Genomic DNA, 144,179 nt, shown 5'->3' with positions numbered 1-144,179 from the left:
TTATAGTGATGTAAATGCACCATCATTGGGTATTCTATGGGTTGTGTGCATTAGGGTTAGCCTCCTTCGCTCTGTTCTGGATGCACTGTTGAGAGCAGGATTACAAGTACAGAATAGTGTGTTGTATTTCCAATGGTAAAACAGAGGAATTCAGCAATAGTTTACATCATTTTAGAGATTCTGTTTTGTTTTTATGATCCTTTTTCACACTGCTTGCTGTGAATGTCTGTTAATTTGAGGACCCTAGAGGGCGTCTGAACACTGTGGTAAAAAAACAAAGAATTGGAACTGAATCTGGTTTAAAATAGGCCTGATTCTGAAGAAAAAAAATTGCGCACTAAACAGCGTGCTAGAAATCCAGTCCTATTTAGTGTGCTAACTGGTGGGAACTGGGAAAGCTTGCATACATTACTAACTCACCTTGCTGCCAGACAGTTGGCTGAGGTGAGGTTTGAGATCCTCTCCAATGACAGAATAGATAGCCACCAGACAGAACACGCAAGCCTTTCGTACACTGCTCTCAGAGTTATCATAACCCTAGACAGCAGAGCAAAAGAAAAGTTACAGAGAGACCCAGGACTTGGCACAACCTTGAAAACACTGTGCTATAAACTTCACGTGACATAGTTTTTACCTGTATGAGCCCAGGGACAATCTCAGGGAGCATCTGGAGCAGGCCGTCCTTGGACAGGCGCTCAATGACTTTGGTGAGCATCTTGATTGCAGCCAGGTTGATGGGGTAGTCTGCAGACTGGATGATGGGGCACAGCACCTTAATGCACTGCTCTGGGCTTATGGAGCTCGCCAGCATGGCAGCTGCCTCTTCCGCCGCCCGGACCACCTGTGCGCACACGCACATTAGTATTGATTTCAATACAAATAAAACATGTATTAGTCTAGCATTATTTTATGCATTACATACATTTTGTAGTCTGGCTTTAGGGTAAAATGACTCATATTGGAGTTTGTTTATATTTTTTAAATATATTTTATATATTTTAAAAAAACACAGCCTTGTGTGTTTAGCTTTGTTTAAATCCTTCAGCTCGAATCCTTAAACTCCTTTCTTCTGTCACCAAACTATGGCTGTTTGAACTTCAGCGTAGGGCCACTGACACTGTAGGGCCACTGACTCTGTAGGGCCACTGACTCTGTAGGGCCACTGACTCTGTAGGGCCACTGACTCTGTAGGGCCACTGACTCTGTAGGGCCATTGTAAGACAGGTCTTATTGCCGCAATGAGAATCATTTGTTTAGTAGCCAGTGATTCACTAGATCACGCAGTCATATCAAATCAGGGCAAAAAAAACAAAGCAAGGACAGAGAGATTCAACAAAATGTAAAAATAGATTATATGATAAATAGAAATAAATAGTTAAACTTTGGAAATATTCTGTTTACCAAACACTGACATAAATGGTGGTGGTCTCGTTTACAAAGTCTGATTTCTTGGTTATGCATTCTGTTGTTTGGTTCTCAAAACATCTGGCTTTATTCTGACTGCTTACCCAAACAAAAGAGAGTGAGGAGAAATAATCTCAGTCATGTATGGCTGTGGCATAACTTGGGACTGAACCCACAATCTCCCAATGACAGAAACAGCGCTCGAGTATGGAGCCTCAATAATGCCATTAGTGCTTCCTTTTTTTTGCTTATATAGAGTTTAACATACACTGTAAAGCAGGTTTAGCTGCATTTTCTATGTATGAGATATGCTATATAAAATAGTCATTCTTGCATAAACAGTGCATCAAACATGTAAGAAAATAAGGTAACCGATGCTGTATTAAACTGATATAGGGTGCATTCAGGTGGGCTGACCTCCTTGTGTGGATCTTTATGTGCTTCCAAGGTCTTCATGATCGTGAGTTCTGCATAGTTCTTAAAGCGCCATGGCTGCCTGTTTAGAATCTCCTTCAGCACCCGCAGCGCCAAAGCACGAATCACATGCTGAAGAAGTGCAGAAAAATAAGAGAAATTAGCAATAAAATCTAACCAAGATAAACAGATGGGAGTGTATGTGTGTGTGTATTTGTCTGCGTTTGTGTACCTCTCCATCCCCCAGAGTTTCCAGTAGCAGCAGGAGAATGGTTTTGAAGTGTTCATCCCAGACATGTAGCTGTGTTTCCCTGATCAGCCTCATGAGCTCACACAGTGCTGCTTTTCTCTCCTCTACCCGCTCACTGTGATTGGAGAGCTCTTTAAGCAGCTCAGCCACCACCTCAGACTGGTCCACGCCGCTGTCTGCTGGCACAGATCAGAGCATTATCCATAAGAGATTTAACACACTAAAGAGTACATTAACTTCGACGCACTAGACAGGGAAACGGTGACGCATGAAAGTTTCACACTTTTTGTGCTACTGGCTTCGTTTACACCACTTAACACCCAATAAAATATGACATAGCCTCTTATTTACCGCAAGCACTGTTACTTGGTTCATGGAGAAGAAATCAGTTTTAGAATGAACATCATAGCCCTGAAACTGATTGTTATTGATACTTAAACACTAAAAGTAAAACTAATGGTATACAGTCTGCCAACCCACAAAATGAACAACACAGTATAACGTTAGATGGATACTGCCTTACCATCTGTAAGGGACTCTGCATCTTGGTCCAGTGCATCTTTCAGGCTCTTATTAAAGGGGGATGAGCCAAAGGAAGAGTCTGAGTAACTACCTGGTTGGTACTCTCTCGTGGGGCGAGGACTAGAGGAGAGGAGGGGCATGGTATTCAGCAGGGAGGTTTTGTTGTCCAGAGCTGTCCGGCCAGAATCTGTAGTGTCAGCACCGCCCTGCACAAACACACAAACATCCATGACCGTCAGTTAACCCAGTTCTTGTCCACTGCTATTTATATTACTACTGGACAGTTTCTGGGTATAGTACTGTGACCACAGATGCTGTGTATATATGAATACACAAGAGAAACTAAAGAAGCATTATGTGACAATTGGTATTTCTTGCTCCTGTGCATCCCCTACAGTTACGTGCCTATTCATGCCTTGAGCCACTAAAGGACACACTTTCACATGCATTTTACAAGCTGAGAGATACAAAACTGGTGTGCGAAAAAAGTGAAAGGTAGTAGAGTAAAATGACAGGATTTTATACAAATATGACTAGGATTACACAGCGTTAGGCATTCCTCGCAAGCATTCTCCTGCCTGCTTTGTCAAAGTTACACAGTGCAGTAGGAGGTGTGCTGAGCCTAGCGTAGCAATGATAGCAGTTCTATTCTCCCCATTGCTGCCTTTGCTTGTATCTGCCTTAATACATTTTTTGGTAACTGATTTTCTATACACAAGCAAAGATTTAGTTCAAGTTTAATTTTCTTTCTAATTTTTTTAAAACAAATTATACAATTTTAAAATAAAAATCATAATCAAAGCCAGACACAAATATTAGTGGAAGCTACTGGCAGGTAAATAAAAAAAGAGCAGATCAGATGCACATTTCACCTCTTCTCCTCCATCTCCCTCTCTTTTACGAGGTGGTTCGGTCATGTCCTCCTGGCTGCGGACACTGAAGTTTTGGATGGCTTGGCTAACACCACGCAGAGAACTGTAGATCTCCTCAGAGTTCATATTCTCTGTGTCGTAATCAAACTGACTACACAAACAGAAGCAAAATAGGGTCAGTGATCTCTAAATCTTGAGAGTATACAGGGTCCGACAGGCGTCAGAAAACCTGTGAAGTGTGGGTATGGAAGACCGAGTTACCTAGATAAGGGTGTGTTCTGTGATATGTTGGTAGGGGATGTTAGAGGGCTAGACCAACTGGCTGGTGTTCTTTGTGTGTGTCGTATCAGAAGGCTTTCCACTGGCGCCTGCGGGATCACAAAATGGCATTCAGAATTTTTTTCCACCATCATGGACCTACTTTTAAAAAACAGCAAATACTGTCTCTGACCATTTGTGGGCTCTGCACATTTCCATAAACGTTTCCTGTACGAACAGTGCTCATTTTCATTAACAGCTCAAACAATCTGTCGTAAAATACTGTTCTCAAAAATGTGTGAGCCAATCACAAAGTTGCTAAAGAAATCATCTTGTATCTCTATTTTTGCCGTTTTTCATTTTTGACATGGGCGTAGAAGAAAATACCTTGGACCTGGACTCCAACTGTTCTCTTTTTCTCCCAATTTGGGACTGTCAATTGACCCACCCATTCATAGTTTGCCCTAGCACAATGCTCTGGACAATAGGAGAGGGCGCCTGTGCTGGTAACAATCGCTGTAAGAGTGATGAGGGCAGCGGCATCTACTCACCCAGACAATAGTCAAAATTAGTGGTAGGGCATTAGACTGCTATGCCACTCCAAGCTCAGGAATAAAAATGTTTAAACATTGACTTTCAGTTTTTTTTTATTTTTTAGGTTCGACAATTTCTGGACAACTAGAGAAGTTGATGGTAGGGTCAAGGGCAACAAATAAAAAAAAACAACAACGTACAAACCAAAGTGGAAAATAAAATATTTATTTAAAAAAATTCAACATTAAGTTAACGCTGAACTCTACACAAAAACCTCATGGTCACCATTTCAAATCTAAAATAGATGGTCAGTTTTCTAGATAGGGATTAAGCTTTTCTGTACTGCGTTTTTATTTCATGCATTCTGACAGATGTAGAGGACGTGTTGATATACATTACCTGTGCTACATTGCCTGTGTTGCGCAGGTGATTCTGAAGGAGTTTGGTGGCTCCATCTTGGAAGGTTTTAGGTAATGCACCAAGAAGCATGGTGAACTCTGGTGTATTCAGCTGGAACAGTGCAATCAGCACAGACTGGGCTGCCTGCAATCAAGCAATACATAATCCTCCAGTACATCAGAAGGTACGTCCCACTAGAAAACACTCTACATCTAATTAAAACACAACTACAACAAATTCAAGCAGGGCAGCAACAGCTAATATAAAATGCTAGCAACATCTAATTGTTGATTAGCTAGTTTAATGACATTTGTGCTTCCCATTTACATCACCCGTCTAAAAGATGGAATATACAGATGGGAGACTACAGGTAGGAGTAGCTGGTCAGGGAAGGACTTCTACTAGTGTTTGGAGCACTGCTGTGAGGATTTGATTGCATTTAGCAGCAAGGGCATTAGTGATGTAATCCCCAACTCATCCCAAAAGTATTGGATGGAGCACCATCATTCCAGGGAACACAGTTCCACTGCTACACAGCTCAGTGCTGGGGGGCTTTATACCCTTCCAGCCCATGCCAGGCATTAGGCATGGTGCCAATAGATTCATGTTTATCAAATAGATTCCTATTCTACTGGCAATTTTCCTCCACAGGGACTAGACGAGCTGTGTGTGTGCAGTTGTATTTCAGTATCAGCAATGGGTGCAACTGGAATAGCTAAATGCACTCATTAGAAGGGATGTTCACAAACATTTTTTTTTTAAATAAGAAATTGTGTGTAATCTTAATTATTCAATAATATTTAGATATAAATGTGTAAGTTTTGTTCTCCAAGTAAATTCATAAGATCTAATTGACTGATTTTGGAAATGACCATTATTGTAAGTATAGTACAGAGCTAACTATGAATGCTTTAAGCTGCAACTTTAATAGGCACAGAAAGTCTTGGCATGCTGGGTGTATGTACCTTCCTAACATCAGAGCTCTTGGGTTCTGTGGTCCATGTGATGATGCGGGAGACCGCCAGTCTGGTTTCACTGGAGTTCACAAAGTCCTGTGGCTCCATCTGTAGCGTCAGGGTCTCAATGTACTTCAGGATGGCAACTTTCACCTGGAAATATTGGCCTCACATTACTACTGATTTTTTTTAGCACAATCAGCAATTTCATCAACAATCCATATTACAAAAAAGCAGTGATTGCTATAAGACAATTAAACATTCATATCACTTCAGCTAATGAACATTAAATATTTGGGCATGCGGTCACTGATTACCTTCAGTACAAGACCAATTCAAAACCATTCCCAACACACCAACACAACAGTTCATTACATGAAGGCAATGTTCTGCTACAGTCCCAGTTAACATCCAGTCACAGACAAACTGTTTGGCTTGGCATACTGGTTACAGCAACATGAGAAATGAGACACAACAAGACAGCAGATGGACATTTAAGCGAGCACAAGATGATTGTGTTTGGACAGTGTGTCAAAGGCATAGGAGCTAATGCACGGACGGATGTTTCACTCTTTATCTTCTTATGCGTCAGCTGCAAAGCATCCATTATCAACTAAGTAACCTGAGTTACTTCAGATGGAAGGTCTACTGAGTGCTGTAATACTAGATCTCCCTCTCTCTTTTTTCTTGCTCTCTCTCACTCATGGGAAGAAAAGCAGCCATTTCAGCATGGGCTCAATCCAATACTCTCTACAGTTGTGCAAGGCTCCTCTTCACTGCTATTAGGAACCTGGGATTGCACTGAAAACAACAGTAGGAGACTATGATGCCATTAGGCTTTAAAGCATCTGGCCTTCACAGCCTGCGCTTAATAAAGAGGAGGTGTCTGCTGGGAGCCCTGACCTCTATAGAATTACCTCCCCTGTGTCTCACTGACCTGTACTGCTTGGTTCCACACTTGGATATGTTCCTGCAGTGTGCAAGCATGCCGTCGCTTTCTGAGGGGAAGCAATTCTATAGCCCCGCCCCCGTACCGGCAACAGCGCCTTCTCCCCGGCTTCAGAGAGAAAGAGGAGAGCATGTCAATGACAGAGAGTCCCGCACAGAGAGGGAAAGACGTGGAGGGAGGGGAGCAGGAAAAAATGACTGGTGAGAAAAAAAGCTATGGAGAAGAATCAGGATGAAAGTAAAAGAAAAGTTTTGGGGGTGGGGCGGGGGTGGAGGAAGGCCAAATGGCGTGGACGTGTGTGAACGCGTGCCGGCGAGATGAAGATGGGGTGCAATCTTGTGCCAAGCAAGGACCTCATGGTTCGCACGAGACTTGATGCAGAGCTTACATCCACCTCATAACTACTGACACTTAATCTGAAACACTCTCAGACAGATATGAACTCTTTCAACCACCTGAACCGCAGCCATCCATCAAACAATGCTATTCTGCTTTAAGAGTTAAGCACCAACTAACTGGGCATGACTCTAAACATTGCCAACCCAGCTGGTTTGTGAAGACGCTCTGCCAGACCCTAAAGCGGCACTCACCTTCAAGTTGGGCGTCTGCGTTTGGTCTACTGTGAACCTCATGAGAATGGTAAACTGCAGATCGTTGGGAAAAGATTCCCTATACAGAGAGAGACAGAGACAGTCAAGAAAAAGACATTTTAACTCAATAACGAAGCGCTTCTGCCAGAAAAACGATTGGATGAGAAACCTATATCTTACAAACCTTGTGATGTCAAGGGCTTTCTGTACTTTGGCTTGTACTGAGCCAAGCAGGTCTGCACCCATCTTCTTCAGCAGCTGCGTGAGCAGCACAAACAACCAGTCCTGCAGATCCTCCTTATGCACCACGATAAAGTCTACCAGCGTCTCCAGGAACATGCTGAAAACCTAGTCAGAAACACACAGAATGCAATCAGCAAGAGGCAAAGGCGCATCTATAAACCGTGTTATTCAAGAGTTAGATTTCCTATGGCAAGAGCACTCATGGGTGTTTGTTGACTGGTCAGGAATTTGACAGGGCCCAGTCACTCTTCTGTGAGCCAAACTTTATTTAACCAGTCAGGATCTATCAAAAGTTCTGTAATCCATGTGTGAAAATACTTTTAAATGCACCGCTTCATTACAACACTAAATGTCCAAAAGTTTGAAAACACCACTTCTAATAATGCATTCAGCTATTCTAAATTCATCAATTGCTGACAGAGATGTGCAAATGCACACACATACAGCTTATCTAGCCTGACTTGTCAGCAATACTTCAAAATCTAGTAGAAAGTCTTCCCTAGACAGTAGAAACAGTTACACCAGCAAAAGCTGGATAAACTTTGTCCCAATCAATAAAGTCCATACAAGTGTATATTAAACTACTATTACCGGTATTATTGTATGCTTTAAGATCAATAGAAGTGTCTATCAAGAGTCGAACGCAAAAACACTCACAACGATTACACAGCTATTACAGAGCTGATGTGCTGCCAATAGAGGAGAAAGCATGCTTTGAAGTTGCTTCCTAGGTTTGGTGTAGACCAACATACAAAGGCGTTCCCAGCAGAGTTCAGACAGTAATAGCCTGAGACCTTTGATTTTTAGTGGATCATTTGTTTAGTGTGTTCACCTCTGTCAAAGTGAACCAAACTAATGGAAAGGCTGGTCAGCACCAAACAAGGATTGTGTGAAAATGCCCTTAGTTACCCATTAAGAACTGCATCAGTTAGCATGCAGCCTAATCATTCATTGGATTGTAAATAAGAGATTAATGTATATTAGAAACTTAACTGGAATGTTATTTCTTGATTAGACTAATAAAGAATGCAATGAAGATGATTAATAGGATCAATGACATTAATGCTCTCTACTAGGCATCAGCCTTGGGGTCATCGAAACTTGTTATTGATTAGTGTATTAGTGTTGCAGCTTGTCCTGTTAGCACCACCACCAATTATGCTATAATCAAATAGGATCACATGCTACTCAACAGGCAGCACTAATTAAATGAGAAAAACAAAAAATAGAAAATAAAAAAGGCAAATGTTAAGAAGCCTTAAATGAGGTTAGACTGCTGTCAGATCAGAAGAAAATCAGCAGAAAATGCATCTGAACTTACTCTCTACAGTTCCACCCCAGGGGAAGGCATGAAAAGAAAACAATCTAGTGAGTTTACTTGTCATCACTTTAAGCTCTTTACAAGACTTAACTGAGGAACAAAGAAAAATTCAACTTAAACACTGCAAGCTCATCCAATTTCATCCAGACTGAGCAGCAAAGATGGTGGGAAGCACAGTGGAAAGCTCAGGTCAAGATCACACAGTGACAGAATGTAGGCCACTGACACCGATGCACAGGGTCTGCTCAAACAGAAGACATCCTCCTTAAGCTCCTCACAGTGACAGAGGCAGGCCCTTTTTTTTTTTTTTTTTTTTTTTTTAATTTTGCATCATGAAGGGTGAGAGTCATGCTCCAGAGTCATGCTGTTTCCCAGTCTGCTATATGCCCCCAAGGACATGTTATACTGGCCTTCATGTCCTTGGCAGTGCTGGGTCTACAGAGTAAGTGTGACCTTCTGTCATACAGCGAGCTCAGTGCCACTCCGCTGCACTTCAGGCAAGTCTGATTCTTTGTGACTTTCTCAGTACTTGGCATCTACTGTGCCTATGGCAGCCAATAGGGATGCGGATTATGAGTATAACTTCTATGAACTCTGGATGACCATCAGAGTATTCAGCCATCGACGTATAACAGCTGCACCTGAGGTTCTGTCACTGTGTGTTGTTGCACAGTTGGAGGTCACCATGAGTGACCGCTACACTGTGCTCCACACCACCTTGCTCTTCATCTAGAATTCAGAGAATGACCATTAGAATGTATCAGCAATTCTGTGGTCATAAATTCACATTTAGGATGAACTGCAAATGAAGAGACAGGTAGATTGATCGGTAAGCAGATAAGGGGGGCAAAAAGGAACAAAGACAAAAAAAAACTATTCTAGAGCACTTAAGGAGCACTGTAATGTAAACACATTATGGGGAACAAGACTCCAGCTCTCCAGAACCCTGAGGGACAGGTCAGGCATGTGAATATGCAGTCATGTGTATTGTACCTTAAAGGAGGCGGAACTGATACCGGATTCTGCCGTGCCGAAGCCTCTGGACTCACGCTGCAAATCAGAGAAAGGGTTGGGCCCAATGCCCGTCAATGAGACTTATAGTGCAGGGCAAGAACCCAGCAACCGAGAGCAGGGACAGAGCCCGAAGAAACTCCAGGAAAACGTCGCAGGCGAGTAAGAAAACAGCTCAAACCGCAAATTAAACGCCGAGCAGGTTAGTGTTTGGGCATTTGTTTATTATGTTTTTTTTTGTGTGTGTGTATTTTTTTTTAAAGAAGGTATAGCTGGCCCAGGTTTCATTTGCCTATATGCTGATAAGATACTGCCCAAGTGCCTTTGGGCCCAACGCTACTCAACAATACAAATATGTATATGTATAGTTTCACAAATAGAGCAAGGTGCATTTATACAGAATTATTTTCTCTTTAAAGCAGCATAATGAGGCGTTATTACACTGCATTATTCTTACACAACTTCGAAATCATTGTAATGCTCCACTGACTGGTAAAAGGGAGAGTAGCGGTTCGATCTTTGGCATTTTGAGCTCGACACACTGCCAACTACACTATGTAACTTTGCTGAAGGCAGGCAGGCAGTCACTGCACAACACTGCATAACCAAAGTCCTATTTGTGTAAAGTCCTGTAATATTACCCTACCGCTTGGGTAAACATTAACTTCACTCTAAAGGTGAAATTAAAAACATCACTTTAAAGGTGGGTTCTGTGACTCTTAGCATGTGTAAAGCATGGCCTTTAGCGGTGGCTCAAAGCACAAGTCCTACGTCACGACTGTATGGGTAGAAAGGTCCCCCTTAAGAAATACTACAATGCTGCTTTAAAGGCTTGCACGTAAAAAAGTTTAAATTCTGATATGATTTGGTTGGACAGGTCTCAGCACATGATCAATATAATATTAATAATCCTAATATTTCTGCGTTTGTATGTGTGTGTGAGAGACCGGACGAGGTAGCGGCAGTGCGGTGAGTGAGAGAAGCGGAGCGGTGAAGAGCAAGAGAAATCCACCCAAATATATCAATCCAAATCAAACATGCCGTTAGCCACCGGCTTCACCCCCAGAGTTAGTGTGCAGAGCGCATGCCGGTCGAGAGTGCTGCTGAGGGTGTGCGTGTGGGTCTGAGGGGAACAACGGGCTGTAGGTGAGGCAGAATCCGATATTTGGTTATCCGAAAGAAGGTTTCGTGCAGGGCAGGGGTACATGTCTTCATGAGTAAGGAGTGTATATATGTCTGTGTGTGTGGTGTGTGCACACGTGTAAATGAGCCCCACTGCAAGCGGCGTGCCGTGGTACCTTGCTGTGTGGATCTGCAAACATCCTGGTGAAAATCTCACATAATCGCTTGAGCTCGACTCGGCTGAAAAAGAAGAGACACAAAGTAGAGTCTATGAGGTCACTGACAAAGGCTTTTTCACTTTGGTCGTAGTGTTGTGCACATGGCAGATAAGCAAGCTTTCTGTATAAACACAGTTTGAAACCAAGCATGTGACTGGTTGGTGTTAGTGTGTCGCCTACTTTATAGGTGTGCAGTCCTCTTGGAAATGACCATAAACACCTGCAGTACTGGTGTGCTCATACACAACAGCCAAAACAAAACCTTAGACCGTATGCAAGCTTGTAGTGTTTGATTGAGCATATGACTACATATGACTACGGAGACTACAATTTAAAATTGTACAATACTCATTTCCTGCAATATCGATCCTATGCACTTTAAATGTGCTTTCCTTAATGTGCTTTTTTTTAATCCATGTAGGATTCCATAACATGGACATATGCGTGCTAAAGTGAAAATAAACCATTTGGCACAAATTAAGCAGGTTGTGCAAGTCTACGGGAAAATGTGGAAAACATGTTGCGCAACATGACTTTAAAATCCTAAAGAATTTCCAAAGAACCTCTGAGAGGAGCTGCACCTCTGGCAGCTGTAGTGAGATGTAATTCTCCTTCACCAGTATTACTCAATCTTGGTCCTGGAGGCCCACTGTCCTGTACATTTTAGCATTTTTCCCTGCTCCCAACACATCTGCTCATTAACAGGACAGGATAGAGTTAAAGTAGGTGTGCTAAAGCAGAAAATGTGCTAAAATGTGCAGGGAAGTGGGCCTCCAGGACCAGGACAACATTGAGAAACATTATCCAACACTCTCAGAAACTAAGGTACATGATGGCAACAGTCACATGATGGCAATGACGTAAAAAATTAAGAAGCCACTTCCAAGAGGTTGATGATTGCTTCCATTTTCAACATCACCGAAACCTTAAACAAGGTGTTTCATTAAATGATCATTCTGATAAATGTTTAATATCCTATTTCTGGGACAAGTGCTGATGACAGCTAAGCCAACTTGGAGTTACATTAAAGTATCCAATTTGGGCTCATTTGTTCTTTAAAAATAAAGAAATGAGTAAAAGTTGTTGGCCCAAAAGCTGTATTTCTATCTGTCTCTCATGTTGTAGGTAAGGTAAGCGTACACGTTTTTCTTTGAACAATCCTCTTAAACTATACAAGGCCTTGTGTCGGTATGCACATGTTTGTATATACCGTAGGTATGCCTGCATGCTACCTGAGAGTGCGCTGGTTCTTTAGCAAAGTCTGCAGTCCGATCAACCCCTCCTTCCTCTCGGACCAGTTGGCGGAGGCACAGCGGTTGAGCACTTCGGCCACATCCTCCGTCTGACGCATGTACGTGGGAATGATTCCGTTGCGAGAGCTGCACGAGTACTCCGAGCATACACTCGATGCGTCACTGTTCACATCATCGTCAGACATGCCGTAGGTCTCGTACCGCCGTCGGGCTGGTTTCTTCTGCTCATGGAGACAGAAGAGCAGAAATGTGTATGAGATTTGAAAACTGCATGCAACAAAGAGGGAGCCCAAATGTTGAAACAGGTAGAATGTTTTACAGGAGATTTGCAACACACAGACAGACCACCAGAAAGGCAAACAGACTGACCTTGCTCCGCATATCTCCTAAAAGCTGGCAGCGTTAACACAAAGTCAGAGATTAAAACGTGAGGGTCATGAAAGAGTTAAAAAGCACAAAGCAGCACAGTTAGACGCACTTCAGCGAACAGGAAAGAGAGAGTGCACTGATGTTAGTGTACTAGATGGACGGGGAGTAGAAAGTTATATGTTTACCAGTGCATCAGCAAGGGCCTCTTCTACATCTGACCCTGTGTTTAATACTCTCATGGCACTGACAGAGGAGGAAAGACAACTGGACTGAGACATCCCCAGACTCGAACCTAAAACACATACACACATGCATATTACAATCACACAAAAGCTACAGCGCACACACACACACACACACACACACGCACGCACACACACACGCGCACACACACGCACCACAAGAAAAATAAATAAATAAAATCAACAAATTAAATCCAAAGGATGACTCAAACACAAAACCCATCACCAGTAATAACATTGCAGGGAAGGTAAAATCCAGACAATTATGGGCAACCCACAGAAAAAACTAAAATCACTAGATGCAAAGTACATACATTAAAAAATGAATACATAAACACAGAAAAACACTGGGTTAGAATGCAGGAAAACCACTGGTGATAAGAGTCTGAATTCAAAATGTTCAACTAATGGGTCTAAATGAACAGCAAAAAGCTTCAAATGCAGAAGGTCTATTCAGTCCATTTCACACCAGATGTGAAACACATGAGCGTCTCAAGCCGTTTCTGGCTTTCCCGTGTTGGGAAAACAAGCTACACATGGCAAGAGTACATCTACCCTCAGTATCAGCAGATCTCCTATCCTGTAGGCACATTTGAAATACGCATGTTAGGGGCTTGATAACGAGTGTGAGGAGGCTGGGCTTATGCAGGGTAGAACAGAGCCAACTGGAGGCTTCTTTTGTGCTTCAGTCATCATCACAGCGACCAGTTCGAAAAGTCTCCGTCCACCCCTAGATAATTGAGGGAAAAGTCCTCTCTCTTTCATTATAGTAACAGAACTTAATTTTCAACCTCTGGGGCGCACAAACCAGGTGCAGCAAAAGTGTAGTTTATCACAACAAAATGGGTTGTTTAACTTGAATGCAAAAAGACGCATGTGTGTAAAATTGCTTGTACATTATTTAGAGTTCACACACGCTTCATAAATTTGGAAATAGCTTTTTGAAGTTAGCTGTTAACAGCCGTTATTATAACTTACAGGCTTAGATTTTGTTACCCTAATTTCAGCAATAATTAATACTAGAAATACTGCATTTTGTCTGGAAACCTCTAAATTGCAGTGTGCAGCACGCATAAACATATAACCCAAATCATACTGTTGCAATTGACGCAATGCTGAGCAACACAACTCAAACAGTGTGTTTAGTGCATCTGGTGTGAAATGGGCTTTTCTCTCTCTTGTACTCATCTAAACTTTCTCTCCCACCCTACTCATATCCTGATGCCCTCTTTCACAGCTCCTAAGCTGCCACTGACAACTTCCAATTATGACCTTCAATCATCTTATCAGGTGTGTCTCTTCCCACATTTGTGGCTGTTTGCTGGAGTGTGTAAGTCACAGTTGTCTCCTGGGAAGTGGGAAGAACAGTTATTATGGAGGCTAAAATGTAAAGCATGCAGGTCCGATGAGAGCTGAACTGAAAGAAGCAGAATGGTGGGATGAAAAAAAGGAAATTAAAAAGTAAATGCTCATGTAAAGTTGTTGTTTTTTTTGCTTTTAAATGAGGCCTGGCCAGGCCGGGGGTCACAGTTCACCTGCTGCCCCAAAGGCATCTGGGGCGTGAAGAGCACCAGTAGAGCGAGAGTAGTGCCGTGAAGCTGTAACACACACAAACACACATACACACACACACGCATGACCAAGCCAGTGTTAGAGCCCACCAGAGAAACCTTAAGTAACAGAACCTTAATTACCACCCACCACCCATCGTGACACAGCTGTTACGCAACAGTGCCCAAACTGTAAAGTCCATTTCTGCTTATGTGACCAGTTCTGATTCTCTGGTCGATTATAGATTTCTATGGGGAGTTCAATTCTAGTCATGCTTCATGATTCTGCAATTAGGAATTAGAATAACTTTAATGTGACTATGATTTGAACAAAGGCAGTGAATGGGTCACTGAATGGCAGTGAATGGCTTTTGTAAAACCACAGGAAATCATAAATTGCATATATATATATGATTATAATTATGATTATAATTATTTTTTTATTTTAACACTTATTTAGCCCTACCATAAAAACAGAGCTGGATAATTGGATAGAGTTACAAATGCAGTAAAATGAAGTAAATACAGATATTTTAAGCACAGTTTTACTGATAACATTATGATAATGACATTATGTGTCTCTAGGAAAAATAATCACTTTAAAATGTTTATTGATAATTAGGTCAAAACTGTCAACATTATTTCTTCTCCTTGGCGGTTTTGTAGATACAAAAAGTTTGCAATAATATAATACTCTTTTAAAGTTAAGTGTAAACTTTTTAATACGCAATCACTTTCATTTTAACAACTGTTTCAATAGTCATCAACAACTGACAGTGAAAACAAATATGTCTTAGGTTTTCAATTCAAAAGCTTTTTCTCTAGTGAGCTGGGCTGGAGTATCATCTCAAATGCTGCTTGTGTCATCACGCATCTGCATCCGTAACATGATCCAAAGCAAAACTCGAAAGCCAGCAAGCAATGACATCTTCCACCTGATGGTGACCTCAGTGAACCATGTCTACCAAAACAAGATGTCTTGTGATCAGAAGTGCAGGCCTATTATTGAACATACGGTTAACACAACTAGTCACCTCTTACAACACCTCACCATACTTCATTTTGACCCCCCCCCCCAAAATGAAGTTATTCGTAGTTATAGTCAGTGCCAACCCCACCATAATCAGACAATGCCACCAGTCCTGGAATGGTGATGGCTACCATGTGCGTCCTCTGAGTCACACGAACACAGCAACAGTATCTGTGCAAACTGCCGCTAATGTAATGTCAGGGGAAGAATATTAACTGCACATTGTTACGTCAGCCAACAAACATCTGCACTGGCTAAAATCATGCCAAATTAGAGGTAGGGCCATCCTACCAACCCAGAAAGAGTGATGCCAATTGTGCTCTCTGGGATTCAGGTCACGGATGTCTGTGGCATCTCTGGCAACTGGACAAACACTAAAACTGCCCTAAGGCCTAAACTGAACTGCATGGGCCATCATGTCTGAACTCAAAAACAAAACAAGCAGTGAGAGAAATGTTCAAGGGTTTCAAGGCTAGGTTTCATAGTCCTTGCAAAGATCTGGAAAGGTCTGGAAGAACTCCTTTCCCAGATTTACAACAAGATCTATATACGCTGACACGCAATCAAAACAGCGAGGTCTTAGAGTTCCCTGGGCCACTGACTAACGTGGAGGTTGATTCCGTATGTACCGTTTGCCGTGGCTACTCACCAAGCGGCGTGAAGGAACGCACAGGGCTGGTGTCTCTGCTGCTCTCTCGACTGGCCTCACGACTGCAGCCCTGACTCACACTAGGCCGTGGTATACGACTACCCCGTGCTGCCCCAGCCCAAGAGAAGATAGATAAGAAAAAAAAGGTGACAAACAAGGAGAGAGGAAAAAACAGGGAAAGAAAGGCATTAAGATGCCAATAATACACCAATACAAAAGAAAGAGCAGAAATGAGGAGAGAGAAGAGGAAGAATAGACATAAGATTCACAAACACAACAGTAAAGCAATGAAATAAAGCCTGGCTCCAACTGACAAATGTCCTAATGTAAAGCCCTGAGATACCCCATTTAAACATATACATTTTTGGTATGTACAGTACAGGTATTCCAGGAAACAGGCATGTTACACTGAAAATATACGCATGCAATTCAAGCACTAAATTACATGGGGACATTATCAGGGAGAGGAATTGGGAAAGGTATAAGAAGGTAGAGGTGAACGGTTAAAGACAAGAAGGTATTGATTAGTAGTTTACTCTCCTAATCCCATTTTTCGCTGTAGCTCTAAACTTTCATTTGCAGTGACATTCCTGAAATGGGGCTCAGCACATTAAGTAAAAGAACACCTTGTTATGATTAACATCACAGCAGTGGCGTTATGTGGCACAGTGGGGGTTATTGTCAAAGCAAGCCCAGGTTTGCCAAAGCACTTAATGCAGCCCAATCGCCAATAAACACTATTGCGATGCCAGTCAGTGCTCAGACAAATGGATGGATGGGTTATTGGGACGGGATGGGTGATGGAAATGTAGAAGACATACCTCCTTTAGATCCATTGTATATGTGCCCGATGTTTGACGGCGCTTTGATTGAAAAAGCAAATTTTGAGACGGGTAAGAATACGATTTTCTGGAAGCCACCCTCACCCTGCTTTTACACCCAACACAAGCACATTGCCAGGTGTTAAGGAAAAACAGCATTTCCCGGTGACGATACAAAACACATGACACGGTGAGCGCTGCAAAGTGATGACGACCGTTTTATAAAACAAAGCAACTTTATTTCAATTCAATCGATTTCCAAAGTGTGATTTGCTTGTGATGATGCGCTGATCTAGAGGCAGAGAGAACGAGAGAGAGGTGCTTACCCACAGACAGGCGTGTGGGGCTGGAGTCTCGGCTGCAGCCCTGACTGCGGGGGATCCTGCTGCGGCGGTGTGAGGCTGGAGCCGCACTTACTCGTTGTGCACCTGTGCTGAGCGTGCTCAAAGCTGTGCTTGCAAGCACGCGGCCAGGGGAGCCAGAACGAGAGCCCGCTACAGAGAAAGAGGAGAGGTAGAAGAGAGGAAAGAAAAGTTCTCAGTCTTACTCACAGTATCTGCACTACAAGAGCCTACATGTAAAACCCACACACTACATGGACATGTACAATTAAAACACCACAAAGACACCAACTATGAGTAACTAGTCCTGAAACCCAAATTCAAACCCCTCATGACTGATTCTGCCCACTAAGCAGGTGGAGAAATACTGGATTTGTATATTTCAGGAATCCTCTACAGAAATATTTTTATTCATGTGCCTAAAATGGAATTCCACACGAAAATCTACCAACAGACACAGAGAGGAAAATAAAAACGGAGTGTCGCCAAACAGGAAGAATGAGGTGTTGCCAGTGAACAGCCAAAAAGGTTACTATTAGGACTACTACAGAGGACAAACACACACCAGCTCTTCCACGCTTTTCTCTGCAATGTCAAGCATCAGAACTTCCTAATAAAAATTCCTAATAATAAAAATATCTAATAATAGTGACATTAAAGGAGCATTAGTGGATTTTCTTCTCCTTTTACTATGAATGTCATACCAGAATATTATGACCATCTACCTAACAGTGGAAATAACCACCCTTGGCTTGGATGACCCACGTGAGACATTGTGGCGTGGACTGTATTAGGTGACAGAAGGTGTTAAATATAGAGGTTAACTGCTCCACGATGGTGCGTCCACTACTTTGTACCACTCACCAGACTCATCGTTTCCCTCCGACATCAATGGCTTGAGTGGACCTTCACTACACTGGTTAGCGCTTTCCGAGATACTACCACCCATCGCCCACTAATCTATTATCATGCCCTTCTGGATATCGGCCAAATTGTGTCCTTTGCCCAAGACGATTGTTGTGGTCAACTGACTGGTGTGCTCACTTAATACATGCAGCTATCCCAGTCACGTGGCATCTGAGTAGTCCTGGCTGGATTCATTGCCAACCAGGGGTGGTCATAATATTGGCTTTTGTTGGAAAGCCAGTGCAAAAGTCTGAAAGTCTTTCTACTAGATTTTGAAAATGCTAACATGCCAAAGCTACTGCTTTATCAAGACGAATGTGTATGAGCCTGTGAGTATCATGACTGGACATGATGACTTTCTCAGAAAAAGAGATCTTGGAGGCGTGCCTTGTGTTCATGACCGTGAAAGTTTATGTAGCAAGAAGAGCCCATTAACGTGAATGAGCCAGTATGCTGACATTGCTTAAAAGCATTGGTTCTATTTCATTGTTTGTTTTGTATCTCACTATGGGAAACGCCCATATCATTTCTGAGAATTATTATTTGTTCAGGATATTTGGACAATTATGTTCCAATATATATTCTGATTGTATGAATATTCTTACTAATTAAACATCTATTGTACTTTAACAACAACAACAACAACAAAAAGTTATGGTAACTGGTCTACACCTCCTGACTGCTACGCTCATGCTACGCTCCTTGAATCTTGACTAATGCCCCTTTAAACCAAATCATTTCACTTCAAAAGGTTAAGCAGCAAAAAACAAACAAAAAAACAAACAAAACAAACAAAGAAAAAAAAAAAACCTAAGTCACCCATAGTGAGCCAAGCAGGGAAGCTATACACTCTACATGCAGCAGGTAGAGTGGGGCGCCGATAGGACAGTCCGTGCATCTCCATCAACTGTGGAGAAACAATATGTCGGAGAAGAGGGTGGAGCCCAGGAAAAGGTGTGGAAAAGGGGACAGGGTATGAGTGACTAGCGAAATATCTGGAAACTCTTACCACCGACAGGGGTAGCAGACTGAGATCCTGAGCCAATGAAGGGGCAGAATTGTAGAGAGGTTGGAGGGGCCGGGAGGCCCATTGGGTAGGAGGAGGAAAAGCACATTAAAAAATGCAACGCATTATGGGACAAATGTCATGCAGGTGGCCCGAGTGTCCAAACGCAGACACCAAATGTAGACATGGAGGAACCAAAAAAACAAAACATCAGTCCGCAAATAAAGAGAGCAATGAGAGGCGCACACAGAACCGGAAAGCTGCTGAACAGCACTGCACACTGCGATGGCTGCACAGTAAGCTGCAATGCTCAACCACCATGAAGAATAAAAATAATAAACAAAAGAAATACAAAAAAAAAAAATGAAACTCCTCACACACTTCACACACTCTGTTCTCCTCCCTCTGGTGTATTATTTTCTTCTTTTGTAGTATTCTTGAGACTACATTTAAAAAACGCCAGTGATGCCTTAGAGAGACACACACACACAATTGAAGGTGTGTACTATTTATTTCCCCCCCCATTAGTATTTGGTTCTTAACTGTCCTGCAGGCAGAAATGGACTCACCAACACAGCCAAGTGAATACCACACAGCATGCAGGAAACTGAACACACACACACACACACACACACACACACACACACACACACACACACACACACACACACACACACACACACACACACACTCTCTTGCACACTAACACACTCGCCAACACGTCAGACGAGGGTACCTGGCGTGCAATCTGAATCGTCGGAACCTAAAGGCACAGAAACAGTTGAAGGAGCTGTGTGTTACATCCCGAGAGCAGGATGAATCCACAGACACACACACTGTGCTCTACACTGTAAAATAGACAGTGGATGCTATAGACAAGCAAGGGTGAGCGAAGTGTGCATACGTGCATTTTGTGAACGTGATTTATTCACTAGAATCACTAAGGCACTTACTCCTTAAGGTATTATGTGGGGGCTCTTTAGTAGGGGTGTAACGGTACACAGAAATCATGGTTCAGTTCACGTCACTGTTTGTCCACATGAAATACTCTACCTACCATTTATGATGATCTTTCTACAACGAAACTGTTGAGGAACTGAGCTGGGGTAAGTCTGATTATCTGTATCTGGTTTCTCTTTCTATTAGAATTGGTTTTACTGGTGTGGTACTGGGAAATAACTGGTCACTGCAGACAAAAAGGATTAGTTTTAGTAGCATGATCCTAGTAGCAGGGAGCTTGTGGCCTTTTACAGAGGCATGCCCTTCAAGCGCGGTCACCCAGACTAAATTTTTGCAAAATCATATGGACACTGCTAAAGGCTCATTTATTCTCAATGTTAAGTAAATATATGGGTGGAGCCTACTTTCCAGACTCTGTGTTCATTTCTTCTGCATTTTCTGAAAGCCTACGGTTACGAACAGAAGCCACTCTGGCAGTGTAGCCAATAGTTCGAGTAAGAAACGGAATGAAGAGGAAACTTTGGCAGAAAACTAAAGGTTCTTTTTTTTACACTCTTTATTTTTGATTATTTTTTAGCTGTTTTCACCACTGGCGCTTATTTCCTTTTTTGTAGTAAGTACATCACAACCTTCTCCATGGTCATCAAGTTTGCTGTCATTAGTAACTCTGACTTGTATGCGTCCTTTTCCTTTTCAAGTATGTGGGCAATGGCTGTTACACTGTTTGAAACTGACGTTACTGTACATAAGCTGTGGACTGTTCTCTCTACCCGTTCACTAGCTGCTATACTCATTACTGCACTGTACACTTTGTTTTCCAACAGCAGACTGGTCTATCTCAGGATACACTCCTGAGCTTCCTTTACTCTTCCATTTACACACGACACATCGCTGCTCTACATACTTATACCACTTCAATATTAGCATAGTAACTTAGTTTGGACTTCATGCACATATATGTATTCATTTTGTATTTATTGTCTTATGCACCAGTGTTTTGTCTTTTCATCTCCTGCATTATTAAATCATGCCCTTATCTATTCTGCACTGGAGACTTGGACTAACAGTGTTTTGTTATACTGTCCAACGAAGTATAATGACAACGTTGAACTAAATTATATTACTTTTCAGACATAAAGGAAGAAGTATACATGAGCCTTAACAAGGGCCCTTTCCAAGTGAGGATGACGTGTTTTATGGCTGAAACTCACTTGTGAAATGGCTCCCTCAGCGTTCATCAATCTTCCTGTTCCATGAATTCGCTCTAAAACTGTGCACCGCCAGTATAAACATACGTACCGTTACACCTCTATCAGGTATAAATGCAAGAGTACACAGGGTATCTGTGCTGCTGTATACGGTGTAATTGTTTGTGCCGGTACGAATGTGAACTTTTCATGAGGGCCGTGTGCGTGTCTGTGTTTATATACTTACGCTGGGACTGCGAAACCATTTTTTTTCGGCTCCGCCCCCTTGAGTCCACCTGACTGCTTCCCACTCCAGATGGTGTTGATAGCGGTTGCTTGGTACGTAGTCGTCCTGGAAAAAGCACAGACCCTTTTACTTTCCAGGTCAATTATCTTCAGCTAAGCAATTTATATTGCTTATATAAACCACACATTCATTCGTTCACTCACTCCCGTACGTGAAACTACTCATGTCTCACGTAGCAGGACCAACCCTGTGTTAGAGAAACAGGTTAAATACTGAGAATTAGTAGCAAGCTTAAGTAGAAGTGATTGAGAGAATATCAGAGGAATGAAGGATGCATGGGGATGTCCAGAGGCGGCAGAAACAGCAGAATGTGATGCACAGTCAGTCACAGGGCAAGTTAACGGTCTGAAGCCAGAGCCTGCAACACCACTCCTTACCAGCAGAGCGCAGCAACATTACATCACAAATGGAGGGGGGCATAAGGAAAGGCGTATCTTGGTCCTGCGAGAATTCCTTGCCAAAATAAACCGGTAAATAAATAAATAAAAGTAAATGGACACACAGATGGTCCAATCTGTGAGCGCAACACCATCACGAATAAGCGGTAAACCTCTGAGAGTGTGTGTGCAAATGTTGGTATGTCTCCTTGTCGGAATGTATATGTGGTAGGAATGACTGGTGTTCCTAATGCAAGCCACCCAGACAGGAGAACCAGGGAACAACAAGAGATGATGAGAGAAAGCGTGGAAATAAGGAAGAACATAAAGAAAAATGAAACAGATGGGAAGAAAAAAAAACAAAACAAAAAAAAAAACAAAAACCACACAAGCTAATGGCAATGGATGAGATGAACTCGGATGATCTTACCATCCTTTTCAGAAGAATCATCTTTAAGCCAGAGAAAAGAGAGAGGAGCACAGCAAACCAGTTAGATAGAGGAAGAGTTCACTCATACGCACGCACAAAACTGAAGAGCGAAATAAATAAAAGCACACGAAAAGAAAACTGAAGAAGAATTTCAACATTCTTCAGATCCTTTACGATAAAGTGAGGGAATAGGATCTCCAGAGAGAAAAGAAAGCTGTGTGCAAGTCTGTGAAGCAGGGGAGAGGTTATCAGCTCAGCTCAGTACATGTACAGAGTTGAGATGTTTTCTGTGCATGTCTGTGTAGGTACCTAGTGAAGAGTATGAGCCAGGGGTCATTGCTGTGGTGAGGCGTCCGGCCCCTCCCGCCTGCCCGCCGTGTCTTGCCTTAGCGCCAGCTGCTGCATTAACGTCCACGTCGCTCCGAGATCGCTGCAGAGAGCCTGGTGAGCCTGATGACTTGGAGCTGGCTGGGACTAAGTCAGGCACACACACACACACACACACACACACACACACACAACTTTGGGTACCGTGCATAGATCACACTTAACAAAAAGTTTCACAAAATAATCATTTTCGCATATGCGCTCACATTCAAAACTCACCTCTGCCTGGAGCAGCTGACCACTTTGAAGTCAATGGACGACTACAGAGACAGAACACACATGATTGAGAACAGGTCAGGTGACAGGTCATAAGTGATCTTATAATCAAAAACATATTTTTCCAGTTCGTTATGCTTGTATTATAATGCAATACACATGTTTCACAAACACAAACATCCTTTGTAACACTGGTTTCACTGGCTGAGGTTTTTGCACAGTACTATATACGGGCAGGTATAGTGCAAAATTGCTGGAGTAATAGAGAAGAGGGCCAAGCCGAAAGTTCCCATATTTATAGCTTGTATGGGGTATAGATTCTAACAGCGTGAAGCCATAATCCGCTCTGCTGCATGTACAGGAGGTCATAAGCATGAGTGTGCAAGTCTCTTACTTGAGGCTCTCCTGGGAGCTAGAAGAGGAGCGATCAGACTGTGGCAGTGACGCTACGCTGCCCGAGCTTTTTAGACACGACTGAAGCGTCCTCTGATACGATGATTCTAATGAGTTATATAGAGACTCCGCCTCTCCAGGGAAGTGAGCCTGCAGCCCCGAGTATGCCCTGAGAGGAGGAAAAAAAAAATATCAATAAAGTCACATTAATTCCAAGCCAGGAAGTGGCTATCGTTTGTACTGTGTATACATTTAGCACATGAGGACAGCCCATACTTTCTGGCCTCCACTCGAGCCTCTGAGTCTGCATCTTTGATTCCCTTCTTTATGCTTTCCACCAAAACTGCAGCATGCCTGTAGATTTTGAGAGAGAGAGAGAGAGAGAGAGATAGAGATAGAGAGAGAGAAAAAAGGAATGAAAGGTTGTTATACATCCTACTTACACTGTAAAGACACAACATGCTGTTGTTGGAATAACTTCCTCTACTGTCCAGGCAAGGCTTTCTATTAGATTCTGAAGCATTGCTGCAAGAATTTGGTTGCATTCAGCAACAAGAGTGTTAATGAGGTCAGGATGTTTGTTGATCACCATTCCACCTCTTTACCAACTCATCCCAAAAGTATTGGATGGGGTAGCATCATTCCAGAGAACACAATTCCACTGCTCCTCAGCTCAATGCTTTACACCACTCTAGCCCACACCTGGCTTTAGCCATGGTGCCAAAAGATTCATGTTAATCTGTTCCAAGGCATTCATTATAGGGGTGTCCATAAACATCTGGACATGGTGTCAGATATTAAGGTCATGATGGTAAATGTTCCAGAAAGTGCTATGCTATTTGCAGTACTTCTCCATAGGGACCAGACAAGCTGTGTGTATGTGCAGTCGGCTGAGCTGAACGCATTCATTAGAATGGGGTGTCCACAAACATTTGGGCATATAGTGTATCTATAAATAGGTCTCAAATACAAAAAAGCAGAGATAAGGTTTATCTACATTCTATTTACACCTGGGCACGTAAATGCATTTCTGCATATTCAAATGACATCTGTGTAGCGTTTACTGTGTTGCATGCAAATCCAAGGAATAATCTTCCAGAATCTCCTGACCTGGTCCTGGGATACAGGAACTGTGTTCTATATGCAGTTATGCCTTTCACACTAATGAAAAGAAGTCACTGCCTTCAGTTTTAGCACCACCAATTAATCAAAATTTGACAGAAGCTGCTGTGTGCAGCTTTTGCTGTATCGTTTCACAAAAAAAAAAAAAAAAAAAAAAAAAAAAAAGCCTCAGTATAAAACACTAAATGTTAGTCTAGAAGGAATAAAAAAGATGACATATGGCTTTGGCATATATATATATATATATATATATATATATATATATATATATATATATATATATATATATACACACACACACACACACACACACACACACAGTCATGCCCGAAAGTATTCATACCCCTGTCAAAGTTTGACTTACTTTTATTTAACCAGAAATTATATTTTTGCCTGGAAATGACACAGGCATCTCCCAGGAGATAACACGATGATGTACAAGAGGCATCATTGTGGGAAAAAATATTTCTCAGCTTTTATACACATTTGAACAAAAAGTGGCATGTCCAAAATTATTCATACCCTTCTCAATAATTAATAGAAAAGCCTTTATTGGCTATTACAGCAATCAAACGCTTCCTGTAATTGCTGACCAGCTTTTTGCATGTCTCCACTGGTATTTTTGCCCATTCATCTTTAGTGATGAGCTCCAACTCTTTGAGGTTCGAGGGTCTCCTTGCCATCACCCTGATCTTTAGCTCCCTCCACAGATTCTCAATTGGATTCAAGTCAGGACTCTGGCTGGGCCACTGCAAAACATTAATGTTTTTGTCTGCTAACCATTTCTTCACCACTTTGGCTGTGTGTTTTGGGTCGTTGTCGTGCTGAAATGTCCACCGGTTCCCAAGGCCAAGTTTCTCTGCAGACTGCCTGATGTTGTTGTTGAGAATCTTGATGTATTGCTCTTTTTTCATGGTGCCATTTACTGCGATCAAGTTCCCTGGTCCATTGGCTGAAAAACACCCCCAAAACATTAGGTTCCCACCACCATGTTTGACAGTGGGGATGGTGTTCTTAGGGTTGAAGGCTTCTCCTTTTTCACGCCAAATGGTGCACACATCATTGTGGCCAAACAATTCAATTTTTGTTTCATCTGACCATAAAACAGAACACCAGAAGTCTTCTTCTTTGTCCAGATGAGCATTTGCAAAGGTCAAGCGGGCTTTTGTGTGCCTTTTCTGGAGAAGTGGTGTCCTCCTTGGCCTGCGTCCGTGGAACCCAGCAGTGTGCAGTGTCCGTTGAACTGTCTGCCTTGAGATGTCGCCACCAGCAGAGTCCAGATTCACCAGGATGGCCTTGGTGGTGATCCTTGGATTTTTTCTTCACCTCTCTCACTATTCTCCTGGCCAGCACAGGTGTCACTTTTGGCTTCCGACCACATCTTCTGAGATTTTCCACAGTGCGGAACTTTTTGTATTTTTTAATAATACTTTGCACTGTAGCCACTGGAACTTGAAAACATTTTGATATGGCTTTATAGCCCTTTCCTGACTTGTGAGCGGCCACAATGCACAGCCGCAGGTCCTTAGTGAGCTCCTTTGTCTTAGCCATGACTGTCCACAAACCAACTGCAGAGAGCTGCTGTTTTTCTCCTGTTGAGTTGATTAAAACAGCTGTTCCCAATGAATCAGGGTAATTAGGATGCTTTAAAACAGCTTGGACTATTTGGAATGGTATAGAACTTTGGATTTTCCCATATACTGTGACAGTTTTCAAAGGGTATGAATAATTTTGGACATGCCACTTTTTGTTCAAATGTGTATAAAAGCTGAGAAATACTTTTTCCCACAATGATGCCTCTTGTACATCATCGTGTTATCTCCTGGGAGATGCCTGTGTCGTTTCAAGGCAAAAATATAACTTCTGGTTAAATAAAAGTAAATTTAAGTCAAACTTTGCCAGGGGTATGAATACTTTCGGGCATGACTGTATATATATGGCTCAGCTGAATCTCCAATGTTTCAAAAATCATCTCTTAAAGTGACTGAATGACAAAGGCAAAGTGTCTCCACCGCATTTACACTGGAGCAATATAGTCCGTCTTAGGTGCTGAAAAAAGCTCAGTTTAAACAGGTTCACTGTTAATGTGATGGTTCCTGACACAGCTGTCTGGTGCAGACAGGTATTTCTTCCCATACCTCTCTAGAGAGTGTGTCTGCCACTCCTGCAGCAGCAGGTCCAGGAATCCATAACAGCGTCTAACATAAAGCAGAGAGAGAGAGTGTGAGCGAGCAAGGGAAAACAACGAGCATGTGTGCATCAGATTAGCGCAGAGCTGCAGTGTCGAGGTGGAGCTTGTGTCTTACCTCCTCACAGCCACAGACTTTGACGTGCAGTTCCCTGTGATGAGAGGAATCAGTCGTGGCACATGTGTGTGCTGCACCCAGACACACACAAACACACAGTCAGACCACAGCAAATCACAGCAGGTATACTTACATGCATCTCTCATCAGGAAAATATAATTACACAGTCAAACACAAATGTGGACAGTTTTGCCATGAGCATGTCCCTCTTAAAACTGTGCAAAAGTTTAATACACCTGAGAAAGTTCTTAGTACTTAGGTGTCTGTATATAGTTTTATTTTGCGAAGCACTTTGAGAGAAATTTCAACACAGATGTTCCCTCACCCGAATGATGATGCGAATAGCCGCCGTGCCGGAAGTGGACATCACTTTGGCACAGTTAGGGATGAGATTGAACAGCACGGGTACGATAGCCTCTGCTCCATGATCAAACTTATTCCCCAACACCGTGGAGAGGTGCCTACATGTGAACACACAAACATTAAAAAGCATATTAAAAATTCACTGGTTTAAAAACAGCTGCTTTTTTGAAAAGGCTTCTTTCAAATCTATTCGCTGATGCAGTGGCTTTTTTAAACACTTAATCAGGGGACTAAGCAGGGGAAAGTTCTGAACAGCGTGTCCACTCTGCACTTCAGTGCAAGACCTATCAGTCACTCACGCCACAGTGAAGCAGGCCTCTCGCACCACCTGGGAGCGCAGGTCTTTAGCCGACAGCTTAAATGCTCCGTCCAGCAGCCGTAGGTGCTGGAAGAAGCAGTCGTATTTGTTCGCCCCGGCAACCAGCAGAGAGCGGATCTTCTTCAACTGTGGGAGAGCAAAGAACAAAACGTGTGGGATACTTCCAGACATAGTGGAACCACATAAAGAGGCAGCTGCAACCAAAAAGCTAACCAAAAGGTGGTCAAATACAGTGACTAGAAACATGAAAACCTGTTTTTATGGAAGCGGACAAGCTAAAATACTTCAGTATACTGGTGTCGGAACAAAGCTTTGACACCACAAAACTCCCAAAGCCATGAATTAGATAGATAGACACCTTTTACAGACCGGAGAAGCACAGTCTTAACTTGGGACGATTTTTTTTTGTGGTATGTCCTGAAACTCCTACCCTGCTTAAGGGTTTTCTCATGGGAACATGGCTACGCTATGTAAAGAAACATCCCACCCACCATCTTGCCTACCATTGTCCTCGAGAGTGGGACATATTCAAAGGGTGGGGTAGTGGCAAGCTACTATAACAAGTTCATATTATACAGTGCATTTAAGGGCAAGGCAAAGCAATGCATTCCATGGTAAATGTGATAATGCTGTGTATGTTGCAGATTCTTTCATATACACAAATGAAAATGTCTGTCTGTAGTAAATCATCACCCACAGGTCATTTCTACGGCATACGAAAATATGTGGACCATACAGCAAAAACAGCGGCACTCGCATAACAAACAACACTCACATTACAATGCAGCTTGAATGCCCAACAGGCCAGAGTTTACAGTGTGGGAATCTGTATGTTTGTGCGTTTCTGTCTACAGAATCTTAGTCTGTAAAAACTGAGTAGTGAATTCATTGTCTTAAGATCATGAAAAAATAAATCTTGTGAATGCTCTCGCTCTCTCTCTCTCTCTCTCTCTCACATAAAATAAATACTTAAACTACAATAAAATGTACAAGACAGTCTCTTTAATGTTCAATCTCTTCACTTTCTTCCTAATGTTTCCCTTATATCAATAAGAAGTTAATCTAAAGTCAAGGCTTCATCTAAAGTCATACATATATATAACGATGCCTGGTTCTCATTCACCAATACCTAGCTAAATTTACTTTAAATTTATTCTAACAAAGTCTATATGTCACATTCATGAGGAGTTTCTTAACCACAGGACTGCTCTAATAAAGGACTGGCTATTATCCTTGCAAACTGAACAAATCCCAAATAAGAAAACACTGATGAATGTCAGAATCTTTCAAGTCAGTAAGTTTATTTTAACACATTTCTTCTTAAGCGTGGCTGCTGAATAAGGCTCATTATCAATAATCTAGGTGATGAACTGTTTTTTCCTGGGAAAGTGTTCCTGAATGTGCCCCCAGATGCGTTAAGCATGCATGTGACTTACAGCATTAGCTCTCTGATCCCAGTCATGTTTATCATCAGAGCAAATCTCTCGGATCTTGTTCAGATTATCCTCCAGATCCCGCGTGGAGTAAATCTATGGGGGGTGGGAGAAAGTTAAGAGAGCATCACACATTGTGCACTTTTAGCTGAATGCACACTACATAACATTTCACCCCAGTTTTCAGAGAGCAGCTTCTTAGGCCGGTCATGATAATTATGTACTTGTACAGTAAGTGGACAAGAAATTTCTGCTGATCCTGATATTGCCTACTGTGCTTGCGTGTTAATTTGCATTAAAATAAGCTTCACAAAAACGTAGTTATGTAGCGCTATTGCATTCTCTCGGCTACTCTTGGTCAGAGAGAGTAGGTATGGCACCACCATGCACACAGGTGAAAATGTGTTACATTGGGGATAACAGGTGTTATATCCCTCAAAGTTGAAATAATTCCAGCCTGAAAGTTTAAAGGAGAAAATCCATAGGCTTGGTTGCAAGTCCACATTCGACACCTCTGAATGATCAAGGGGAGCCAATTAATGTGAAGAAATTAATGTGAAGTCAACTTTTGTTTAAAAACAAACAGTGGCAACAGGAAGTGGCAATACAGTGAATGTAAAGCCCATCTAAAACATAACCACCACAGTCAGTTTTCTGAGCTGGAAGCTGGAAGTTTTTCATTTTAGCTGGAGAGGGGTCTTTGGCTACAACAGAAGCTTTAGCGCAACAGTGTAAATATAAATATCACTCTCAGTGGTCTTGATGTCTCAAAATCAATTATTGCAATTATTTCAGGGACAGTATATCATCGAAAAGACAACAGTTCGAGCCTCAGAATCAATATTCGCATCTCTGTTTTCTGTGCTACTTACTTCAAATATGTAGCTTTAGAAGAGGCTATAGGATTTGAAAAATAATGGATACCCATCTGAAAAATAATGGATTTTCGCTTTTTTACTTTATTTTTCTGCAAATCGTACTGAAACGACTGGCGTAGATTTCTTAGCTCCAGTCTAGCACATGGTGACACACTTCTCAGGTTCATTCTTGTGTGAGACAGTAAGAGATTTTGTAAACAGGCATGACAGGCATGTAAGCATGACTTCATTGTCTATAAGTGTGGGTATGAAGGTCACCTGAACAGTGGGGACATCTGTGAAGGCTTTAATGAAATCTTCCTCATCCACAGCACCGGCTCCCTCTTTGGACCCACCTACACAGAACACACACAGATGACCAAAATACAGACCTAAGTACATGCTTACAGTGAGAAACATACAGTGGAACAATAACCACATTTCTGGTAGTGTGTGTGTGTGTGCGCATGTGCCAGTCCTCTTTTGGGGGGAAAAAAAAAACAACAACTCATTTCTGAATCACGTTTACTCAGAGAAGTGATCGACAGTTGCGACCGTTTCCATAGCAACTGAGCACACTAAGCTGTTCCTATGGAAACCACTGCATTGCCAGGGAGGGGTTCCTTCCGTTCGATGCGTGCCTGTCTGTCTGTGTGTTATATGTGGGGGTTGGAGGTCTTTGTCATTTGTCAGTAATGTCCTACAATGTATTACATGACTTGTGGGGTAAAACACTTCAAATAAAGGCTTTAATCCTCCATAATCTGGTTTAAGCCAATACCATATTCCTACATTTTCAATGCCTATTACCAGCACTGCTGGAGCAACAGTGCCAAAACTCTGCGCCAGCAAACGCATAAGTGCACACACACCCAAAAACACACAGCTTCCAGCTGTAATGGACATCTTGTCTGCACATTACGGAGCTGCCAATCACATGTCCCGAGGGTTGAGGGCCTCGGAGTTGGGAGGAGAGTGGAGAGGGGCTAAAGTGTGTGAGATAAACAAACATTGACTTCAGGGCCTTGCTCATCAAACCTGGGGAATCCTGTGTCAGGGAAGTTAAGATGGACCTTTTTTTCCCCTCACCAGTGAAGTATAAAGAAAGTCACTCTGTGTAAGCAAAAACATCACTCGCAGCTGAAACTGCTGATAACCGTGCAGAATGCAGATGCAGACTAAAAGGCATTCATTTGACTGCAGTCGCAAAAGGAATCTGTTGCTTCACATTAGCTATGATACACACATAGTATAAGCCACACACAGGAAAAAAAGTGAGAAGTTCAGACAGATAAACACTGTAGTGGGGTCAGGGGGGCATTGTTTTTAGGAAAAACTGCAGTGATTTTAAAATGTAAATGTTGGTGAATTCTGGTGCACTCACACTAAAACTAAGGCTAATTGGTGTTGATGCATTTAGTTCACAACTAACAACAACTATGCAAACTCAGGTCAGGTCTAAAAACATCTGTTATAAATAAAACCAGTCTGAAATCATTCCCAATCATCTGTGCTGTACTAGCTCTATAAGGGTGCTAAGTGCTTGGTCCCCGGAAATCGCCACTTGCAATGTAATTCAAAGACGAACGCTATGAGGTGGAAGGTCTTTGTTGATATCAATGATCCTTTACACATTAACCTTTTTCACCCACTGTTAAAAGGAAACTGACTAAAAAATTCAGAATATGAGAAAATTAATCCAACTTTTGTTATTTTAGTTCTGACTGGTCCATGATAAACAATATAAAAATACATATCTATGGGTTGGGTGAGTATTGATGTGAGCTGCTGCGGTGGGGGGGGAGAATCCCACCCATTTCCCAGAGTTCCCCAATCCTGGGAACAGCGTTTTTATCACTCAAAAATGATAATTTCACCAAAATGAGACAAGTTTGCATGTTTAAGAAATTAAACAGATCCAAAGTAACGTAAACATTTCTGTTCTTTGAGGTTTTTAAACTAACAGACATTTCCTGAAATGCTTTCATGTTTTTACTACTTGAGTTCATAATGTTCAGAGGTTAATTTTGACTAATTGTGGTGGTTTCACTATTTTCCTCAGGAACAAGCACATCTTCAAACACAATTTACAGTACTAAGCAAAGGCCCACCCTTCATTCTCTTAACAACAAGTGAAAACAGTCATTCTATATTATTTCTATTATTTTTTTCTTGATCGGGAAAAAGCAGAAGCAGAAACAGAAAGGCACAGCAATTCTCAACTACTAAACAGAACAGCAACACGTTTAGAGTTTAAATATAATTTCAGCTTTTCTTTAATACCGCTTCCGTTTAGTTTTTCTGTATAAATCTCCTTGAGGTTTTCATGCCTCCAAAAAGATCATTCTTTCTTTGTCTGATTCTTACCAGCCAAGAAACCCCAAACACATTCAGTGATGTTGAGGTCTGGACACTAGCGTGGTTGGTCCTTAGTTTAAAGTACATCATCATCAGAACATTGTTGGTTTTGTCTTTTTCCTTTTCTTATTAGATGCAAATCCTTTCACACCCACAGTGTGGAGTCTTTTCACACAGTAGAAGGACTGCCAGAAAAATCTACAAATTTTCTAAAACCTGAACCGAGAGCATAGCTAGATCTTCCTCTCTCTCACTCAGAAGTGAAAGCTTCAAGTGGTCTTTATCTGATGGAGATAGTGCTGTGGTCTAATAGGTCTTCTTATTTTGCAAGTCAAGAGGTAAGGACTATCCATTAGAGTGGTCACACAGCTCTTCTGCTGGACAAGCTTAACTTCAACGTCATCAGACTAAACTGCAAAGTCTTGTTTTATCACTCCAGATCTAGCACAGCTGATAGGAATCTAATGTTCTCCAGAACATTTATTTACTTGTATTTAATGGTAGTTTTGACTGAACATTAAATCAATTCTATACATAAAGTACTGAATGTACTGAACTACTCTGCTATTGATAAATTAGAAATTACTATAGAAAAGCATCACCATACTCTCACCGGTCTCTCAGTGGGTCTACAATTTCAAAGCACGTCTGTCCTTGGGGTTTATAACACAATAGAAAGGACAGAGAAGAATGCTTTGAGTTTTTCCCCCTCAACTGACTGATTGAATGCATCCCTTATTCACCAGCTGAAGAGTGTTTCTACATCCTTTGAGTTCCAGAGTCAATTATTCAACTAACTGCTTCACAGTCTGAATATCAACCCATCTTCCAGGTTCCAGAGTTGAGCTAGAACTGAAGTGAAAGTGCCTCTGATCTAAGAGCCTATCCATTTCGCCACTCCTCTACAGAGCCGTATCTGATCTATCCCTCTCTTTACTCCAGATCTGTCAGCATACTCTGGGATATCTGCTAGTTTTACTGTAACTGTAACTGCTGCACCACAGACGTTTTGATGAAAGTGCCTGTCATCAAAGGTATCCTTGCAGGAATTAGCTGTTGACTGATTTGCAGTTACTTATGGAAGCAGAGTATCAGCTTCGGTCACTGCTTCTACTGAAATTTCCACAGATATGTTAAAGCACATATACATTTCACCACAACTGACCACCTTACAGTCACTGTAGCGCCGGAACAAAAACTTCCAATCGACTATACAATAGGAGTTACGCTGGAGTCATCCTTCTTACAGTAGTTATCTTACATCACCAGTAACCAAGCAGATCATAATAGCCCACAGACAGACATTAACCAGCTCAAATGTAATGTTTGGGCATTGCACATTGGGGTGTAACGATCCATATATGTTATCAGATTAAATATGATTTCTAATTCAACTTTTAAAATTCTGTATTACTGTGCCTTGATTTTACAATTACACACAATCAATTAGACAGATAAAAATAAGACCTAGAAACTCTTAGAATTCATGAGAAACATGAAATTAGTCCTTTGAGCTTGTACATTTAAATGGCATAAGCTGCTCCCTTCCTCCGTCCACTACTTGGAGAGGCTCCACCCTCATGCTGGGACTGATAAGATTTCCACAAAACAGTGTGGTAAAAACCTGAGTAAACAACAAAAATACTAACACTGTAATATCTTACATATGTCTGCCCTTTTGTCTATATACATATATTCAGGGTATTGTATTGATGTTGGACAGCCCTATCCATTGTCTATTGTCCTATTAGTATTATTCATATTTATTATATCTGTTCATTTTTGCGCTGTATTTACTCGTGTTGTTGTATGTCGCACCAGGGTTCTGTACAAAGGTTATTTCACTTAACTGTGTCCTTGTATATGATTGAAATTTCGAGTACATGGATGAACAGTTGCCATATCTTTAATGTCTCAAGCATTAGAAACATTAGAAAGAAGTGGTCGTCAGTTTCAACTAAACTACCAAGAGTAATTAATACATTTAAAGCAGCAGTGCTGTGCAGTTGTGACTGGCTGACTAAAGAACAACACTTGAGGTAATGGTATGGTAGTAATGGAATAAATGGGTCCCCTTGTAAAAAATTTTTGGTAGAGGTATGCATTGTGCTGTATACTGTATGCATTATATCACTGCTGAAAAAAACAAAATGAGTGTCTTGCCATTCCTACAGAAACCGTATGACCTTTCGCTGACCCATAAAAGCATAAACTAAACATAAATCAATGTGCAAGCTCCTGGACAGGCGAATGAATCCTCAGTGAAATGACAGAAGTATGGCTTCAGTTCCCTGTAACTTGTGTGACTGTGACTTTTACAGCCTTGGCATAAACCTTTAACTGCTCAGCCACCTTGAGTGTGCTGTGGAAACTCTGTCGCTTACCCGTTTTGGCGGCTCCTGTAGCACTGGGTCTCCTGGAGTTGCTGGCCGAGTCTGCAGGTTTCTTCGGCACCTTCGGCACTTTGAAAGCTGCCTGAGCTGAGGAGGGCCGGCTTCCATCCACCGAGTCATCGTCATCGAAGCTGCGGTCTGAGGGAGAAATGGAAGGGAATTGTAACTCAAGGACACAGGAACTGCAGTGCAATACACTGAAAAGACAACCTAGGCTACAATCAAAACCAAACTGAGACAAATACACTGCCATTTACTGACAAGTAAGCCAACTATTTACCTTGACTTTATTTATCAAATTAACATATGTAACATGTAAAAATGCCAGATTAAGTTTTCTTTAGCTTTATGGAGAATAAATCAATAGCCGTAAGAAGAGATCCAATCATGTGGTGCACAGAAGAAAAAGGCTGACTGGCCAAAAACACTTTAACAACGTTGTGCAGGCACCTCTCCTTGTGAACCTGGTTCGACCAAACTGTGACTTTACACACAAGGCATTAAGCAATTTCTAACTTTGAAGATCAAAACTACTTTTTTACGAAATGTTCTCAGCTTGGAAGACCACACTTAGCTAAGAAGTCAAACAGTCACAAACACTGCAATATTTTAGCTACAACTTTCAAGGCTTATCTACATGCTACCTCAATTGGCTGAAGATTTGCCTTACATGTGTGTGTCCAACTTGTTTGGCTAGAAGCAATATACAGTCAAATCAAGCTATGCTGCCAGGTTATCTGCTTAGACATAGGGTAAGTATAAGTACTACAATACACATGAAGGTTTTCCCTTGAATTATTTATTTTTGTCATTCTATACACCTAAGGCTTTATTGATTACTGCAGGACTAACAGAGGCATGGCTGAAACAGTCATGGTCATTCTCTAGTCAAGGCCCTTGTTATGGCTGCTTGCTAACACACTTCACGCTCATATTCCCACAGAGCTAAACAAAGACAACTGCCTCTATATCTCAAAACAACCCCCTCATCCACCCACACACCTACACACACAGCCTGTGCCAGGACAACACACAGCTAGCTGAACGCAGACATCCTGCAGCTTTGACAACCAGTGCTTAGCTCTGAGGAGAAAAAATTAATAATAAAAAAAAATCCCCATGGCAAAAAACGCTGGACAACACCCTATTTCACATCCAGGATCAATATGCACTACTGGATGTACATGCATACGGATACACACCCAGAAGGTGCACCAAACGCTCACTCACAGTCACAGATGCGTTTGCAGATGAGGCGCCTCATGCCTGACAGTGCGCTCTCTCGCTCCCTCTCTTTCGTATCCGAGGCAACGCCCAAGCCGGCGTTCACATGACAGTGGGTCTCACGGCGACAGAAAGTCCATAGAAAACACGCCGTGATCCTTAGGAACCACCACCCTGCAGCCTGTCGGCATCTTCTCCCCCTCTCTCCCCCGCTTTCTCTCACTCAATTGCACTCTCTCTCGCCCGCTCTCATACCGCCTCCTCCCCTCCCTCCGTTATTCCTCTCGTCCCTTCACCCCTCCTTTGCAAGGCGTTCACAGAGCCAATCGGAAGAGTGATGACATCATCTTTTACCAGCCAATCAGCTTGGAGATCTGAGGATGCTTCTCGAAAGTAAATGAGCTCTTTTGGTCTGGAGAAGCTGAGGCTAAGCTAATTAGCATCAACAGAGCTCTGCCATCTTGGTAAGACAGCACACCCTGGCACACACGTATGCAGGCTCACGTAAACACACACACCCAGGAGAGCATGCAGGGTAAAAGCAGATGACCGTGAGGAGGGGGGTAGAGAAAAAAAACAAAAACACCCAGAATAACAGAGATGGGGAGCCACTCCCCTACAAATGAGACATGGCCTTTTGTATGAGTGTGTGTGTGCATGTGTGTGTGTTTGTGTGAGGGGAGGGGGAGAGAGATGGAAAAGCGTGACCCCATTATTACCCAGCCAAGGGCTGTCAACATTACGGATGCTGATCCCACCAGCGGCTCATGAAAAGACTCAGTGTGTCTCAGGCTAGGGCATTAGCATTATTAGCATACAAGCATAATCTGCCTTTGTTTTAACTGGTAGGCGTGTCCAAACAGACCACATACAGACAACCAGAACCACAGAGAGCCAGAGCGAGAGAGGAAGAGGGTGATTAAAAGGAGGGTGAGAGGATAAGAAAGTGTGGATAGGGTAAAGAAGGGAGAGAAAGGGAGGATGAAAAGAAGAGAAAGGGGGGGCTCCTCTCAAAAGGCCGTTTCCATGACGACAAGGGGAACCCACATCCCTTGTGGTAGGTTCACAAAAAAGCATGGAGAATTTAACTAGTCTGATTTTACAGTTACTGCACTCATCTCATTGGATCTCACTGGAAATGAGTAGTTCAGATAGGGTCAGTAAACTCCAGACCACAAATAAATACACTATGGGATCAAGTATTAATTGACAAAAGTTTAATGACACCTGCTCATTCATGGTTTCTTCTAAAATGAGAGGCATTCCTACGAGATTTTGGAATATTGCTGTAAGGATCTGATTGCATTTAGGACTAAATGCAAGCCCGTTAGTGAGGTCAAGATGTTAAATGATCACCACCCTACCTCATCCCGAACTCCCCAACTCATGCCAAAGTAATAGATGGAGTTCCAATCATCATTCCAGAGAACCCAGTTCCACTGCTCCACATCTCAATGCTGGGGGCTTTATACCCCTCTAGCCCACACATGGCATTAGACATGGTGCTAACATATTCATATGTTTATCTGCTCCAGAGTCCCGTTTTATTGGCAATATTTCTCTGCAGGGACTTGACAAACTGTGCAACTTTAAATCAAACTAGCTCACCAGAGGTCCACTGCCTGCTCTGTAACTTCATTGGCAATATAATCTGATCTGTTTAGCAGGATTAGACAGAGGAAGTGAGGTCATCTGCCAAGAAGCACACACAGACAGTAAAGCCTTTTATAGCCCAAGTGTCAACACATCTATGTAGCAGCCTAAAACCTACACACACACACACACTTACACACACACACACACACTTACACACACACACACACACACTTACACACACACACACACACTTACACACACACACACACACTTACACACACACACACACACACTTACACACACACACACTTACACACACACACACACTTCCATTTCCAAGAGAGTGTAAGAACATGAAGATGCCCTGAAAACCGGGTCATGCTTTTCTCTGCAGGATTAAAACCAACATGTCTACAACACGCTCTTTCATACACAGACACATAATAAACTGTATTTTTAGATCATCAATAATTATACTAATAATAATCTCTGTTCAGGTTAAAACAAACATTTAGACTTTCTAAATTTAAATGGCGACCCCAGAAAAAAAAAAAAAAAAAAAAAAAATCAGGACAAGCTTTCAGCCCAGAAAAAAGCCCTAGTCAGAGACCTTGCGATGAGTCCTCTGTATCTCACTCATACTCTTTCAGTAAGCTGCTTTGTGCAGTTTGGAGCATATGGCTTTAAAGAAGTTGACGTCTAGATGCACAGAAGCCGCTAACACGACAAAAAGCATAAACTGTTCATTTTGACTCACCATCTCCATCGTCGCCAACTGCCATGGCTGAACAGCTCCTGAGAAGAGGCTCTTTCACTCTCTCTTGCGCTCTCTTTCCCCCTCTCCCTCTCCTTCTCCCTCCCTTGCTTTCTCTCTCTCCCTCTTTCTGTCACGTTGTGTCAGGGTAAAGCAGTGACAGGCACAGCTCTCTCTAACCCTCTCCCCCCGACGCAGCTTACAGAATAACTACGCCTTTTCAACTCTCTCCAAAACATTGCACCCGAGGCAGAAGTGGTAGCGGCTACTTGGACACCAAAATGATTAAAATGTTAAATATAAATATAGCGGAGGGACTGTGCCACAAAACAGAATAACTCAGTTTTATGCAGAGTTATGTACATTCAACAGCACATGAAACTATTTGTGCAAGTACATTTGGTTAAATTACAGCATGCTCCTGACACTAGGAGGATATAGACTTAACGCGTCTCCTCCGATTCATGCAAAGTCAGCAAACGCCTTTTTTCCAAAATGCCGATGCCGCATAGCCGGGCAGCAGACAAGCTCTGAGAAACATGCCAACACGCCAGCTAACAGGTGCCTGTGATGGTCAACATCGCTTAGGAGTAACGAGGGGAGAGACCACCCTGAGAGAGCACCTCCAAATGTGCCCTCTCTCACTTCGAACGCAGATGGCAAAGCAGCATGGCTTGCACTATGGCCATACTTACAATCTGGTTAATTAAGCACTGATCTCCACAATGTGCTCAAAAAAAGCTTCTAATGCATCATAAAATTGAACACAATAAAGGTCAGATTGACATATCGACACCAATCAACCACAACATTAAAACCATCTGGTTAATACTGCGTTGGCTTCTCTTGTGGCAGCAAAGCATGGACTTCACAAGACCTCTCAAGTTAGCAGCAGGTCATTTAGAGATCTGTTAGAGCAAGTCCTGTAAGTTGTTAGGTGGGCCTCCTGAGCCTTGGGTGCCCATGAGTCCTTGGTTCACTGGTCATCCTGCCTTGGACCTTTGAGTATGTACTAACTACTGCATACTGGGAACACTCCACAAGACTTGCCTGATGTTTTGGAGATGCTCTGACCCAGTGATCTAGCAATCACAATCTGGCCCTTGTCAGAATGTCTCAGATTCTTGTGCCTGTCCATTTTTCCTGGTCAAACTTAGGTCAACACAAACGTAAATAAGCATAAGATTAAAAACAGGGCGCAGTGACTTCCATGAGGGTGGGTTCCATCAGACAATCGATTATATTCTTCTAACACTGTACTGTAATAATTGAAGTTTATTGTAAGTTTACATATTTATTGTGGAAATCAGTTTTTTGTTTACTGCTTATGTTTATGCAAAAGTGCATATAAAATATATATATGTGTGTATGTGTGTATGTATGTAAAATAACCCAGAGCCTTGATTTTAGTTTTAGCCAGAAATTATATTTCAGTGCATTACTAATTTCCATAGAACATAAAAAAAAAGACATCACCAATCCCTCTGCTGCAAAACCAGTCACCACTACTCATCAACTTGGTCAATTTTGCTCAGTTTCACTGTGGATTTACAGTACACTCAGAGTGGCCAGGCTATTTGACAAAGACATGATTTAAAAATATTTATATTGCACTGCCAATAAAGCTTAGCTACTCAATGCCAACAATCCCCAACTCCAATCAATCATTTTAATGCTGCCTTACCTTGGCTGAGGCTGAGAGCCATGTTCCCAGAATTCAACACTTCATCAAACCGGCTCAAAATAGTCTGCAACCTGTAAAACAAAGAGGGAAAGCATGAATATCAGGGAGGCGCTCAGATAACACACAGCAAGATGATGTCAGAGCAGTTCCTGAGAGGTGGGCTGGAGCAAAAATTGAACAGTCACGACTACTCCCTCCTAAATCCCCCAAATAATAAACATTAATGAGCAATGTGCAATTTGTTAGATTTAGTTTTGCTGTCAACTGTAACGCCTACGCAGAGCTATCACAGAAAACAATCTGAGAGGGTGTCTATTGGTGGGAGCACAGTACAGCACAGCCTATTCTGTAAACTGTGCTGAAGTGGATATAATCACATCATAATGTAAATACTGGGGTTGGCCAGAATAACTTTTTAATTCACAAACGACTAAAAAAAATCAGGAAATACCTTTAGAACAAAAGATAAAATTGTTAATTGTTAAAAACATAAAAAAACATTTATAAATAAATAATTGCTGGTTGAATGAATCATGAAATATCCCACTTGTCTAAAATATGTCTGCACCAGGACCGTTATCACTGGTTTGCTTTCACACACAGGAATTCCACATGAACCCTGAATTGACTGCGAACATCACTTTTCTGCATGTATTTTTGCAAAATGGAAGTTCCAAGATTCATCCGGTTATCGTTTTTCCGGATCTCCAGAGCAAGCAGATCTGGGTCTAGAAAAAAAAAAGCTCTAGTTTGAAAACACCAGGCCAGGCACCTTGCTTGAGATCACGACAAACTGCACTGCTGCCTACACAGCCAGCATAAATGCATGAGAAATAACATGTGCAAGAGTACAAAAAAGGCCTGGGGGGGGGAGGCAAAATCAGGAATAAAAGGTACCCCAGGGAGGCATGACAAATTTGATAAATACACGCACAGTACAGTAAACATCATTCAACAGAAGCTTTGTAGGTTACATCCCAAGCTTTCTTCGGATGATGCACAGCTAGCTCCTATGTTCACCCACAGACTTAGTATCACTCCCCTGGTTTGTTGTTCTTTACTAATTTCAGTTCAGCCTCCAGCAAAACCATGCTGCGCAAGCTAGAGACTGAAGTCCGTGGACTGGGCCTCAAGCACTTTCCACAAATAGGTCTGGGACTTTCTGCCACCAAGCTGCAAGGACATTAGATCCTAAACACAGGGCAACTCCAAGCTGTTGCCTGAACAAACAGCTGCATTCTCTGTTTTTAGGTATGGCTGTACGACTCCACTCTACAGCAATCGTCAAGCTTGTTGATGACTCCACAATAACCACTCTCATCAGCAACAACACAGCTGCCAGGAGGAGGGAGTTAGTAGAGCTGTTGGAGTGCTGCCATGACAACAACCTCACACTTAAAATCGAGGAAACAATGGAGAATATTGTGGGATTCAGCAGACATGGAAAGAGAGTCACACACCCATCAAGATTCCTAGTGCTCCAGTGAAAGCTGTCAGCAACATCGACAGGTTCCTTGCCCTCTGGATTAGTGGACTAAGTACTCTTACATTGCTGACCTCCTCAGTTAAGACCCACAACACTTACTTTTCACAACAGCAAGGCGAGATGCTCATTTATCATCATTTTAACTTGTATTCTTTTATCGTAACTCGTAACCATGAGGATTATAATTACTCGTATTATAGGATGGTATGGTGGATAGGGTACGTCTCATGATACAGGAATAACAATTCAAGATATTGTGATATATGAAGATACTTTAAGCAAGGCGGTATACTGCATCAAATTTAACATCAATTTTAGGAAAACTGTCATAGTATAAAAACCTGAGAAAATAAAAATAATCTCCATAAGACCCAAGTAAATAAAGAGTTTACTTTTAATGTGATCAGAACTGAGGGATCTGATGATTGTGCTTTTGAAAATCTAATATAATATCACACAAATAATGATATTTCATTAAAACATAAGTGATATTTCAATATATATCAATATTCTCGAACACTTCTAATGACAGAGCCACAGTTCATTGCGGAAAAGCCACACACAGAGTTCTGAAAGAAAATCCAACCACCAGAAGCATCTGAACAAAACAGTCTGGCCACAATCTGTTCTCTGCCGAGATCTGGTATCAGAACAGACAAATAGACTGGAGAATGGTTTCTACCCCTAAGCAGTAAACATCATGAGCAGTTAATCTGCAGAACATTTCAAAAAACAGCAGCTGCTCTTCATGTCTCCACTGTAGTTTAAACTCTGGTACTCGCTATTGTAATATCTGCACTACTGGATTTTCCACTTAATTTAACTGTTTGCACTAGATATTGAGCTGCATAATCACACTATTCCTGTAATTCAACCTCATTTCTATTCCTATCTATATTTAATGTTATTATTATATTGCTGTACTATGTCTGGGTACAGATTAGTACAAGTATTAGTAGAGTTTCCACTGCACCTGTTGTATGTTGTCAGCGTCACCCGCAGCGTGCCGTTTCATTTTTTGTTATTTTTTAATAACCTGAATCTGTCAGTTGGTTTTTACATTGCGGCAAAAGTTTTTACATTGGACCAACAGAAATGCTCCAAAATGACTCATATTAAATATTTTTCATCGACTTCCACTAAAGATTCTTGCTTCTCCTGTAAAGTTGAAAATAGTGGTTGGTGTAATCTAGTGGGTAACACTGCCTTCACTGTGGCAGACTGGGGTCCAATTCTCCAACTGGGCAAGCACACCACCTTAAACCCATGAGAGACCTTGAGCATAACTCCCTATGCTACAATCGCCTACCTGCGTAGCATGAGTCAAACCTTCTGAAATCAAAAACAAAACTACAGTAACTGATAGAAGAATGGAAAAAAAACACAAAAAAATAAAATAAAATTATACAATCTTTCAAAGCAAAAACGGCCAAAATGGAGGCTGATTAAAAACAAAAAAACTTCCAAGCCTTCTCCTCTGATATGCAGCACACTGAAGATCTCACAAAGCAAAAGAGACAATTTTGATCCAGCATACCAAAACACGCTATTCACATGTATGACTCACCTTAAGGATGGTCACATAGCTTTTAATCACCAAAACACGAAGCAAACACCTGCATTCTGAAGCTTCAGATAAAGAGCAATAATAATGATAATAATAATAATAATAATAATAATAATAACAACAACAACAACAATAATAATGATAAAAATAATAATAACAGAAGTGAACCCAATTGTAGCAGCGGGGAAATGCAAGTCATTTATTTATTTATTTGGCCAAGCTGATGTGAATCATGCTGTTTTTTATAAATAACATGGGTTTGGAAATAAAGAGACTACAACCAGTTAATAAGAAATTGAGCTGAGAGAGTTAACTTTTGTAGTTTTTTTAAATATAAACTCCATAAACAAACTTTCTGGTCAGTATAATAATCAGTAAAATAGATCTGAATAAGCTGATTCTCAGGTGTTAGAAGAGATAATATTTGCCAATAATTTTGGCCAAGGTTGTTGAGTTCTACAGAACTGGCCCGTTTAAACAAGATGAACATCAAGTGGAAAGAGCATCCCACTTATTCTTCTAGGCCCAAGTAAGCCACACAACTAGAAGCCAGAATAACGCAAGTCTTTCCAAAGTGCCTGTTTACATTTAGGTGTGTGTGCCTGCAGGTGTGTAGTGAAGAACTAACCATGTGTCTTGCAATGATCTCAGTCTAGACGGATCAGCCATGTTATTCTCACATACGCAGAAACACAGACGGCACACGCACACGGTTCCCCTATCCCCCTCAACTGCAGCCAGAGTACAATTCTTCCCCTTTGTGTCTAAAACGGTGCAGCAACAGAGAGTCACAGAAGACAGGAAGCTTCACTGAGGCACAGAAAGCAACTAATAATCCAATAAAGACCATAAGAACCAGCCAGCAGAGCAAAAAAAGAAGCAAAGGAACCAGTGAAGAAAGGCAGAACACAGGCTAAGAGCGAGGAACCGAGCAATCACCCACCTGCACAGACATCTTTAGCTTTCTTTTGTACACGAAGAGGTTTAGAAAGGCAGCCAAATCCTACAAACTGCTACGCATGTGTGTGAGCGCAAGGCTGAGAAACTGCATGTCAGTGTGTGTGTGTGTCTCTGTGACAGCCTAGGGATTCTGTTCCCCTTTACATAACCTCCTGCTTGGAACAGACAGCGGTGGGAGGGGCCAGAGCTCGGCAGCTCAGAGACAAGAAGACTGAGCCTGCCCCTCCTCCCCCCACACACACGCGTGTTGGTATTGCTATCTTTGTGCACTTCAGCTGAATCGTGTGACACTGTAGTCATGCCTAGGGGTATTGCAACAGGAAAATATTAAATTATTATAAATAATACGTTAAAAAGATCAGATTTTCTTTTTCACATTGCATTCAAGGATGCACATATGAGTAATGCGGGCCTTTTTTTCCATGTACAATACAGCCATATTTCTTAAATGTACAAATCCCAACTACATCTACATTAGATTAGCATATGCAAAAATCACAATATGCTTGTCAGAGTACTCCATGTTTGATCATAAAGACTTATTACTGGTATAACAAGATTTAATGCTGTGCAGTGTTAAACACTGATTAAAAAAATATATATTCATACTTTTATAGTATTCTCTTTTTTTAATGAGCAACCACAATAATTTTGTCTATTCCAACTTATCAAACATCAGATAAAAAATAAACACTGCAGGGGCTCTTTAGTGTCAAAGTGATGGTTCAGAAAGTTGTATCCCTGGTGATGCCACAGCCACCCATGATAAGGTGTCCTAGAGAGCAGTCCTCACTTTCTCTGTGCAGGTAGGACAGCCCTACTACCACATTGGGACACTATAGGAAAAATTTGGGGGGAAAACCCCCAGACATAAAATATTAAATGTGACATCTTAACCCATTTTGGAAACCAGGTCATATTTTAACTCTAAATATGTATTCAATATGTCCAATCTGCCAATACCAGTATGACTCCATATTACTGCTTATTCTACTGTTTTCTACAGCTAGAGGACATTTCGTTCTCACAAATGCCTAAAATACAGACAGACACACTCATTTCATGTCTCCTTGCTGTCCTTCCCCTCCCTCTCTCACCCTACTTGATCTGCCCGTTGGTCTGCCCCCCTCTTGTTTTGACTGACACGTTCCACAGGCCAGCCTTTCAGTCTGTAACCATGTCAACAAAATGTGTCCTCTTTCTCCCTCTCCATGTCTCTATACCCAACTCTGTCCAGTCCCATTTCTCACTCATGCATGTGTGAGGCACAGCCTCCTTGAAGCAAGTGCTATGGGACTGACACACACTGACACACACACTGACAAACACACACACGACCAGGGTTTATACACCCGCCTCATAGGCCCTGAGTAATCAGATCTAGTCATATCAGCACGATGTGATGCAACAGAATTCCACGGGGAAAAGCACGGCACACAAACAAACTGGCAGTCAAATGCTCCAAACTGTCACAGCCCAGAAAGACCCTGACTTCATAGTCCCGCTGTACAGTTTTACTGGGGGCAAAGCCTACAGTGTACAGAAGCTAAAACTGCAGACTCCAGATACTTCATTGACATGCGGTGTATGAAGGAAAGTATAGGGACACCTACAGGAGCTTTTATTCCTGATTCTAAATGTATAGGTATTAATATGGAGTTGCTTCCTACAAGATTATGGAGACTGTCTGTTCTGCTAGTTCATCCAGAAGAGCACTTACAAGTTAAGAAGCTGATGTTGGACGGCAGGGCCTGGCTCGCAATCTCCGTTCTAGTTCTTCTGTGCGGGCCAGTCAAGTTCTTCCACATCAAACTCCCAAAACCACGCATTCATGGGCTTGCTTTGTACACCTTGGCACAGCCATGTTGGAACAGAAAGGGGCCTTCCCCCAAACTTCCCAATCCACAAAGTCAGAACCATTCAATTTTCCCAAAATGCTGAATGCTGAAGTATTAAGATTCCCCTTCACAGGAACTAGAGGACCTAAGCCACAACCCCCACCCCACCCCACCCCACCCCACACCCCCATGATTAATCACTCTGCAGAACACATTTCCATTTTGGAATTATTTTGAATACGGCTATAGATCATACGTCAACATTTTTTAAAAATTAAGGTTACAACTATTGCAAGTATTAGGATACCAAATGTGCGAGGACTGGTTAAAAATCCTATGACTAGTTCACAGTAGGTTTAGCATATTATGCAAATAAATACAAATTAACGTGGGAGGAGCTTAATTGAATAAATTGCAATGTTCGAATCAGCAAAAAAAAAATTGAGTGTAGGCCTTTCGGATCAGAAGCTATTTATCAAAACGCTTAATGCTGCACTATAGCGCCACCATCAGGCCAATTAATGTTGTCTTTTGGCCGAGTCATTTCACACCTGCTGTACCTTGTTGCCATGTTTTGCGCTTTTGGGTTTTATGGTCTTCGCCCCACATTTCATTTTCTGAAACAATTTTTACTTTGTGAAAATGCCGACAATTACAACAGGGTCGCTGCCACACATGCTTGAAACGTAATGATTCTTAAGAAAACCATGGTAAATATATAATATGGACCATTCATAGATTTTTGAGAAGCACTGCTCAAGTGTCTATTAGGTTTTTCATTCAATAAAGATCAGAGTGAAACTTTAAAAAATTAGCATGAAGATAAAATGTCACAGTCTGAGTTGCAATTCAGTGATGTTCCTAATGCCACGGTGTAAAAAAGCTCAAGAAAGAATCCTTCAGCAGGAACACCGCGAAGCACCTACACTACTAACATACACTGGCTGGACTGCATTAAATATTAGGAACACAGAGTACTCCAAGACCCAATAGATGTAGCAGAGCATGAGGGTGGAGACGTGGTGTACGTTTCCAACCTTTGAGAACTCGAGTAGCTGCTTCACGACGTGAATGCCAAACCTCCCCAGTGCACTTGATGACCTCGTGAAGAACTAAGCTCACACTAGGAACCCAGGGAGAAGTGTGTAGTGTTAATGTGAAGTGCACAAGCCATGTTCTCAATAATAATTGCTACACTCAACACTTTTAACACTACTGTTTGATCTCCAAGGAAATCTCATAGCACCAGATAATGCAGTGTCTGCAAGTCTGAGAAGACAGGGTGGACAGGGCATAGGCATCACTAAAGCTTTTCCTTCCTTTTCCAGGCTGGTTATGCCAGATCTACATTACAGAATGTCTCATTAAACGTGTGTTCAGTTACATGGGCATTAAGGTTTTCCCTAGTTCTTGCCCATGTACAGTAAGGTAATAGCATAATTCACTCTTACTCCACAGTCATTTCTTAATACATTGCAGCATGTGGCCAATTCTCTTATCCAGAGCAGCCTATGAATCATGATACACAGGTAGGTAAATGTAGTGAAAGGAGTCTTGTCCAATGACTCATTTTGGTGCTGTGTGGTGTTTTTGCCAGTCCAGATAACTGAATCATACTCTGCCAAAATAAATGTGGTGTTCTCCATTACGCTACACAAACTTTGTTCTTGATTATACTTATTAGAACAAATCTCAGTACAGGCTGCTCTGACTTACTGTGATTTTCATTAGATCAGACCATCTGATCTAATTATCTGATCTGATCAGAAATATGTTGTGATTTTATGAACCACTAGGTTGTTGCTATGCAATTGCTAGGGTATTTCTGGTGGCTGCTAAGGTGTTACTTTGCAATTTCTAGGCAGTTGCTATGGTGTCCCTTCTATGCAATACCAGGTGGTTACTATGGTGTTGTCAAGTACCCCCCCCCCAAAAAAAAAACAACAACAAACAAACAAAACAAAAACCCACCACGCATAACCAGGACAAATCACATAGAACAATCTGAACAGTGCAAGAGAAGCTGGCAAGAAAAACCCGGCAGAAAAATAGTAATTAAAATATTTCTCTTTGAACAACCATAATTATTTACAAAATCAATTAATGTTTCAACTAATGTTTCAATCCCTGAATAATTTAATTAGGAAAATAAGATGTGCATGTCTGCACAACAATCAATGTTCTTAAAAGAACAAAGACAGAGGGTCCCTGATGCACAGCACCAGAGCTATTAAGAGTTCTACTAGAATCCCCTTGAAGAGAATAAGAATGGAAGTTTGAAACCTTGTCTATGAGATGTTTTGCATTTAAAAACAAGCACTATTTCTCATTTGGCTCAACAAAGTTTCAAACAAAAAGCCCTAACATGTTCACTACTCTTTTGCCTTCAAATTATTTTTGCATTAATTTATGCTAACTTTTTTGGGCGTTGGCGGTCTAGTAAAGTAAGATTGGTACATCTGTGATGTTTTGTTGTAAAATCACTTATCACACAGTGAGTTTTCATACCTAAACTTAGTATGCATGCTAGGGCTGCATGACATTCTATGTTAATTACAAATGCATAACTCAGTTCTGCAAAACTGTTATAGTATGTGGGTGTGGTATATGAAAATGAGCAACCCGACAAATCACCATCCATTTTACTGTGTGCTGTCAGCATTTGGATTTATCCCATAACAGATCACGAGTGATTCTTTTAGTTTGAAAAATCAAGGTATCCATATGTTTTATTACACAATTTTACTGTGCATTGTTTGTAAGAGTGACAGACTGACCGTGCAGCTGGCAGTCCTCTCTTGCTCAGGTCTGCTCTCACTCTTTCTCCTACATGTCGATACACCTCCACCAGGGTTGAAATGGCAGCCTCCCTCACCTGCAAAATACACAACACTTACAAACATACCTGCAAACTTCAACCAACCATCACTAGGATTTACAAACGTATGCCAGCATGCGTGCCAACTATCTCACTCGGACTAATGATCGCTACTGAAAGGATTATTCGAGGAGTAGTTGTTATTTTCCCTTTCATACCTCTAACCTTACCCTCTTTTTCCCCTAAATTCCTCGGTAGGAGTTCTTTAGTAAACTAAACAACTCTAAGACACTCAATGAGTGTAGAATTAAGAGAACCAACCAAATCTCCTTCCCCCTCTCTCTACATACACAAAATCTCAGACATGGAAAAATCTATGTAAAAATAAATGCTTACCTGGGGGTTCTGGTCTCCTGTTAGTGTGCACAAATGAGGCACAAATTTACTCAGACTCAATGGTTGGGCTCCAAACCTGAATGCGAGTGGAGGAGAGGGATGATATTACTAAAACATTTCAAAATAAGGGGCTAACATGCAAAACCAAACACTGTAATATGATATTAATGTAATATGTAATTAAATGTAATGTAATTTCAATGTATCTTAATAAAATCAAAATTTCTCTTAAATGTTTAATGACATACTGCAGCAATCCCACCCTAAGCGCAGTTTACTTGCCAACAATGTCACTGTAGGAAGAATACATATACGTGCATACACAAAGCAAGAACGTTCAGTATTTACTATTCGCTATGTGTCAGGGTCAGTGTACTTTCTTGTATGGCGTGTGCACACTTTGTGCTAGTGAACGAAAGGTACTACAGTGTAGCCATGTGTTAATTTGACCTTTGTGGGAGTGAAGCACACAGGTAAGAGGATTACCTCAGTCTGTAGGAGTTCTGTCAAGACTACGTCTCAGAGTGAGAACATAGGTGGACTGCAGGTTTGTGTGAGTAATGCCACTCAACAGGAAACTTGGCACATGATTCTTTATAGCACTGGCCTCAAAACACCATGTACAAGTGATATCACAGTCCCTGTTCATGACAACACTGGAGAACAAGAGCTTCACTGGAAAGCTGTTTTATTTGAGACATAACTAAAATTACTGTGGGCACAGCCTCGCCCAAAATTTACACTCAGTCCCATCAGAGTGCGCGCAAGTGTATCTATGTGCATAAACCCCTGCACTATGGTGAACAGCACCCCCCAGTGGTTCACTCTGTATTTTATTTTCATTTTTACATATATTTTTATATATTTATGTATATTTTATTTATTTAAGTACTGCTGTCTGGGTAAAACTGGGTCTTTGGGTACCACAATTTCGTTCCACCCCATGTACCACATGTGATGCGAATGACAATAAAGTCTCCTTGAATCCTTGAATCCTTGACTATAAATGTGTGTGTATACAATTTGAGTATCAAGGGACTCACGCGTTGAGTGTGGCGACCAGGCACAAGCACAGGCCCTCTCTGCTGCGGAAGTTCTTGTGTTTAAAGCCAGTGAACAACCTCTCCCAAACATACTAGAGAGAGAGAAAGATAGAGAGAGAGAGAGAGAGAGAGAGAGAGAGAGAGAGAGAGAAATGATTCACTGTATGTAGTAAAACAGGAACAAGCACAAGAAGAGAAACAGAACAGATTTGTAAGGAACCATATGAATTACTGTCAGAAGTTGTGGAAAGGGAAGTGAAGGCACTTGCATGGCTGTGCATTAATGATGGTTTGCCTCAAGTTACAGTTTACAGGGAGACAGAAGAGAGAAAGTCAGGAACGAGCGACAGAAAATGATAGAAAAAGTAGAGTGAGGAGAGAGAGAGAAAAAAAGGGGGGGCTGGAGAGAACGAAGAGGGAGAGAGAGAACAAGAAGGGCGAAAGAGAGAAAGAAGGGGAGAGAAAAAGAGATGAAGAGGAAGACAAAAAAATAGGAGAGAGGGGAAGAAAGGGGGAAGAGAGACAAGAAAAAAAAAAAAGAGAAATAAGAAATGAGAAAGAAGAGAGTGGGAGAAAGAAAGAGCAGAGAGCCCCACCATGGGAGTGGCTGCCTGTTCCATCAGTCTGAGAATGAGCGCCTGCGCTTGATCTCGAACCTGATCCTTTCCATCACCTAGACGGTCCACTAATGCAGGGACCACTGAGAAAAAAAAGAGGGAAAGATTTACTGATTATGTATTTTTAATCTCAGAAGCACCTCAAGAATGAGGTCATCCTCATCCTTTTTGTCAATTGTGGGGTGTTTGTGTGTTCTCAGAGAGGAATGAGGTTATACGTGGGGGTGCTCTCTGTTAAAAGCAAAACAAGCTGTTTCCTTGGTGAAATGGGAGGGAGCGGAGCCAAGACAGCTGAGAGAGTGGCATTCATCTAAAGATTATGTCATCTTACGAGTACTGAGTCACTGTGGTATTCCCCTTTTAACAGAGGCAGCTGTGATTAAAAAGTCTCGTTTTTGATGAGATCTCTCCTCCCATCATTTACACCACTACAATACTGATTTTCAGTGTTACCAGTATACATAGATTACAGGTCTGTTTCCCAGACAGGGATTAAACCTATTCCTGGACTGCACAGCATTCTGAATAAGAGAAAACATAGTCCATGACTAAGCTTAATCCTTGTCTGGGAAACTGGCCCCATGAGCATGTCAATGATAACATTTTGCTCCATAAAACATTCATGCCACTGTTCCACACTGGTAGAAAAGCAGTGTTCATCATACCTCTCTATACAAACACACAAAAATCCTGTTTTCCTGTAATCTCTGATCTGCCTCGAAAACGCCTTGAGCTCTGATTACTTCATGGAGAACCAGCAGGCGGGGCCAAATCACATTAACCAATAAGATAATATTTCACTTCCCACTACCCCCACCCATCACCTTAGCAAAGCGGAGCTTGCTTAGCAAAAATGCTTAGAGACGCTCAGAGACCCTTCACTCTGAAACACACTATAATGGCCAAACTTTTGGGACACCTGCTCATTTATGGTTTCTTCCAAAATCAGGGATTTTAAAAAGCTGACCCTGCTCTTGGAGTGACTGTCTCTACTGTCCTGATTTTGGAGCATTGCTGTAAAGATTTGATTGCATTTAGCAGCAAGAGTGTTAGGGAGGTCAGGATGTTGGATGATTACCACCCATGATTAGCACCAGCCATCATTCCATGGAACACCGTTCCACTGCTTCACAGATCAATGCTGGGGGGGCTTCATAGCCCTCTAGCCCACACTTAGCACTAGGAATTGTGCCCACAGGTTCATGTTTACATGCTTCAGAGAATCCTTAAAGTAGCTTAATGCGTTTACTTTCAGAGAAGCAGAACATAACGACCTGATCAAAACATGCTCGGTCAGGTTTGTAAGATATTATTTAGCTTAGAGCAGTGTTTCTCAACCCTGGTCCTGGAGGCAGCCGGCCCTGCACATTTTAATGGTTTCCCTGCTTTAACATGCCCTCTGCAACTCTAAAAGGACTTATAAAAAGGACTAAAACTGATATAAGTTGAATCAGGTGTGCAGGGCAGGGTGTCTCCCAAACCAGGGTTGAGAAACACTGGTTTAGAGTACTGGTAGTACAGGAAACACTGGATCATTAAGTATGTAAATGTTCTCTGATAACTGGATACAGTGATCTCTTTGGAAAATACCATGACACCAGAATAAGAAGTAGATAATATGATGATTTTTGATTTATCATGATTTCTGTGTGGACTTTGTCAGTACTTAAAGAACACTGACCAACCGCCTGATTCATTGAAAGAGCATGATTAATGTTATTGGATGTTGGAATTGAATGTAGTGCAGAAATTAAAACAGACAGATTTAAAACTAGGCTTAATGTAGGGGAATTAAATGAATTATTGGACAGATTTAAAAATCATTGTACCGAGAGCTTTCTGAGAGTTTTCTTTTAAATATGTCCCTCTGTATGCATCTGGTATGAATGTCAAAATGTTTTAAATGACCATGAAAACAAAATCTTTGCCATATCACCCACCGCTAACTGGAGTGGCTTACCTGTGCCTACATATCCTCGGAAGCGATCGCTCAACCGGTCGACAAACGCACTGACGATATCGATCCCCAGCAATGCAACCTGACATAAACAAATAAATAAATAAATAAGAACACAAATCAGCTGAGAATGCAGTCATTATGATCTCATGCTCTCTTGCAAACACACAGCACACCACTGTAACAACAGAAGCATTCCTAGTGTCTTTCTAAGACACATCATGTCTAGAAGAATGCATGTGTGTGTGTGTCTGTGTGTGTGTGTTTGAGGGCTGTGGTAGGATTGCTGCAGTGTGTTTCTTGGCAGTGCAGGATGGAAGTCCACATTCCAGAGAAACAATCAAATATTCACTACATCCTAAGAGCTCCAGTTATGACCTATTTTAGTCAAAGCAGCCAAAGAGAGTCCCGAGCAAGACAAGGTGGGCAGTACTTTAGAGCATCTGGCCTTTAGATTCTCCATAACCACTGTCGTAACAAAACCTCATATCTGCTAATTGACAAGACAAGAATGTTCGCAAGTTCATGTAACAAGATTTTACACCAATTCAATTCCACTAACTTTTCAGACAACATAAAGGCTATGTTTAAAAGGTTTCATATGGCAACAACATTGCCTGTTCAGCTCTCACAAATATTCCTGTTCTATGATATATCTGCTTACATAAAACTCTTCACCCTGCTGCATGGACAATGCTGTCGCGACATGAAACGGTCAGCCTTTAAACCTGCTTTGACAGCAAAACACCTGCTAGATCCTGGTGTTAGAAGATGCACTGCAACCTCCTCTCACAAGGACAACCAGATTCATGGTAATAACATAAGTCTCGGCCACACAGCCTCACTGCTTATACAGCATATATCCAAACCCATTACGGATAATGAAGACTTATGCCTATATGAGAGTTCCACATATATCTCTGAAAGGTCATGACTGGCAATGATTTCACTAACACTGGCTTGTTAAGAATTTTACATAGCTTTGTATTTGTGCAGTATGCTAGACTAATCAGCCATAGCATTAGCACCACTGTCTGACGAAAATAAAATATTGATAATCTTCATCAGCATCTGTCAAGGGGTGAGATGTATTAGGCAGCAACGAACAGTCATTTCATTGAAGGTTAAAAACAGGGAAAAACATGGCAAGCATGAGAATCTGAGCCACTCTGACAGCCAAATTGTGATGGCTAGACGACTGGGTCAAAGCATCTCTCCAACATCAGGCAGATCTTTTGGGGGATCCCCTAATGCGGTCAGTACCTACCAAAACTGCTCCAAGTATGGGCAACCAGCGGCAGGCTCACTGATGCTCATGGGGGCTGACCATGATCACAACTTACAGAACTTAAAGATTCTGCTGCTAACGTCTTGGTTCCAGATACCACAGGACACTTTCAGAGATCTTATGGAGTCCATGTCTCGAACGGTCAGATTTGTTGTGGCAGAGACTTACTCAATATTAGGAATGTGGTGCTAATGTTATGTCTGATCTGTGCATGTTCAAGAAGCAAAAATGCATTATCTACTAAGGCTTCATTAAAGTCCATTAGAGTTGGGCTAAGTCTCTGAAAAGTGCTTCAGTCATCACATCCACATGAACAAGCTTGGACTAACAGCCCACAAGGCCCACTTCATAGTATGGAGTCTGACAATCTTTCCATTTTACAAACATTAAACTTAGTCTTTTCAGGAGGAACCTAGAAGAAACCACAGGAATCTTACATCACATATGCATCACCTGGTCATTTCAAACCATCCAACTGTAAACAGCATGGCCTCAGCATGGATGAGAGTATAAAGACTTATGGCTGAATGTGCTCAAATAAAAGACACCTTAGCTACCAATTCATTAAGTAATAACTATAAAAGCCCATCAGGTATCTGTAGATTAAGGCCAGAAAATGAATTGAAAGGATGGATGTCTCCTTAAATGTCCCCTACCCTCAGAACAATACCCCCATAACCCCTCCCCCCAGCCTCACACAGCCCAGGACACAGATGCTCACCCATTTCCTTATTACACACACACACACACACACACACACACACACACACACACACACACACACACAATCTACTCAAACAGTTAAACGATGGGGACAGTTTTATGCTAGAATAAAAAAAGTACGTGCCAATATAACCGGGCCTGCATGTCTGAGCCCCCAGGTACACCCAACACAAAGCACAGTTATGTTCACTCCAGTGGCAGGGCCCTAATGTCAAAGTGACAAGAGGAGCATGCAGTACTCTGGGAAAACGGTTCCTAACGAGCTGCAGGGATAAGAAGCCTAAAAGTGCATTATTTCCTAAGACCTAACTGCAGGAATGAGATTTTACTAAGGACTTTGGTCGAGGTGTAGCCTACCGTGTCTGACTGCAGGGCCACAACAAAACAATGCATTCATCGCTGATAACGGCTACGCCTGAGCTGCTCATTTATTAATAATAACACCAATATATAGATATATATATATATATTTTTTTTTTTTCTTTAAATGAACATTGTGTCAAGAACCATTAAACTTAGTTAGTTATTAGTGGCCAGAAGAAAAAAAATAAAAAAAAAAACTAACTAAAGGATACGTACCTTGTAGTTGCTTGAATTGACCCACCCGGTTAGTTCATCCATGGTTTTATCCAACCGGGATTTGTCCTGCTCCACGTCCGCGGACCTCTGCGGGTCACTGAGGTAGTCGATGAGGTCCGGGCCGACCTGCAGCCGTCGGCTCACGTCCTTTTGCAAAACTTGCTGGTAAAAATAGTCCATGTTGTCATTTTCCTCCATGGCTTTGTAGCTGGCCAACGCCGGCGAGGCGCTCTGAGGGGGGCAAGGCTGTTCGTGTGGCTCCTACTACAGCAGAGAAGCGGAGGAAATGTGACAAACAAAACACTAGCTGGCTAACGCCTCCACACACACACACACACACACACACACACTTGCTCAGTCAGAGAAACGGACAGGGGGGGTAACTCTGGTGTTAAAAGTCACTAACCCGAACAGTTGGTACCGGCCAAAATCACCAAGACCAACTTTTATCGGGTACAAAAGAAACCCTGAGCCGTTATAAACTAAACAAAACAACTTCTCAGAAGTTATGATGGGACAAAAGTGGCTCAAACAAATCGGGCTGCGGTTACAACCACGGAGCTGAGCGGGAAAGAGTCTCCTGGATAGAGGGACCACAGCGATGCTTAGGAAGGCGGCAGATGTGTCGTTAGCGCTAGCTCGCTTAGCTTAGGTAGCTAACAGATAGCTAGTAGCCGAGTCTCGGCTAACGCTGCTAGCTGTAGCTCGCTAGCTAAACTTGTGGCCGGTTGGCCTGGGCCCTGCCGCCTGGCCTCTGCTCTCTCCGTGCCTCCATCTGAGCGCAGCCCGCCTCACTCCGGCTCCTCTCGCCGACCCTCGGTGCGTCGCGGCGGGGCGCTGTTCGCGGCGCTCTCTCTCTGGAGCTCCTGCTCGCGCTCAATCCCGAAATAGTCACCACAGCAACAGCTGCCGCTCACATTCACTCCACCCCGGATCTCCACGGCAGCTCTACCGGTAACAACAGCCACCCAACTCGGTCAGAGACCAGCGAGCCTGCGCTACTGGACAAACACTGACAGCAGGGCCGAGGCCTAGGGGTCCTTCAACGCCGCACAGGAGCCCGCCATATTGCCTGTGTACAAAAACACGCTCACTGAGGAACTAGGGCGGATGCAAAGGTTCCGCAGGTTCCGCAAGTTCCACAAAGGCAGGGTTTCTGCTTTAATGGCGGGAGATGAAGAGGAGTTCACAGCTATGGTTATGGTATCTGTAGTTATAGCCGTGTTAACAAAATTAGCTGGACGTGATCTAATTCTGTGTGGTTTGGGGCCCTCTGCTGGTGTGACGTGAGATTACTAGCGTTACAGCAGATACCAAACACACCCACCCACACACACACATGTACCTAATGGCCCCAAACTAACTAATGCCTATAATGTAAACACAAACACAAACCCAGTGATGACCATACTGCTACTAGCTGATGTTATGGTAACAACTGATCAGGTCAGGAAATATGAGGGAAAGCGACTCCCTTTATACATCATTGATGTGCAGTATCCTCTATAACAGTTTGAGCAGTTCAATAAAATACAGCACTACTGAAATGGTTTTGTCTGCTAAACATATGAGCAAATCTCACATTATTTTTTATTATTATTTAAAGAATAATAAAACAAAAACTAAAATAAAATTATCTTAAAATATCACAATCCGTAATAATTGCTATTTTTGCACCCTTTGTTTTTAGCTGAGGCAGGAGAATGCACATGGATCTTGGTCTTTGCTTGTGGACTCTCTTCTTCAGCTTCTTTACCTTCCTGACTTTTTGTAGCGGTTAGGTCAGTAAAACATTTTTGAATGAATATGAAGATGTGCTTTGGATTAATATCCTGCTGTTAGCCCTCTTGTAGAGGAAACCAAACTTTAAAGTCTAATGTCTAAAGGCTTCTAGTTTTTCATGGGACCTATGATGCCATTTAGCCTAACAAGACTTTAAAGGTGTTAAAATAGAGAGATCCACCACCATGTTTTATATTGGGACAAGCGTGACTGTGGCTCAGTCCTCCCTGCACTAGCAGGAAGTGTGAGAAAGCCTGGCATTGAGCTGTGGAGCTGTGTCCTCTGGAATGATGATGCTTCATCCAGTACTTTGGGGATGAGGTGGGGTGGTGATCATCAAACATTCAACAACTGTTCTTTATCGGGGCAACTGTGAGCTAAAGGTTAGAGCAGTGGGCTTGGGACCGGAAGGTTTCTTGCTCAGTTCTCCCTGGACCAGTAAAAAGTGGGAGTTGGGGAAGCAAAAGAACAACACTTTCTCTTCCCATTAACGTGCACACCTGAGGCTTCTTTAAGCCAGGCTTTTAACTCCCAGTTGCTCAATGGGGGCTGAGATGGGCCTAGTAACTCTTGGTAGTGTGTGTTTACTGCCATGGAGGGGTTGAATGTATTACAGGAATCATTCCTGGATCTTTTGTTCATGGTTTTGAATCACATCTGCTGTTGTCACCTGATCCCAGAAAGGTTTAATGAGGAGTGAACTCTGGGAGGTTATATTTTTGATTTCATGACAGCAGAAACTTTTAACCTTAACTTTAAACTCACAATGGAGTGTATACTGAAAAGACAAAACACATTCTAAACATGTATTTTTCCTCAATTAAAACCCCCAGTCCTCACTGTTATGAGGTAACCACCTTTTTACCTAAATCAGCTGTTGATATAATGTGTTACATTCATTTGTCCACATTGTCCCTATACATGTGGCCCCTATGAAACTACCAAATAATTCAAAGAAACCTGACCTTACTTTCTACATTACACTGAGAGCTGACTACATCTGTCCTCGTTTTCATGTCACACTCTTTTTGAAAGAACACCAACGTATTATTCTTATTTTATCAAACTGGACACCTTTCTTACAGCATGCAAACTGCAACCCTTTAAAATGGTAGGTACATGTTTTAGTGTGTGTGTACGTCTGCTCTGTCTGTCCTCTCATATCAGTGTGTGTCTATGTCTGTTCTAAGTCTGTCAGTCTTGTCTATGGCTGTCCAGCAAAGTCTGTTCACCACTTAGAGTACCAATTTTGGAAATGTGGGTGGCGGAAGGGAAGCATTGGAGGATCTATGGGTGAAGCTTCTCCACTACTTTATTTATTTGGCATCCATACTTCTATGGATTTAAGGATGTGCGTATGTATGACTGTAGATGTACATAAATGTGTAAATAAGAAGCTCTGGTCCTCAGAATGGCGGTGCGGTCTGCATGTTCCCCAAAGGCAGGTTCTACTTTAATACAGATACTTTAATACCAAGAGAGGAGTTGCAAGCCGTGTTAACAAAATGTGAAGTTGAGAAGTACTGCCAAAAGAATAGGACTCTCTGGAGCATATGAACCCTAATGCTAGGTATTGCTAGAGTGGTATGAAGCCCAGCATTAAACTGTGGACCAGTGGAGCTGTGTTCTCTGGAGTGATGGATGGTGCTCTGTCCAGTACTTTTGGGATGAGTTGAGGAGTTGGGGATAAGGTGGGGTAGTGATTATCCTGACCTCACTAACGCTCTTGTCACTGAATTTAATTAAATCCTCACAGCAATGCTCCAAAATCTAGTAAAAAGCCTTCTACTCAGGACAGTAGAATGGACAGTTACAGAGACAGTACCTCCAGGATACACATTTAATACACTTGATTTCAGAGGAAACAATGAACAAGCAGGTGTCCCAATATTTGTGTCCATGTAGGGCAAGTTAAACTGTTTGTTCACACATAAGCATTATCAGTTCAAAATGTCGTCCACGGTTTAATCCCCAGTGGTGAATCAACACCTACACTGTTTATCTAAGGTCAGCTGAGCACCAACGTGGGCAGTGTGGGTGTTAATTCAGCACTGGGGATTTCAGTGTATTGGAGAGATACAGATGCGGAAATATTGATTGTATCATAGAAAAAGTTCCTAATATGGAACAGGGAAGAAACCTGGTACGGAAACCAGAACGAGAGAGGAAACACATCCTGCTGGGGTTGACATCAGATACTAATTTAATGCTGGAAAAAAAAACTCCCATAGCAAACCACTCAGAGACACGGTATATCACGCAGGTTTAAATGAGATTTAAAGCACCTACAGGTACACTTTATGTCCAAATGTTTGTGGACACCCCCTCTAATGAATGCTTTCAGCTACTTTAAGGTGCATCTATTGCTGACACAGATGTACAAATGCACACACACACAAGCACACAGCTTGTCTAGTCCGTGTAGAGTCCCTGTAAGTATTGCCAGTAGAACAGGACTCAGATGAACATGAACCTATTGGCACCATGCCTAATGTCAGGCATGGGCTAGAGGTGTACAAAGCCCCTTAGGATTGAACTGTGGAGCTGTGGAACTGTGTTCTCTGGAATGATGAATGGTGCTCCATCCAATATTAAGTTCTAAAATGATCAACACTAACACTCTTGTTGCTGAATGCAGTCAAATCAAATCCTCACAACAATCTTCTAAAATCTACTAGAAAGCCTTCCCTAGAAAGTAGAGACAGCTACTCCAACAAAAACAAACAGGAAACAATAAATGAGCAGGTGTCCCAATACTTTAGTCCACATTGTGTATAACTATCAATTGTATTAGCACTATCGTTGCTACGGCTAAGAGTGAATACTTCTTCCTGATTTGCTTTATTTAAAATGTAGTCAGTTTGAACTGTGCCATATCTGGAGGCCTAATTATATGATCTACTGCACTCTTGCTGCATTGGTTGTTGTAAGATTTATTCAGAAATTCTGAAAATCAGCCTAAATCTATAAATCCTGCTTTGGCACCCCTCAGAACAGAGCACTTTCTGACTCAACAGAGCTATTGTTTAGAATAAAGAAAAAAAAACTTCAGTACCTTTCTGTAAGACGTTTCTATGTTCCTCTCTGTGCACAAAATCCATCCCGCTGCCTCCTGCTAGTTACAGTGCATGCCTTCCAAAAACATTTTGTACTGCACTGACCCACTGAGAACATCAAAGGCAAAAATGAGTACCCTGAATGCGTAATATACCATTTTGCCCACCTCCAGAATTTAGTGGCAAAGCACTTAGACTTCAGAGACAGTCTGGAAAAATCCACAAGAAGCCGATCACACCCCATATCGGTTCAGTTTAGTCTGCTTCAGGACTTTGATATGATATAATGTAATGTCTTGGGGAATCTCGGCCCATTTTAGCTGGTCCAGGAATAACATGGAATGCGCCCTGCATGCCTGAATAGTGGAACTCACAACAGGGAAAAGACTTTCTGGCACTAACTTTAGGTGAAACACCTGCAGGGTCCACAGGCCTGGTCTGAGGTGAAACATTTGACCTCTCACACATTAGGGGAGGTCCCTGCACACAGCAGCTCTACATACAGAAACTTTACAAACTGCAAATCTGCAAAAACTGTGGAGAAATGAGTCAGTAGGATGTTCTGCTTTCACATTAGTTATGCACTGCAATGATTTCTTGCTAAGAGAAAATCTTCATCTTAAATTAAGTCAATAATCTAACAATAATCTAATCTATTTTACTTAGTTGATTTAAGTAATTTAGTCCAGTGGCATTGTCTTATTTACAGGTAATGTATTTTGTTAAAAATAATGCTTTAAACAAGATTTCACTATACAGAATTACTGTAAAACGAGCAAAATTGTTGTATTGAATAAATAGAATTACCCCAAAAGAAAGAGAAGGGAATTCATACATTAACTAGGTAGAATTACTTGTAACAAGCAAATATGTACATATTAACCAGAAGAAGTACTTAAAACAAGCGGAATTGATATATTATCTAAAATAGATTATTAGATATGATTTATATGATATGATCTATTGATTTGAGGAATTACTAAAAAAATAATAATAAATAAAAAGCCCTAAATAGATTTAGTTGAATCAAGCCAAGTCAAGTGTATTGAGAATTGCTTAAAACAAGCTAAACGTTATATTAACGATATATTACTTACAAACAAGCATTTATTAACTAAGTGAATTACTTGAAACAAGCAAAAAGTGATGTATTAAGTAGATTAACTACATAAAATACTCATTCATCTAGTTCATTTATCAAACATTGATATATTAACTTATATTAAATTACTTAAAACAGGAATTGATAAATAAATTTGACTCAAGATGATTTCACTTGCTGAGATCGGAGACCTTTTTGATTGCAGTGTAAATTGCAGTAATTCCTGAACGGGGGAAAAGCAGTGGGTGCCTCCCAATATGCAGAGACCAAAAACAAAATTGTTCTTGTAATTCTCAGCTATTAAGCTTGTGGGTGTATTCCTCAAAGGAAATGAACTGGCGTCATTCTGAGATCTTATTGCACCACCTCATGCTCATGGTTCTAGTCATGTACAGAATGGGTGCTAGGGTTTTACATTCCTGTGCTGCGGTGTAGAAACTATGGATAGCCCCTCATGGAGAATGTGTGCTGGGCAGAAATGAACAGAAGTTTAAAAATACTTTGGATATTAGTAATCCATCAACACTAAGCACTTGTAACTCAGCAAAGTTAACTAGTTACTACCCACCTCTGACAGTCAGGGATGTACACTGGAGTGGGGTATGCCAGTGTCATGCTGCATTCTCCAGAAAAGGGAGCTTAACACGGTTTGCTGTTTGTCCAGATCCCAAATAAATGCATAATCAGACCAAAGCATACTGAAGACATCTTAACATTTTGTCCTTCCCAAACAGCTCTGTTCTAAATTGTGTTCACAAAACCAACCAATCCAAAAAGCATAAACCAAGAGCTGCTTTAAACAGTGTTCAGTCAGATGCAGCAGGTGGTGCAATAGCACAGGAAAATTACATAACAATAAAACAGCCACTAAAATCTTGAATGAACACGTTACTGAGCAGAAAATGATCTGATCTCATGCAAACGTTTAAGAACCCTGAGAGATTCAAAACCTCAGATACTCAGAACCTCAGTCTCTGGCCTTAATTAGCTTGTTAACAACCGTAGTTAGCAAAGACCAGGTGATGCAAAATGATTCAGAGGTTTATAAATACAAACCTTTTCCCAACAATCAGTAGCTTTGTTCTTCTCTGAGCAGCTGCCTAGTGCCTGGTGCTCACAAAGCAGGAGAAAGCTTTAAGATCATGGCAAAGGTGACAGTTTCCTCGGTTCACAATGTAATCAAGAAATTAGTTCAGCAGTTAACAGGAACATTGGTTGAGGTAAGTTGAAGGAACTGCCTTTAGAATTGCTAGAAAAGCAAATCAAACCCCTGTTTGACTGCTTAAGACCTTCAGGAAAATTTAGCAGACTCTCGGGGTGGTGGTGCACTGTTGTACTGTGCAGAACCACCTGCACAAATGTGACCGTTATGAAATATAATCAGAAACAAAGGTCTCAGCAAAATTCTGAAGTCAGAACCTTTTAAAAGACTCCATGGCCCTCACGGACCCCTGACATTGTGGATAGACCTTGAAAGAGCAGTGCAGCAAGAAGGCCCAATAATCTGACAGAACTGGAAGACCTTTAGTAAAGAAGAACGGGCAAAAATCCCCTAAACAAAAACTGAAAAGTGTCCACAAGCTGTGATACTTGCCAAAGGAGGGGTTACTAACTAGTGACCAAGCAGGGTGCCCAAACTTGCCCCAGGCCATTTTACTTTTTTGTGATTTTGAGATTGTAAGACATGGAAATCTTTACCTTCTGCCTTTTAGAAAATCAGGCCATCTTTGCCCCTGTTAGCTATTTACAAGAACAGAAACTGTGATCAGGGATGCCCAAACTTTTGCATGCCCCTGTAATAAATGACGGTTCTGTATAATTTTATTTTAATGTTTTTAAAAGGGGGAAACAAGTTTAGTCTCCACTGCACAGCAGAAACAAGACTGAATGGGACACACTGCTCAGATCTTTTATTTAAAGAAATGTCACAGTAACACCAGAACACGAGGACAATCAGGTAACTTTTTTTCCAACTCTTTGTCAAAACTATGAAAGAGAGAGGGGGTTGTCCTTTACGTTGACGTTGTAGAATCCAAATTCACTCTTTATCCCTCAGCAGAAACTTCAACAGTACTCCATCAAACTTGGGTGCGTGACTTGGTCCACTGTCCGCTTGTTGTCTGTGATGGCGTCCGAAGCGAAAAACTCAGTGAAGCAGGGAAGGAAAAGATCTGAAGGTTCACATCGCAGTCCTGAGTCTTATCTCTGAGGATAGATTTCCCACGCTCATTCCGGCATTGCAAAAAAATTAATCAAAGGCACTCGCACCCAAAAGACATCATCATTGATTAGGCGATCGATTCAACAGTCGTCTGAATTAGTAACATGAGGCCCGGTGTGCATTTAGACGAGTCCGTTCAGTGCTCACAACTACATGTCGAACGGTAGTATGTAGATTTGTGCACACCGAATAGCGGACACTTAAAAAAATCTGACACTTAAAGCTCTCATGATTGCATTACTTAAAATGTGCACCCTTCTTGTTGGTCTTTGTGGCAAATTACAAGCTGGACTCCGGCCTGTTAGCGAAATAAATATGCAGTAGCTGGCAGCGAATATAGTTAAGTAGCTATGTGGGTAAAGAAGAAAAAAAAAAGAGCTAATTTAAAAGAATACTTTCATTACGCTATTGCCAAGAAAATGTCTGAATATGGAGTGTTGTGAATTCTGACACACATAACACAAATTCTAGGCCTTCAAGATACTGCAATATTGCACTTCGAATGTAAAATTCAGGTTCATCTATTCATATTAATAAATTCCCTCAGTAAATAGTATATGAATTCTCTAAATCTGAACAGTCACATCACTTCTAAGGGTCCTCCGCGTCTATGGCTAACGCCCCATCAGCTGAACAAATCCTTTTTCTGACATACACTCTCCATCTCTTCATCGCCAACTCACCTTCTCCCCCTTATGCTCTCGGGTTCTCATGTTAGAACGTCTTTTTTCCCCTCTCTCTTGAAATAATGGTGAGCACTGACAGAAAATGAGAACCATTTTTACTCCAGTTTGAACATGGGTTCCTTTGTTGTAGTGTTATATATTTATATAGATTTTTTTTGTTTGTTTTCTTGATTTCAACATTCTCATACACACACACGCAAACTGTAAGTTCAACAGAAGCCTCAACTTCCTGCTCCCGATTCTGAAGCAGTCACACACACTGTGGGAGCAATCTCAAAAAAATCCTCCCACAGTTAACATGAGAGGCTTACGGTCCGCCCCTTTCTGCTCTTACTGTTAATCTACTGATTCCCTTCGCGAGGGAATGCATTCTTATTGGTGACAGAGGAGCAAGAAGTAAACACTGTCTGGTTGTCATGAAGCCCCCAGGCAGGAGGGACATCCCACACAGACGAGGTTCTCTAGTCAGCAGGTCCAGGTCATACTGCATTAGGTTCTTCCACAAATGTGTGTGTTTGTGTGTGTGTTTGTATATATGTGTGTGAGTTTTTTTTTCTCCTGTAGATCCAAATGTGAAATATTTTACAGGGTGGCTCTTCCACTTCTGTCTCGTATATCCCGACAGGTCGTACTGTATGAAGTAAGTTAGATTTCATGTTGAGTTGTATTTTGCATTTGTAGCTCGTGTGACTTGTGTGGCTCCATCCAGCTGCCAGGCAAACACTCAGTGAAGAAACCACACCTTCCACAGCCACACCCTTGCGTAGAGTTTAGCGGTGGTGTCCAGCAGGACCAGGGTAGGGTTGAGAGGTTGACTGACAGCTCCACTCTTTACGGGGTCCCTCAAAAAGCCAACCCTCTGTCAGAGTATGACGCAGCAGCGGCAGAGACGCTGACCGCCTCCGTGAACTGAGGGAGGGGGCGTCACCGGAGCAAAGTAGGCATGGACTTTAATCTCCGGGAGGTGGGCCTAGAAAAGAGACAACAACAGATAAACATCAAGATATGACTACCCAGAAGGCTTTGGCAATATTCCTGGAATGAACAGATTTAAACTGGCAGCTGTCTTCTTCATTCTGTCAACATTTCATGATGAATGGATTAGGAGAAATGGTTCAAAAGGTTTTCCCCATGTTCCTGGGCCTTTTGCTTGTGGCTGCACACTTTGACTTGTGCTCTACCTTCTGTTAGCTTACAGAGGAGTTACAGAGGAGCATTTTGTAGCATATTTACCTTAAAAAGCAGCTTCTGTATCACTGTGATGCTTCACTGTAATAGGGCGAATAGCATCATATCATAGCTACTCCAGGTTATTCAGAATAATGTTAACTGCCCTATTTAACTCTGGTGAAGCGTTTCATGTAAGAATTCATGTAAGAATGCTGTTAATGTCAGAAAGTGCAAATTACACTTTCCGACTGTAGGGAGAGCCTAGGAGCAAATAATAATTCTTTACAATGCTGCTTTAAAAGGCACTATATAAGCTTTGTAAACATTTTGTAAAATTCAGAAGGTTCCTCAAGGTTCACGCACTGGGAAAAAGTCTGTGTATAGATCAAGGGAAGAAGAGGAAGGGGTGACCGTGTATCTGGAACACGCAACGTTTTGAACTACATGCATGGTCAGGAGAGATAGCAAAGAAACAGCAAAAAGGAAAATATCTGACAAACAAAAGCAGTTTGGACGACGTTTGGACAGTGAAAGGATCGTTTTGTCCCATTTGTGAATGTCTGGGATAGATAATCTTAACCGGTTTTCTTAGTAGCCGCAATTGAAACAACAGCTTGCTAACCCATTCTAGCCCCATTTATCTAGGTTAGCAATCTAGCTAACCTAGCTAAAGCTAATTACTTGCCATGACATTGTTATTTCTAATATTATATGGTGGCATTTAATTGTACAGCAGGGTTTTATGGCTACGAATGTGTGCCGTAGTTTAGACATGCGCCACCTAGTGGTGTGCAGTTTAAAGAGAATGCTGTGGTTCCAGGTTGAAGACGTTTACATTAAACATTAAAAGCAACTCTTACTACAGTTTGGTGTAAATGCTGCTGTGTCTTTCAGAGGTTTTAAGCGAGCTTGTACTCCAAATGATTTATTATTGAATAATCCCCATGTCAGTATAAAGCCTTATTGCTTTTTTATAGACCGTTTTAATTCATTGCATTATTTACAAAATATTTAAAATATTTTATTTAAAATTTGAAGTGCAAACCCTATTTATTTGGATTAATATATGTATTTCATATAGGCATAAAGGCATCCTTTATGTCACGGCTGCATGTTTTCATTTGGGACAGAACAAAAAACTCACAAAAAAGACAACTTGTTCGCTAAATGAGAGTGAGCTAATGTACATTTACTAAAAACAACAGATTTAGTTTGGTAGTTTAGCAGTAAAAGATATAGTAAAACAACTTGTTAGCCATCTAAAACTATAGCATGTCTTGAAATTGTTAGTTTGGAACTGTTGGTCTAGAACTGTGGCTGGCTCTCCGGCTCTGCAGACAGATGATGTTGGGTCTTTTACCCAGGCAACAAATTCAGAGAGCAGAGAGTGCTTTAGATACATAAATTACAAAAGTTTCCAAAGAAGAAACCTGCAGTAAACCTCTTCAGGTTTCAGAACACATGGGGTCAGAACTGCTACAGACTTATACAAAGCAGAAGTCATCCATCAGACTACTGTCTCTGATTCATCAAAGCCATTTTTATGAACTCAAGTCCTGAATCTAAATCCTGTGATAGAGCAGGCTAGGCATGCAGCATAAGTTGCCATGGTGATGTATCCCAGTAAAAACGTGATTCACCAATGTGAGACAGAAAATACAGATAGATCAACCCAAGCTTTAAGTTAGCTGGCAGATCAACAAATCCTGCTTTGTGAGACAGGCTTTAGGCATATCATAACATCACCACAATCAGATCATGCTGAACAAAGGAGCAGATAAACATGGAATTATTGGCATCATGCTTAATGCCAGGTGTGAGCTAGAGGGGTATAAAGCCCCCCAGCATTGTGGGATGCATTGGGAATGAGGTGGTGTGGTGACCTAATTAACACTCCTGTTGCTAAATGCAATAAAATCCTCACGGCAACGCTCCAAAATCGGTTGTCCAGCTGAGTGGGAGTGTAATGTCATGTGTGAAAGTAGCTGGGGGCTGTATGGAGTACTGGATGGACTGCTGACGACTAACCCGAATACGTTTGATGCCTGCGCGAGTGACTTGCTGGCAATCGTAGAGTTCGATGCGTTCTAAGCGCTGACAGCTCTTCAGGTGCTCCAGAGTGATGTCTGTGATCAGGGGGCAGTTATCCAGCTCCACCACCTGCAGCCGCTCCTGACCACTCACACTGCTGCTCAGGTGTCTGATCCCATCGTCTGTTATCAGCTCACAATGAGAGAGGCTCTGCAACATGCACATGAAAAGTACTCATCTAAGAGGAAATGCACCCGTTTTTTATCAAATTAGGTGTTACAGATAAACCTCTACCACACACCCTCACACCCTCACACAATAGGCACTCACCAGGGCCTGAAGCCGAGGGCAGTGTATTGAAAGCTGGACCAGTGTGTTATCGGTTACCTGAAACATCACACACACAAACACAAAGCACAATAAAGTTCCTACTGTGCATGGAGAAAAGGTTACCATGGAAACAGACATCATACAGGAGATGAAAAAGAATGTTCTTAGATCTAGTTCAAAATAGTCTTTGAAATAGACCAGCCATAACATTAGTACCACTTAGTACAATCTACAGGGTCATGGGCACGTAAGGCTCATTGACTAAATGGATCGCCTGCTAACGTCTTAGGGCCAGATACCACAGGACACCTTCAAAGGTCTTGTGGAGTCCATGCCTTGAATGGTCAGAGCTGTTGTGGTGGCACAAGGAGACCTTGGGGACCAACTTAATATTAGGCAAGTGGTGCTAATGTTATACCTAATCAATGCATTTAATATTTTAATTTAACAGAAATCCTTAGAAACAAACAAATACTTAATATAAACAAAACAAAAAATAACCTATTTACTACAGCAGGTCAATTTCCTGCATATTTATTTAATTAATAACAATTATAACTCATTTAAGGGTCTTGTTTGTTGAACCCATAAAACATGGAAACAATGGAATTAGTAACTTACAGTTAGTGCTTAACGACATACATTATAGGCAATGCTTAGTTTTACTTATAATACATAAGCTGCAGAAAAACCTATTAGACTGTACATTTTGCATAAAAATCAGGTTAAGGTTTTGCATTATTTATACCTCACCTGAACCATCTACTCTCTTCTGTTCTGAAATAAATTTTACATCTTTTAAAATCTAATATTCAATGTAGAATTAAAGATCATATCAAACATGATATGCTCAGAGTCTATTGTGCTACCACTATGTTTTGGGGGTAGCAAATTTAAATCCTGAGCCATGCTGCTTTGCCATCAGCAGCTGGAGTCAGAAAGACAATAAACATCTGAACTAATAGCTACTTTGAGACCAAAAGCAAAAATTCAGTAAGCAACAAACATTATCAAAAAAACAGCTAGCCACCAAAATAAACAAATTCCCTTGATGAAATTTAGTCTACATAAAGTTTCAGTACACAAACAATAAAGCTGTTTGTAGTTTGAATGCCAATGACTGAAACGGTTTACACCTCGCAACGCATATGTATCACGTCCGGTGTGAAATAACATGAGTCGCTGAATGGTCCTAGTGGGTCACAAGCTGTGCAGCATCTGGTGTAAATATGGGCTTAAGCCCTGCGTAATACTGCATAACCCCAAAAGTGATCAAAAGTGATTAGCGTAAAACAATAAAAAGAACAGCAAGCATCTTCAGAACTTTGAACAATGATGAGGTCAAGAACAAGACCCAGCTGAATCTGCTGGGAGTTACACTGCCAAAATCAGCTGTCAGGGCAAAAATGTAACGACTTCCAGCTCACCAAAATACATTCTTCCAAATCCATTTTCTCCAAATCATGACAGTTCTGAAAAAAAAAAAAAAAAACCAGTCAGTAATAAATGGAGACAGATTCACAATCTTTCTACCTTAAAATGTATAGAAAAATGTAAAGAAAAACAAATATTTATATGTAAAGCAAACAATATTTATTATGTAACAAAGGCGAACGCCATGGTCTGCAATGCATATTAGACAGTGACTGAACAATCGGTTCTCGACCTGAACTCTAAACAGCAAGGCTTATGGGATGTTCCTGGTCAGTTGTAGTGGGTAACTACAGACAGAGGTCAGAGGAGGGAGCAATCAAAAACTGGTGACAGGATGTTGGGCACCTAAGGTCATTAAGGTGTGAGGCCAATGAAGACTCACCCACTTCGGCAGAACCGACAAAAGGGCTACTCTGGCACAAGTGTCAGAAATGTTTGATGTTAGTTATGGAAAGAATACCTCACAACACAGTGCAGCACCCCCTGCTGCATAGCTGTAGACCATTACTTGGATGGATGGATACAACTGTGCTGTTTATTTGTGAGATGCACTGGGTCCGCTATCGGGCCACATACACACATATATATATATATATATATATATTACTGGGCAACTTAATAGGTCATATGAATGCAATCTAATAAAGCTGTAGAACATAAAGCTGTTTTGGCGGCACGCAGATAACCATCAATATATTGTCCAATTAGACAGTCATTGTCCTAATGTTTTGGCTCATTGCTGTATGTCATTAGTGTACACTCACCCTGGCCAGGACAGTAAAACCAGCATCAGTCACATGAGAGCAGCGGGCTGCCTCTAGGATCCTGACAAATTCAGAAATGTGCATGAAATAACGTCTGTATGTTTATCTGTGGGTATCTGCATGTGTGACAATGTACATATACATATACACATATACATACATACATACATACACACACACACACACACACACACACACACACACACACACACACACACACACACACACACACACACACACACACACACACACGTGTATAAAGACTTACTTTAGCCGTTGGCAGTTGAGGCCGAGTGCAGTAAGAGAGGCGTCTGTGATGTTGCTGCAGCCAGACACACACACCATCTGCAGCTTGTGACACCCTCGACACAAACTCACAAAGCCCTCATCTGTTATCTGCTGTAGGACACAAACAAGCCATGTCAATGTTTCAGCCATTATCTCTGCCACGTTTTCTAAAGCCCTCACCACAGAAGCCAACAAGAAAGATACTACCATATTACCCCTTCTGAATAATGAGCCATTACTTTCATTTTACCACACTATTCAAATGTAATTACACAGTAAATATTGAATTACATCGTGAATTACACAATGAAACTGTTACTGGCTGCTGAATCTCCTTCGGGATCAATAAAGTATCTGTCTGTCTGTCTGTGAATTATAATGCACTCAATTCACAGTCATATACAAATACTTTAACATTACAGTTCTTATATCAACATAAATGTTCCTGTACCGGTTAAACTGCATTTAAGAATGGTTAATTCCATTCCTTTTACATAGGCTGTACTCAATGCCTGGCCTCCGCACTACAGGATTTTTTAAAATCCTAACTGACGTTGAAAATGAGAGACCCAGAACATAATGACAGTTTTCTGTCCTTGATCATTGTTAGTGATTATAACTCTCCACTCTACACAAATGATACACCAATCACACATATTCATATTCAGATGCACTTGAACAAAAGTCCCACCCGACTGCACTGAACCTTCAAACCCTCTCAGGAGTAGGGCGGGACGATATGGTAAAAATATGGTAAAAATAGCACCTTAAAATCGGGAGAGATTGTCGGGAGGAACAAATCGGCCCGATTATCCTGTAGTGTGTGCCAGGCATTAACAGCATCTCTAATTTCTTATGCTCTGGGGGTCCCCCTGCATTCATGAAGGGGAATTTGCACTTCGGGCCACCTTTCAAAAAGGACACACTTGCATGCATTTCTGAACTTATTGAGAATAATGTGGACAGATGTGGTGGAGTAATAACACTGGATTTTACAGAAATATAGTTATGCAGCGTTATGCAGTTCCTGCCTGCTTCACCAGAATTACACAGAAAAGTTAGCAGCGTGCCGAGTCTGGAGTAACAATGATAAAGACACTACTCTCCCTATTACAAGTCTGTGGAGGCAAAATGCTACAAAATGTTGCTTTAAGCTGATAGACCTGGTGGTTGTGTTTGTATTCATAAAGACACACACTCCTATATATAGCCCTCTTAACTTAACTCTGCTATGATCAAAACAAATGGGAGATCACAAACGATCAACAGAGTTAGGACATTCCCTGTTTAAAATGTATAGTGATACAGTACATGTTTTTAATTGACTGCATCATTTCACATCACATGACACTTGATGGTGATCCAACAACATTTAGGAGTTACAATATATAACCAGTATCTGCTTCCATTCAATTTCTTTCTAGTTCCAGGAACCCTGCAGATTTTTTGTTAGTTTTTATCTAGATCATAGATTTCAAAAACCATTGCTGTAAACACCCACACTATGCACATTTTCATGCTTTTTTGCTCATTTAGCACACCTGACTGAGCTTTAATTAAAAAACTGAGGTCAGGCGTGTTGGAGTAGAGAAAACACTAAATGTGCAGAGCATGGCGTCCCCAGCACTAATAATAAACCCCCCTTTAACACTGGTTCAGACATAAACTGATTTGCTTCAGTGTTGGCATTAATTAATTAATCAAGCCAAATCTTCCTGATGACTCTGCTGTACCTCCTACACAGATCATAAAAATGAGAGCGGTCAGCAGTCTACCCCAATTGCATTGGGACACTGATACTGCACAGCTGGTGACTCAAAAGAGAACACACGCCTCTGAGGAAATAAGTAAAGTCTGTACCGTTTCAGATATGTTGGTACCGGCATGTGAAACAGCTAAACGAGCCCAAAACCTGTCTACAGTGAAGGCAGAGAAGTTGCATTTTCCCTCTTTCTGTAATTGTTGCAACTCAAAACAAAAGTCAAAAGGAGCTTGTGTACACTGCGAGCTTTAGTGGTGATGTTATAATGATGGCGTAGCACGTCCTGACCAGGGTTACATTTAGAGCAAAGTGTGTGATCATGAACATGAATATAAATAAATGGCATGAACTCTCATTCTGAACAAAACCCACTGACTTTGTTCACACAGTGTACTGCATTTTCTACTAACAACACACTCAAGCCTTACTGTGCAGGATTGCATGTTGATTGTCACAAGCTCCGGACAATGCTTCTGAAGGTGTTTCAGTGCAGCATCGTCCAGCTGAAAAACACAAACACATCTGTTCAAGCATGCACAAATGAACTGTTCAGTGAAAATACTGAAAAATATTCCCTCAAAACACAGCACAGAAGGCTGTGTGTGTGTATGTGTGTACCTGTGTGCAGCCTCTAAGGAACAGTGCTTTGAGGCCAGTGCAGCCACGGCTGAGCGCTTCAATGCCATCACGCGTGATCTGATCACACCAGGACAGGTTCAGATTCTCCAGCATCCGGCAACCCTCGCTGAAATGCCGACCAACCATAAATCAAATCAAAAAAAAGAAAACCGCTCCCACACACACACACACACACACACAGACACACAGACACACAGACACACACCTAAAAACACTCCTTTATTAAAAACCCAAAGGACCAAAACAGTAAGATCTAAACTGTAGCTTTTTTGACAATAACATCAGCACCACCTAACCGTCAATGAACACCTTCTAATTATTAACTTTGAGAACATCATATAATGACCAATTCTGTTGCCTTTACGGATAAGAACATACTAAGGGAACTATAATTCTAATTTAAGCCAATGCCAAGTACAACACATATGGAAACCAACAGCAATTATCTATGTGCATGAAATTCTACACACAAGCATATATACTATATGGATAAAATTGGTATTAGGACACTTTACTACCCCATCTCACCCCAAACTTACTGGATGTAGCATCATCATTCCAGAAAACACAGTTTCACTACTCTACAGCTCAATGCTGGAGGGCTTTATACCCCTCTAGTCCACTCCTGGCATTAGGCATGGTGCCAATAGATTCATGTTTATCTGCTCCAATGAGCCCTATTCTATTGGCAGTAATTCTCCACAGGGACTAAATAAGCTGTTTTTGTGTGCGCGTATTTGCAAATCTGTGTCAGCAATGAGTGCAACCTAAAGTAGCTAGACGTATTCATTAGGGTGTCCACAAACATCTGTATATTCATATCTAATATAACATTATTAGACGTCTGATTAAATAGCAGATTATTATACTGCTTTTACAAAGCCATCCCTTAACGACTGTCATTCCGTAACATTAATCCAGTTCCCCTTAAAAGGTGTCATCCACAAGAATCTTTCTATATTGCAGAGGCTGATTTAAAATCTGTCCCTGGGATTTGGCTTTTTCAGTTTGACAGTGAACTCTAGTGAATGTGGGTTCATGAACATGTCTGCTTTCCTGGCTTGAATTTTCCAGTCTGTCAAGCACATTTCCATACTCCCTCTTAATCTCAAACCAGCTTCAGTTGATTAACATTCTCCTGGGAGAGAAACGCAGAGCTTGTTTCTAAGTTAGCTGATTGAGTACGCTTTTAAAAACAGTTTTCCAAGGGTTCTTTAGTAAAGGCAATAGTTTTATGCAGAAAGATCATTGCTTAAACTGGTTTTGCCACTGGTTAAATGGCTCTTCTCTATGACAGAAAACATCTAGCAGTTCTTTTTTTGGTATGTGGTATTTATTTTATTTTTGTTATGACTGTATCAACAAAGCACTAAAAAAATAATATTAGAAAGTGATTCTATTTTCTATCTAGGGGCATAAAATTGTACCTGGATTCAACAGTATTTTTGATACAGCAGAAAAGTGCCAGAAAATGTAGCCCATAATTATAACCAATGCAAACAACAGCAACAACAACATTTAGAATGGCAAAGTCAACTATTGCTCAATTCAACCCCCCCAATCTCATATCCCAAAAATAGTAGCTACAAGATAATATGTTAGTGACAATCTGATATAGTGGCTACTGTACAATATGCTGCCCTATTACACACCAGATCTTCACCCTAGTTAGAATTTTCCATTCCATTTAACAGCATAACGTTTAACAGTAACACTGTGTACTTAGATCTCTAAAATCTATCTTTGACAACACTCAGACTAAAAGGTAGGTGAAACTGCTGACCCATCAACCCTTTGTGTACATGAGCAACAGAGCTCGTAAACCTCTGCAGTAACTGCTCCAGGTTTCCACAAAGTTTAACACTGCGAGAGTTAATAATTATTCTATTGTCTCCGTTTAGGCTAAACATTTATCCGCGTTAGGCTACATTCAGTCTGTCTGTCTGTCTGTCATGTGGGTCATGAAGGTGGAGATCTACAGTCAAATCAGTTTAAAATCAGAATCAAAAAACTCTGTTTAGTCATTAATTCAGTTGTTCATACAAAATTACAACCACAGAGCTACTAAATTCCCCTGGTCGCCTGCAAGATTCTGAATGACTTATTCTCAGCCCTTAACAAATAAGTAATGGAGTTAAGAGATTAAATAATGTGGCAGTGTACCAAGAGATTATGCCATGCTGTGATGTTGAGTAATGACTGTGGAAGGTCCTAGGACAGCAGGAGGAGCTGATAGCAGGAGGTTTGGTGATTTGATTTAGTAAATGCTGGCTTAGTATTTAACCCACATGAGTAACCACCTCCTTACTGAAACCACACTCTCAAAACCTCAAAAACTAAGCAAGTTGTGTCATTCATTCAAATCAAAACTTCTGTGCACAACTCAAGAAATGTACCCAGTTGAAATTACTGTGATAGGAAACAGACAGACAGGTGTTAAAAGTATCTATAAAGTTCCTTACATAAAAAGGTATTAGGTGCCTTAATTGATCATTGGTCTGATATAATGTTTATGCCTTAATTTTAATGAAATGATGGTAGATTGTTTTAGATTTGATCACTTTCAACATCACACAATTGATAGATTGAGAGGAGAGGTGGTACAGTGCAGTGAATTATGTGCAGTCTTATGGTGTGAAAAATGTTTGTGAAAATAGTGTTTGCTTTTGGGTATGCCAAAGGCCACAGTGTAATGCAAGTACGTGAATTTGCAGGTCTATCAATATGTACGGTTATACATGTCTACCGGCAGTGGCAGAAATCTCTGTCTACAGGAAACGTTCATTAGAATTATGGACAAAAGACGAAGCTGATGGACAGGGGCCACCGGTGTGGTTCACAGCTTGGGAATGAAAATTGCTTTGCTACAGGGCAGGAACGCAGGCTCCTCACAACCAATTTCATAAAGAACACTCCGTAGGGTACTGCATACTATCTACATATAAAGCAGAGTAGCACGTAAGAAGCATTTGCTCACTTCTGCTCAAGAATGATGAGATTTTCCTGTACACTGGGAAATTCTCACAGTCTGTGATGGTTCGGCGTGCCAGGTCATCTGCTGGTGTTGGTCCACTGTGTTTTATTAAGTCCAAAGTCAATGCAGCCATCTACCAGGAAATTTTTTGAGTACTTTAAGCTTCCATCTGATAAGCTTTATGGAGATTTCCTTTTCCAGCAGGACTGCTGACCATAATATTACTGTGTTTGATTGGCCAGCTAACTCTCTAGACCCAAACCACAAGATTTTCAAGAGGAATACGAGAAACATGCAACCCAACAATACAGATGAATTAAAGGCCATCATTAAAGGAACCTGGGCTTCAATAACATCCCAGCAGTGCCACAAGCAGATAGTAATGGAGAGTAATTTGTAGTAAAGGAAAAAAAAGGCTTGAAATTTGTGACTTTACATGTAGTGAATCTAAAATATTACTGTTTACCTTTATGAATTCAATTATAAACAGAAATTAACTTTTTTTTTTTTTTAATGCACTAGTATATAACAAACTTAGTACGGCCATAGCAGATAAGCATAAACAGTGACGGTTCTAGCTTGTACGGCACCTGGGGTGAATCTTTGGCTAGAAGAAGAAGGTGGAAAATGGGAAAGAGACACAGAACACATAGGCGAGCACATGGCCAAGCAACATTAATGGAGAAATGGAGAAAAAAAAATAAATAAATGCAGACACAGGGCAGATATGAGAGTAAAACGAGGCTATTACTTCCACTCCCATCTCATACTTCTCAGGAGGTGACCTAATCAGGGTTTAAACAAGGTTAATTAACCTATGCGGGTACATGAGGTGCAAAAATCCACCACTGAGCATGAAAGAAGTTCAGATCATGGTCAGAACTGGAGTGACATTAGAGCTTTTTAAATAATTACTATTAACCAGCTTTGACCCATTCAAACTCCATTTTGGCCCCACTGACTGGGTTCACTCATGTCCTCGATGAACAAACAAAAAACTGATGCCCACCTTAAGGCCTTGAGAGCGTGGTTGGTAATGGACACACAGGACGTCAGGTCGAGGTGGCGGAGTTTGGAGCAGAACTTGCTGAGGCTGATGCAGGTCGAATCTGTGATCTTAGTGCAGCCATTCAGGTTCAACTGCTCTATGTTCCGACAGTTCTGAGCAAAAGTCCTGTCAATAATAAGCACATCATGTTCAGCCTCGCATAAAGGAATTCTATTGATCACAACAGATGTCAATAACATTAAAACACAGAAACTGCCTAGAAGCACTATTAATTAGGTTGGAAAGCCCTGAGACGAAAAGCTTGCTCACACTGTCTACAAATACAGCTTATACATTTTTAATCTGCACACTTCCCAGAACTACAACATCCCACATGATATATTGACCAATTCTGAATAACAAATATTGGTATCCTTTGTGTAGGGGCTAAAATGATCAGTCTCAACACAACCGACAGAGCAGAACTGCACAAAACTGCAAAAAGTGGCAATTTTAAGAAGGCCTAAAATGGAAAATTGTATTTACCTGGTCATCGTTAAATAATGAGAGTAAAGTAAATGGAAGTCACAAAGCATGAAGCTGAAACACTGTTGCCTCTTCACTAAAGAGAAAACAGCATAACCAAACCAGAGCTGTAAAGCAAGCCCAAAATGTACAGGCCACCAGTAAAGAATAAACGCCACAGCGACAAAAGTGCGTCACCGTTTACTCAAAAAATATCCCTTGTTTGCTTGTTTGTATGGGCTAGAATCCAAAAGATCCCTTTAAGCTTAGACACTACCAAACACAAAAAGTATCGAGATCACAATACTCAGCACTACACTTCGCCCAAGTACTCTTTGAAGAGGTGGGTCTTCAGTCTGCATTTGAAGACAAGCAAGCGACTCTGCCATTCAGACACCCAGGGGAAGTTTGTTCTACCACTTCGGAGCCAGGACAGAAAAAATCCTGGGTGCTTGTCTTTCATGGATCTTAAATGATAGTGGGTCAAACCAACCCTTGGTAGCGAGATGGTGCGAGGCTTAAAACTAAACCAGCCCAGGCTACAATCTTTTTATCTAGCTATCCGCTCAGTAAGACTAATAATTAGCTAGTCTATGCTTTGCTATGCAGCTCCTGTGAGCTGTTGCAGTGCTATGAACCAGCCAATAAAAGCACAGCTTATTTTTCCCTCACAAGCCAATAAAAGAAAAATTAACATTGGAGGCAAAATAACGGTTGTAAAATGGCTTGTAAAACTGCATCTTTCCCACCCTAAGGCTCACGTCAATTGATTTATTTACAGATCCATAATCTTATGGAAAAGTTTGAGCAACCCTGGTCAAATTACATATTGCTGATTTTCGAAGACTTCACATCCTCTACAGAGACACACTTCCACACACAAGCGTATTTCCTTATTTAAGGTATTGCAAAAAATTGTGTGTGTGTGCAAAAGTAATGGCATAATAAATGTGTTTATTTTTCCAATATATTAAATACAAAAATAGACGTTACATGTGCTCTGGCATGTCAATAAACATAGTATGACAGATTAAGTTATATTATTAGTGCCATAACATTAGCACCTAATTTTGAGCAGGCCAAATTTCACCACCACAACAGATCTGACCATTCGAAGCATGGATCCCACAAGACTTTTGAAGGTGTCTTGTGGTGTATGGCACCAAGCCGTGTAAATTGTGAGGTGGGGCCTCCCCGGATTCCCGGACACCTGCCTGGTGTTTTGGATATGCTCTAATCCAGGACCATCACAGTGTGGTTCTTGTCAAAGTGGCTCAGATTCTTACTCTTGCCCATCTTCCCTGCTTTTAACACATCAACTTCAAGAACTGACTGTTTACTTGCTGACTAACATATGCACCCTTATGACAGATGCCAAGTTATTCCAAGTTATTGTCCAAGTCAGTGGTGCTAATGTTATGGTTGATCGGCGAGTGCTTACATAAACACGCACGAACACAAAAGGGGATACCCAATAATGTTTGAAGAGCAAAATAAAAGAGCAAAGAAAATGAAACTCACTTCATGGAAGCATCACCCACACTAAGACACCCTCTCAGACTCAGCTGTCTTAGAAAACCACCACATCTCTTTGAAATGTTCTCCACCACGCGGCCCTGAGAGACAGACAGAGAAACAGAGAGGAAGAGACACAGACATAGAAACGTAGAGATAGACAGACAGAGAGAGAGAGAGAGAGAAAGAGAGAGAGAGGGGATCAGGCATGACGTCACAGTCTATGGATTCAGTAACAAAGCCTAGTGACCCAATACTAATCCTATACACACAGAGACCATTCCCAGCACACGCAAATATCACAACAAGGAATGCAATGCCCATGCCCTGACAACACACATGGTTCTCCATTTACAAACCACCAACATCAACACCATCCTCACACAGACTTCATACATTGCACAGAGTAGTTTACGGCCGCCCTTTCACCTCAATATCTGTCTGAAAGTTGAAGAGATCAATCTTCTGCCAGTTGCTTCCATCCAGTGCTAGAACATTCCATGCCTGTTCATTTGCAGTTGATCGGAGCAAAACAAGGAAAAGAGGAAAACAAAAGGGACTGTGGTCAAACTCTCATTTCCATGTAACACCATTTTAATCTACTAAATGAAATCTTTGGTGGGGGGGGCGTACCTTGGACACTTGGGCACACCTACACAATGTAACCACATCCAAGTAGGAGAAAATCCTGAGAACGACAAAAGACAGAACAATACATAACCCATAACCCACACACACACACACATTAGATTAGGTAATCTAATCTGACATCCAGGACTTACTCCCTCAAGTGGAGCATGCTGTTGTTACGTAGCTCTAGGACGCAGCTTACCTGAGCAGGAGCTCTTTGGGAAGCTTTTTGTTGATGGGCGCTTCATCACTGTTTGAGAACACCTGAGGAATGTACAAGAAGATAGATCCATACTTGCCTTTTGAATTTGTGCCACAGTAAATTCCACTGATATCACAGGGCTACACAACTTTACATGCAGGACATGGAGATTTTGGCTGCACACAACAGGTCTCATTTCTCAAGCATCTCAGAGTAAACCCAGCCTACAAGCTCATGTGGGACATGGGTGAAGTGTGGGCTAGGCGGGTTACAGAAAGGCATGGGCTCCGAGTGGGTGTGTACATGCGTGTTTTCTGGGACCAAATGGGCCCCATTGTTACAGCCCACCCTGATTTCACATGGGCCCCTTCCAGGCCCCATGTGAAGTGTACAACACAGATAGGGCCCTTGTTGAACCCCTCCTGGTCCCATCACTGACCCTGCTGGGACCCTGGTGAGCATCCATACATGGAACTCATGGACAAAACTTTCTGGTTCCAAGTTGGGTTAACCATTAAAGCCCCACACAGGCATATTAGCTGGGAACTGATCGGAGATCAGCTGTCTATTTGGAATCAGTGTTGTGTAAAAGGTATTAACCAGTATGATACCAGCTCAGCATTCTTACTCTGAGAAGCTTGACAAAAAAGGCAGTATGTCCAAACATTTGGAGACCACTGCTTATCCCACGTTTCTTCTAAAATTCAAAATATTAATAAGGAGCTGCCTGCACACTGCTGCAGTAAAGGTCTACTCCTCTGGGAAGGGTTTACACTAGGTTTTGGAATAATGCTGTGAGGATCTGACTGCATTCAGCCACAAAAGCACTCGTCAGCTGAAGCGAGGCACTGATTTCGGATGAGAACGTCTGAAACACACTGTCTCTCATCCACAATGTATCACATGGTACTCATCACCCCACTGCTGGGAGAGCTTTATACAGCTCGAATGTCCATAGAGAAACACTACCAAAGGAATAGAAGCCTAAGGTCACCATGCCCAGTGCCAAGCATCAGATAGAGCAGTGCCTTTCAAGTCCAGTCCTGAGGACTCACTGTCTGACACTTTTTGAAATATCCCATGCATTTTTCAATATTCCACACATGTGTGTTGGAAGCAGGGAAAATCTAAAACTGTGTGGGACTGAACCTGAACAGCTTTGGGCATGGTGACCTTAGGCCCATGAGTGTTGATTCTTTTGGCAATGCTTCTCAATGGAGATTATACAAGCTGTGTGTGCCCAGTTAAAAGCCTGGGGCCTGTGTCAGCAACGGGCGCACCTCGGTTCCCACAGATATTTGGACATAAGGTGTGATCACATACAGATAGACAGTCAGCAGCAGAGCCAAACAACTACTATAGCTAGGTAACGCAGAGCTCCTCGTCCACTAAGACGTCCAGGTTACACTACACTGAAGATCAGTCTGGTTTGCTGCATTGCATTCATTCGCTGATTTGTGCTCGCCTTTAACCACGCGCAGCGAGCGAGCAGGCGGGCGGGCACGCGCCTGGCTATCAGCTTGATCTAAAGTCCAAGGAGCGCGCGGACCAATTCCAACACTAAACGGATTCGGGCCTCGCGCCCGCCCGCTGCTGACACGCTCAGCCAGCCGGTGCTGCGTTAGGACCGGATTACCCTTCACGGACAAAAGCCCAGCGACGACGGCACGTATTAACACACACGTCGCCAGTGAGCACACACACACACACACACACACACACACACATATATATATACACACACTCCCACATACACATACGCCCTCTCTCACTCACATAAACACGGACACGCATCACCATCATCATCGTCAGTCACGCGAGCTGCCACCGCCCGTGTTCGTTCGTGTGAAAATAAAAACACCCCCAGGCCTCTCTCGCGCGCCGCCTTACCTCAAACCTGCCCTTGGCGATGCCGTTCATCTCCGCGGCGGCGTCAACACCAACAACAACAACAAAACGACGTCGTCGACGACGACAACGAACGGGCTGAGCCCGGTCCGCTTCTTCTCCTCCTCCTCCTCCTTCTTCTGTTCCTGCTGCTGCTGCTCGCCGTTCCGTTCGGTTCCCCGTGCGCGTCTCTCCCTTCCTTCGAGCTACCGCAGCGCGGCGGCGCGCGCGTCGGTCCGTCAGTCCGTGTGTATGTGTGGCCTACTAGGGCTCGTTCGCGTGCGTGGCTCGGGATCCGGAGGCAGGGATCCGGGGGGCTGGCCGCCGTCCGCGCGCTGCGCCGCCAACCATCCCCCAGTCAAAACAACAATAATAACATGGACGGGAGCAGCACCGTGCGACCTCACTTCCGCTCTGTGAGATGCCGTTTCCGCTCACTCGTGAAGTACTCCTCCTCCTCCTGCTCCTTCTTCTTCTCCGCGGCCACAGCGCGAACTGGACCTTTGGACGACGCGCGAGGGGAAGATAAAACCACACTACGGTTCGGTTCCGAGACGCCGCATTAGCAGAGCCCGAGGTTAAGCTCGCCTGCGCCCTCGGACCGCGAGCGGATTGGTGGGCGGCGTTCTGACGTCATTTCTGCGGGAAAAGCCCGCGTGGTTGATTGTTTTGATTGCGTTCAGACGGACTGAGCGCGTTACTGCAGGGAAGCAGCCTCGTAAACACAAGGCAAGGGTCAGGAAACGGTCAGAACAACCTTAGACTGGCCCGTATTCCACACGGACTGTTTACAGACAGTGCAGCAGGCTAAAAACACAGGCTGATATTTTGTGTAGTGGCCTGTATTTTTGAATGGTCAGCCGTTTTAGCGTAAAATGGCACCAGCAATACAGACATTAATTCAAAAAGCTCTTTTACTTGTTCTTATTCTAATATCTGATAGAACTACGACATTTCCCCTAGTAATAATATCAGACATTCAGACCTCTAAAGCCATTCTGACTAGTCATATTGTCAGGAAGTACGTTTCTGACACTGTAATTCTGACTTACACTGTATGTCCAAATGTTTGTGGACATTCTTCATAATGAATGTCATCAGCTACTTTAAATTCCACCCATCACTGACACAGATGTTCAGATGCATACACTCAGCTTGTCTAGTCCTTGTAGAGAAAAAAATAGAACTCTCTGGAACAGATAAACATGAACCTATTGGTACCATGCCTACTGCCAGGTGTGGGCTAGAGGGGTATAAAGCCCCCCAGCATTGAACTGTGGATCAGTGGAACTGTGTCCCCTGGACTTACAGTGCTCCATCCATCTTATCTTCAATCCATCTACACACACACACACACACACACACACACACACACACACACACACACACACATATATATATATATATATATATATATATATATATAGACTATTATAATATTTATAACATTTCATACATATATATAATTGCATGTAGATCAAATTCCTGATTATATTAAAATATTTAAAATAATATTATTAATATTATAAGCTAAAACTGCCTTTTCTGTAGATCTGCTCTTAATTGTAGTAAAAAATATATTGTTGATATCTGACATTAAAAGTTATACTAGGAAAAGCTGCATTACAGAGATTAATTTTACTAGTCAAAATTGAATTACAGCTGGTAACACTGGTGCCACAGGCTAAAATGGCTTGCCATGATTTCACACAGTCTGTGTAGTTGCCTGTGTTTAGTACGGTTTAATGACTGTATTTACTGTATTGACTTTTTATGCTGTTATTACTTGATCCTCATATCGACTGCTGATTCCAGAGAGCTGAATTCCATTCTTCACTCAGTCCTACCTGTCTGCAACGAGAGGAATGACAATACCTGACCTGACTTGTCTGACATATGATTGCAACTGATAGGACTGATAGACTGATAGCAACCCCTAGGCATTGCAAAATGTACATTTTGTTGTCTATTTTAATTTATGATCTTCATGTTTTTTCATGTTTCTGTTTCGCAACACAGAAAAACACATTTAAATCAATTTAATCCATCATAAACAATCTTCAAAATAAGCACCATGCAGAATATTTGACCACTTAGATAACATTTAACAAGGCCTCAGACCTTAGTTAGCTTCTCAGGGCTATGGCTTGTTCACAATTACCATTAGGACATTTCAGATGATGCAAATTTATAAAGCTTCATAAATACCCTAACATGGGCTGCCATGGGTGCACTGATTAATGAGCATTTCTGTGCAGCAATGAGATGAAGATATGTTTGGCAAAAAGAGAAGAAGATGTTTAGAATGCAGAATTTCATGCAAAGAACGCCTCTCCAACTGTTAAGTTTGTGAGTGGATCAATCATGCTTTGATCTTGTGTTGCAGCCAGTGGCACCCAGAACATTTCACTGTCAAGAAAAAAAATGCATTTGATTAAAAACCAGCACATTCAGGAAGCAAACAGCTGACATTCTGTCAAAAAGCTTCCACAGTGGGATGATGATCCTAAACACATCTCAAAATCCACAATGGACAAGAGATGCAAGCTGTTTTTGCCACCTAAACATCATCAGAAATCTGTAAATAGACCTGAAAATAGCAGTGCAGCAAGACAAACCAAGATCCTCACATAACTAGAAGCCTTTTACACAGACGAATGGGCTACAATCCCTCAACAGGAACAGAAAGACTTGATAGAAAGACGTGATGCTTACCAAAGGGGGCATTACTGAATATATTTTCTCTTATTATGATACTGTATATTACATATTAAAGCACTATTTGATCTTTAACTTGCTGTCTTTTGCAAATACAGCGTTATGCTATATTTTGCAACATTTTTTAAGTATTTCATTGCATTTAGCCACAATAGCTCATTTAGGCACTTCGGCTCATCTCAGGGGCACTAAATGGAGCTCCATCTCTCAGAAAATGCAGTTCCACTGCCTCACAGTCCGACGCTGGGGGGATATATACCCCTTTAGCCAATGCTTGGCATTGAGCAGTGACCTTTGACTGTGGCTCTTCTCAAGTATGCTGCTGTTAGTATTGATTTTCAACTGAGATTTCACAAACTGTGCATAGTTGAATACTTGTGTCAGCAATTTGAGCACCTTAAAGTACTGTAGCTCATTGCAGTATTTAGAGGAGTCCGTCCAGGATGTTTACGTACACTCATTGTGGACATGGAAGTCATGGCAATATTGGGATTCAGTGATTTCTTTGAATTCTTTTGATTTTTTTTAACTTTCTTTGCACAAGTAATACAACATATATATCGGTCAGCCATAACATTAGCACAGTTGATGTGGAAAACATTGATTATTTTCTTCTACAGTGGCATTCTTCAAGGTGTGGCAACATTAGGCAGCAGTTCTGGAAGGTGACGTGTTAAAAGCAGGAAAAATAAACAAGCATAAAAATCTGAGCCACTTTGACAAGAAGCAAATTGTAATAGGTAGATGGTCACAACATCTCCAAAAAAACAGGTAGGTACCTACCAAAAGTGCTCCAAGAAAGGATAACTGGTGAACTAGCGACAGAGTCATGGGCACCTAAGGCTTATTCATATGATCCATAGGGGCCCTATCTCACAATGTACAGGTCTTAAAGTATCTGCTGCTAACGTCTTGCTGCCAGATACCTCAGGACACCTTCAGAGGTCTTGTGGATTCCTTGCCTTGAATGGTTAGATCTGTTTTGGTGGCACAAGAGGGGCCTACTCAATATTAGGTAATAACTAATGTTATGGCTGATCGGTGTACATACACACACCAAAATTATTCATTCAGTCGTGCTAAAGGTTCCATTATGTCTTTTAACTTGCCAGGGTATCTTAACTTCCTGTTAGTGATCATGATTGACTACAGCTGACAGCTAAATGAGCACACTCAAAAAGGTCTATTTGCCAGCACTCACCAGACTGACCAACATGCAGTACAATGGAGCTCAGTCTAGATTGAGGCAGACTGTTGGAACCATTTAGATCCATTCTAAGATCATCATTTCAATCATAGGTTGTTGCAAACATAAGTATACGTTAATGGCAGGTGTAGCCACTTTGGAAGAAGGTTTGGAAGAAGACCCAAGCTGTTACCCTCAGCTAAACTAAAAGGCTTGCATGCAAGAACCATTAAGGCCTGCTCCAAACTCAACACCTTCAAGCTCCACTAAAGTTTGCTGCCCAATATTGCCATGATACTCATGTTAGTGATAAGTGAATGTAAACCTCAACTAAACCACAACTGCACTTCTGTCATGTTTTACCTGAGTATAACAGCAGGAGGCGCCAGAAGGAGGATCTCAAAACTATCAGTGCTTCTACATTAGGTAATGTTAACGATTCAGGAATATCAGTGTTCCACCAGTTCCACCAGTGCAGAATTTGAAATGACAATACGTGATTAGGTTGGAGTACAAAGTTTGCTTTGTGTGTGTGTGTGTGTGTGTGTGTGTGTGTGTGTGTACTGGGGTGGAGGAGTGTGAGAATGAAACACATGTAGCATTCTCTGTATGTAATAGTGTGTCTGTTAGCTTTGATAAAGTGGCACACTCTCCTTCTCATTCCAGTGCGTACACACACACACACACACACACACACACACACAGTTCTACTCTTTAAGCAAATATTATCAGAAGCAATTCAGACAGACCCTACTTGTGCAGGCCTCTCCTCCTACCACTTACTCACTAAAAACATGCTCACTCTCTCTCTTATATTTCAGGGGTCTAAATTGGCCCACTTTATAGTTATAAAAGTATGTATTTAAGTATTTAACTTTAGGTGTAAGAGTGAGAAACCTACAGTACACAACTAGATCACATCTAAGTTTAATTTTGTGCTTCTACTGAATTAAACTTAGCAGCATGACCTTGTGCAGTTTTCCAGTCCACCCGTCCACTGGTAACCCAAAAATACACACAAAAACTCACACAACCCGTCTGTCATGTACTTGAAGAAGAATTGAAAAAAAAATAACATCATGTTGGAGGTTTATGAAGGTTTATGAATATTTTGGAGCTTATATAAAAGAAATGAATTGACCAACACCAATGGAGAAGCAGATTCCTCAATTTACTGTGATTAAGACAAAGGGTTTTAATAGACAATAACCATAATAATAACCAAACAAAAACATTTTCACAGGGAGACTGGCTGAAACTTATAGGTGAACTAAAAGAGCAGCCATGAGTCAAATCACAAGTCCTGTGTTGATTTATCTAATATTAAAAAAGGCTTCCTCTTTTTACGGCTCCTGCAAATGCTGTCATTCAAGGATGATGGGGCTACAAATACCTGCCGGGTGTGCGGCAAGATTCATCGATTGATAAGAGATGGTACAGTGCGGATGTTAATGATTGGCAAAAAGTAGCGATTGCATTTGGATGTGACAAAGACCATAAAGTGTAGGAAGTAGCTGAATTTGTGTACGGAAGCGTATGGTCATACAGGTCTACCAGCAGTGGCTAAAATCACAGTTAACAGGAAATTCTCATCATTCTTGAAAAGAAGTGAGCACTCTGCTCCATATGTTGATTGTATGCGGTTCTCTGCAGAGTGTTCTTTCAGAAATTTTGGTGAAGGACTAGAAGCAATTCTTGTCTGGAAGTGAAGTGAAGCATGAAACACGTCGGCGGTCCCTGTCCATTAGTTTCCTCTTTCGGCCACACCTATTTTCCTGAGCGTCCTCGTGCAACACCATCTGCAGGAGCCTAAAGTTACTACGACCTTAAACTATTTTTTGTATGGGGAGCTTATTATGCATAAATACAAACATAAATTCATATACTTCAAATATCAGTGTCAGAAGTGTCTATTTCTACTTCCGTTTCGGGGCTTGGAGGCTAACTTTTAAGCTTTTTTTCTTTTTCCTGACAAGCTGCAGCTATCCCTGATCAGGAAGGAGCACCGGTGACTCTGTCTCGCTCTTGCCACAACGTATATAAATATGATAATGGCATATATTATCAGCCATTATGAATCCAGTCTGTTCCAGTGCCCTCACATGATGGAAGAAATGACAGTAAAATCAGCCCAATGTTTGTCTGTTTCTGTGTGATTTAATTACACTGTGTATAAACACTCAGGTTCAGTTTCATGTACTGTTTTCTTTAAGCTATTCCACCCCAAACCACACGCCAGGTAAATGTAAACTGTATGTATATGGATAAAATACTTCATTAAATAAAATGTTTACTGTAGACAAAAAGATTAAGCCCAAGTATAGACCAAAAATACTTAGACTTTTCTGTATTCATGAGCCAAGTATGCTTAATAACACTTTTGGTTGGTAGATCTCAGATAAGAACATGAACAGTAAAAATTGAAAGCATGCTCACTTGTTTTTAGTGTAAAAGAAGTATACTAATAGCATACTGTAATAAACGACTTTTTTATAAGGAATACACACGGACAAGCCAACAAAGTGTATAAATGGGAAGGAAAAACATGTAAGGTGAGTATGTTTATGTTTAACTCTCACTTTTGCAGGGTTTTAAAGGTTTATTCAGGGTTTACACATTACCACTACGGTTAAAGTTAGGATTTAGTTAAGGTTATAGTGGAGAGAGAGAGACACTATATGTCACCCTGACACACACAAGCACACATACTATTAGCTTACACTGGCCTATGTATGCTTCAGTTCTTAAGGTTTAAGCTTAAGCTCTTTATTTGGTTGAACTGTTCTCCTCCCAGACTGTAATCTGTTCACATTTCTTTGTAAGTCAGGCTTTGGCAATACAAATGTAGCATTATTTGTCATGCCAGTAAAGCACCCTGAGGTGATTTGGGGTAATGCTTTTATTGTTATTTACTCCTGTACAGTACAATCAAATTCTTCTTTTCACAGAGTCCAGTTTACAAAGCTGGAGTCAGAGCAGAGAGGGTTAAGGGCCTTGCTCAAGGGCCCAACAGTAGCAGCTCAGCAGAACCAAGTATCAAACCCACAACCATGTAATCAGCCAGTGTACTAACTATAAAACCACCACTGCCCCTCAAATGAATTCAAATTAAATAATGTGTGCTATTTTTATAATGATTTGGCATTTTACTTGACTGTCATGCCAATACATCTGACTTGAACTTGAGTGAGCGTGAGAGTCTGAGAGACAGTGAGAGGGAGAGAAACAGTATCTGAGAGAGATAGAAAACATGTCTGAGAGGTAGAGCAAGAAAGGGTCTGAGAGGAAATGCAAAAAAAGAGTCTGAGGGAGCTAGAGAGTCTGAGAGGTGCAACAAGAAAGAGTGAGAGGGTGAGCAGGGAAGAAAGTCTGGGAGAGATAGAAAGAGTCTGAGAGGGTGAGCAAGAAAGAGTCTGAGAGAGACAGAAAGAGTCTGAGAGGGTGGGCAAGGAAGAGAGTCTCAGAGAGATAGATAGAGTCTGAGAGGGAGAGCAAGGAAGAGAGTCTGAGAGAGATAGAAAGAGTCTGAGAGGGTGAGCAAGGAAGAGAGTCTTAGAGAGATAGAAAGAGTCTAAGAGGGAGAGCAAGGAAGAGAGTCTTAGAGAGATAGAAAGAGTCTAAGAGGGAGAGCAAGGAAGAGTCTGAGAGGGTGAGCAAGGAAGAGAGTCTCAGAGAGATAGATAGAGTCTGAGAGGGTAAGCAAGGAAGAGTCTGAGAGGGTGAGCAGGGAAGAGAGTTTGAGAGAGATAGAAAGAGTCTGAGAGGGTGAGCAAGGAAGAGTCTGAGAGAGATAGAGTCTGAGAGGGAGAGCAAGAGTCTGAGAGGGTGAGCAAGGAAGAGAGTCTGAGAGAGATAGAAAGAGTCTGAGAGGGTGAGCAAGAAAGAGTCTGAGAGACATAGAGCCTGAGAGGGAGAGCAAAAAAGGGAGAGATAGAAAGAGAGTCTGAGAGACTCAGAGAGAAGGGGAGTGTCTGAGAGAAAGACAGAATGTCTGACAGATAGAAGGTGTCTAAGAGAGTCTCAGAGAGAGAAAGAGTGAGTATGAGTGAGGTTGAGAAATACTGTCTGAGATCTTGCTTTCAGACTTTCAGACTCTGAGAGAGAAAGTCAGAGAAAGTCAGAGAGAAAGAGTGAGAGGGAGAGCGCGTTGCTGCAGTTGGTCAGCAGAGGCTGAAAGCACAGAATCCCCAAACATGACCAGTATGGTCCTGACCCCCCCCCCCCTCACTTTCTCTCTGAACGCCTCCTGTGCTCGCTTCGCTCTCAGTATGACGTATTTACTGACAGCGCTGTGAGAGTTTTCGCACGCGCTCTCCAGCAGCTCGGTAATGCAGAAAGTGCGCTGCTCGTGCCCGCGCGCATGAGCTTATCCTCCTCGCGCACCGGTATCTCGCTCTTTCTGTCTCTTTCCCGCGGAGCGCGCGACGTCTCTCCATCTCCACTCCACACCTGCACCCTCTGCTATGGGACATCTGAATGGTCGAGCGCTGCTCCTGCCCTTCCTCCTCGCGCTCGTGGCTTGGTTCAGCGCGCGGCTAACGGTCGCGGATGGTGAGCCTCTCTATGTCTCTGTTCCACTGTGTGGGTTAGTCCTGTGAATACACAGGAAAGTTAGTTGTGTGTGTGTGTGTGTGTGTGTGTGTGTGTGTGTTTTATGTATTTATCTCTGTTTTATGTATTATATTTATGTCTGTAATTATCATTTAAAGTCTTATGCAAAAGTTTGGGCACCCCTGGTCAACCTCTGTAGTGTAAATGAAAAAAAAGTTCACATCCTCAGACACACACCTGCACATTCAAAGAATGATTAGAAAGAAAGAATAATAACAGTTTATTTTAGTGGGGCTTAATTTACATATTGTAAAATAAATCTAAAATTGGTAGAGAAATGCTTATTATATCATATTATATCATATTATATATAAGTGTCAGCTTGTAGATTTAATTGTAATTGTAATTCCTATTGGTTTTCTACTGGTTATTATAATAATATAATATAATAATTACTATTAATCAAAAGGCTATATATATATATATATATATATATATATATATATATATATATATATATATATATATATATTCTCATCTAGGAATCAGCACTGTTTTCGCTGGGACGCCCAGCTGTACACTGCTGTCCTCCACCTATAATTCAGGCTTCATTTGGCCCTATAAAGAAAACAGAATGGCTTTGGCTAGTCTTTTTGACCTAATAGCAGAAAGCATTTTTGGCCTTTAGTGTAGCCGCATCTAACTGCAGGCCTGGAGCACTACAGCCCTGCAGTGTTTGCTTTCTCTTCTTGTCTCGTCTCGTCTCTTCTCTCCTCTAGCACACCTGATAGAATCACCAGTTATGATTCATGTGTGTTAGGAGGGTTATATGTGAGATAAATCTGCAGTGTGTCCTCCAGGAGTGGAGCTGGGCCACCCTGCCTCAGCGTTGGTGATGTCTAATTATGATCACACATAGCTGCCTCTGTTTGCTCTGTGTCAAAATTCCAGGCCGATGCTGGCAGCCATGGCCGAGAAGAATGTTGGTTTATGGGGCTGAGACACTGGGAAATGTTGTCTGAGAGTGGCTCAATGTTGAATATTGTATTCTGTTCCTTCCTTTTTTAACCATATTCCTGAATAATTCGCTAACGAGTTGAATCGTCTGAATCACTCAGACTGAATCACCTGAACAGTTCAGTTTACCTAAAACTACAATAGTTTTGTGCTGGTTTAAGTTGTAGCTCTCCTCTAGAAATCCTATCACAGTCCATTGAGGCGAGCCACATGACTGCGGTACATAGGTTTGCATGCAGTTAAACCTAGTTTAATTAGCTTATTTTATTTTCACACAGAAAACTGAGAATTGAAAGGCGGAGAAAATTGCAGTAATATTTTAATAATGTAGACACCAGATTGACTACAGCCTTAGTGGGTATTTAAGTGCCTCTTAACCTGGTAACACGTTTCTACCGTTCAGGTGTACTTTTTCACTACAGAATCTGGTCTGGGTCCCAGACTGGGAACCACTATCTTAGTGGTGTAGTTTTGGCATCAAGTCAATGTGCAAGTAACACATAATGTAATGTATTACCATAAAAGGTAGCAATTACAACGCCCTTACAGAAAACTCTGCTCAGTCCTGACACCTATCATCACATCCACATCACAGACATTCAGTCACTGTGGCATTTAACAGCAAAGAAAGAGTGATGACGGGCAGTTGAGTATTACTCCATGATTCAATGGCAAGTGACTTCATGTTAGACCGCCTGCCACCAGCCAGCCACATAATCTGAACTTATCTGATCTATCTGTCTGTCTATAGTTGGACAACTAGAACTTATAGAAAGCCCATAGAAAGAAGATTTTCCTGGATTTATGATGTCACAAAACCACCACTGTTACATATATCGGCCTACTTAGGTCTGAGACCTCATTCTTTCTAATATTTGATAAGAACAGTTATTAGCTATGACTTCATTTTTAGCCACATGCATTTATACTTGGTAATCTCCTGTCAGTTTTTGCTGGTTAGGATGGAATTTGCAAATTCACTGGCAATTATTACTGGTGTTTAGGTGGTACTGGGAGGCGTTTTGGTTATCGAATGAGTCTTGTAGAGACGAATGTGATTACACTGCTATGACGTGGCTCAAATGTGTCTCATCCCACCTCCTGAAGTAGTTTGAGTGATCAGATTTGTATCTGGTTTAAATGCATAATTTACATATTGTAAAATAAACTTTTTTTCTAGTTGTGCAACTATAAACGGACAGATAGATCGGTTCAGATTAGGTGGCTGGCCGGTGGCATGCATCTTGGGTGCATTTATACTGGAATTTAGATATGGCTTGGCCTTATCCAGATACTCAAGATGTATGAAGTGACCAAGTGTAAACAGGGTCTAATTCATTTTTCAGCATCTAGGAAAAAAGCTGAGAACATGTAGTTAACAAGAAACAACACAGAAGACTCAACGGCTAAATATAATAAAAAAGGGTTCGGTTTTTAGTGAGTCTACCTTTACCTTCATTACAGCTTCCGTTGTACCTCCAAAGTTCAGCCTTACTAACATTTTCTGATTCTCACACAAATCAACCCAAACCCAGTCAATGATGCCGAGGTCTCGTCTATTTGTTGGCCAGTTCATTGTCCTGAGAACACCAGTATCTTTGCTTAGTGTTGAATGAATGTCTTCCTAATCAAGAGCAAATCAGTAACTTTAGATGTTGTTATACATGTGAATGGGTGACACCGGGACTAGCATAGTGGATAACATCACTTTCCCGGTGGCAGACTAGGGTTCAATTCCCCGACCAGACAAGTACACTACATACACCAGTAAGTCCTTGTGCAAGACTCCTAGCTCCAGCAGCATTCACCAACCTGAATGTAACATAATTCAAATGTAAATCTCTCTGGATGAGAGCATCAGATACATAGAATTCCATACATGTGAACACTAGCGTCCTTAAAAGAAAACATAATAGCAGAGGCCTTCAGGGACACCTTTAACTCACTGCTTTTAAGAACAGTCGGATGTATTTAAAGTGGCAGCAGGATGCACAAAATAACAAGTAAACAAATTAGATATTGATAGATGTGATATTATTGTGTATTTTCTTGCTTTTCTGACTTCCAACATCACACTGGGAGTAATATGGGGAGGATGTGCCCACCCCTGAGAGAACAAGGTCAATTGTGCTCTCTCTGGCTCTGGCATTTGATGGCAAACAACATGGCCTGGGATTCAAACCAGTAATGCTTGTGGCAGTGCCTCAGTCCACTGGACCCCTCGGAGCCCTTTGGTGGCTGTTTTGACAGGAAATGTAATAAGCAAAGTGTAACCTTTTACACAATTCTGTATATCAGTCTCAAAGGCACAGTAATAAAAACACTGTTTTTGTAAGGCATAAGGAAAAGGTCATGTAAAGATATAAAAAAACATTGGACAGCTAGGTGGTAGATAACCTATTATAAGTGGAAGAAAAATGATACAAAAAACATGCACTATGCACAAAGTCTGTGAAAGTTCATGCATATTAATCATGTAATTACATTGATCATATTAATCAGTTTGTTGTTAGAGACAACCATCACTGCTCACTTCACCACTTACTTCATAGAATATAATGTTAGTGGTCACCAGTCAAAGAGCAAACCATCCGGAGCTGATGTTTTGGCATAGATTTGTCAGAGGGGTCAGAGGAGACACTGTTCGAATGGTTCACCACAGTGACGGCCTCCAGCTGTTATTTTAGTCCTACGTGTGAAACAGTGACTAAATGGGAAAGTGATGTTGAAGCTGGTGGGCGTTTGTGGCAGTTTTTGTGTGAATGTTGGCTTCTTTCAATCAGTGAGACAGTGTGCGAGTGTGTGTGCTGGTTGGGGTGCGGTTGCGGAATGGTGCTGACTGTGGTGTTTGTGTGTATATGTGACTTCATATTTGCACCTTGGAGTCATGGGTCCTGTTTGGAGCTGATCTTCATTCCTCTTCTTGTTCTTACCTTTTGTTTGGCGTCACGTAAGAGTCCACCCTGCCTCTAAAAATGCAAACACCCCCTTCCTGCTGACACACACTGTAACAGCTAACCTCATTTGACTTTACTAGCTCCTTGATATGTCCTTCCTCCATGTATGCTTTACTCACTTACTCACTCTCTATTGCTTCAGATATTGCTGGAAACAGGAATACAGTTTCCAGATTATGCTGTTAAATAATCCAGTCGGTTACGATACATTAATTGGACAGAAGTATTGGGACATCTACACATTACACATACAAGAGCTCTTATGACATCCCGTTTTAAATTCGTAGGCATTAATATAGAGCTGGTCCCTCCTTTGCAGCTCTAACAGCAGGTTTGGAGCTTTGCAGTCACTGAGTCAGCAGAGCTGGCCACTTTTATGCACTATGCGCCTCAGAACAGGGCAACCCCGCTCTGAAACTTTACATGGTCTGAGACTTTTTGGCTGAGTTGCTGTGGCTCCTAAACACTTCCACTTTTCAATGATACCACTCACCTCTCACCTTGAGGCTAAAGTACATTTACATTTATGCCATTTAGCTGACGAGAGCGACTTACAAGGTTACTCGTATTACAGAGGTGGGCCAATGCAGTGTTAGGAGTCTTGCCCAAGGAATCCTGCCCATTGCCTAGATTGTGTCACACACACACACACACACACACACACACACACACACACACACACACGTTATGGTGATCACATTTATCAAAAGTTTCACCGGATAGTGTTACTGTCCTTTGTGTGACTTCTCAGCACAGTATGCAGTTAGCTAGCTGAAGAGATTGTAGACAGTCAGCTACAGGGTTAGCTTCTAGACTAGCACCTGATCACTTCCCCGGGTTTGCCTCCTTCATGCAGCTCTTCTAAGTCCCTCTTTTGATGTGTCATTACCTCTAGTCCCATGTAGTCCAGTTCATTTTCAAAGAAGTAGATGTTAGAAAGAGGAGATGGTAAAAGCTGGTTCTGCTAGGGATTTACCCCAGCACGAATAACTGCTCGCTTCCAAGCTGTAGCTCCTTGCTTGCTGAAAAAACGCCTCAGAAAAAGCTACAGTTATGAAGCAAGCAGTTTTCTGGCGGTGATGTTTGTGCCTGTATCAGAAAACAGACTAAAATAGATTCTCCTGAAGTGGCCAACAGCAGCGTTTCCTCTTGTTGGCCCTTTGGCCTTCTACAGTGGGCTAGCGTTACCATTTAGCCTTCTTAGCCTTACTTTCATTGTCTCCCTTAGTAGCCATTGCTTTTAGCCTCAAAAGGCTTTTACTATTGGGCTGAATGCATGTGAATTTTGGTGGCAGTGCAGTGTACTGAAATCTCATTATTCAGCTGTGCCAATTAGCACAGAAAAGAAAACTAAAGAAGCTAACTTCAGACAAACACATCATGACTGATTGAATGATTGTAAGGAAAACATTAATGTTAGCCTGAACTATCGCTTCAATCCCTTTCACAGGCCGGGTCTTCCTACTGGAGCTGAGGAACGGCTCAGACGCAGGCTATGAAGCAGCTTCGCAGGCATGCGAGGTTCAGGGTGCACGGTTGGCATCGGGAATGGAGCTCCGTCATGCTGTGGTGGAGTGTTCCTTCTCTGCTTGCGCACAAGGCTGGCTTACTGGTCCCAGCATCGGGTAAGAGGCCCCGTCACAAACACACTCACTCTTACACACCTATTACATCTCTTCATCATAACCACAGCAACTGAGTGTCTGAGAACAGCAACAGCAACAAGATTTGAGTGGAGGAGAGAGAATATGTTTTGTGAATTCAGGTAGAAAGTTTCTATTTGCACCTCAGGCATTCCGGACCCTGGAGGGTGGGACCTGGAGCGCTGTCACAGAATACATTAGCACTTCCTCACTGCTGGTGCTATTCCACAGTTAATGTATATTCCATAACCTGAAGACTCAAATCCCTACGTTATTATCACATTCACTGCAACTGTGTTACTTCTTGAGAATTGTAAACTACAAAAACAAACCTTGGAACCTAAAACCCCAACTGAACAACCTGCCAGAAAGGATTTTTAACATTTTTTGGCTTCACTTGTATTGCTCTTTAAATAAAATTGTACCAGAAAAGGGTTCCGTGGATCAGTGTTGTAGAAGAACCACTTTTGGGGGATAGTTATTTTCAAGCAATTTTGTAAAGGAGAGGAACATGTGTGACAAACCTGTAAGGAACCTCCACATGATGTACATTGCCTATGAAAATTATTTTTCATGGGTGTCTTTGGTGGCCTCCCTCACCAGTTACGTTTTTGCACGGTCACTCAGGTTATGAGGACGTCTTGCTCTAGGCAGATTTACAGATTTTATGTGCCATATTTCATCCATTGCTTAATGATGAATGTGACAGAACTCCATCCAGTGACTTACACTCTTCAATAACCTTTTCTCTGAGTTGTGTGGACTGTTCTTTTTTTGTCTTTATGGTGTATCTGTAGCCCTGGAATACTGATTAACCAGTGACTGGACCTTGCAGACAGGTGTCTTGAGGACACATGTACTGCACTCAGGTGATCTCAATTACTCTAGCTAAGTATATTAGCACCAGTTGCCTAGACCTATGTTGAATTAGGTCACTGATTTTATATCAATGATATATTTTAATTTTTTGTAAAAAAATAAGTATATATAATAATAATATAGTATATAGTAATATAGTAATAAGTATAAGTAATACTTAAAAAAAGAATACTTTTTTATAGTAAACATACCAATGAAAAATGTAACTGTATGTCCAGTACTATTAAGGAACCTTATTCAACCATGTCAGAACCGTAATTCACTTTAGCCTATGAAGCAGTTCATGTAAGCTAAGCATGTAGAATGTAAGATTATGCATGTATGTGGTGGATGTGACCTTGTGTACCTTTAGCTGAGTCGTATCTGTGAGTCCACCCAAAAGGAATGTCAGTCCAATTAAATTACATACAGATTCATCACAGATGGCTCATAAATCTCACATAACCCGCACACAAATTGACCTTTAGGTGACCTCTTAAGCATATTCACAGCAGAATTCAGGTCCAGTAATAAGTGAACTTTGTTACCTTTGTTTCCAAGGTAACTTTACTCTGTCCCGAGAGGATCCTCATGTGCGGTCCCCATGGTTTTCCAACAGTCAAACCTTGACACCCCCTTGCACATCCACACCCAAGTGCACGTGCGAGCGCAGGCGCACAAAGATTATCTCCATTTCTGACTCACACTGTTGTAACAAGGCAATGTTACAATGTGGGATAATAATGTGCCACCAGTCTTTTAGATCTCTGTCATTTAAAGATGCAATCAGTTGTTAATTATATGTGAACAAAGCATTTCCACAAACCATTACTGACACAAGCACTCATTTCGTTGACGTTTTGCTGAAGGTAGCCATGGTAATGGTTACTATCCGACTAAGGACATGTTATCAGCCATTATCTGCTTTTCTCTCTCATACACGTAGGCTACACTCACAAAGAGGAACACACAAGTTGGACAGAAAATGGGCCCAAAATTGGAAACTGTTGGGTTTGGTTACACTATTAAGAATTCGGTTGTTCAATTTTAGATTTCCTCCTTTATACACTATATGTCTGAATGTCTGTGGACATCCCTTGGGCACCATGCCTAATGCCAGGTGTGGGCTAGAGGGGTATAACACCACTCCCCCCCCCCCACACCCCAGCATTGAGCTGTGGAGCAGTGGAAGTGTGTACTCTGGAATGCTAGCTGGTGCTCCATCCAATACCATCTAAAATCTTGGAGTAACTAATGCTCTTCTGTCTGAACACAATCAAATTCTCACAGAAATGCCCCAAAATCTAGTAGAAAGCCTTCTCTGGACAGTAGAGACAGTTACTCCAACAAAAGCAGGATTAACTCTTTTTAGATACCCTTGATTTAAGAAGAAACAATGAAATGAGCAGGTGTCCCAATACTTTTGTCCTTATAGTGTATTTCCATAAGAAATAATATTCACGGGTTGTTTTTTGTCCAATTTGTATCCACTAAGCAGTCTCCCCTAATCACTGCTAATGTGGAGGACAAAAGCCAGAGCACGTCTCTAAATGAGTGTGCATTCTGCCACCAGATAGTGTAAGCTTCTGATGGAGTGGCAGTGTGGCACTCAGCGCGAGTGGTTGAGCAGAAGGGCAAGGGCTTAATCATCTCTATTCTGCAGGCCAGATCAGCTTCTGGTAGTCTTCCCTCTGATCCATTCCTGTTCTTCTTGTCAGCATAAGATACATATAATGATACATAAAATGGAAATTTTCTTATTATTTTTTTACATATTTTGAAAATATCTGCCTCACTGGTAAGAGTGCTTGGTGTTTGATCACAGAGTTGTGGGTGTGATACTAAGGATTAGGACAAAAAGTAGGTGTGCCCCGTAAATACTGGAAGAGGGCATAAGACGATTTAGGTTGAACCAGTGACTGTAGAAAACCTGGAATGCCGTGCTTTCATATAGAAATGAAGCCAAAACCGCGGGCTCAGAGTGGCTCAGCAGTCTAATGTTCTACCACTATGGCCCAGTTGCGAGTTCAAATGCTGAGCCATGCTGCTTTGCCTTCAGCAGCCGAAGTCAGAGAGAGCACAATTGGCCATGCTCTCTCTGGGTGGTAGATGGTGCTCTCTCCCCTCATCACTCTTAAGCGATGTTGACCAGCACAGTCGTCTGTTAGCTGGTGCTAGTGAAGCTGGGGACCTCCGGGTGTGTCAAAAAGAAGCGGTGGCTGGTTAAGTCCTTGCCCTTCTAATGTTGGGAGCATCACTAGTGCTAGGGGGAGCTACAATCAGATGGGTTATTTGGCAGTACCAAATTGGGAGAAAAAAGGACATTTTTGACTAACAAAAAAAGAAGATAAAAGAAAAAGAAATAAAGCCATAGCTGTCCACCATGTAGCCAAATTTGCTTCTCCCAGACCAAGTGTTTCAGATCGCCCTCATTGAGTTGAACCCTTGATTTTTCCCCTGGAAACCCAGTTTGTCTGTCAGGTGGAATGTCTCAAAAGTGCAGTTCATGTTCAAGTTCCACTACAACTCAGCTGCTTCATGAAAACAGAAAGAAAGGTCGCAATGCAAGTCCTGCAGACAATCTTCCAGCCAAGGCTGTCAATCACTTCATTCCTCCTCACTTAACCCCGCCTTCATACGATATAGAAGAACACCTAAGGTTGGAATTAGACACTGGGGATGAAAAGACAGTTTAGAGGTGGAAAATAGGCTGTTTTCTCATTCAAATATATGGGGATGGGTGGAGCTATACATCGTACTGCAACCAGCCAGTAGAGGACCTACACCAGTGGTGGCTTCACTTCTGAGAGACGTTGCACTGTCCATGTTTTCTACGGTCACTGGATTGAACTGACTAAGCATATTTTACTGTGTGGAATAAAAATCAGGATATTTAACTCGGTCTGTGTACAAGTGTTACTCAGTGCACGTTTACTTATCCATGTACCTCTAAATAGTCTCTCTTTTGCCTCCTTGCAGGACCACAGTGTGCAGGAGCATGGCTGGGAGCTTACGGGCCGTGAACATGCACGTGGAGAATGTGACTGAGACATCTGAGCGACTGGCTGCATTCTGTGTGAAAGACACTGGTCAGTTTTTAGGCTTGCAGTGAGAGAATCAGGGCAGAGAGGAATTAAAAACTCTACTAAGAAAACTGAATTGAATTTGGCTGGAATGTTACAACCAGTAACATGTTTAGAGACAGCTTGTCTAGTCCCTGTAGGAAAGCACTCCTAAAATAATTGGACTCTCTGGGACAGATAAACATATTTAAAACTTATTGGCACCATGCCTAATGCCAAGTGTGGGCTAGAGGGCTAAAAGCACCCCCAGCATTGAGCTGTGGAGCACTGGAACAGTTTTCTCTGGACAGTGCTCCATCCAATACTTTTTTGGGATGAGTTGGGGGTCACTAAATGCAATCAAGTCCTCACAGCAGTGCACCAACATTTAGTAGAAAGCTTTCCTTGGACAGTAGAGACAGTTACTACAACAAAAGCCCCTTGATTTACCCTTGATTTTAGAAAAAATAATGAACAATGAGCAGGTGTCCCAATACTTTTGTCCATAAAGTGTAACTGCCTACAGCAATTTTTCAACATTCATACATGCTGCATTCGTCTTAATGCCACTATTGCTCTTAATGTCCATGTCATTACTTATCTTGTCTTCTTCCCCATCACGTTTCAGGGGCTCCATGTGGGTCTCCCCCTTTGTTCCCCAACACCCATCTGCAGGGCCAGACAGGGATAGAGTTGGGTGATGAGCTTCTGTATGCTTGTAACCCAGGATACATGCTGCCTAATGGAGAAACAGCCTTCAGCCTGCTGTGTGACAGCTGTGGAGAGTGGTATGGTCTAGTGCAGCTCTGTGTCAAAGGTAAGAGGATGTACAGTACTGGCACAGCTGTGATATAACACCTGGACGAGCTTGACAGAACACATTTTAGGGTATAGAAGGTTTCACTTAGGTAGTAGTACCTTTTGGCATTGTTTTAAGGGTTATAGTAACTATATGCCAACAGTAATAAATAAACAATAAGTGAAAGATAATGAAGTGTTTCTTAAACCTGGTTCTGGGGTACAGCTGTTCTGCATGTTTTAGTGTTTTCCCCCTGCTGTAAGACACCCTGTTGACATCAGGAAGGGCTGTTAATTTGCTCCTTAGTTAATTCGAGATTGTTGGAAGCAAGATATTTATAAAACAGAGGCCATGAACCCTCCTGGAGATCTACCTTCCTTGAGGTTTCACCTCTGATGCAAAGTATTTAGATCGATCAGGTGAGACTGATTAAGGTTAGAGCTCAATACTGGATGAGGTAAGTGACCACTGCACTAAAAATGTGCAGGGAAATGGTACTCCAGGACCAGGATGGATCATTGCTATAATCTGGATGGTCATTGCTTTAACCAAATTTGAGAGGGATCCTTTGTTCAAGTGCATTTCATTGTATTTCAGATAGTGCTGAGGCTTTCATTGACTATGAGGACAAGCTCCCTGATGACCATCACCTCTATGAGGGCCTGGAGGAGGTGCATCGTGTGAGCCTAACGCCTGAGGTCACTAATAACGAGGAGGGAGAAGATTCTACGCCCGAGCCTGAGCCAGATAAACCAGTAATGGCAGAGAATGATGAGGGAACTGATGAGGAAGATCCTGGAGTGTCCATAACAGAGCCCCCAGTGTCTCAGGTCAGCCAGAAGCACATGTTCTGGTTCCCTTCAGAGGCTTTCCATGAGGAGGAGCATCCCTACGTCTCTACAGAAACACCCATTAAAGCTCCCACCCAGGATGAGAACTACATCACAGCCAAAACAGATGACAGGCAGCCTGAGGCTGAGATGACCGCAGAGGATGATGACGGAGACACAACTCAGCCTGCAACTGATCAGCCTGTCAGTCATAGTGTGGGCAGCACAGAGGAATCATGGCTGGATGGGTACCCTGTTCCCCAAGAGGAGGAGAAAGCAGGACAGGGGTCTACAGATGAGGCAGAACCAGGGGTGGATGCTGAGAGTGACCACTTAAAGGTGGAGGAGTTTGAAAGCGTGACCGACAGCCCTGAAGAAGCAGTTGTGGGTGGGGTAATTCATGGCCACCACAAGGAAGGGACTGAAGGTGTGTCAGAGAAGCCTAAAGTGCAGGACGAAGAAGACAACGAGACCAAGGCCGGGACTAATGGCCCTGAAGAGAAGCCTTTTGGTGGAGTATTTTACGGCCATGAGGAGACATATCACAGAGTTACTGATGCACCTCGAGGAACATTTCCTGATGGGACAACAGATCTGTCTGGAGGAACCCACTTTTTTACAGAAGAACCAATAGCAGAAGAGATGGAAGGAGAAGCCAAAAGACCAGTGGAGGTGGAATCTAAGGATGTGTCTGACAGATCTAAAGAGATCTTTCATGGTGTTACTGACACGGCAAATGATATTGAGATGAGCCCCACTGCCTTCACCAGCCTCACTCAGATCACAGCCAGCCTTGATGACACAGTTCTCAACAAAAGACCAGTGCCGTACACCCCTGGATCTGCACCTGAGAATGTCAGCACCAGCCAAGAAGGAATGGGTTTGGAACACCCCGTCACACCTTCAGGCATGGTGCCTCTGGACACCACACCTACTCAAGAGGTTCACATCATTAGCAATGTGGCCACACCCACAGTTAGTGTCTCCTGGGAAACTAAAGACCTTGGCCACTTCCTGGAGCAGATTCCGACCGTAGAAGGCGATGTCTCTGTTGAGACCCATGATAATCGGAGTGCAATGGAAGGAGGCACAGATCGTAGCCTGGATCACAAAGAAAAAGCTGAGAATGGAGCTTGTGGGGTAGACCCTTGCCAAGTAGCCGGTCGTGGGCCGACAATTGCGGCCATCATCGTTGGAATAGTAGCAGCGCTTGTGGGCTTGGCCTTGGGAGTGTGGTGTTACAAAAAGAGACAACAGAAGAGCTCTCACTATCAGCTCAATGGAACTAATAGACAAACGCAGTGCATCGAGCTTCAGCAGACTGTGTAACCAAACACACGCAACTCACACAAACACCATTGCTGTTTGAACATTGTGATCTATGTGCACCTACATACACTAATCTGCACACAGTTCAGGGACCCTGGAGTCCCTGAAGCTTTAAATCTCTACACACTAGGAAGTGCGATGGCAGTTAGACGTTGTGTTTTGTGCTTTGTTAATACATATGTCTGTTTTTCGTACTTGCTTTGCAGTGGCATTTTAATTTTAGTGTTGTGCCGATCTATATTTGATGCCTTATTGTTTTGCTAGATTAAGTTTGTGAATTTTAATTGCATTGTGTGGACTGCATTTAAGAGGCTAGGTATGGATCCTTGGCATGGAAGGGGTCGTTTATGTGTTAACACAACTGTCGATGTGTATGGGCCCGTCTTCTGTGAGTGAGTGTGACTGTGTGAGTGTGAGAAGTGTTTCAGAGGATATGTGAGACTGAATGCTGGAAGTCTTCGTGTTACACATAGGTGTTAGGTCCAGTTTGCGTCTGCAGAAATTCCGGTGAGAGGAAACAAAGATGCACCTGAACGCCAGTGTTTTTTAAAATTTAGCTTAGCAATCTATGTGGTAATCTGCAGTAGTAATAGTCACAGTCCAATATCATATAATAAATGTGTTTGTATAATCTGCATTAGAACTCATAGAAACATATAATAATGTTCAACCAACCCCCCAAAAAGCAGAATATCTCAGTATACTGTGACCGATACATTTTAATTACACTAAAAGCAAATACAGAAAAATTGGCCTGAACAGATACAGATAGAAAAGAGGGTGAGTATGCCTCAATACCCAGTGCACGTCCTTGTTCCTCACTCTCTAAAAAAGGCAATGTCTAGGCAGTGTTTAGCCAAAATTGCACCTTTTAAACAGCCTGTTCAGACACTGTCTTTACTTCCTCTGCAAAAATCTCCTTGCAATATTGACTTGCAAGAATCACTACAGCATTCATTAAAGATTATGTTTGTGAAGACTTCTGGCTTAGATAACCACCAATAAGTCCTTATAATTCTAGCTAATTATCTAAGACTGTCCCACAACGCTGTCAAAGCGTGCTGCTCTAGTGTATATTTATAGGTTAAGGCTGTCTAAATGAAGCAGAAGTCTGTTTCAAAGCACCATATCAGAAAATGCTCCCAGCAAAAGTATATTATTTTGATATTTTGAACTGGATAAGTAAATATATTTTGATAGCCTAAATCAGTTGAGGTTTTAGGTCTTTATTATATAGGTCTTGAATCGCCATTTACTTTTTGTAACACTAAAGCCAATAACTAATAGCTCAGATTGTATAATGCACTCGAGGAAAACAGAATTATCATGAAAAACACATGAAAACATGAAAAAATCATGGGTCTGCTCATGTGCAGAGCTGCTAAGTAGCACATATTGCTTGACAGAACAGGTGCAACTGATTAGTTAGCGGACGCTACTTACGTAATGATGTTTGACAACAGGTGTGTACCTGCAGTAACACATTGGTTAGCTATTTTAGGCTGTGTCCCAATTGAGTACTACACACTAATACTATAAGGTACAGACTGTACACTAACCTTAAAAGTGCAGGTCTGGCAGGACAGGGCATGATTATAATATTAGCACACTACCCTGTTGTCTACTAAAATGAAGTGGAGTGTTGAAATGCCAACATACGTCACTGTACGTTCTCCAGCCACTGTTGCCACTGTATTAGTATTAGTAATTAGTACACAATTGGGACACACCCTTAGCTTTTAAAACAATGCTCCGAGGGAGGGCATTTGCATGCTAATCTGCTTACAATGAGCATTGAAGTAGCCAAAAATATGTTTATTGTTATGACAGAAAAGCATAATGATAAATTAAGAAAACATTTAATGCTGCCTTAAGATTAGATTTTTTGTAGACAGCATATTTAAGGTAACTGTAAATAATAGGGTATACAGACTGACGTTCTGTTTTCAACAGTAAAATAGTTTTAGTTATTTTAGTTTTAGTTACGTTAACTTAAATATGTTTGTAGTATTAAGACGTACACGTGGACTTAAAGTTGTACTAATTTCTTGTCTTCTATGTTGTATCTATGGTGACAGACTCTTACCCTGAGGAACAGACAATTTTAATCAAGTTACAGTAATGACACATATGTTGCCCAAGTTCCCTTATTGTATTGACATGATGTTCTTGCTCTGGCAGGGAATTGAAGCCTCATCTGCCTCATCCACTTACTATGCTACATCAACCCATGCATAACAATAAAACCGAACAATGTTTATTTAAAATTTTCAAGTAATTTTACTGTTACAATGGGGGTTACAATTAGGATGAGTTGTTATTTGTTTATTCATGCTTTTTTTTTATACTTCATGTAATCAATTTGTAAATTAACCAGCAAAACAATGATTAACATGTTCTAAAGTTCTCCAATGAAAATCATACCCAAATGTTGGGATATGAGCCAGACTTATGTATTCATTTTTCCCTCCGTTTACAGAGGGCTAGAATCATCTCCCTCATTCACACTGTTCAAGAATCCTCTCCTCCATTTACACGGTTCGAGACTCGTCTCCCCCATTCACACAGTTCTAGACTCGTCTGCTTCATTTACACGGTTCTCCTCCATTTACACAGTTCTAGAGTCGTCTCTCTCATTCACACTGCTCTAGAATAGTCTTTACACGGTATTTACACGGTCCTAGAATAGTCTTCCTCATTCATACTGCTCTAGACTGTTCTCCACTGTTCACACTTCTAGAACTGATGATGGTGAAATGTTCTCCATCTTTTATACTGGATAAACTGACTTGTCAGTTCTTAGGGTAGAACAGTACAAAGCCAACTGACAGAATCCTCAGTGTGTTCTGGGCTGTTCAGGACCTGACTGTTAGGACTGTTATGTCTTAAGTGTACTCGTCTAATCCTATTAAAATATGATGTATGAAAAAAAAAATATAGTTTTGGTTTCATGATTATTATGCTTGATTTATATAACATATTTACATAGTATTAGGTATGTCTTAACAGTCAGGATTCCCTTTAAAAGACACCACTACCAAAGACAACTGTTCAGAAATATGTTCTACAGGTTAATTCATTGAGGTTTTCAGTGCCGATATGAATTTACCCATAAATATTTTCATCGCAAAATTCTCAGCACCCACAGTCGGAGAGGACGCTATGTACTTGACACTGCCTTGTCATTCCCAACTGGTTGCTAGTAATGGAGGGAAGAATTACGCTCTTGAATATTATTATGATTATTATTATGATTATTATTATTATAGTACAAAACCCTGCAGTTCTCGTCTGGGTGTGCCTTTTCACCGTGGTTTTCCTGGTATTTTTGTTTCATGTATGAAATGACACCTACAGTCATCTACTTTCTAATCTGACCTATTCCCTTCTCCTGAAGGTTTCTGTGATGTATTAGGATTTTATAGGTGTGGTCAGTGCATTATATTTCATGGGTCAGATGCTTTAATGTGGTCATTGGAAACAGCTGAAGACTGGTGTGGTAAACTAACTGAATGATTACAAATAAAATCCCATCACTTTAGGAATTCTTGCAGAATTTTGTTCTTATTTGGAGTATTTGGAGTGTGTGTGTGTGCGGGTGGGTGTGTTTCTGCGTCTCTGCTTAAAGCAAAGATTAACATGGTCTTAGCAGGGAATATTTGGTGCTTTCGTACTTTTGACCACTATGCAGTGTTTGCTTTATACATGATTAGGACATTATTATTATTATAATTATTAACAATAATAATAAATAGTACAATAAAGTACTGAGTAAGAATGTCTGTAGTTGCATTCAAACACACACACACACAGAGACTAAAAGGAGGAACAGAGGCTCATTTAAAGGTGTTTGAACATGGAGCATCTGTGCAGTTTATCACACCATAGTAGGAAAAGTTCACAGAGAGAAAGAGAAAGAGAGAGAGGGAGAGGGTGAGAGAGGGAGAGGGGGGGGGGTGAGAGAGAGAGAGAGAGAGGGTGAGCCTTTGAAAATCATGGGTCAGTGTTTCAGCACAGACCAATGAGAAGTGTAAGAGTGTGTGTGTGTGTGTGTGTGTGTTTGGGGAGGGGGGGGGTCGAAGTCCACATTTAGACACTTAAAATTCAAGTGTGAGCGTAAGATCCAGTGTTTAGTCTTTTTGCTGTTAAATTTAGCCAGGGTACTGAAGGGTGTGCACTGCTAATTTTGTGCACAAGTCTAGGAATTTCATGCCTGAGCTCACACTGTGGTATTTTCCAATAACAGCCTTAACAGTCCTCTGCTGGTTTTAGCTACATGACATCATTGCCAGGTGAAAAACTGTCAGGTTAATAACTTTGTAATATAGACAATTGCCAATAAAATAGAACTCTCTGGAAAAGATAAACATTAACCAGTTGGCACCATGTGAAATGCCAGGTGTGGGCCAGAGCAGGTATAAAGTCCCCAAGCATTGAGCTGTGGAGTAGTGGAACTGTGTTGATGGTTGTTGCTCCATCCAGCTCTTTGAGATGAGGTGAAGTGATGATTATCCAACACTGTGACCTCACACCTCACTGCTTTTGTCTCTGAATGCAATCAAATCCTCACAGCAATGCTCCACAGTCTAGTAGAAAGCCTTACCTGAACAGTAGAGACAGTTACTCCAACAAAAGGAGGATCAACTCTTTTTAATATCCTTGATTTCAGAACAATGAATGAACAGGTGTCTCAATACTTTTGTCTATAGAGTATACAAAAATATTAATAATTTCATGTGTCACAGCCAAGAAACACCCAGGGATGCGGCCAGGGATTTTAGGCCCAATGAAAACATATTTCACTGGGCCCTAGACCTTTAACAATTCTGCCAAAATACATACATTAATAAATTTAGGGCCATGTCAGTCACAGGCTAATTATGCCAACCAACCTGAGCATTTATTTATCAATATATGTTTTCAATTGTACATAATATGGAATATGCATATTGTCACTCTCACATAAAAAAACCTTGTATCTCCATTTTTATTGTTTTTCACTTTTTGTAAATCTGTGAATATGGCAGTTCTTTATATTTTGTAGAAATCGATCCAAAATTATATTGAATGAAATCTTTTTAGTTGCCATTTTTGCATGACAGCAACAATATACTTAGACACCCATCAAAATAAACAAAACAAAAGTGAAAGCAATAATTACAGAACTGCAGTTTATTATAAAAATTCAACAAATGAGATTCTTGGATTCCTCTCTCTGAATTACAGTGATTGTACCGTGATGGTGCATTGTACTAATGATTGTCAATGCATTTATGTGGACCATAAAGTTGGTAGATATAGACTGAAAAGGCCCCCTGTCACCTGAAATAAATACAACAAACATACTCACACTAAAAAATGCTCAGCGCTCATAGTTCATAGTTCTGCTTTGTCCTCACTTTTGGTTCTGTTATTTTCAGTGCATAAAACGCTCATTATTCTACTGCTCTTCAGCATCCAAGTACTCATCTAGAAACTGCAAAACTTCCCCCTGAAAGAGACAGACAGACAGACAGAAGGAGAGAGAGAGACAAAGAGAACTTTAGCTTCTGAATGTAAAAAAAAAAACAGTTTAAGAGACTGCTGCTAGAGGGCAGTGCTGAGCTAATGATGCCAAAAACATGAGCACATTCTGCCCCCCAGTGGCTAAAAGTTCTAAAAATTCTAGCAGGCAGCCCGCACCTCCAAGCAGTCATGATCTACCCAGCCTAACTTATGACTAAGGAGTGACACTGCGGAATCGTATGAGTAGCAAGTCCTCACTGCTTGCAGTTATTGATGTGGTACCTCTAAGTCAAGCTTGTAGAACCATTTTGGTGTTATATGTAATCATGGAGAACCATATATCATCATTTCATCCTATCATCATTTTATATCATATACAAGAATTATTTAACCAGTCAAAGAATCAGTAACCACTCTAATGGTTCTTTCCGTTCTCAAGGTTCTGTATAGAAGCATTGCATTTACTAAAGAGAGATCTTCAGCCTTCCAGTCTAGCCGTAGAGTGATCTGGGGCTTTTGGGTATTTTCAGACATGTTTGATTTTAGCAACTGAAAATGTTCATGAGTCCACCTGTGTGATATGCTCAGCAGTGTCACTGAAGGAGTGATTCCAGCAGCCATTGAGAGAGTTATGTAGAGAGTTGAAAAGGAGAAGGTGTGTGTATGGCATGTGTACAGTTACTTGTTGAGCTTTGGCAAATGAGCGAATGTCTTTATAATGTTTTTAATCCATGTAGCAGAATGTTCTCGGCACTCGATTTAGTTTTACATCTGTTAAATGTCAGTAAATGTCAGTTGTTAAAATGCTTCTCCAGCTTTCTCTTACTACAGAATAGAATAATAACTGTGTTTCCCAACCCCATATCCATCCACAGTAAACCTTTGTAAAAGCGTTTTCACCTTGGTTTGGTTTGTTTTCAATCAGGGAAAAATTTGAGTGGACCAAAAAACAACACAACAGACCATGTGAGAACGTTCTCTGTGATTATTGGTCAAACCTGCCTGGTGCGGGAGCAAGAAAGTGAATACAGGAAGAAGGTCCTGTGTGCTGGACTAGTGCGTATTTCTGTGCAGTTTAATGTGGAGCAACAGCAGAGATGCATTTCCTATTAGATGTAGTGATTATCTGGACAGTACACCAGGTTAACACCTGGCTATGGAAGCCGCTTAACTCATACTTGCGGAGCACCCCTGACAGTTGGGACGAATCAAGGTCAGATCACGTTCTCAAAACAAATTAACCGCTTCAGAGTTCGCTTGGGACCGGATTAAGACCACCTGTGTGATTACTGTATTGTGTGACCACCTGTGTGATTACTGTATTTACACCTGCTCAAACGAATCACAAACGAACAAATTGTTTGTGTCGCTTGATAACAGCAAGATTTGGGATTCTGTGTTGTTGCTCAGACTCAGTATGTGTGCACCACCCTTTCTGCCTTGAGATGGAACAGGGCAGGGGGGGGCGGTTATTTTTGGCCTAGGTCTGCTTTCCTGTGGTCGTTCCCTGTTGGTGTGGTGAGTGGTGGAAGAAAGGGAGAAAAGGGGGTGGAGTTGGTTGCCACGTTTGTTCGACATGAAATTTAACTGAGAAACAGGGGTATATAAGAGGCTTGAGGGACAGGAGAAAGAGTTTGGGGCATGGTCCTTCTCCCAAAATATAGCTATGTCATAACTCCAATATCTGTGTTAATAACTGAATAACAATATAATTATCTTGATAAATACGACCTATACACACGTGCACTCTGTTCTGCTCACCTCATCATCCTGCCGGATTTTCTCTTTGGCAAATTCTAACAGCTGCAGCTGGAGTATTGTCTGATTGTGGTACCGTGCTGCTTCCTGTTAACAGAACCATAAAAATCAACAAACCATTCAAAAATGGCGTTTTTGTTGTTATAATGTTGTTTTTATACATTAATTGTGTTTGTGGGTGCCAGTACTGATGAAAGTATGAACTGCTGACCGGTCTGGGTAGGAAGTCTTCCTCAGTGAGCCCCCACTTGTCTTTGTGGTACTTATAATACACCACATTATTCTTCATCACCTCATCATTGGGGTCAAAGAGGATGTAACTTGCTGCACATGGTACTGCATTCTTCAGGTCATTCACTGGGGACAAGATATCACACTCACATTAGCATGTTAAGGCTGTCCTAATATACAGTAGTTTGGGTCAGAGCTGGGGAACTTCAGTCCTGGGGGGTCAGATTCCTGCACAGTTCTGTGCTTTTCCTACTCAAGCACACCTGATTCAACTCCCCTGTTATACATTTACACTTACATTTAAGGCATTTCTTAAGGCATTCTTATCCAGAGCGACTTACAAAAGTGCTTTGCTATTTACCAAAGAAAAACCTCAGCTAGTTAGAATAGACTAATAATTTAAAGATACCTTTAGGTTTAGACACTACTAAACACAAGTCAATAAGTGAATTTCCCCACTGCGGGACTAATAAAGGACTATCTTATCTTATAAGGTGACCACTCTGCTATTCGCCCAAGTACTCTCGTAAGAGGTGGGTCTTCAGTCTGGGTTTGAAGACAGTGAGCAACTCTGCCGTTAGGACACCCAGGGGAAGCTTGTTCCACCACTTTGGTGCCAGGAGAGAAAAAAGCCTGGACGCTTGTCTTCTGTTTTATTTGTCAGGTTTTACAGGTGTGTTAAAGTAAAGAAACTGTGCTGGAATCTGTCCCTCACTTCCCCAGCCCCGGCCTACGGTGTACAATGTATGGAGCCTTTTGACTTACGTTTATAATAGGCAAACTGAAGGTAGTGATACATAGTTGCCACAAACTTCTCCACGACAAACCCACCAACAACTGGTGTCAGATCGCTCTCACAGCGAACCTTCTGTTCAAGAACATCTGTATAGTGATCTATAGACACAGAAGGAGACCAGAAAACATTTCAAACATTAAACTATTGTTATTAAGTTAGAGTGAAAAAGAAAAAAGGAAAAAACACAAACACTGTTTGTTCCATGGATTTGTTTTGGATTTAGTGACACTAGCAAATGTAATCAAACCCTGAGAAATTGCAGTTATTAATAGCAATAGCACAATATTGCCACTGATAACTGCAGTTTGTCAGGGTTGATAAAAATATTTACACTGATAACTGCAGTTTGTCAGGGTTGATAAAGAATACTGCCACTGATAACTGCAGTTCAAAAAAGGGATTAAGTGACAATGCACCAGTGAATATGATCAACCCTGAGAAATTGCAGTTATCAATAGCAATAACACAATATTACCACTGATAACCACATCTCAGTTGTAAATCTACTTAATGTAATTACTGCATCAGCAGTTCTTCTTTAGGATGTTTACCTCAGTGTATTTAATTGCTTTACTGCTGCTACTGCACTGATATGCTGTTGATGTGTTTCTGATACTCTGTTAAGAGTTCATTAATCTACAAAGGACCATTTAAAATAATGTGCTAGCTAAAACAACATTGAAACAGCTGCCTGATTTCCTGAGTTTTAAGGGTTAATGTGAAAGAAGATCACATCACCTAACTCTCATCATCTAAGATCTCATCCATTCTAAATGGATCTGATTAATTCTAATCAAGCTGATTTTACATGATTGGTACAGAAGAATAAGGGAAGTGTGAGCCCACCTGCAATGGAGGGGTAAAAATCTTTAAAGTCTCTGACTTCTCTGGACCCCTCAGAGGCAGCGATGCATTCATCATAAACCTTGAAGAAGTCTCGGAGTGCCAGCTCCATATCTGACACAGACGTACGGTAGTTATCACCATTATACGCCCGCACAGCGCGAATGAACAGGGCCTGTGGAATAAAACACCTCCAGTTAGGATCTCTTTTAAATCACTCAGTTATATCTTTCACTGGCACTGACCTATATTATAGTCAGTTTATGCTAATGCTTCCAGCGTCTTCCAGTTGAGTTACAACATCACGTCACGTTCGCATAAAAAACCTCCTGTCCTCATTGTTGTCTTTTTCACTTTTCATTATAAGCATAATCTGGCAGTTGTTCTTTACATTGTGTTAAAATTTTAAATGATGATGAATGGACCAATAGAAATGCTCCGAAATGACTTAATTCAATTCTTTTTCCATTGACTTCCACTAAAATCTAAAGGTATCTTTTTGAAGATATCAGGTGACAAACATATGAGGATGCTTGATCCCTAAACAGCTTGAACAAACATGCAAACCCCCACACACACTTGTGGCACAGCTAAATTCCTACACAGAAGATTAGAAGATTATGTTACAAATTCCAAAATAACCAAATCCTTCAACACACTTCAATACAAGCTCTTTCAATGACTTGTCCACAGGCACACGGACCGAACAGAACAAGTCCATAAAGGTGGAGAATAGTCTGCTATGTGTGTGTCTTACCTCATACGACTTGGTCTCCAGGTCTTTGATGTGCTCCTCAGCTCCTGGCAGACTCCTGTAGTAGTTCATGTTCCTCTGCATCATCTCATCATCAGGATGCTTCAGCAGGAAGGTGTGTGCCGCAGACACGGCCTTGGCCAGGTTATCACTCTGAAAAACACACACACACCAGTCCAGTCAGTCATCACATGTTCTTTAGCTATGTCTCTCTTAACTCTATTTCTGGGGATGCAGTGACTTGCACTATTTTACACAATCGCTGACCCAAGAACCTGATCCACCTCACAGAGGTACCAAAGGGCAAAGGACAGTAGGCTGGTTACCCACGGATGGTGTGTACTAGGGACTGGAGTTGAGAACCACTAATTTAGCTGAATATTGCTTCATTAGGAATTGGGAATTCTAGGTCTATGCTGATGGCCAATATTTTTCAGCTACACAGGCTGCTGATACTGGTTCCAGTGCTGATACAGAAATACACATAAAGAGTTGGGAACAGAATTTACACAGATCAGCCATAACATTACATCACATAACACCACTGACAGGTGAAGTGAATAACACCAATATTCTAAATATATTCAATATATTTACAGTGGCATCTGCAAAGGGGTGGATATATTAGACAGCAAATGAACAGTCAGTTGGTGAAGGTAACCAGGGTCTGGGTCAGAGCATCTCCAAAACAGTGGGCAGGTCTTATGGGATGATCCTAGTACGCTGTGGTCAGTATCTACCAAAAGTGCTGGTAGTACAATAAAGTACAACTGGTCAGAAAACCAGCGACTAATCTTGGTGCCAGACACCACAGCATGTCTTCAGACGTCTTGTGGAAGCCATGCCTTGAATGCTCAGAACTAATGTGAGGACACAAGGGGGGGGGGGGGGGGGGGGGGGGTGTGTTACTCAATATTAGGCACTAATGTTATGGCTGATCAGTGAATTTAATTTATTTGTAGAGGATCACAGCACATATTATAGTTCAGCATCCCCTGAACATTCTGCTCTTCTGGGGTTCAATGTATTGTTGATGTCATGCTCAAACCTTGTGTCTCCAAAATTGCAACTTTACAGAAGAAGGAAAAAATTTTCAATGGAAGTTAATGGCAATGGATTTTTATTTCAGTCATTTTGGAGCATTTCTATTAATGCATTCTTTATAATGACACAATGTAACAAACGACTGCTAGATATGATGTTTAAAAGTGCAAAAAACAAGGTTTTAAATATAAGCAATTAAATATACAATCACATATTAGTTTGAAACATTGGTCAAATTTAAACACCTAACCAACTTGCTGATTTCTGCTTGATTCCTGAATGCCTTTTTTTCATTGATTCCCAATCCTAGTTCTGGAGAATTCCTGCCCCACACATTCTAGTAATTGCCCAGCTCAACTTAGGAAGGGTTTGTAATTTTTTATATTTACTTGTCTAAACCATTCAAAGGTTCTTCACACTCACACATCTCTAACATGGTTCTTTATTGGAACCAAAAATGGTTCTTATATGACATCATTCAAAGAACCCTATGTAGCACCTTAATTTGTAAAAGTGTTACCGTTCCAGCACTGAGAACCACTACTTTATTCTGTTGAAAACAAAGGTGCTACAAAGGGTTCTTGACTGTCAATCATTTGTAGAAGCAGAGCAGGTCCAGCATTGCAACCCACTACTTTCCACTCTTAAAAATAAAGGTGCCATAAAAGGTTCTTTGAGCAATGCCAAAGAAGAACCAATATTGGTTCCATCAAGAAACATTTTTGTTAAAGAGATGTAAGCACGAACAGCCTTCTTCACACTCACACTCTCCACTGTGGTACTTTATGGAACCAAAAATGGTTCTTTTATGGCATCTCCTGAAGAACCATTAGTAGCACCTTTACACTGGAGGAGTTGAATGCGTGGGGCAGAGGATAGGGAGGATAGGGAGGATAGGGAGGATAGAGAGGTTACAGAGGATACAGAGGATAGGGAGGATAGAGAGGTTACAGAGGATACAGAGGATAGGGAGGATAGGGAGGTTACAGAGGATAGGGAGGATAGGGAGCCCCCACTCGTGCATGCGCGTAAGACTCACTTTGAAGTAGGCGAACTGCAGGTACTTGTAGGGCTCGCGTTTCTCGAAGTCCTCTATGGTCTCGCGGCTGGGCAGAGTCTGGCGGAAGGCAGGCAGGCCCTGTTTGCAGCGCTTCAGGCACTGCGCGCGCTTCATCACGTTACCGAAGGCGCGCAGCTCCGGGAAGGCGTCGAAGCGGCTCTCGTCGTCCAGGCGCACGGAGCTACAGTTGAGGTTGCAGAAAGCCTCGCTGTCGCGCAGCAGCCGGTACAGGCGCAGACTCACCTCCATGTACTCCACCGTCTCGGGCCACTTCTCCGAGCTGTACTGGTCCAGCGCGTGGCGGTACGCCGAGTCCAGCGGCATGAGCTCATGGCGAGGGAAGCTGCGGAAGCTGTACTTCTCATACTGAGCGAGAGAGAGCAGCGGGAGGGCGAGAAAGAGCAGAGCGAAGTACAGTGGACAGGAGGCCATTTTGGTATAATGGGAGAGTTTGGAGGAAAGTTTGGGAAGGAGGAGGAGGAGGAGGAGGAGGGCAGGGGAATGTGAGGGGGGAGGTGGAGAGGAGGCGCCCAGCTGGCTCTCCACGTCCTCACGGCCTACCCTTCTCCACCCTTCCCCCCCAGGCAGACTTAGCAGTTCACATCTGCACTGATTTGTCTTGATCTTATAAAACAGCCAAACACGACAAAGACAGTCTAAAAGACAAAGAAACGTGTGGAGTAAAGGAGGAGAACTGCTGTGAATCCAGCTGTTATAAAACATCAGGCCTTTTGGGACAGCTATAGTTTAGGGCATGAAAATTGAACATGTGACATGTGGCCTGAATGTTACACCAACTGGAAAATGATGCCTGATGTCCCAATGAATCCCACTGTGAAGCACTAGATGTTCTATGAAGAGTGTTATTATGGGCTGTAGTCTATAAAACCTCCCAGCACAGTCTCAACATATACAGCAGTACTAAGGTCAACTCATACAGTGTAAAGGGGTCAGTGGTTTTACTTCAACTGAACTGTATGATCACTTTTATTGCCATTAATCCAATACAGGGTGGTGCAGTACAGCAGAACACAGATAGGTACTCGTCTGGTGCAATAACAGAAATAAATGAAAAGGACAATCGTGCAAAAACAAGAATACAAGTGAGCGATAACTGTAGGTCAGAAGGCCGAGGGGGGACAGAGGTTATATGTATTATGTTATATTAATTAGGTCAGCAGTGTGATTAGGGTGGTAGTTCTAGCTAAATTGCAGTTGAGCACACTATAAGCTCAGTCATCACTACAGACTTGTGTGGACTAGGCCAGAAGCCTGTGGGCCTAACTCATTTCCCATTGTAGGCTTCTGGTCATCTATAAATCTGTACTCCTGCGACCCCCAACGTGAAGTCCCTCCTTCTCCCCACTCTGCCACGTAGGAAACGCCGCGCTCATCCCGCGCCCATGCGCGATATTCCAGTGTAATCTGATTCCGCACACTGGTAGCTAGCTATGTGTCTTTCCCGCACCCGTTTTCCGGCTCCATCTCTGCTTCCTGCGCTACTGCTGCGCTTGCCTAGCGGTATCCTGTCTCCTGCGCTGCGATTGGTTAGTGCGATTCTCCTTCCCGCGCTACGATTGGTTAGTAGTTCTCCCTCGCAGATAGTCCGCCAATCCCAGCGCAGGAAAGGGTGGGCCGCTGCCCAATACCAGCGATTACAGCTAACCCCGTTCGGTACTAGGCAATCGTCGCACTGGGAATGGACAACAGCCAATCACAGCGCATGGGACGGGGTCGCACGGACCAATCCCGTCGCTCGGACAGAGTGCGAGTATAAGTGTATGAGAATTTCGTACGGAGAAGGCGGGGCTTACCGGAAAACGGGTGCGGAAAAAAAACAAGAGCGTACGAAAAAGTCTGAGAGAAGTTTAGAGATTTCAGTCCGAGGTCCGGCCCGCGGTACCACGTCTACAAGCCTGCGCCGAGACTCTGCGGCTACCCGCTCCTCACTCAACAGAGCGTGCCTGGGGCTGCAGTGGAGAAACATTCGGGCTGAGGAGGGTTACCGAGCCTTATCAGAGTCCAGGTGAAGATGAGAAAGCGGTTAGCGGTGAGGATGATCTTCCTGGCTTTTATGGTCAGTTTGGTTGCTTGCAACGCCCCACCGGTGCCGTTAGATGACATCGTCGTGGAAAAAACGTCCACGCCTGAGCTCTGCGACCGGGCCGTGCAATCAGGGGACTTCGTCCGGTATCACTACAACGGCATGTTTCCGGACGGCAAGAAGTTTGACTCCAGGTGGGTGAAAAAGCACAGCCAAAAAATCAAATCCTGGTAAACCCCGGTGAGAGAGCGCGTTTATACTAGACCGTCCGGTCTGCACACGGCGCATGCTTCAGCCACGCAGGCAAAACAGAAAGTGTGACTGAAGTCATTATTTTTCATAGTATTTTATTACAGAAAGGAGGAGAAATTAATTAAATCATTTAAAGAACTAAGCGCCCTCGTGCATGAGTGAGGGAATGAATGAATGAATGAGTAATGGAGATATGAACTGTACACATAGCACTAAATTCTAATAAACTTAAGCTACTTAACACAATGAAATAACTTAATTAACATATTTATTCATTAAATAACTTAATAACTTATAAAAAATGAAAGGTGCATTTTAATCACCTTCAACTGGAAATGAAATGGACAGATGACTAGGGGTCAAACAGCTCCTCATTCCTGAAGGGATATAGGCTACTGTTTCTCAGTTAGAAATTAACCAGTAAACCATAAGGAGGACATTTATTGCATTTTAATCATATGCAAAAGATTAGTTCTGTTTGTAATCAACAGAAATTGTGTTTAAAATGTGCAGAAAATGCAGTTTTTTAAAGTTTGTCAAAGTGTGTCATTCATTTTAACAGGAGTGCCCAGATTTTTATATAAGACCGTCTGTGTTTAATTACTGACTGTGTGTATGTGTGTGTGTGTACTTGCAGTTATGATCGTGGCAGCACTTACAATGTGTTTGTTGGCCGGGGCCAGCTGATTGCCGGCATGGACAAAGCACTTCTGGGCATGTGTGTGAACGAGAGACGCCTGGTCAAAATCCCACCAGAGCTTGCCTATGGAAAGAACGGTTATGGTATGCATAATATACATTTGGTCTCAGTGAGTCTTGGAGCGTAGAGCTATCCATCTCTATCTTTAAATCTGTTCCTCAGTGTTTACCTGGCCGTGGCCTACAGTTCCCATAAATAGAGGGAGGAGCAGTGAGAGGTGTTGTGTGGCACAAAGAGATTGAGAGTGTGTGTAAAGGGGGAAGGTGCGTGTGTGGGCCAGAAAAGAGGATGCTGGTAGTGGGGGTGGGAGAGAGAAAGAGAGAGAGAAAGAGAGAGAAGAGGGGGTTGGGACGTCTGAAGGGAGTGACTTTGGAAAGGAATTTTGAGCCATGTCCACATGTTAGTACTAGTTAGTAAGGAAATTAGGCTCAGGTGAGTGAGACTGTGTTCTAGACACACATGCATCTGAATGAATGATTAAAGTGGCTGTAAGAGCACAAGCTGATCTGCCAACCAGCATGAAGGTCATAAAGTTCAGTCCTTATTAATGCTGTTGTGTTGGGTGATTACATGTCTATACCATACCCTTCATACCTTCATTCTTTCCATATTAAAGCAGCATTATGCAAGAATTGGTATTTCTTGCTCCTGGGATGCCCCTACAGTCAGAAAGTATAATCCTTGTGTAATCAGAACACGCTTTATACATGCATTTCTGGTCATGAGATACATAGAGATACAGAACAGCAACATTCAGAACAGCTAAAAGTAAAGGAAGCAGGTGGACTGAAGCAGTAGAGTAATATGCCAGCATTAAACCATTCTCACGCAAACTGTCTGCTCACCTTACCAAACTTACATAGTTAAGTTAGTAGTGTGCCAACCCCAAAGTAGCCCCAAAGTGTTCTCCCTGTTACAGTCAGAGATGCACCTCAATGATTTTGAAGAATCTTACATAATGCTGCTTTAAAAGGAAAACTCCAAAAGCTCCAAGTTGGCCTAAATCTAAGCATGTAGCATAAATGCAGACCCTTAAACCTTTGATGTAGTATAGTGCTAGAATGTCTTACTCACAACCAGTTTATTAAGTACATACCTCATTCCCTCAGGTGACATCATCCCTCCTGACTCGATCCTGCACTTTGATGTGCTGCTGCTGGACATCTGGAACTCTGATGACAAAGTGCAAATTCAGACCTACTACAAGCCAGAGAGTTGTGGCCGCACTGTACAGGTCTCCGACTACGTCCGCTACCACTACAACGGCACTCTGCTCGATGGCACCCTGTTTGACTCTAGGTGAGAAAACACAATACCAGCACCGCCCACTGTGTAACCGCCCTACCTGTGTAACATGAATCAAATGTTCAAAATGAGCCGCCCTGAATAAGAGCATCAGCCCAATGTTGTAAATGTAAGCCCTTATTACACCAGACTTAGTTACTGCTCCACACTTCATTGCATGCGATGTGCTCATATGTTATCTACCTAGAAAACATACAATTCTTTTCCCCTGCTATTGTGCGATCCATATTCAAAAGCAAAAAGAAGGTTCTGTATAGTAGTGAAAAAATGTTCCTTAGTTCGTAATGACAGTGGAACCATTTTTGGTGCTGTATAAATGAAAGGGTCGGTATAGGACCATGTACAACAGTATTTCCACCAATGCAAAGAACAATTTAATGAGGCAAAGAACCATTTAAGCGTCTAACTGGCTTTTTGAGACCTATGTAGAACCATTGCCCTTCCTAAAGAACCCTTAAACACCTCTATCATAAAGTGTAGTACAAACAAGGTTTCAGAGTCTATTGAACTGATGGTACTAAAAACTCAACCAATTAAAACCTTGATTTGCCTTCCTACACAGTGGCAATTCTAGGACTGCATAAATTGAGTAGTGAAGCAATTGTTGTGAGTTTAAAGTCCAAAAACCCAAGGAATACATCTAATAGGCAAAAATGACCAAAGAAACAGGCCTGTTCCATTTCCTGTATTAAGTGTAATAAACTACAGAAAGTCATTTCTTTGAAGCTGAAGTCAACCTTTTATTCAGCAACGTCTAATAATTGTCTGTTCCACCTTAAATGGTGCAGCAGGTACATTCTGCTGCCTGTACAGTAATAAGAAGCATGGTAACTGCTGCACCACTTAAGGTATTGAATAAGAAGCCAAATTCAGCCCCATCACTTTTACACACACAGTAAAGAACTGAAGTGTCCCCATATATGGGCTCTTGCAGTTGAAACAAGTGTCAGGTAAACAGACGTTTGCTCATGCTTTTTGTGTTTTGTGTGTGTGTCTTGCTCTTTTTGTCCCAAATTCTTACAATTGCACCTTCTGTTTGTTCTTAATCATTTATAGTCACACACGCATGAGGACCTATGACACATACGTGGGGATTGGCTGGCTGATTGCTGGGATGGACCAGGGGCTTCTGGGAATGTGTGTGGGAGAAAAACGCATCATTACCATGCCTCCCTCACTTGGCTATGGAGAGCATGGAGATGGTAAATACGGTGATTTCCTATGATCAAAGCTTTAAACCTGTGCTCAAGTCTGAATGTTCATGATAGAAATGTCTTGCTCACAGGTCACATTGATTTCAGAAGTAGGAGCTTTTTGTATGTGAGATAGATGAAACTAGATAAATGAACATTGTTGATCCCAAAATCTCAAAAACGGTATATTTGGAAGATAAAATAAGTGGATATACCATCACACAATTTACAAAATGTATTTATAAAAAAATATCAAAATTTCAATGTCATAATAAATGGACCAATAGAATTTATTATTATTCTATTGAAAGTGAAGAAGGTTATTTGCCTGTCCTGTAAATTTGCCATTCTGGATATGCAATATATATATATATATATTGTATATTTATACATTTAAGTATATAAAATATATAAAATATATAAATATATATGTATATATATATATTTAAATGAAGGTCAGTTATTGCACATTTGTAAGTATGTTTTCTAGGTATTGTTGCAGTGTTTAGGTTAGGCATCTTTCAAGCTTAATATGACAATTAAGTGTCTTTGTTTATAAATAAACCTGAAAAGCAGCAGGTCACATGCTGTGATTAATGGATAACTTTATACATGACTGTAATAGTTAATGAGTTTAATACTACAGTGCTTTTTGGGAAATAGCCATGAAAATAAGTCTGTTTGATCTCTCTCCCTCCTTCCCTCCCTCTCTCTTTCTCTTTCTCCCTCTCTCTCCAGGCAGTGATATCCCTGCTCAGGCTTCTCTGGTGTTTGATGTGATTCTGTTGGACCTTCATAACCCCAAAGATGAAGTTACAGTGGAGGTCCAGAGTATTCCAGGCTCCTGCCCTCGCAAGAGCAAAGAAGGAGACTTCATGCGCTACCACTACAACGGGACACTGCTGGATGGAACCTTTTTTGACTCCAGGTAAAGGAAATTAGGATTACAGCACCACCAAAAAGACTGTGAAAAACTACAAATGACTTTTACAACTGATTCTGTTTAGAATTTGGATAATTTGGATGTGGTGAGTGAGAAGGTGTTAATATCTAATTAGGAGTGGCATTATGTTAATTGTTGTGTGGTTGTGTGTTTCAGCTACTCAAGGAATCGCACATATGACACATACATTGGGAAAGGCTATGTGATTGCTGGGATGGACCAGGGCCTTCTGGGTGTGTGTGTTGGAGAGCGCAGAAGGATCATCATCCCACCTCACCTCGCTTATGGAGAGGAGGGGACAGGTGTGTGTAGTAGAAATGCTATGTCTGACTGTGGAGTAGGCGTCTACAAACAGCAGTGTTTTATTGCTGCGTACTCCGTACTCTCTCTGAAGCATAATAATGAACAGCGATTATTCACATTCTAACCACATGGAGATGATCTTGCTTTATCAGAGCCTTGGTGGTCTGTGAGTCCCCTGGCAGACTGTATAAAATGAACCACAATACAGGATGATGAAATTACATTAAAATAACTTGCAAAATTTTAAATCTCTCTCTCTCAGGTACAAAGATCCCTGGCTCTGCCGTTCTGGTGTTTGATGTTCACATCATTGATTTTCACAACCCATCTGACAAGGTGGAGATGACCAGCGAGAAGCCAGAGCAGTGCAACTACACCACCAAACGTGGTGACTTTATCAAATACCACTACAATGCCTCGCTTTTGGACGGCACTTACATCGACTCCTCGTTAGTAACACACACACACACACACACACACACACACACACACACAGAGACATATATATACTCTTCTGGTTGTGTTAGCTTCTATTTCTTAGAGTCTTAACCCCTTACAAACTCTAAGGATACATATGTGCTCCACAATTCAGTCACTCAATCTCATCACACTATATGGACAAAAGTATTGGGACACCTGCTCATTTATTGTTTCTTACAAAATCAACTCATGACAAATGTATTGGATGGAGCACCATTCATCCTTCCAGAGAACCCAGTTCTATGCTTTTCCATGGGCTTTATACCACTATAGCCCATGCCCATGCCAATAGGGTCATCTGCTCCAGAAAGTCAAATTTGTTTTATTGACTGTAATTCTCTACAGGGAATGTGTGAATGCGTTCATTAAAAGGGGTGTCCACAAACACATTGCACATATAGGGCTGGTTTCCCAGAAAGGAATTAAGCCTAGTCCTAAACTAAATATATACTATATACTTTCAGCTGAGAATCACCATTCAGAATGCAAGACTAGGTTTAATCCCTGTCTAGGAAAGTGCCATTAATACCAATGACTGTTAATGAGGTAATGAGTGATTAATAAGAGTTAAAATTGAAAACCATTAATAACTGTTGGGCTGATCGTGAAAGGTTGGTCAGATGTGTGAAGTGATGAATTTGTGTGTGTGTAGGCATAAATATGGGAAGACCTATGATGTGGTACTGGGAGCTGCGCAGGTGATTGCAGGCATGGAAGAGGGTCTGATGGACATGTGTGTGGGAGAGAAACGTAAATTAATTGTGCCCCCTCACCTGGGATATGGAGAAAGAGGCGTGGGTAAGGCTGTCTTTCTCTTTTTCTCACATGAACATATTCGTACACATACACAACAAAGGTTGGTCCCATCCCTTCCACTAAGTATTTTAACCCACCAGTAACCGGTAGCCTTCTAGGGTTGAAGGGATTTCAGGAGGGCCAGGTTTTGCGTCTGTATGCACTGACTGAAGGAACCACCAGAGGGTGCTATAATCATACATTGCATGTTAAAGTCCTATTTGACTGGCCACTACAGTACTTGGAGAAATGTTTTACTTACACATGTTGCTACTTCTGCTGCTTGTCTTTTAAAGCACCAGAGGTTGCTGTGGTTATGAACTAAAACATACAGTATGATCACATAATTTTAATCCATGAATCAACACAGTATGCATAAGGAAAGCACAGCAGTGCTGTTGTGAAGGTGTTTGTGTGTACATGTGTGTTATATGTATATTTAATTAGGAAAAATTATATGGGAAATATCTGTGTGTGCAGATGGAGAGGTGCCTGGCAGCGCAGTGCTGGTGTTCGATATTGAGTTGTTCGACATTGAGGAGGGTCTTCCTGATGGTTACATGTTTGTATGGAATGAGGATGTGTCGCCCAACCTCTTCAGTGAAATGGACAGAAACAAGGACTTACAAGTGGACCCCACTGAGGTACACCCTGAGTGTGTTTATGTTTTTTTCGTCTGTGTATAATTGTATATAGTAAAACTGCCATTGTGTCGTTTTGCCTTCCCTCTTTAATATTCCCACTCTGTAGTTTCATCATAACATTTACACTGTAGTCTGTCAGCCCTCGTCCTTCTGTAAATTGACGAAAGAATGCATTTATTGAGTATTTTTAATTGATGATGTACAAATCGTAAATATGTGGTTTGGTTGAGGTGAAAAATGCCCAGATGCGTTTTTTCATCCCTGCTGATGTTGCATCAGAGACAAATATTCATATTTTCTTTTTATGGGGCTCATGAAGTAAAATTTTCAATAAGCTCTGCCTTAATTGGCTGGTTTACAGCATCAGCTAAAGCTCAGAGATGCCGGATTTGGCTTTTGCAAGTCTTACCAGGAAAAAAAATAAAATGGTTCTTTCCCTTCTAGAGCGTGTTTAGCGCAGCCTGATCTCCTAATGAAAACGTCCATATTGGCCGATTGTTATCGTCTTGTAAAATGACCCATTGCTACGTTCAGAGGAAACACGACCTCTAGCGACAAGAAATGGCTACCAGCAACTCCTCTTGGACTAAGACTCACAACTTGTCAAATCCAACATTATTGTAACCAAGCATAAACTATAAAAATGTCACATGTAATTTAATTAGCAAATCGTTTGTATATTTGGACTGAAGCATACGACCAGTTAGGACGTTTCTATGTGAGATCATAGGTTTAACTCCAGTTTAGTCGGCTGAGGAGGTCCAGTTTGTTTTTGAAGTGATGGTAAAATCTAGAGTTGGCTAATGTTGGCTTTCAGTCTGTGAAAGGTCCCTGTTTGTTCCTCCTGGTCTTTGTGTCTTTGTGCTGGATAAAATGAGCTTACCTAAATTAATTTAAATTAAAACATTTTAAAAATTAAATGATCTTCTTTACGTTTCCTTAAGTTTTCTGATGACAGCAATTGTATAATTACATTAGCATATTACCATAGTTGTGTTTCTCTTGTGTCTACATAACATCTATTGTCCCTCTAGTTTTCAGATTACATCCTGTACCAGGTGAGTGAAGGCAAGGGTCGCCTGGCCCCTGGCTTTGATCCTCAACGCATCATTGAGAATATGTACAATAACCAGGACCGAAACAAGGATGGGCGGATCACTGAAGATGAGTTCAAACTGAAGGCAGAGGAAGCAGCTGCTCATGATGAGTTATGAGGACGAACTCAGGGATGAGAGGAATAGGATTGGATGTGTGTCTAGTTAATATAATGAGTGGGAGGGGACAATTATGATGGAAGGTTTGGCAGTGTGTGTTCTCAGTGCTGTATGGAATGTATGTATATGTGAGGTGTGTGTGTGTGTGTGTGTTTGAAAAGGTTTTAAATGTGTCTGTGTGTGATTAAGATAATGTTTGAGTGTGAGAGTGCCAAAAAACTTTGTATGTGACTTTTTACAAAAAAGACCCCTTAAAATAAACACATTCCAAACCCCCATGTGTCTGTGGGTTTATTACTGAAATATGTAAAAATTTCATATTACACTGTGTGCAGAATTATTAGGCAAATGAGTATTTTGATCACATCATCCTTTTTATACATGTTGTCCTACTCCAAGCTCTATAGGCTTGAAAGCCAACTACCAATCAAGTAAATCAGGTGATGTGCATCTCTGTAATGGAAGGGGTGTGGTCTAATGACATCAACACCCTATATAAGGTGTGCTTAATTATTAGGCAACTTCCTTTCCTTTGGAAAAATGGGTCAGAAGAGAGATTTGACGGACTCTGAAAAGTCAAAAATAAAAAAAAAAGACGTAAAATAACTGCCCATGAATTGAGGAAAATCAAGCGTGAAGCTGCCAAGATGCCATTTGCCACCAGTTTTGCCATATTTCAGAGCTGCAATGTTACTGGAGTATCAAAAAGCACAAGGTGTGTGATAATCAGGGACATGGCCAAGGTAAGGAAGGCTGAAAAACGACCACCTTTGAACAAGAAATATCAGATAAAACGTCAAGACTGGGCCAAGAAATATCTTAAGACTGATTTTTCTAAGGTTTTATGGACTGATGAAATGCGAGTGACTCTTGATGGGGCAGATGGATGGGCCCGAGGCTGGATCAGTAAAGGGCAGAGAGCTCCACTCCGAATCAGACGCCAGCAAGGTGGAGGTGGGGTACTGGTATGGGCTGGTATCATCAAAGATGAACTTGTGGGACATTTTCGGGTTGAGGATGGAGTGAAGCTCAACTCCCAGACCTACTGCCAGTTTCTGGAAGACACCTTCTTCAAGCAGTGGTACAGAAAGAAGTTGGTATCGTTCAAGAAAACCATGATTTTCATGCAGGACAATGCTCCATCACATGCATCCAAATACCCCACAGCATGGCTGGCCAGTAAGGGTCTAAAAGAAGAAAAAATTATGACATGGCCCCCTTGTTCACCTGATCTGAACCCCATAGAGAACCTGTGGTCCCTCATGTGAGATCTACAGGGAGGGAAAACGGTACACCTCTCTGAACAGTGTCTGGGAGGCTGTGGTGTCTGCTGCACGCAATGTTGATCGTAAACAGATCAAGCAACTGACAGAATCTATGGATGGAAGGCTTTTGAGTGTCATCGTAAAGAAAGGTGGCTGTATTGCTCACTAATTTTGGGTTTTGTTTTTGAATGTCAGAAATGTTTATTTCTAAATGTTGTTATATTGGTTTACCTGGTGAAAATAAACAAGTGAGATGGGTATATATTTGTTTTTTATTAAGTTGCCTAATAATTCTGCACAGTAATAGTTACCCGCACAAACAGATATTCTCCTAAGATAGCCAAATCTAAAAAAACCCACTCCAACTTCCAAAAATATTAAGCTTTGATATTTATTTTATTGTTTTTTTTTTTTTTTTGGGTCTTTTGGGTTGATTGAGAACATGGTTGTTGCTCAATAATAAAAAGAATCCTCTCAAATACAACTTGCCTAATAATTCTGCACACACTGTATGAATATAATTACCTAGACAACTTTTTTTACATAGACAATTATAATGCCATAGAAAACTGTTATAAAATATGCGGACAACACAATCAAATATTTGAATTTTTTGATTTTTTAAATTACTTTTATTAATTAATTTTTGGAGGGTTTTTTCTGATGTAAAAACCATCATTTTTTAATCTTCTGCCTTTTTACAGAATGTCTGATGTTAGCTTTTACAATTAGCTGGTACTTAATTACATCTATTATTTTCTCTGCCAGTGAAATGCTTCCAGTCCAAAGCATACTTGATCCACCTCAACAGTTGCAGAGGTTTTTTTTTAATTAAAATTTGCCTCTTTTTTTCTTTAAAGCATACCATTATTCTTTGCAGCCAAAATGTTCTATTTTAACTGCATCAGTTCACAGGACTTGTCTCCAGAATGCATCAGACTAGTTTAAATGTTCCTATGAAAACATCTAGACATTCAGTCATCCACCATATGGACAAAAATATTGGGACACCTGCCCTTTCATTGTTTTTCCAAAAGGATTTAAGGATAATATCAAGGATATTAAAAGAGTGTATCCTGCTTTTGTTTGAGTAGCTGTAAGGATTTGATTGCATTCAGTGACAAGAACGTTAATGAGGTCAGGATGTTGGATGATCACTACCTCACCTCATCCCAAAAGGTCAATTCTAAGGGCCGTAAAAATGCATTAATTAAGGTCCAGTGTAATATCTTTTCATGGAGCCCAGAATTTGATGAGTTTTTAAGGATGTATATCCAGCAGGACTTCTTGTATTCAGACACATGAGCTTAATCATTAACTATGTTAAAAAAATCCACACAATATAAATCAAGGTAGGATTTGTTTACGTTTGTATAATATACTGAGCAAGACTTGCAAACAACGTAGCTCTGAAAGCAGAGAAAGTAGGTTTCTCTGTGTAGAAAATGTATTTTCAGTTTAGGACTAGGCTTAATCCTATCCCCAGTTTAAGCTTAGCAAACAGAAACTGTCCTTTGAAAGACTGAATGTTTTACTGTGTTATAAAGAGAATAGAGGAAGTCATACTTGCCTCAGCACTACTAACAATGAAGCAAGACAAAAGTTTCTTCAGGAGGTTCCTGCTAATCACTGTGTGTCTCTACCTGTGAGGGATCTTTTCACAGACTGAATGGGGAAGTAATAAAACACCCATGTACTCAAACCTTTTACCCAGACTCAGCGTTCATCAGGAAAATATTCAACTACAAAGATGAAAACACTGTTTTTCCCAGACACAGCATGTCGGCCTGCGGTTTTGGGAGTCTGCTTGTGTACTTGTATAATGATTGCGTAATGCTCATGCTGCTTTCTGTATGTTTACTGGGTGTACGTGTGTGTGAATGGCTGTGTATTTAGCAGGTGTGTGTGCTGATAGCTAGTGGCCAGGCTCAGCTAACCGGAGCTGCACATCAGAGTGCATGACTGCAGTGTGCACAAATAAGCAGTATCTCACACACACAGCACACTGTGTCCATCTGCACCATAATTCACACTCCAAACCTGACTGAAGATGTGTTCATACTCATACTACCAGATTTATACTCGTCATCATTAGACTGCTAATACAAGATGTGGCATTACTTTCTATTGTTGACACTGACGTCTAAACACTTGTAGTTAAAAGCTGAAATTAGAATTTATCTGATTTGCACTAAAAAAAAGAAGAAAAACTTCCTGGTCTTTAAGACTGACAGTAAACATAACAGCAAAAGTAAACTTAATGAGTAGAAAGGGAAAGTAGAACAGGTCAGTTAGTTGGATGGACGGACGGACGGCAGACAGGCAGGCAGGCTGGTAGCATGCCCATGTGGTAGCGCAAGTGGGGACCAGAAAGTTGTGTCCGTGGGTGCCATATTGGATCCAACATATGGGTGCCCATCGGGGTCAGTGATGACACCAGAAGGGTTCCAACATGAACACTTGCACACTGCACATGGACTTAGATGGGGCCCATGTGAGATTAAGATGGACTGTAATGATGGGGCCCATTTGAAAAGCCCAACTGGGTCCCAGTAACAACAATGTACAAGCCCAAGCCCACTTGTAATTCACCTAGCCCACCATGCTCCACCCATGTGAGCCCCACATGAGCGTATTGCCTGGGCAAGCAGGTTGGTATGTATAGACAGATAGGTAGATAGCTATATAGATAGGTTGGTAGATAAATAGGTAGGCAGCAGGTGGATGATGGATGGATGGACGGATGGATGAATAGATGGATACCTTATTTCAGCTTTGGCCAAAATATCTAGTGTTTCTCCATGACTTCAGAGAAGAAAGCCTAATAGCTCAATAGCCCAATTTGAAGACCTGTAGCAAAGGGTACAGCTTAAAGTGGCTGAATTTACACATGTAACGTGTGTGTGCGCATGTGTATTTATATACACACAGAGAGAGAGAGAGAGAAAGAGAGAGAGAGAGAGAGAGAGAGAGAGAGAGAGAGAGAGAAAGAGAGAGAGATAGAGAGAGAGAAAGAGAGAGAGAGAAAGAGAGAGAGAGAAAGAAAAAGAGAGAAAGAGAGAGAGAGAGAAAGATAGAGAGATAGAGAGAGAGATAGAGAGAGAGAGAGAGAAAGAGAGAGAGAGAAAGAAAAAGAGAGAAAGAGAGAAAGAGAGAGAGAGAGAGAGAGAAAGATAGAGAGATAGAGAGAGAGAGAGAAAGAGAGAGAGAGAAAGAAAAAGAGAGAAAGAGAGAGAGAGATAGAGAGAGAGAAAGATAGAGAAAGATAGAGAGAGATAGAGAGAGAGAGAGAGAGAGAGAGAGAGAGAGAGAGAGAGAGAGAGAGAGAGATGAGGTGAACTGATGAATAGTAAACAGCCTGCCTATGCAATGCGCTGGAATCCGGTTCACATTTTGCAGGGTGCCTGGGGGCGGGCTCGCAGCCTCTAATGAAGGCAGTTCATGCAGAAACGGGACTGTGGCGCTGCCAGCTTCAGCTCCAACTGCTGAAAACCTAACTTAATGCAAACTCCAGGAGAGTGTGTTAAATGGGACACTCTAAATGAGCTGAAGGTAGGAGAGTTTAATGTCTTTACTGTGTGCGTTCTGGTGTCTGTGTTGCTAAAGTAGAGAGCACACTGGAGAAACAGGTGCGCCCGTGCACGGGCTCTCATTCACTCACACTTTATTTGCAGTCACTCGGCGGATATGGACCTAGCTGTGCAGTAGAGCCACGTGCAGGTTTACCTCAGAAAGCCCTCAGTCAGCCCTCAGTCAGCCTGTAAGAAAAGTTAGAATCAGCACCTGGATCTTATAGACTTATGTGTGGAGTTTGTTCATGGCGTCTACAAAGTGTGTGGAGCTTCCTTTCGACCACAAACACTGTGTTTGCTGGTTTACTGAGGCAGTAAAAAGGAGAGCCGAGGGCCTCCACAAGCTGATGATTGTTTACTGTGCCTGTTGTTGGTGCGCGTGCTCGTGCGCGCTCCCTGCTGCTCTCTCTCAGCATCGCTGTTTAGGTCGGAGGTGCCCGACCCTGGTGCTGCAGAACCCTCTGCCCTGCAGATTAGTGTTAATCTCGCCTCCAATAAACCTGATCCAGGTAATCAGCAGTTAACAAGCCCGCCTCGGGTGGAAGGTGGTGTAGAAGATGGTGCAGGAAACGACCAACAGGTGCAGGACACACCCTGGGAACTGGTTTAGGCCATTTAGTGATTTACTGGACTGTGGTGCGTCATCTGGGAGGTTTATCTTATACTGTCCTCTTCTGTGCCGGTCAGATTATTTATTAATTTGTTTGTTTATTAATTTAATCTGATTCTAGTTTTAACTAAATAAATGCTAAATGTGGGTTTTGTTGTTTGTAGATTTATGTAGAGCTGCCTACAACTCTCAAACATATAGCTTAACAAGGAACTACCTATTGGGTCAGTTCCCTTTACAGCCATCATTTATCAGCATAGGAACTTAAGTTTGTTAGGCATTGTTCTCTCTTTACATTTATTTATTTATTTATTTATTTATGTGATTCAGATTATCTAAAATAAAATGATAAAGCAAGCACAACTCTCCAGCTGTCCAACTCTTAAGCATATTGGCTTTGAATGACCCCTCTCATGAATCACTCAGTTTGCGTTAAAGATACAGGTGCTTTTCATTTAGCTTTATATTGTACTGCAGATAAAGGTGTTGATTAAAATGTGATTGTTAAAGCCCAAAGCCCAACCAGTCTGTAATTATGCTGCTATACAGTTAGAAAACTGTACCAGACAGCTAAGATGTGCCTGTCTTACCAACTGAGAAACAGGAACATCATATGTAAGAGGTGATAATGCTACTTTCTGCTTCCTTTAAAACCAGAAGAGGACGGGTCCCCCTTTTGAGTCTTTGTTCCTTTCTATCTGATGGAGGTTTTTCATGCCACTGTCCCACACACAGTCCCAGTCAAACATTTGGACGCACCTAGTAGAAGGTGTGCTGATCATCATCTTAAAAACATTTGTGTTAGAGCGATCCATCTATCTATCTATCTATCTATCTCTCTCTCTCTCTCTCTCTCTCTATATATATATATATATATATATATATATATATATATATATATGCACACTGTCCAGGGAAAAAGACTTTCTACTAGATTTTAGAGCACTGCTGTGACAGTTTGTTTGCATTCAGCAACACATTAGTGAGGTCAGGATGTTGGATGATCACCACCTGACCACATCCTTAACTCCCCAACTCATCCTAAAAGTGTTGAATGGAGCACCAACCATCATTCCAGAGAACACCGCTCAAAGCTGGGGGCTTTATACCCCTCTAGTCCACAACTAGCATTAGGCATGGTGCCAGTATGTCCATGTTTGTCTGCTCCAGAGAGTCCTATTGTATTGGCAGTACTTCTCTACAGGGACAAGCCGTGTGTTTGCACATCTGTTTCAGCAATGGGTGTAACGTAAAGCAGCTGGATGCATTCATTACAAAGGGTGTCCACAAACATTTGGACATGTAGTGTAAATGAGTGGGTAAACTTTTTGTAAAGACAATTTTCCCATTTTTCTAACCATTAAATGGACAATTCTGACTGTAAAACAGAACCTGTAGGCTGCATTTGAACTACTGTGATCTTCAGACATTCGGGCTGTGAGATATCTGCTGCATGAACTGATTAGGAGGTCTTTCTCAGCAGTTTATGCAGTATTTGGTTTTAGTTGTCCAAATAATGTGCAAACTAGCAAAAGATAATTTAGCTTGTTTAGTAGCTAAGGTGCTGAATTGCGAATAGCTGGAGGGTAGTGAGCAGTGGAGTGTTTGTATGGGTGTGTGTGTGTGTAAGTGTACACAGTGTACAGGTCGCCTTTGTTATTCAAACTCAGCTCCACCCTTAACGTTCAGCTTTGCTCATTCAGAACATCTGTGTTTTCCTTTACTTCCTTACTGTCACATTCAGCTGTTTCAGGTTATTAGACTGATTGATTGATTACTAATCATTACTGCTGTTTCTGGTGTTCCTGATGCAGTGTGTGTGGTGTGTGTGGTGAGCTAGATATGGAGAAGGAAGCTGATCTGCTGGATTTGGGTCACCTGACCGAGGTGGAACAAACCATGATTTTAAACGTGTTGCTGAGAGATGATGAGTTGCGCCAACGGGAGGAGGGCCGAATCAGGTGTGTGTTCATTTATGCAGATTCAGGTTCTGCAGGGTTGTGAAACGGGAGAATTCTAGAGGAAGTCTGTATGTGTGAGGACACAACATGCATAGTTTGGAATCAACAATTTAAATAAAATAAAACCAATTTGGTTGCAGTAAAAGCTATAAACTGTAGTGCTGTGTATTATCTAGAACCTGTCGATATGATGTGTATCCCAATATGGGGGTTACAATTTAGTATTTTGCAATATATTGCAGTACTGTAAGCAATGTGATATAAATATATTTATATATTTATAAATTATTAACATTTTAGGAAAACTATTGAAAAACATGCATAAATTATGAGTAAAGGAAATTTGAGTGTCACCTGAAGACAGAGTACAACACTGCCTCTAGTGGTGGGGGTTTAAACACCACCCAAAATTAACCACTGTCTGCCACCAATCATTGCATGTAAACTAATAATTAAAAATAAATACTTTTTTTTTTGCTTCAAATACAGTAATGTTGGTCATGTGCAACTTATGTTTGAAATAATCTGAAGGAAGCTACAAAGCTCTGAAAAATGACATGAATTGATAAAGCATCCTAAATAATGAAGATAATGTAGACTAAAATAAAGTTGATTCTAAAATAACTTTATAACTAAATTAATCAATTATAATTAAATGAATATGCAGAATGCCTAATTTGATTCAGGAATAGATCACAAGGCAGAAAACTTGACAAAAACAGAGAGTAGCAGTATATATTTTTGTTGCTTTTTTGTTGTTGATTATGGCAGATGATTCCAAACTTTTGAATGCTAGTGTATGTTATGTATCTGTATGATGTCTGTGTGCGACCGTGTCTGTTTTTAGCAAGCTTCAGCAAGTGGAATCGGACCCTGTGCGCCTGCGCTCCTTCAGTGGGGCGTGGTTTACTGAAGAGCGCGCCAAGCGCTATCAGAGCAGAGGGGCTGATGTCGTCCATGCTTCCATACGGCGTAAAAAACGGGGCAAAGGTCTTATCTATTACTGACCTTTTAATATCATGAGTAAAAACGCACTGTAGCCCACATTCTACTCCTGCATTATGTGTAAGTCTTGATTACTGTTAAATGCTCATTAATCCGTCTTTGTTCTCATTGTGTAGATGTGCCTGTGATGTCTGTGTTTGAGGATCAGGAGGACCAGACTCTATCTGAGAAGCTGGAAGAAGGAACAGTAGAGGACACAGCAGATCTAAAAGAGACAGAAATTAGGGGGAAAGAAAGCAGAACAGAGGAGGAGGAGAAGAGCGAAAGGTTGATTTCATTTGTTGATGAAAGTTGTCACGGTCTGAAGCTTTGTTTGACCTGGATTAGTTTGAACTTGGGAGGTCCTGTAAACATTAAACCACCACATTGACCATTTGTGATGGGCACAGATGGAATTTGGCTTCCGCATTTATCCCATCCGTGCAGTGAATACACACATACACACCAGTGAAACACACACAGTGACAGTGAGCACACATGCCCGGAGCGGTGGGCAGCCATTGCTGCGGCGCCCGGGGAACAGAGAGGGTGAAGGGCCTTGCTCAAGGGCCCAACAGTGGCAGCTTGCCGAGCCCTGGTATCGAACCCATCAATAGTCATCAATAGCCGGGAGCTCTAATTGTTGAGCCACCACTAATTGTGTGATTACCTCCCAGAATCCTGATTTTAACAAATGTGCTGAGGCAAAGTTCTAAAGGGTGAAACCGGGCTATCTATGTTAGTCTTGGAACATTTGACCAGTACTTAATTGTATATGAATTTCCTCTACGTTCCAACTACACATTCAATCACAGAGCCTCCTCCAAAACACAAATCCATTTTTAAACATTATTCACCAGCATCTTTGAATCTGAAGCTTTCTTTAACGCTCAGGAATTTCAAATCTGTAGTTCTTGGTCTTAGAAAGGCTGTTTTTTTAGTCTCTTTTCATCCAAAACTGCCATGGAATAATGCATGCAAGTACCTCAGCTAACTAAACAATCCCTCTTCAGTCCCAACGTCAGTGTGGCCCCTGAACCACGGCCAAGGAGGAAATGTGTCCCCAAGGTCAGTTTGTTTGGTAGTGTGTACTGTATGTTTAGATTAGAAATGCTGCATATCGTATTCATGTATCTACAGTTACACATGCACTCGTCATGGACATGAATGTCAGGGCATTATTGGGCTTTCAGTGACGGAACAAAACAAGAATTTGATGAGCAGGTTGTAATGTTCTGGGGAGTTTCTGAAATCGTATATACACATAGCACACCTCCAGAAGGCTGTTTCTTTGCCCGTGTGGTCCTCTGCATACTTTAGTCTTGCTAGAAGGTGTCTATGTTTTGGTTGCAGGGGCTTCTTTTATTGGACGGCAGCCTCTCAGTCCATGGAGAAGTAAAGTCAATTGAGTGTAGACAGTGACTCTGTTGCTCCAGCAGCTTCCAGTTCATGGCAGGCCTGTGCTTGTGGTTCCTGGGTGTTTCTGACCATTCAAACTAATTTCCTCTCAGCTAAGGGAGGCTGTGTGGGTTTTCTTTCAGACCATGCAGCAAAGTGGCTCCACGTCTCAAAAACCTGTGCTTATGTACAGTTGTTTAAACTGCACATCTTGGAATCTGCAGTTGTTTAGAGATGGCTTCATGATACATTCCTGACTTGGACTTTCTCCATTGTACTGTGTAAAACAAGGGGATAAATTTTACATGGCTAATTAACATAGCTTGTTGGAAGATATGCAGAATTGGTAATGTCAGAATGGCTTTGTGAAATTCCTTTTTGAAAAGCCTTACAATTTGGGTGGGGGGGTGTAAAAGACTGCTGTAGCTACATGTTGTATTGCTTATTTAAGTTGTCTTTATGGTCTGTTCTAGGCTTGGGTGATCTAGACATAAGATAAGTGGTCTGCAGAATTATCACAATAAATTATCATCATGATTATAATTCATTTATGAAGTCCACCATGTGAGTGTTACACCACTGTGAGTGTTTTTGACAAGGCCTTTGACTTACAGGCTGATAGATTTGCCAGGTCTTCCTACCAAATTGGGATAGTTTTAAAAGACAGTAGGTCACAGTTGTCAGGTCGTACAGTGCAGCTATTTGGGCTACTTGTAAATATACACTATGGCCGCCCCAGCAAACAGACAGGCTGATTCTGATCTGTATTGAGCTTCTTGGACTGTCCCATTGTATGAATCTAATGGCTGTATTGTCAGCCACATTATTTTTTATTTTTTCATTAAAGATGTAGGCTGTCAGCATTCTGTCAAAGAAAGTGAGCAGTTCAAAGAATTCATCAATGAAAACCAAATATTATAATACCATGACATTCATGCCTATGATGAGTGTATGTGAACATCTGGCCACAACTGCATGTATGTAGAAATATATTTACATTTTATTCTTCAGAAGAATGCAGAGAACACAGAAGAGGAATTAAGTTCAGGAGTCAATGGTGAGTTGTGTATGGGAATGATGCACAGCAGTAACTTAACACTGAATGTAAGGAATAGATAAGTTCAGGATATTGCTCCGGTTATACCCTATTCTTAGCCTCCCTCGTTTTCACTGGTCATCTCTATTATTCTTCCCTGCTCTACTGTCTCAGGAAGTGTTGCAGATTCAGAGGTGAGTGACGGAGTTCTGCACAACACCTCGCCGACACTGCAGGTGCGTTCGTAAAGATATCATTTCAGTTAGTCCATTCACCATGAAATGAAGTGATGCACTAGCCTAAAACTATAATTTGAATAAGGTTTTATCTGTTCTTTGTGTGTGTGTGTGTGTCTGTAGATTGACTCAGAGGGCGACATTGAATCTGGCAGCACTGAGCTGGATGACACCAGATTTGGCTCAATTAACAGCTTGCACTCCAGTCATATGGTACGTTACACACCTAAACCTGTGAGCAACAATGCTGGCACTGAGCTGGTGCTTCAGACATCTCAGCCCAGGCACACAGTGTGTGCCGGACATTTGAATCTTTGAATCTAAAGCTGTGAGCTTGTTGTAGATGAGCGGGAGCCTGATGAGTCTGTACAGTGTGGGGGATTTTGGAGGTGTTACCGTGACCGGGCGAATCCAGTTGTCTCTGCATTATGATCCTAAAAGGGAGGAACTCCATGTCCGTGTGTGTCGCTGTCAGGACCTGGCTCCAGGCCGCAACAGCCGCTCTGACCCGTAAGTGTAGACTTTTATGCAAGGTGTATTGTGGTTACTGCACTCTAACTGTAGCAAATGGTTCAACTATTATTATTTCAAGTCAAGTCAAGTCAAGTCAAGTCAAGTGGGTTTATTGTCATTTCAACTACATACAGAGTACACAGTGAAACGAAACAACGTTCCTCCCGGACCATGGTGCAACATAGACAGTGCATACAAGACACAAGTGCAACACAAACAAACAAGTGCGGACAGACAACACAGTACAGACAGAGGATAATAAATAATGATGGTAGTGTGCAAGTTGTGCAATGTGCGATAAATAGAGTCCAGTGAGGTAGTAAAGTTATCAGTGCAAATGCTTGTGCAAAAAATGCTTCCCATGTTATCTGGGATAAATGGTTGGAAAGAGAGAGAGAGGGGGAGAGAGAGAGAGAGAGAGAGAGAGAGAGGGAGAGTGTAAGATATCAGTTCAGAAGTTGAGTTGTGTTGAGGAGTCTGATGGCTTGGGGGAAGAAGCTATTGCAGAGTCTGGTCGTGTTGGACCGGATGCTGCGGTACCTTCTTCCTGATGGCAGGAGGGAGAACAGACTGTGTGAAGGGTGGGTGGAGTCATCCACAATGCTGGTTGCTTTGCGGATGCAGCGGGTGGTGTAAATGTCCATGACGGAGGGGAGAGAGACTCCGATGATCTTCTTTATATAATTTATATAATTTCTGCTTGTTTCTCTGTATATGAAAATGACTTGATGATTGTTAATGTGAAGGTTGGTCAGCATACAGTATATGAGTCTTAGTTAGTCAAACCCGGCATTTAATATCCATGTGTGCTTTAAAAGAGGCGTTATTATATATAAAAACGTTATTTTCAAGTAACACAAAGTGGGAAGGTAGAACTGGCACAAGAAGACCTGTTAACTTATGTTGTCCTTGAGTTCACTAATGAAAATGGGGGAAAATGAGAATGTACCTAGAAGTAAAGTCTAAGGACTTGTATTGCCAGTAAAGAGAAATAAAGACTAGCATTGACTTCTGCAGTTGCACTGTAATGATGACTACAGGTCAAATATAACAAAACAGTACTAAGCAACTGCTAGAACTGCAGATATGATTTGGAATATGAAGTAAATATGGTAGGAAAAAGTAATAAATTCAAGTTTGTGCTAATTTCAGCATATGATGGGTGGGTTGTCGCCCTTTTTTTGGACTGGATTTTTGCAGTGGATACAGCAGCTTGTGTGCTGGTGGTGCCACCTGCTGGAGAAACATCACACCAACACTGAGCTGTACATTTCCATGTGTTTCCTTACCATACATGTAACATCCAGTGCATTTATGCATTTGTTTGGTTGGAAATGGTCAGTTAGCCTGGGAAAAGGGAAAGCTTATCATTTTTCTCTGAAGGGAAATGTTGGCAAAAATGAACAAATACCATTGGCAATGTGGATGGCAGAAAGCCAGAAGACAGAATTTGCATGATAGTGTCACAAATTGAAATGATTACAGTACTTGATAAAATGAGCTAATATCCCATTGCTGGTCTCTTGCCTCATTAAAGTGTGACTTGGTGATTGAAAATATTTCAGAGACACAGCACACACAGCAGTCCTACAGATGTTTTATTTGTGTCATTTGTGTATAGTGCCCCAAATAGTGCCTTATATAGGAAGTAGGCTGTACATTTGAAGATGAGCTCATAGCTACATTACTCTTCAATAATTGACATAGTTAAAAATTGTTCAGCTCATCACGGGATGTTCATTATGGCTTCCCTTATTTATTGCAGGTATGTTAAAGTCTACCTCCTCCCAGACAACACCTCTCGTAGTAAAAGGAAAACTTCAGTAAAGAGGAAAACACTGAATCCTGTCTACGATGAAACACTTAAAGTAAGAATCCACTCTTCTTCTCCACAATTATTCAGTTATTCCACACTATTATCTGACAGCATGTATTGTGCTTGAAATATGCAATGCAATATGGACATTGGTGTACCCTTTCTTTGTGATTTGATCATTGATAGTTCAGTATTTATTGCAGTGATTTAATAAATGGGTGCGTAGCATCACTATCACTCAAAAACCTTGCATCTCCAAAACAGCAGCCTTCCAGGAGAAGGAAACAACCTACAATGGGAGTCAATGTAAAAGGATTTTATTCCAAGTCAATTATGAGCGTTTCTATTGGTTCATTCTATGAAATGTAGACAAAATGTGAACACCAACTGCCAGATTATCAGATTGCACTATAAATTCAAATGTTTGTGAACACCCCTTCTAATAAATGTATTCAGCTACTTGAAGTTGCACCTGTTGCTGACACAGATGTGCAAATGCACGCATGCACACACACAGCTTGTCTAGTCCCTCTAGAGAAGTACTACCAATACAATAAGACTATCTGGAGCAGATAGGCATTATGTCTAATGTCAGGCATGAGCTTGAGGGGTAAAAGCCCCAGCATTCAGCAGTTTGTGTTCTCTGGAATGATGCTGGTGCTCCATCTAATACTCTTGGGATGTATTGGAGAGTTGGGGATGAGGTGGGCTGGGGATCATTCAACATCCTGACCTCACTAACGCGCTTCTTGTTGAATACAATCACATCCTTATAGCAATGCTCCAAACTTCAAACTCCAAACTAGTAGAAATCCTTCCCTGAAAAGAAATAAAATGGAATGGAGGTTTTTGTGTGACAGCAACAATATGCAAAACATCAGTAAGTACACTCATGCCTCTGTCATAATAACTATACTATGCTACTATTCTGTATTTTACCAAGTATAAAGTGCGCAAGTCTGAGCTGCAGGCCCGTGTGCTGAGCGTGTCCGTGTGGCATATGGAGCGTGTTCGGAGGAACCTCTTCCTGGGCGAGGTGGAGGTGGGACTTGGCCAGTGGGACTGGGGACGGAGTCAACCAACCTGGTATTCCCTCCAGCCTAGGGTGAGCCAATTACATATTACACAAAAGCAGAACCAAGAATGTTTAGTTGCTTTTTTTTTACCTTGTGTCTCAATTTTTGACATTTAAAACACACAATTTGAATTTATTTATTTATTTATTTTTTATATGAACTTAAGTTTTTTTCTTCTCCTGTAAAGTTGACTTTTTGGAGACAAGGTTTTTGCGTGACCGTGACTGTATAGAAATAGAGATGCAAACAAAGAGATTGTGTTATGATGACTACTCTGCGTCTGTCTGTCTGTCTGTCTATCTCTCTCTTTCCCTCTCAGGTACAAATGAATCCTGATACCATAATCAGCAGAGGAACAGTCTTATTTTCACTGAAATTCATACCACCTGGTTCTGAAGGTCACTACACACACACTAATAGAGATATACACAAAATAAACAATCCTACGTTATCTACTGTATAACCATCCATGTTTGGTTTTGTGGGTATGTTGTAATAGGAGGAGGCTACCCTCTGACTGGTGAACTGCATATTTGGTTAAGGGAAGTGATTGGACTCCTTCCTCCGAAACGTGGCATTCCCAACACTCACGTGAAAAGGTTTTTATGCACTCCTTAACAAAAGCTGCAGAAATGTGTAGTCATTCATGTTCACTTTGATAGTGGTCTTTATCTACAGACTTTTACATTTTAAGTGCACTCAGTGTTTGTACCCAAAGTGAAGTACCCATGTGCATATGGTGTGTGCAGTGTGGTTTTGCCAGATGAGAGCGGTGTTAGCGGTCAGCAGACGCGTGTGGTCCGGGGATCAGTCAGTCCCGTATTCAACCACACAATGGTGTATGACGGCCTGCAGCCCAGCGACCTCACACAGGCCTGCACTGAGATCACTGTGTGGAACTCCTCCAACTGCCTAGGAGGAGTGCGTCTCAGCACAGGTTCAGGTATATACACACATGCACAAATGCACTGTATGGACAAAAGTATTGGGACACCTGTTCATTCATATTTAATTCAAGATTATTAAATAGAGTTTATCCTGCTTTTGTTGGGGTAACTGTCTCTACTGTCCAGAGGAGACTTTCTACTAGATTTTGAAGCACTGCTGTGAGGATTAAGGTGCACGTATTTGTCACTGTACAGTGTACACTGTACAGCGAAATGTGTCCTCCGCATTTAACCCATCTGGTAGTGAACACACACTCACACACACACACATGTGTTAGGGGCAGTGAGTACACACATTCACCCAGAGCGGTGGGCAGCCAACTCCAGCGCCCGGGGAGCAGAGAGGGTAAGGGCCTTGCTCAAGGGCCCAACAGTGGCAGCTTGCCGAGCCCGGGAATCGAACCCACAACCCTGTTATCGATAACCCGGTGCTCTAACCGCTGAGCCACCACTGCCCTAACACGCACATGAATGGATTTGTTTGCATTCAGGGACAAGAATGATAGTGAGGTCAGGATCTTGAATGATCCCCACCCTACCTCATCCTTAACTCCCCAGCTTATCCCAAAAGTATTGGATGGGGCATTGTCATTCCAGAGAACACAGTTCCACAGCCCACAGCTCAATGCTGGGGCTTTATACCTCTGTAGCTCTTGTCTGGCTTTAGGCATGGTGCCAATAGCTTTATGTTTATCCGCTCTAGAGAGTCCGATTCTATTGGCAATACTCCTCTAGAGGGACTAGAAAAGGTGTCTATGTGATTTTGCACACCTGTGTCAGCAATAGGTGCAATGTAGAAACTAAGAAGTTGCTGAATGTATTCATTAGAAGGGGTGTCCACAAACATTTCATAATGTAGTGTATCCACACACCTGATGCATCTCGCGGGTTTTTTGCAATGACCTACCAGGCTTCTCAAGCATTAATCGATAAGTCGACTGTCTGGGCAATTCCAAGCGCAGAGAATATTGGTTCTACCACCAATGTTGTGCCAAGTGCTGGCATCGTATGCTGGTCTGCTAATTTCTAACTGCAATTCTGAGCACCACTGGTAACTAATCAGTTAATGATTGATAAATCTGCATGCTTCAGTGCTTGAGGAACCCACAGCAACTTGATGAAACCTCAATATATACCTATATATATTCAATTTATACCTATATAAAACTATAGGTAAATTTCTCTAAGCCATTTCTCTTGTGTCTGTGTCTGCATGCATGTGCTCTTCAGGTGTGAGTTATGGTCAGACGGTTTGCTGGATGGACTCCACTGAAGAGGAGATCAGCGTGTGGAATACAGTCATCGGGAACCACAATAGCTGGGTGGACGCTGCACTGCCCGTTAGAACCAGTCTCCAACTGTGCTCAGAATAGTGCTCCAGCTGTGTGGGGGTCCTTTGTCCGCACTCTCATGTTTCCAATGTAGTTCTTCTAATGAGAATTAGCATTTCTGATGACCATCTAGGAGTCGCTGAAGTGTGCTTTGGGAAGGGGTTGTCTGTGGCAGTTCTCCACTGACTGCCAGCCTCAAGTCTTTGCTTAATCTGTGACTGGAATTCTTACCTGACAAGAAGTGGACAAGAAATGGTAATAGACTACAGTGTTTACACTGATCAGCCATAACATTAACACCACTGACGGGTGAAGTGAAATAGTGGATAGTTTAGGCATAGGATAGTGGATAGTTCAGAACAGTCAGTTCTTGAAGATGATGTGTTTAAAGCAGGATAAATGGCCAAGCATAATAATCAGAGCCACTTTGACAAGGGCCAAATTGTGATGGCTAGACGAGTGGGTCAGAACATCTCCAAAACATCAGGCAGGTCTTGTAGGGTGTTCCTGGTATGCAGTGGATGGTACCTAGGTCCAAGAAAGGAACCACTGTAAACTTGCGACAGGGTCATAGGCACCTCACTTCATAACTTGCAGGACTTGAAGGATCTTTGACGTCTTGATGCCAGGCACCACAGGATGTCTTCAGAAAGTCTTATGGAGTCCTATAAAGTTAATGTTATGGCTGTTCAGTGTAAGTCAAAGCCCATGCACCACTGAAATAGTCATTTTGACTATTGGGTCAAATCACAGAAAGCACAGATGCCTGGACTAAATGGACTAAAATGTCTAATGGACATTCCTTATTAACAGTACATTTTAGAAGCTGTAGCTTGAATCACATAGCCTGGGGAAACTAAATACTAAGTAACAGTAATAAACTTGGTCCCTGGTGGAATTAATTTATTATTAATAATTATAATAATAAGAATTGTCCTTAAAAGTAATTCAATAATCAGAATAAATTAATAACATCCTTGTCATTCATTCGGAACCTCACAAATCTACAGTTCATAGGTTTGTAGTCCAAGAGATTGTTCACTACATCCTAAATGACAGAAAAATCTTTTAAATCAATGAACAGCAGTTAAATGCAAACGTTTGTTGTACTCTAGTGAGCTCAGTGTTCCCTTTTTAAATGACACAGCCTTACACATGTTCCTGGAAGGGCTTAGTTATTTTTTATTGTTTTGATAAATTGATAAATGTCTATGTCTACAGCACTTCAGTAATATAACAGTCACAACATGTTACATTTTACATGTTTACATGTTCATATTTGTTTCAAATGCTTCTTCAGATGATGTAAATGATTGCTTGTGTTTGTGTATTTTTACAGTTGTTTCCCTGCCAGCTTTTTCACTTTGGGTGCACATGTCAAACAAAAAATCAAGCGCCTGAATTCAGGTTTAAGTCATCAGGTTAAAGATATCGTCTGTGATCCTGTCAGTAGATTGTGTCCATATTCTTTTTGCAATATTGTGACAGATGGTGGCTTCCTCTTCAACCCTTTGCTGCACAAATGGAAGTTCTCTTTCAGCTGTGCTAAGGCCGCAGGATTGGGGCATCCAAGTGATGTGGTGGCAGGTTTCATATGCTGGCCTTCCCTTTTGCTAGACCCGGCGTGCTATTGTGCAATACTGGATACTCATCCTCCTTCTTCCTGCTACTACTAAACTGGCAAATGGCCAATAACTGAAGTGGGGGGTGGAGTGGTAAAGATCAATGTAAAATATAGTTGTTTTTATTGCAATAACAGACTTTTGTAACTGAAAGTAGATTGTTTATCAAATAAACAGAATTTTGATCATCTTTAATCTTGGTCTTTTCTGTATAACCCACTTATCTATAGATGCTCATTGTCTTTTTACGGTTGGGTGAAATTTGTAACTTCAGAGTGTTTTTTGGACCATGTCATCAGCATATGATAACGTAGGAGCAGACTGTAAGAAGAAGGGAACTCTGAGAATCTGAGCTGATTTCAGGTGGCTTCTGCTTTAAGCTAAAAGGCTTCGACCCCCTCTCCAAGAAGCGGAGATAGAACTGAGCGCTTTGGCTTAGTAAAAGGGAGGAGACAAGGTTGTGGTGGGGTGCGGAGACGTCATCACAGGACACTGACTGTCGAGACTGGAAACTATAGGATGCTAGATTGGGGGAGGAAAGGCTTCAGGAATGTTCAAAAAATGGAATGAGAAAATTCAGTCCACAATGTTCTCTTTATTGTGCTTTAAATAAGCATTCATTATAATTAATAATGGCTTTTGTATTTATATATCTTCCCGGTTTCCCCTCTGTATTATCTGCACATAATATCACAGAGACAACAGCAGTGCATAGCATCCACTTTCAGAATTGTCTGGTACTTTGTATGTTTTATTGAGGAGATCAGAAACACACACACACACACACAAAGACAGACGTAAAGGTAAAGGTGCACATATTTCTCACTGTACAGCGAAATGTGTCCTCTGCATTTAACCCATCTGTGTTAGTGAACACACACACACACACACACACACACACACCAGTGTAGGGGCAGTGAGTACACACACACCCAGAGCGGTGGGCAGCCAACTCCAGCGCCCGGGGAGCAAAGAGGGTAAAGGGCCTTGCTCAAGCGCCCAACAGTGGCAGCACACAGTCTACCTCAGCTGAACTTTCCCACATGCCTAAGGTTCTCAACTATAATCTCAGTTGCCCTAAAAATGAAAATGTAAAGCACAAGTCAGTTAAATGGAAAATGCTGTGGTTTCATCTCAGAGGAACCAAGTGGACCAAATATTTGTAAAAGCTCCAAAAGCACTGTGTTTCAAATTAATAGTCAAATCAGTGTTATACTCAGTTCTAGCCTGTCAGACACACCAGCAGGACTGGACTGTGTACAGTGAAGTAGTGGATTTTTTCAGACAAGAGCATTAGTAAGGTCAGGATGTTGGATGATGATCACCATCTCACCTCATCCCCAACTCTCCAACCCATCCCAAAAGTATTGGATGGAGCACCAACCATCATTCTAGAGAACACAGTCCCAGCTCAATGCTGGGGGGATTTATACCCCTCTAGCCCACAGGCACATGTCAAACATAGCGCCTGAATTCAGGTTTAAGTCATCAGGTTAAAGATATCGTCTGTGATCCTGTCAGTAGATTGTGTCCATATTCTTTTTGCAATATTGTGACAGATGGTGGCTTCCTCTCCAACCCTTTGCTGCACAAATGGAAGTTCTCTTTCAGCTGTGCTAAGGCCGCAGGACCTCATCCCCAACTCTCCAACCCATCCCAAAAGTACTGGATGGAGCACCAACCATCATTCTAGAGAACACAGTCCCAGATCAATTTTTGGGGGATTTATACCCCTCTTGCCCACACCTGGCATGGGTCCAGTTGATCTGCTCCAGGGAGTCTTCACCTGAGCATCACCACAAGCATTTCCACGCATGAGTCTCAAGATTTTATCTCGAGTTACA

The 144,179-nt window shown here is 41.7% G+C and overlaps 6 protein-coding genes across 40 annotated transcripts in view; 3 read left to right on the top strand and 3 right to left on the bottom strand.

Annotated features, from left to right (window-relative positions):
- Nucleotides 1-56,197, bottom strand: part of clasp2 (cytoplasmic linker associated protein 2) — a 57,934-nt gene extending 1,737 nt beyond the window's left edge. The window contains exons 1-41 of one of the 32 annotated variants that reach the window (XM_072676182.1): nt 55,169-56,197; nt 52,582-52,660; nt 50,601-50,704; nt 50,005-50,096; nt 48,962-49,037; nt 48,525-48,622; nt 39,897-39,967; nt 34,630-34,776; nt 30,167-30,243; nt 29,034-29,126; nt 27,578-27,723; nt 27,241-27,376; nt 26,916-26,986; nt 26,748-26,807; nt 23,764-23,841; nt 23,489-23,656; nt 23,098-23,138; nt 22,801-22,965; nt 22,492-22,512; nt 21,625-21,729; nt 19,967-19,993; nt 17,304-17,471; nt 16,978-17,019; nt 16,157-16,264; nt 14,463-14,525; nt 12,871-12,977; nt 12,686-12,709; nt 12,296-12,537; nt 11,022-11,085; nt 9,706-9,762; nt 7,333-7,496; nt 7,149-7,227; nt 5,619-5,762; nt 4,654-4,797; nt 3,724-3,830; nt 3,463-3,613; nt 2,592-2,796; nt 2,051-2,244; nt 1,822-1,950; nt 635-841; nt 421-537 (exon numbers count right to left, since the gene is read on the bottom strand). In XM_072676182.1, the coding sequence (XP_072532283.1) occupies nt 421-537; nt 635-841; nt 1,822-1,950; nt 2,051-2,244; nt 2,592-2,796; nt 3,463-3,613; nt 3,724-3,830; nt 4,654-4,797; nt 5,619-5,762; nt 7,149-7,227; nt 7,333-7,496; nt 9,706-9,762; nt 11,022-11,085; nt 12,296-12,537; nt 12,686-12,709; nt 12,871-12,977; nt 14,463-14,525; nt 16,157-16,264; nt 16,978-17,019; nt 17,304-17,471; nt 19,967-19,993; nt 21,625-21,729; nt 22,492-22,512; nt 22,801-22,965; nt 23,098-23,138; nt 23,489-23,656; nt 23,764-23,841; nt 26,748-26,807; nt 26,916-26,986; nt 27,241-27,376; nt 27,578-27,723; nt 29,034-29,126; nt 30,167-30,243; nt 34,630-34,776; nt 39,897-39,967; nt 48,525-48,622; nt 48,962-49,037; nt 50,005-50,096; nt 50,601-50,704; nt 52,582-52,660; nt 55,169-55,366 (4,569 nt within the window). In that variant the 5' untranslated portion in view covers nt 55,367-56,197. Of the gene's footprint in view, nt 1-420; nt 538-634; nt 842-1,821; nt 1,951-2,050; nt 2,245-2,591; nt 2,797-3,462; nt 3,614-3,723; nt 3,831-4,653; nt 4,798-5,618; nt 5,763-7,148; nt 7,228-7,332; nt 7,497-9,705; nt 9,763-11,021; nt 11,086-12,295; nt 12,538-12,685; nt 12,710-12,870; nt 12,978-14,462; nt 14,526-16,156; nt 16,265-16,977; nt 17,020-17,303; nt 17,472-19,966; nt 19,994-21,624; nt 21,730-22,491; nt 22,513-22,800; nt 22,966-23,097; nt 23,139-23,488; nt 23,657-23,763; nt 23,842-26,747; nt 26,808-26,915; nt 26,987-27,240; nt 27,377-27,577; nt 27,724-29,033; nt 29,127-30,166; nt 30,244-34,629; nt 34,777-35,868; nt 36,086-38,215; nt 38,307-39,896; nt 39,968-43,892; nt 44,042-48,524; nt 48,623-48,961; nt 49,038-50,004; nt 50,097-50,600; nt 50,705-52,581; nt 52,661-55,168 lie in introns of those variants that run through there. The other 31 variants (XM_072676193.1, XM_072676188.1, XM_072676184.1 and 28 more) reach the window with 31 other exon arrangements.
- Nucleotides 56,198-63,001: 6,804 nt separating this feature from the next.
- Nucleotides 63,002-81,740, bottom strand: fbxl2 (F-box and leucine-rich repeat protein 2). The gene is made up of 14 exons (XM_072676180.1): nt 81,158-81,740; nt 79,268-79,329; nt 79,069-79,123; nt 78,865-78,939; nt 78,442-78,536; nt 76,417-76,581; nt 72,413-72,539; nt 72,223-72,297; nt 70,013-70,143; nt 69,745-69,805; nt 68,974-69,018; nt 67,547-67,603; nt 67,214-67,426; nt 63,002-64,985 (listed from the first exon to the last, which is right to left on the bottom strand). The coding sequence occupies exons 1-14, from the start codon at nt 81,185-81,187 to the stop codon at nt 64,878-64,880; spliced, it is 1,299 nt and encodes a 432-aa protein (XP_072532281.1). The 5' UTR covers nt 81,188-81,740; the 3' UTR covers nt 63,002-64,877.
- Nucleotides 81,741-88,346: 6,606 nt separating this feature from the next.
- Nucleotides 88,347-103,409, top strand: susd5 (sushi domain containing 5). Its single transcript, XM_072674462.1, has 7 exons — nt 88,347-88,409; nt 89,326-89,609; nt 90,561-90,595; nt 95,034-95,208; nt 99,064-99,173; nt 99,775-99,963; nt 100,543-103,409. Exons 1-7 carry the CDS (start codon nt 88,347-88,349, stop codon nt 102,102-102,104), a joined length of 2,418 nt encoding a protein of 805 aa, XP_072530563.1. The 3' UTR covers nt 102,105-103,409.
- Nucleotides 103,410-107,261: 3,852 nt separating this feature from the next.
- Nucleotides 107,262-114,584, bottom strand: crtap (cartilage associated protein). The gene is made up of 7 exons (XM_072676179.1): nt 114,075-114,584; nt 111,995-112,144; nt 111,241-111,412; nt 110,364-110,492; nt 109,579-109,724; nt 109,371-109,454; nt 107,262-107,595 (listed from the first exon to the last, which is right to left on the bottom strand). Exons 1-7 carry the CDS (start codon nt 114,525-114,527, stop codon nt 107,545-107,547), a joined length of 1,185 nt encoding a protein of 394 aa, XP_072532280.1. The 5' UTR covers nt 114,528-114,584; the 3' UTR covers nt 107,262-107,544.
- A 1,342-nt stretch (nt 114,585-115,926) lies between these two features.
- fkbp9 (FKBP prolyl isomerase 9) lies at nt 115,927-124,244 on the top strand. The gene is made up of 10 exons (XM_072676178.1): nt 115,927-116,333; nt 117,029-117,174; nt 118,201-118,390; nt 119,453-119,598; nt 120,328-120,517; nt 120,689-120,834; nt 121,098-121,284; nt 121,968-122,113; nt 122,591-122,754; nt 123,789-124,244. The coding sequence occupies exons 1-10, from the start codon at nt 116,128-116,130 to the stop codon at nt 123,966-123,968; spliced, it is 1,701 nt and encodes a 566-aa protein (XP_072532279.1). The 5' UTR covers nt 115,927-116,127; the 3' UTR covers nt 123,969-124,244.
- A 4,429-nt stretch (nt 124,245-128,673) lies between these two features.
- On the top strand, nt 128,674-142,432 carry sytl1 (synaptotagmin-like 1). Of its 4 annotated transcripts, none has more exons than XM_072676175.1 (15): nt 128,674-128,785; nt 131,256-131,376; nt 132,224-132,366; nt 132,498-132,648; nt 133,386-133,428; nt 134,770-134,815; nt 134,969-135,030; nt 135,154-135,243; nt 135,374-135,540; nt 137,309-137,411; nt 138,303-138,464; nt 138,755-138,833; nt 138,935-139,034; nt 139,185-139,378; nt 140,613-142,432. In XM_072676175.1, the coding sequence occupies exons 2-15, from the start codon at nt 131,258-131,260 to the stop codon at nt 140,753-140,755; spliced, it is 1,602 nt and encodes a 533-aa protein (XP_072532276.1). In that variant the 5' UTR covers nt 128,674-128,785; nt 131,256-131,257; the 3' UTR covers nt 140,756-142,432. The 4 variants fall into 4 exon arrangements, with proteins under 4 accessions (XP_072532276.1, XP_072532278.1, XP_072532274.1 ...); XM_072676177.1 differs by having other exon boundaries at nt 133,374-133,428; nt 134,969-134,988; XM_072676173.1 differs by having other exon boundaries at nt 133,374-133,428.
- The last annotated feature ends 1,747 nt before the right edge of the window (nt 142,433-144,179 follow it).

Source organism: Salminus brasiliensis, chromosome 3 (assembly GCF_030463535.1).
Source record: "Salminus brasiliensis chromosome 3, fSalBra1.hap2, whole genome shotgun sequence".
Taxonomy (NCBI): Eukaryota; Metazoa; Chordata; class Actinopteri; order Characiformes; family Bryconidae; genus Salminus; species Salminus brasiliensis.
This window is presented reverse-complemented; position numbering and strand designations above follow the sequence as displayed.

What these genes read in the sequence shown, in the direction of transcription:
- fbxl2 (XM_072676180.1), bottom strand. Translation starts at nt 81,187, where the DNA reads ATGAACGGCATCGCCAAGGGCAGGTTTGAG. An exon ending in GTGGGTGATGCTTCCATGAA is followed by an intron (nt 76,582 to 78,441) that starts GTGAGTTTCATT and finishes TATTATTGACAG; the next exon opens with GACTTTTGCTCAGAACTGTC. An exon ending in CAGGCATCAAACGTATTCGG is followed by an intron (nt 64,986 to 67,213) that starts GTTAGTCGTCAG and finishes TCTCTTTTCTAG; the next exon opens with GCCCACCTCCCGGAGATTAA.
- susd5 (XM_072674462.1), top strand. Translation starts at nt 88,347, where the DNA reads ATGCAAAAAAAGAGTCTGAGGGAGCTAGAGAGTCTGAGAGGTGCAACA. An exon ending in CTTACTGGTCCCAGCATCGG is followed by an intron (nt 95,209 to 99,063) that starts GTAAGAGGCCCC and finishes GCCTCCTTGCAG; the next exon opens with GACCACAGTGTGCAGGAGCA. An exon ending in ATTCTGTGTGAAAGACACTG is followed by an intron (nt 99,174 to 99,774) that starts GTCAGTTTTTAG and finishes ATCACGTTTCAG; the next exon opens with GGGCTCCATGTGGGTCTCCC.
- crtap (XM_072676179.1), bottom strand. Translation starts at nt 114,527, where the DNA reads ATGGCCTCCTGTCCACTGTACTTCGCTCTGCTCTTTCTCGCCCTCCCG. An exon ending in TGCAGTTCGCCTACTTCAAA is followed by an intron (nt 112,145 to 114,074) that starts GTGAGTCTTACG and finishes TGTGTTTTTCAG; the next exon opens with AGTGATAACCTGGCCAAGGC. An exon ending in TCAGTTTGCCTATTATAAAC is followed by an intron (nt 109,725 to 110,363) that starts GTAAGTCAAAAG and finishes TCTTGTCCCCAG; the next exon opens with TGAATGACCTGAAGAATGCA.
- fkbp9 (XM_072676178.1), top strand. Translation starts at nt 116,128, where the DNA reads ATGAGAAAGCGGTTAGCGGTGAGGATGATCTTCCTGGCTTTTATGGTC. An exon ending in GGCACCCTGTTTGACTCTAG is followed by an intron (nt 118,391 to 119,452) that starts GTGAGAAAACAC and finishes AATCATTTATAG; the next exon opens with TCACACACGCATGAGGACCT. An exon ending in CTATGGAGAGCATGGAGATG is followed by an intron (nt 119,599 to 120,327) that starts GTAAATACGGTG and finishes CTCTCTCTCCAG; the next exon opens with GCAGTGATATCCCTGCTCAG.
- sytl1 (XM_072676173.1), top strand. Translation starts at nt 131,258, where the DNA reads ATGGAGAAGGAAGCTGATCTGCTGGATTTGGGTCACCTGACCGAGGTG. An exon ending in ATTAAGTTCAGGAGTCAATG is followed by an intron (nt 134,816 to 134,968) that starts GTGAGTTGTGTA and finishes CTACTGTCTCAG; the next exon opens with GAAGTGTTGCAGATTCAGAG. An exon ending in GCTTGCACTCCAGTCATATG is followed by an intron (nt 135,244 to 135,373) that starts GTACGTTACACA and finishes AGCTTGTTGTAG; the next exon opens with ATGAGCGGGAGCCTGATGAG.